The 144,179-nt window shown below is 29.4% G+C and overlaps 1 protein-coding gene across 1 annotated transcript; it reads right to left on the bottom strand.

Moving 5' to 3' along the window:
- Positions 1-24,710: 24,710 nt before the first annotated feature.
- Positions 24,711-119,960, bottom strand: LOC142330447 (uncharacterized). The gene is made up of 9 exons (XM_075375688.1): positions 119,271-119,960; positions 117,580-117,698; positions 107,377-107,469; positions 80,836-81,009; positions 43,199-43,398; positions 37,781-37,934; positions 30,504-30,772; positions 28,735-28,950; positions 24,711-24,841 (listed from the first exon to the last, which is right to left on the bottom strand). The coding sequence occupies exons 4-9, from the start codon at positions 80,984-80,986 to the stop codon at positions 24,836-24,838; spliced, it is 996 nt and encodes a 331-aa protein (XP_075231803.1). The 5' UTR covers positions 80,987-81,009; positions 107,377-107,469; positions 117,580-117,698; positions 119,271-119,960; the 3' UTR covers positions 24,711-24,835.
- Positions 119,961-144,179: the final 24,219 nt, after the last annotated feature.

Genomic DNA, 144,179 nt, shown 5'->3' with positions numbered 1-144,179 from the left:
GTTCAGTTTTTTTTGGGGGGGGGATGAACAGTAAAACATGTAATAAAAACGTTGTTTTGATCTTGAAATTAATAATTTATCTGATTATAACTGATAACTGATTCTTCTAACTTATAACTGATTTCAATCTTATAACTGATTTTTCAATTAATAGTATTTTTTGACAGATGATATTTTCAACTGGTTTAATTACTGGATTATAAAACCTAAGCAAGTTTAACAAGAAGATTAATGAAAGAAAAAATAATTTATTAACTCAAAATTTATACATTTGTCTCTTCAAATTTTTTCTTACAAAAAAAAATCTCTATAGAGCAATAAATATTAAAGATTTGGATCAAATCTTTAATAGATATTTTGATCCATTTGTACTGTACATTACCCAACAGAGATCACTTCTTCTTCTTCACAGTATCAGTAGATTAAAACTGTTTTTGTAAAATAATTATATACCAGTTAGTTTCTATCAGTAAGCAGTTAGAAATTGTAATTGAAATTAGTTTTGTTAAAAAATAATCCGTATAATCTACTATTTCACAAAGACATTCTAATTACAAAAATATATGTTCCAAATATATGTATAAATGTGTTCCAATATATATATATATATATATATATATATATATACATGATCCAACAATGTTAAACTCATTACTACACCCTTGTTCAAAAATAATTCACAAAAATTATTATTATTATTATAATATGACTTTATTCAATTGATGTGACTACATTTTTATTTTACTTTTCTTTCTCTTTGCATAATTCAAAACGTGAGGAACTTAACAAAAAGGATGCTAACCCCACCCACAAACCACTAGGGGATGTTTGTTGTTTGTTTTTTAGAAAAATATATTTAAACATGTTAGAATAAAGAATTAAACAACCTTCCTTCTGTATAAAAAGAAAAATAGCCAGCAATTTTACGATTTTAGAGTTTTTTTAATAATATACTTATGAATACTGTTTCTAAGTGAAAATTTTGAAGTATAATCTATTAAATTATTTTTCTAGAATGAAACAGGATATGTTGAAGTCTGATAAAAACAAACAAAAAAAAACAGTTATCAGTAAAAAAATTCCATGAAAATTTAAATTATTACGAGATGAGAGAACTTAGTTTTTAGAACAGCTAGAGAGTCACCAGAACATAACATTTTGTTGGAATCACATGACTGATTATGTTTGTGCATTTTTCAATCAAAGTGCTTATAAATTTCAGTCGATAGTGTTTATTAGTTGAACGTAGTAAAAAATAAGATCTGTTGGCAAACTTTGGCATAAAATGAATAATTTAACATCAAATTTTACGTGAAAATCACAAAACTGAAAAGCAGCCATTTAAATGTTGTGGCAAAAGTGGAATACAGCGTGAAAGCTCTGAAAAACATCAAGTGTCTTGGAGTGACATAAGAGGTCAGCGGGAAGATGTGGAATAAAATTCAAGAAGGAGTGGTAAAAAACAAAAATGACAGATGGAAATATGAAGCGCAGTTCAATACATTATACGATCTGATAGATTAAGTGCATGATTAATAACCGGTAAAAGAATTACATAAAAAATAATAAGGCTTCTTTCACAGTAAAAGTTCTGAGTACTAATCTATTAAATGGATTAACATCATCGATGGATTATCATCATATGCTAAACGTGGTGTGTTCATCATGAGTGTTTCTAGCCAATAAATGATTAATTACCAATTTATTTCATCCTGATAATTTACCCGACTTAGTCTGCTGTAATTTCTACAATTTAAAATTAAAGAGTACGCTAATGGACAAAGATATTCTTGGACAAAGATAAAAAACTCAACAGTTTAATGGAAAAAGGTTTCAGGCTTGTTTTCAAAACTGAAAATACCATCTAAATCATACAGTATATGGCAAGAAGTGTAATTTAAAGGCAGCTATGTCATCAATAATAATTACTTTATATATATATATATTTTTTTTTTAATTTCATTTTATAAGTAAAACAATTAAAAATTTAAAAAAAAACTTACTTTTAATATCAAATCAGAAAAAACTCAATCAATGTTTTATAAATTAAAGAGTATTTTTTGCTACAAAACCAGTAATATTAAGAGAATAAAACATTTATACAGTTGAAATCAATACAGGTAGAAGCGGGGAAAAAATGGAAATAAACCATATATTAATTTGCAATACAACATTTAACTAGTTTACGGCAGCATTTTTAAACTATGTATCATTTTTATCTTGTTTTGCTTAATATTGTCAATATGTGTTACCTGTCAGAATGAGCAAATGAGTTAATTACTCGATCACAGATGCTTATACAGAAAAAAATCAACCGAGTACAAATAGAAAATCATATCATAACTACTATAGAAAGATCAGTTTGGATTATCATAAGAATTAAGGTAAGTACGAGTATGTAAATTAAACAAATATCTGAATACAGGAAGAATAAAAAAAATGAGCTAATATTCTTATTTCTTCTCTTCTATGGTACAACAAAAACCAACAGTGTGGTCAGTTAGAACCATATCAGATGTGATATGGTAACTTTGATTATAAGTGAAGCATAAATTGATACAGTTGTTATTAAGATAATAATTACAATTATCTTTTCTAATAAGATCACTAAAGTTTCTATGTTGAATACTGTTTACCTTTCTTAGCTTCATTCTTATATCGCTTGTTGACAAGTTTCAAAACCACTCCATTGTAAAAACTTATTGCACTACAAGTACAACCAGTACAATACGTTTTGACAATGGAGTGGTTCCAAAACACGTCAACAAGTGATAAAAGAATGAAGCTAAGAAAGGTAAGCTGTACTTAACGTAGAAACTGTAAATTGATATGACTGGAAAAACATATTCTTTCACTTTCCACTAACACTTACAGGCACAGTTGTCAGTGCAACCTGTTATCAACTAAGTTCTTGTTACTAAAAGAGACATAATGACTAAAGTAATTGTATATTATTTTAAGTTTTGTAAAATAAGAATACAAATTAAGTAAATAAATACTATAACTTTTTTATAATGATAATGATTGTCATAATATTATTAAATTTAACTATGAATTCAATTTGTTATAAGATATGCATAAATATACTTAAATACTATTGCCGGTTACATATTTATTTAAATATCTTATTATTTAAAAGTTTGTGTAAAAATAAATTAAATAACAGACAAGCATTAACTTTATCAATAACTGTTCAATCACTATCCAGCTAAATAGTATTTTCTATTAACAAACTAAAATACACACCATTAATAACAACAGAATGTACTTACTTAGTTAATGAAGTAAAATTAATATGTTAAACTACGTATATATTCAACTGACGATTACAATTAATATAATATACAGATTAAATACTAGTAAATTGAAAATTATAAAGATACAAGAATATTATTTTTTAACAAGTTTAACTCTTTTGCTGGTTACCTTCATATCAGTAATTGAAATTTAAACTTTCAAACAGTTTTATTATGAGGGACATTTCACAAATAATATGAGGGACATTCAATAATTAACAAGACAAATTGATATAGAAAAAAAAACTGTTCATTCAATGACAATGTTACTTTTTGAGGGCCAAATTAGCAACTTTTGGAAACATCTAATCAAATGTTCGATCATAATTAATCTAAACATAACCTCTTTTGTTGATTTTAAAATGTCAGCTTCGTTTGAGATGTGTATGCCAGAAGAAAAACTTTCAGTGATATGATTTTTGTTGTAAGAAGGTGTGAAACCGATGAAAATTTACTCAAGAATGTTGAAACCGTAAGGTGAAAAGCTTTTAAACGTAGTAACATGTATAAGTGGGTAGAAAAGTTTAATTAGGGCTGAGCAAGTATGACTGATCTCCATCACTTTGGAAGACTGATTCGACTACAGTGCTGCAAAATCGTATAAATGATCTTATCCATGAAGACAGGCGAGTCAAAATTTCCCAGATTGCTAGCTTGTGTAATATTAAGGTTGGAATCGCATGTTTAATCATTTATGATGGGCTGAATTATTGCAAAACATGTTCAAGATGGGTTCCAAGACGGTTGACTCAAGCCCATAAAGACACCCAGATTCATATTTGTTCTCAGCTCAAAGAATGGTTTGAAGCAGAAGGTATTTTCTAGATATAATAACCTGTGATGAAATGTGGATATACTATTTCAAGCCCAAATCCAATCTGCAAAGTCTTGAGTGAAAATATACAAATTCACCTACCAAAAAATTTTAAAACTCATGCATCAACCAGTAAAAAGTATTGACAGTCTTCTGAGACTTGCAAGGCCCAATTTTTAGTAACTATTTAGAACATACTATGCACAGTGAGTACTATTCTAATGCTCAAACAGAAAATGAGACATATGATAAGGCAAAAACATCAGAGTGCTCTCTCAAAAGGTGTGATTCTCTTGCATGACAACATGTGTCCTCAGATCGTTCAAAGAATGGGAGAAACACTTGAAGAAGTTGGGTTGGGAGGAGTTGCCACATCCTCCCTACAGCCCACAACTACCCCATCTGATTTTCATTTGCTCAGACTATGCAAACGACGACAACAAAGCGGTCAAAAAAGCAGTACACGAATAGTTCAAACCACAAAGTAAAGAGTAAAAAGTACAGGCTATGCTACGAGAATCAGAAGCTCATAGATCGGTGGGACATAAATGTTGCTGGAGACTATGTTGAAAAGTAATAAAAGTTTCATTGTCATTGAAAAATTATTTTTCCCAACATTAATTGTTGAACGTCCCTCGTAAATAATATAGGGGAAAACAAACTGATTCGCTCAGAGACTGGCGACTCAATCCGTATGATGCCTAACCCCCTCCTATATTTTGAGAGAGCTATGACTGATTAGCTAAGCAAATACGAGTGAGAAGTGTTACCTCATGTGCCATACAATACAGAAAATAAATATACCAGATTCAACTTATTCCCAAAGTTGAAAGAACAAATTGTTCAGAGATTATTTTTCCTCTCCAGAGGAACTTTCATTGGAACACTCACAACTTTACCTGCAGGGCACTTATGGAATGGAAGTGATGACCTCACTGGAATAGTAAATATTATGAAATATTTGGAGGTGATCATTGAAAACGAGAGGAGACCACATAAAATGAGTGTAAAGATATGCTACCTTTACTCCAGATACCTCCTAAAATAAAATTTACATAAAAAAAATAGCAAGGATTATTTATGAAATATTCATCGTATTGTTTTATATGTACTGCAATCATCTGGATGGTACTGGAACTTTACATACAAGTATTTTTTTATCTTTTTTTTTTTGTCTTCAGTCATTTGACTGGTTTGATGCAGCTCTCCAAGATTCCCTATCTAGTGCTAGTCATTTCATTTTCATTTTTTTATCATGTAACTGATAATACTACGTTACCATACTACTTGTCAATTATATTTCAAACATTGCCTATTAAGTACTTAATGAGCATTATTCTAATCACTTTTGTAACAAAATTATATTTTAAAAAGTTATTGCATTATATAAATTCAAAGTATGATGTAATATGAAAGATTTTTTTCCTTCTGTAAAGATAAATAGTGAATAAACTTTTTACCCTGAGAATAAAGTAAGGAAGCATATCTACTACTACTACTACTACTACTACTACTACTATCAAGTATGATGTAGCATTAAACAGTTTCTGGAATCGGTAATTAATTTAATTGTGGCCAGGAAACAGTTGTTTTATTAAATTACAACATTCATATGACAATAAGGTGACATCAAGTTGTTTCCTCTCTGAAAATAGTAACAGTTGTGTAACATGTATCACAATTTAAAACATTACTGAAGACCAAACAAATATTAAATTTTGGTTATAAATCACCAATAGAAATAATTTTACTTATAAAAGTATATGATGTACAGTAACATCAAATATACAAGCTTCTCTGTGAGGGTATGTTAATGAATATACTTATCTCCATCCACTACAACAAATAATAAAAGTATTGAACATACTTTTTTACAACAGAAGGAAGTCTTTTAAAGAAATTTCAGAAGATGGAATATTGATTAGAAAATCTATTATATTTGTCAGAAGAGAATCTTTTATAATTTTGCCGTCATATTAATCCATGCTAGTCAAAAAGTACAATATATTGTCACTGGACCATCTACCATACTCCCCAAACTAGACAAGCTAATTTTTACTTATCTTCTCTTTTAAGATCAACTTCATAAAAAAATAATACAAGGGTGCTAATGAACATTTTACATGAAAGTGCAGTGTAAAACCTAAAACCTTTTAATACACCTAGTTTTGTAAAATAAATTTACACAAGTAACCTTTTGAAGCTACCTCATATTTTACACAAAAAACACAATGTGGAGAATAAACAAGGTTATGAAACTGAGGTAATTTATAGACAATGGATATATTTTAGTATTCATGTACGGCTAAGCTACAATTTTTTAATAACTTACACTTAGATCAATATTTTTTTATACTTTTAACCCAGTTAACTTTAACAGGTCATTTATGCTATTAGGATAAACAATTATATGCTATCAGGACAATTATAGAATGCTGTTTATTTTTATTCAATTTTACCAAAGCTTAATGTTCATTAATTATTTAAACATACTGAATCTCTGCTATTATTATTATTATTATTTTAATTAAGTACTGAGATCTCATTCATATATACTGCATTATTTCAATCGGAGATAAGCTACTGGATTATACAAAGTTAAAATATATAAATTACAATAACTTTTATTTAAGTAACTGAAATTAAATCGTGATGTTTTATTTAAGGAGAGTAGATGGTGGAAAATGTTTAAGTCTACTTTCTAGTAGAAAGAATTTAGTATCGACAATAGCAGAAATTCAGAATAGAATATCATCAAATAAATGGTTATCTTGTAAACTAGATTTTGTAAGAATTAATATATTTCTTATGAATTATATAATTACTCCTTATTAACATGCAAGGAACCATCAATTTATTTTTTTAATAAAAAAGAAAATTAAATAAAAAAAAATTAAGTACCCACTTTGCTTTTTACAGATACAAAAAATGTATTTCCAGAGAATTGTTAAAATCACACAAGTAGGAAAAACAGAAAAAGAGTTAAAAATGTATAAATATTATTAATAGAATGTAAAAGCTTTAATAGATCACATATAGAAATAGTTTAAGTTACAACCAATTATTTTTAGACATAATAATTATTATACATATTATATATTATATATCTCATTAACAATAAAATATTAAGTTAATACATTCTTAAGCTGATGTTAAATATTAAATAAATTGATCCCAATACACTTAATTTAATTATCATAATATATTCTGAATAATTTTAACTAATTAACTATAATTCCAAACAACTAAGTGAAAGAATTTATTTTCTATTATTTATGTAAAATAAACTGAAAGCGAGAAATATTAAAAACAGAATGTAACATTATAATATATACATGCAATAAAAAAAAAAAGCAATTTATTTATTTATTCACTCCAGTAACTACCACCTGAAGCCGGATTACATCTATGCTAATCCCCCATTTTTTTCTCTTTGTTTGAAAATGAATAATAAATTGTTTTGGTATATAAAAAATGGATTCAAACTCAGAAACTTGTAGATGAAAGAGGAGACTATTTACCAATTTAATCCTACAATATTAATTATAAAAAATTTCTACAAAATCTTATTTTATCAATTTTTTTAAGACAGCAAAAAAATATCAACACATCAATATAGTAAAGGAAGTTTTTTTAATTATTAAAGGCTGATACCTTTAACAATTAAAACGAAAGGCTGATGCCCAATACAACAATTTATATTCTTTTAACAGTAATGGGAAAAAAAGCTAAACAAATTATGCATATTTAATTGATTAAGAATTAAGACTGATTAAGAAGTAAGCATGCTGACCACAATAACTAGATGGCCAGTAAAAAAAAATTAGTAATAATAGATAAATACAACAACATGCAAAAAAATTAGAAAATTAATAGTATGACTTGTTAAAATTGTGAATAGTTTTGAGATTTTTAATAGACTGAATTACTATACACATAAGTAATTTTATAGAAAATACAAAATATTATATCGTGGAATTTTATCTTCTTTATTTCTCTATGGATGTATTAGCAATATAGTAAGCCATTGAATTACAAAAACTTGCCTCTCAGAATCTCTTTTTACTTAATAAATCATATTAAACTAGTATAAACAAATATACTTTTAATGTATGCATAATAACAGAATAATATTATAAAGACCATTAAAAATGGTATAATAAAAACAGATTCCAGTTTAACCTCTTATTTGTTGTACCGGTTATCAATTTAACTTTATATAACGGTAACGCTATCTGATTATGGGAAGTGTAGGCATAAGGTATGCAACAGAAATGAATTCTACCAACAGCAGTTTCTTTATTGTTATTGGATGTGTAGATAACAAGTATATAAATAAAATACAGCAAATGTTTTCTTGAAAATAAAAATTTTAAAGTTTTCGGAAGCTCGTCTCAATCATCATGAAGTACATTCACTTACCAATAAATTTTATGAAAAAGGTTGTATTACATTTATTGAACCGAAAAAACCACTTATACATATAATAACAAGAATCTCGTAGTCAGAAAGAAAATGCAAGTTATAACCATCAATTCGCAGTATTAAAAAAATGACGCTATTCTATCCCTAAGAACCCTCCTGGTTTGCGTGGATAAACTTAATAAGATACAAGGGTGGAGTGGACTATTCCAAAAATTGCACTTAAATCCTATATTTTTAGAAGATAGTTAAAAGCGATTGTTAGTGTTCAAACAATCTTTAAGAAAATTTAATAAACTTCATCACTCATCAATCATATTGGACCTATACAGAAGTAAAGGTCCAATATGAAGTAAGGTATAGTAGGTATGAAGTAAGGTATAGGCTTTAATATGATGTTCAGGATTACTGTTCACATCGAATCAGGTAGTAAGCTTTTTGAAAAGAACAAATGGTTGAATGAAATTTAGTTAGATTCAGAAGTAAATCTACAAATGATGCCTTTTTTCAACAGGATTACAAAAGTAGCAAACACCCTGGATAGGTTAGAGGATGCTGTCGATTTCTGCAATGTATGACTTTTTTTTATGTTAAGCATGACTCTACTAGAAAAGTAGATGTTTTATGGTGTTAAGTGTTTAAAATTTCACTCTCTGGTTTCACCAAATTAAAATAATATGCAAGAATAGTCATTACACTTTTCAAACTGATTGTAAATTCCCTTTGGAATACCTCAAATCCAAAATCAGGCCATTTTTATTCCTTATATAATAACCTTTTGATTAATATAAATTCATATGTATTTTCATCTACAGACAATATCACAGTTCTTGTTAAAGCTCTGAACAAAGACCTGCTTAATAGCATGGCTTGTTGGTTTTCAGCGATTTTTGTGATGAACTAGTTGTAACAAAAGAGAAAAAATTACAAAAAAATTAATGTTCATTCTCACCTTACAAAAATAAAACCAAGAGTCCTGTAATCCCTTACTCTTAAATCAGGTGATCGTCTACAACTACCAGAAACAACAAAATTTCTTAATGCAATTATTCAAAATAGTATAAGATCGACAGAACATACAGAGCTGTTTGAGAAATACAAAAAATGCTCAATTTTGTTTAAATATCTGCTATTACATGAAATTATCCTAGTCTTGATAGATCTCTGTGACAAAAGCTTCCTTTGCCACCTGCATCAAAGTCCTCAAAAAATCCTCCCTGACATCATCACACCATATCTGTCTAGTTTTTCTCTTCTACGTCTCACCTGTTCTGAAACTATACTGTCCTCCTCTGCTCTGACTGCATTATCCGCTCATCTTGCCTTATTCATCCTCACAATTTCAACACCATTGTACATTTCATCTGACTCCCTATTCATTCTCACTCTCCACTCCCTTATTGTTCGATCCTTCACAGGTACAAAAATTCTTCCCAGCACTCTATTCTCAAATACTATTTAGTTTATTTTCCTGTCTTTTAGAAAGTGTCCACCCTTCATGTTGATAAGTCACAGTCAGATGTAATTCTGCCCTGTATAATCTAAGTTTAAAGGCTCTAGAAAGTACCTTTCATTTCAACACCATCAAAAATATCTACTATGGATATTTTTTCTTTTGATGATATATATGGCACAATAATCTGGGGAAAACACATTACGCAGTCAAAGGGTATTTAAACTCTGAAAGCATGTCATCCACCCATATTATTGATAGAGTTGACCCAAGAACAGAAATATAAACTTTGTAAACCGTATAAACTCCAACACTTTTGACCAACTATTTACTGCAAATTACAGTTCATACAAGAAAGAACTTGTATTACTTATTGTGATTAAATATTAATAATAATAAACATATATTTAAATAAAACATTACAATACTCAAGCATAAACAGCATTATTCACATGTTTAAATAAAATAGCATATTTGTAACACTTCAAATAAAGGTAAATTGCAATAACCCAAAGTTAATTTAGCATTATTTGAAAATGGCCCACACTATTTTGAATTACTTTTGTTTAATGCTAATTTTGAATTAGCATTACAAGTAAATGACTATACCTAAAGTGTTGCTGTTCTTGTCAAAAAATTGATAAAATTTGCATTAAGTTTTTGCAATATTGTATATAATCTTAAGATTTATAATTTTGGAAAAAATCACAAATCTACTGAATATATATATTTTTTTATTACTGTAAAATACTATTTTATATTTGTAAAATTTATTTTTATATTCTTCTTGTATCTAGGTTTAGTTCACACTTTCTATCATTTTGACAGACCATGTTTTTGATGGGTAGAGACTTCTCTGTTCACACATTTCGTCATATTAACATATATGTCAATCTGACGTGTCCATCAGAGTTGTGTTGGGGATCCCCGGTTTTGGTTCCTAAAATAATTTTCCTATGTAAAAATGGATCCTTACACTGCAGTGGTTTTATATAGTATTGTTGTCAGCAGAAACGGCAAAACAAACAATATCGGGTATATCCTATGCTCTGAGAAAGGAACACTACAGGGACAATTAAAATACTTTTGAAGAGCTGAAGAATAAGGAGCAAATGTTTTCCAATCACTTAGAGATGTCTGTAAGGAGTTTTTATAAGCTATTAGCGCTAAATGAAAACTAGTGTGCCTTGAGAAGAAATGAAGATGAGGTACACCATTAATATGGCTCAAAGATCTGCTATCTGTTTGAGATGAGAAAGGATTTTAAATCGCTTAACATTTTTCAATCGGAACATATTTAAATTATTAACTTGAAAATATAAATTGTTTAAGATCCGTATTTTAGGCAAAATTAAAATTTAGAAATTTTACGAGCAAAATTTTACATAAAATAATTTTAATAATTTTTACATAAAATTTTAACAGTAAAATGTAAAATTACATTTTTACATTATTTATTTGAATAATTTTATATAATTAATAGAATAATATTTTTCCTAATACAATGTAATCTATTATTAAATTATAATTACTGTATATATAATTTAAAAAAAGTGTACATATGTTTCATGAAATCGTAAACATTACGGTCTTTGAAATTATAAACTCTAGAGTTAATTCTCACTTTCTGGTTGTTACACTATAGTTACAGAGTTGGAATATCTACAGTTAGTATCATAATAAGAGATTCTGTTGTACAATAAGTACTGTTTTAAAGGAAAAGGTAATGCCACCACTATCGACGGCCAACTGGGTAGAAACAGCCAACAGTTTCAAAGGAAAAGATGATTTTTCTCATTGTTTTGATGCTGTCAAAGGCAATCATAAAGAATAAAAAAAAACCTCTGGAAAGTTGATTTAATTACAAAGATTATTATTAATTTGTGCTATTAACTGTTGTGGATTCTGAATATTGATTCATATATGTGGACATTTGTCATATGGCAAAGACTGTGACTCCGTGTAGTCCAGACCTAGCGCCTAGTGATTTTCACCTTTTTTGAGAATTGAAGGCATGATTGGGCAGACAACACTTCACCACCAATGAAGAACTTCAGAAGGCTGTCAAGACGTACCTACATCACTGACAGCAAACTTCTTTGAAAAGAACATCGGAAAGCTGGTGTCACAATATGTCAACTGCCTCTATTGTTTTTGTTATGTAGAAAAGTAAGTTATACTATGTTACTTTTAGTAATAAACTCATTTTGTTCTGTCAATGTGTCTTTTTTTTTATAGCCTATCAAAGGTTGAAAAAAACAGCCCTTGTAAATAATAAACTAAACTCTTAAACAGGTATTGTTTAGAATATTCGTAATTGTACCTAATTTCAATTAAATAATACCGACTGTAATCTGTATCTTTATGTACCAAAAAGAACAATTCTGTAATACATATACTTGAGATATATAAATGAACTTATAATTTTTTAATATTTATTATATACATGGTTATTCATTTTTATTGAGTGCAATTAATTATCTTTATAGTCAATGTTTTATAATTTAAACAATTTAAAAATAATTAATTTATAACAATTTTATTATAATTTAATTTGAATAGAATAAAAAAATACCGTCTGGCAAAATATTAGTGCATTTTTAGTATAACATAACACTTATCTAATTCCTGCCGCTGTTTTTCTTCTGGTTCATTGAAATTAAAAAAAAAAAGAAATGTATCTCTTTCCATACTGCTTGAGTTTTATTTTTATCTTTATACTCTTCTAAACTTATATTACAGGTCTTTGTTCAACTAATATAATAGGTAAATCTTTGTTGATTTACAACTCCATTATCAATGTGAAATTAATTACACTTATTAATTATAACTAACGTACATTAAATGTAAAAGTGGGAATGAATACACCAACTGCTGGATTGATCAGAACACAATGAGCTTGGTACAGTAATATTGTCTACTATAACCTAGTAGATTTGAAAAGCATCTGTCACAACATTATACTATATAAACAGCACAGGCCACTCTGTGAACTGGATTTGGTGCAGACAAATTTGTCCTACATTGACAAGACCGTTTCTCACAAGCTGACATGGACATATTTTTGATATTGATTCAAAATAGATAAATAGATAAATAAATAAATATTCAAATTCAATATAGATTTTATCGCTATTAGACACATGACAAAATGACTTATCCAGTGTCTGTCAAAATGATATAATGTGTAAAATATGCTTTAGAGAGGAATATCATTTCTTCATACAGTCAAAACCTTATATGGCAAATACCAATAAAACATTTTTAATTCTCATTATTGCAGGGTTATTATTAATTTGGATAATAAGAATCCTATGCGCTAAATATCAAGGTTTTGATAACATATTGAATATCTATCGTACTTTTATAATTTCCTAATTTATGAAAGAAATTCAAAGGAGATTTTAAGAAAACAAATCTATAAAAAAAATTTACTACAAATAAATGGCATTTAACTTAGATAATAAATTTAAATTTAAATTGATTTTTCAAGCAGTATTTAATGGAGAAAGGGATACCAGATAGTTAAAAATTATTACTATTAAAACTAATAAAATTACTTCATTATTAATTTTTATGAAAAAAAATTAATAAAGAACTAATTTTTTTATACTTCAATACAAAATATTAAACACTAACTCAGATAAGGAATAGTTAGGGTGCAATACATTACATGTTAGTGCAATATTACTACAGCATAGTTTACTAAACAGCATAAAAAGAAAAATGTTCAAATTAACTTAAAAATGATAAATTTAAAAAAAATAAAATTCATACAAAACTACACTACTGTGAATAATGTTACTTTCTTTAATGCAATACTAAACTTACAAACATAACTGAAAACAAATATCTTAACTTACATAAAATTTGACTAATGGAATGTGATCATTGACCCTTTCTTTGATGATCTGAGATATTACTGCACACAAAACACATTAAAACATAAAATGGATTAAAGAAAAGAATATTTATAATACTAATAAATTCAGTCCTTTACGTACATGAACACACATTTACATAAAGTGTATTAAATTTTAAGGAATTTTTTTCTCAGTTAGAAATATATAACTACATGCACTTTAATATCAATAAATATGATTATAATTATTAAATATGTTTTCACATTGCAGTACTAATATGCTCGATAATCAATAATTACTACTACTTAATAGTTACACCATAACTGAACAGCTAAAGCCAATTCAACATATAAGATTGCTACAACCGTCAACAAATCAGAATAGACGTTAGCACACACAGTATTTAAAAACACATGCACAGTGATTGAAAAGTGATTGCACATTGTTTATCACAAAGCAATGTTACCCGTATTTGTGACACTAACATTCACTTTTTTTTATATACAATAATTTTGATTTTTTAAATCTTCTCCCTTATAAAAATTTTTACAAACAAACAATTTAATATGATGTTAATGAAATAAGGGCTTTTATGGTTACAATGCTAATCATACATTATATCAATTAAACTAATTCACTAACAAAATAAGTTAACTAAAATAACTAAATCTGTTAAAAAGAAATTTATTATATGCTATAAGTTTCAACATTTATTAAAAATATTTTTAAATTTAAAAATAATAATTTTTAAACAAAATTGAATAACCTTTTACAAGTATAATAATATTAATTAATATACAAGTAATAATAATCTAAGAATCATAATATTACTTGTAGATAGTATTGAAATTTATATTTAGGCCAAAGTATAATAACAAATGAATATTAAAATAATAGTCATTAAAATAGCCAATGACTCATCCAGTTATTAGTCTGTGAATTTCTACATACTGAATTATTCTGCAATGTCACTTCGTTTCATTTCTTTTATTTCAGTGTATCATACCATTCTGATTTCAAAATCAACAGTCGTTCATTCTTATGTAACTGTAAATTAAATTTTCTGAAATAGTATAACAGTATATAATAGTTTTCTAAAATATTGAACAATATTTTTAGCAGTGTGTTTAAGTACACTTCCATTTTAAGTAACAGCATTAAGTTTTTAAATAAAAATGAGTGATACTTCATGTATTTCTATGTTCATAAAAAAAATAAACAGGAAAACCATTTAAAAGCATTTTTTCAAATGCGTTTACTTTCTTTAATTATAAATATCCATACAGAAAAAAATATTATAGCGGAAGTTACTTATCAAATTTCAAAGAACAACCTTTCTAATGTTTTAAAATCAACTGGTTTTTAATTTTTTTAAATAAAATAAAACTGTTTATCTAGATGAAATATGGGTGGATATCGATGAAATAGAGGGCAAATAAGTAAAAGGTTTTGTACGATACTTAGCAAGTTAGCAAAGCAAAGGCTTTTTTTAGAATGTTTAATTACTGTATTAAAATCACCCACAAATAAAATATGATGTTAAATGGTAATTCAAATTGGCAGTAAGGTGGTGTTTTTGTTTAGAAAATGGGTTGCTAGTTTTTGAATAAAAAATTTGAGTGACTTTCACCAGGAAATGACTAGTAATGAATTTATGAAGCGGTAAGAAAACACTGAATGATAGAATAACACTCCATTACACTGTGCTGATGCACAGTATCCTGAATATGTCATAGTCCTGATTCTGTATGTTGGTAGCACTGTCATTATAAAAAATCTTAATATTGGGAAGATTGCTTCACTGATGTGTATACACCTGTGAATGCAAAACAACTAGAGCTGAAAAGGAAATATACCAATTCAAGTCTAAAAAGAATTTGACATCAATAAACACACTATAAACTCAGGAATCCTAGTGGTATAGAAAGTACAGGTATATGTATTTTAAGTATAGGAAATATAGGTATAGTATAGGTACTAAAGTTCATCTACATCTACTGTAAACTTCTACTACATCTAAACATCTACTACCTGTAAACTAGATGTAGCAAGCTTTAGGTCTACTTAATGAAGAAGTGACACAGGCACTTTTTTTGTCTTTTTTTCATTTTCCTATGATATTCCATTTGACACAAGCCAGTACCCTTGATAAATAAATAGAAATTCAACAAAATTTCCAAAAATTAAATCTTAACTGCAAAAATATTTGAGTCATTTGGATAACTCCTCTTCTTTATGCTGGATGCTATTTTTTTACCTTTGATTTCTTCAAAGATTGAAGTAGAAAATATTTTTGCAGCTAAGATTTAATTTTTGGAAATTTTGTTGAAGGAGTTATCCAAATGACTCAAGTCCTTAGGAAAGAAGAAGTAAAATTCAACAGAAAGGCAGAAATAGATGATCTAGACAATGTCAATGACAGTCCTTGTTGATTGTTAGCATGAATAGCTTTTTTTTAAGATTAGATTAACAAATTAAATTGTTTTAAGATTTGCAATTTTAATCTTTCTTTTTGTTTATTTGTCTTATAAGATGGAAATTTTTGTTGACATTTAACAATTTTAGATGTTTTTTATTTTCACTGCTTTTAATTCATTTTTTTATTTGACTTTATTTTTAATTTTGTTATTACATACTGGATAATTTTTTTAAAGAGCATAATAACACTGTAAAATTTTATAAAGAATATTTTTAAAACCACTTTAATGGATATTTCAATGTTATTCCATTAAAATGTATAATATTTTTAAATGAATTAAAAAGATATGTCTCAAATTAAGAGATATGTTTTAAAATTCTAATAACTAGTTTTTAAATTCATTTTTCATTTAAGTATGTAGATCTAAATTACCTTTTTATTTATTATTATATTATTATAATTTATATATTTTTATATAATTCTAAATTAAAAAAAAAAAAAAAAACTTTAAGAAAATAAACTAATAATAAAATAAAAAGTACAAGTATATTTTCAATTTTTAAAAATTTATCAAATAATGTTAAAATATTAACATTATTAATGCAGTGGTCCCTGGTTATAACACAAGTGTAGTGGGACATTTACTGACCAGCATTATATCACCTATCGTGGTATAAATGAAGGTAGCAATTTTTGTACATACTGTACTACAAAATCTACCTTGCACTAATACATATGTAGTGGAACACAGAACACCATCATATTATGGTTAGAAACCCCTTAAAACAACTGCATACAACTTAAAAACTATGGTGAATTTATATGCAATACTGTATTACAGCAGCTAGAGAAAATACTGCACAAAAATTTTGCCAACTTTTATGAATTTTTTTATGACTCATTATTTAAATAAACACAACACATTATACAATACTGTATTAGAATAAAAAATAGTTTTTAATCTAAATATAGTTTTAATAAAATAATTTGCGTAAATAAAAGATAAACTATGTTAAATAAACATTTATATGTAATTCTATAAAAAATTAATTTTTAAAAAAGTCAATGATTTTTTGTTGTTTTACATGACCATATTTTTTATTGTAAAAGTATAGATTAAATCAACACTAACTGGAGAAGTCTGATGGGCTGAATAACAACAACCTCTAATAACAATTACAACCTCTAACCTGCTTATTGCTTCCTGTGCTGTTGGGTTCTGTGTCAGCTGTTCTTCATCTTCTTCGTTGGCATCTTCAGTTAAATCAGGGTCATTTTCTCTAGTGACAATCTGAATAATTTCTTTGTCGGTCATTTCATGAAGTACCGGTTCTCTTTTGTTGATTTCTACCTGCTGATCCAATTGTTCACCTGTGAGATCAGGCTCTGTGAGAATTTTTTAACCTCTATCAAATCACAAGATGTTGAAATCAACATAAACAAATGTTGTTGAAAATCAAGAATCAATGATTTTTGATTTGCTTTGTTAAAATTGTCATCTGTATCCAAATATAAAGTGCAGTTTTTCCAACATTTCTGTATTTAAAATTTCGTTACAGAATTCCAAGCCAAACCGATATTAAAAGCCATCTCTTTCAAAGTAATTTATTTTTTTTTAAATTCTGTAATGTCATTATTGAAAGAAAGTAGACTTAAAATTAGCTCATGCCTATAATTCACTTTGAAAGCTTGAATTATCCCTCTATCGAGTGGCTGGATCAATGCCGTAGTATTTTTAGGTAAACAAAGAACCTTAATTTTCCCATCTTTTGATGTTAGGAATTCAGTAGGAAGGCGAGCAGAGCAGTTGTCTAACAATAATGATGGTTTACTGTCCTCCATATTTCTCTCTTTTAAATGATCTCATATGACTGGAACAAAGAACTCATGGAACCATTTTGTAAACAAACTACTTGTCACCCATGGATGGCAGCTACTTGTGTATTTGATTGGTAATCGCATAAGGTTAACATGTTTAAAATATCAGGAATTTTTACTTTTCCTGATGCAGAGAGGAGCTAGTTTATGCATTCCTGTTTTATTTATACAAAATAAAAGAATGACACGATTTTTACTTAGTTTTAATCCTGCTTTACTTGGAACTGATTTTAAGTCAAGAGTTATATTCAGAAGCATTTTATAATATAATGTGGTTTCATTGCAATTATATAACTGTTTGTCAGTATTACCCACTTCTATTAGTGATTTTAATTGCAACAGAAATGTTTTTGTGCTTTTTCGGAATCTCCACTTGATGTTATCTCCCCGGTCCTGTGCTTTTTTTGTTAGCACCACAACCAACCATCCATAGCTTGAGACTCATCCTCAAGTTTTAAGTCTACAAAATACTTAGCTGCCTGAATTTTCAGAATTGATCTAGCAACTAGACCTCCTTCATTCCTTTTCTGGACAAACCTTGCGTAAAAGCGATCATCAATAACAACGGTTTTCGAAGTCTGCTTTTTTTTCTTTCGAGACCGGCTGTGCCTTCAACTTTGTCTAGAAAGGAATGTAACTTAGTTTCTTCCATCATCCACCCCCTCCCATATTGTGCCTTCTGGAATTCCAAGTTCTTTCTTTAACTATGCTTTTGAAACTCTGTGTTTTTCTTTATCGATTACTTCTAATTTCCCCTTACAGAATATGACTTATGTTTAGTGGTTACCATTCTCACAAAAAAATTTCCTTTTACTCACAAATTCTACATGCAACTTTCACACAAAACACAATGATAAACTCTTACTTAAATAAACCAAACTGATCTAATATACACTGTACTGTAGTAAAGTAACACACATAAACAGTAACGAACAATTATTACTTCCAATGTAAATTATTAGACGTAAGGAAATACAGCAATTAAAATAAAAATGTAACAAATTCTGATAAACAACTTCCAAGAATAACTCACATCAATCTAAAATATACAACTGCACAGTTAATTTATAAACGGAGATAAAATTAAACGATAAGGTTTACTTTGTTATATTTATTGCAGAATGTTACAAAAAGTATTTATAAAATTTAGTTCTGTATTATAGTAGCTAAAACTACATATTGTAAACAAATTTCAACTTGCCTATGTGTTTCAAAAATATGTTTTAAAAACAAATTAAAAATAAATCATTTAAGTATGTGGGCACATACTTCAACCCATGTTATATTCAAAAGTGCAGTATAACCAATGACGTTAAAACCAGGGACCACTATATTTCAATATTTTCATTTGGTACGGAATAACTTATTCCTTCTTTTCATATCATAAAACAAATGAGTCTAACATAAGCATCCATTTTCTGAAAAGCCAGATTTGACACTTTGAAAACTAGAATTGTAAAAATTACACAAATAAAAGTTACGTGAAACAAGGTACTCGATTGTTATATTTTTAATCACAAACTCTTCAATTAACAAAATAACAAGAAAAAACAAAAGAGGAGTCCAACTTGGTTACTTTTCAATATAAAACAATTTTTCAGTACAGATTTATACTTATGTTCAGTTCAGAAATTCTAATAAATTTATAATTTTCTAAATTATTTTTGTTTATTTTGAATGTATACATTGTTGTAATCTGTACAACTAATGAACAATAAGCACCCTTCCTCCCCGTGGCCCATTGAGATGATGATGATATGTATGACATGTAAATGAGTTGTAGTCTTTACATATGCAGGTCGACCATTCCTGAGAGTAAGAGTTACTCTAAATGAGAGTATTATTGTTACATTTCGTTACTTTTATCTAAATAAAAATTACAAAAAGAATGAATTTTAAATTATGGAAACAAAAAGAAATTAAACTTTTAATATTTTATGGAAAAATTTCAAAGATCTGATGACTTGAATGATATTATTTTAGTATAAATATCAGAAGAAAAATAATTTAATGTAATTAAATTATTAATCTAAGTATAAATTCAATTTAAAAAACTTATAAAATATACCAGATAAACAGCTGTAAATGACAAGTTTTATATAAAAAGAGCTAAACTTATACATAACTGAATTTAAAAATAAAAAATAATAATTAAAAATATATTCCTTAACCGGGCATGAAAAATAAATGTTAAAAATAAGAAATCATAATTTTTAAACTTGCAAAATAATGCAAGATTTCTTGAGAACTAATAAAAAAATTAATTACGAATTTATAAACAAAAATGTGATGTATGATAAAATGGGCAACATATTATTAAAGTTAAGTATCATAAAATGTCTGTTAATATTTTTTTCCACAAAACAATTAATTTGAAAATATATTTTGTTGATTTAAAGGATTATACACAACAAAGAGAATTAAATTGAACAAAGAACTCTTTATTTTGAGTAAAAATTATAAACCTTAACCCAAGTTGATGCTAACTTTCACTCAAAATCAAGATTCTGCGCGGTCTGAAGTTTTAGAAATATCTTTATATTCTGTAAAAGCTTGAACAAGTTGAAAACTAGCTCATGCACTGTAAAGTTTTTAAAGCACTTGTCTTTTTAGAACTTGTCTTTTTAAAGTAAGTGAAGCTTTTTACATATTTTATGTTCGATACATACACCTTGGATACAAAAAACTAAACTTTTAGTTTATTTTTCTTTGTAAATAGTATTATTTCAAGTTATATTTTTTGATAGTTTTAATATTTCAATTATGATGCTACAACACTAGTGGCAGTAGCTAAAACTACGTATTGTAAACAAATTTCAAATCGCCTGTGTGTTTCAAATATATATATGGTTTTAAAAACAAATTAAAAAAAAAAATCAACTTTTTTTTTAACTAATTAAATTTGCTAAACAGAGTAACAGGTAAAATATGATTCAGCATGATAGATAAAGCAGTATAGATTCTGCAATTAAATACTGTCAATTTTCTTTACCAATTACATACAAAACTTAAAAATTAAACAAATATTTTATGACGAATAAAGATCTATCGCTCAGTGTTTATTTACACGCTAAATCATACTGTGAGAATAAGGAATATTTCATAAATTCAACAAGGTGAAAATCCATGGGAAGTAGCAGAAAGAAAAACAGTATGTAATTAATCTAATGTTACCTTTTAAACTGATACTGAAATGAAAACTTCATCGACACACAAAACTACATAGCAGTGCTGAGATCATTCCAAACATTCACGTACAATATTATATTCAGTACTATGAACATGCTTAATGTAAATGATTTTCTAATATACATTTTGTTAGGTGCTACCAGAAACAACTGACTGTCGAGTCATAATTTTCACTAATTTATTTATACTACTCAAAAAATAATTTACTAACTGCTATTAAACAACTTTTTTTTGCAAGTAATCATTAGACAAGATTTTTTTTACAAGAAAGTGATTATTTATGGTAAATAATAAAACAATCTAAAATGGTAAACAGAACACGGCAATACTTTGGAACTTTACACTAACAACTATGAAAGTAGACATAAATATCTGATTCCAGAAGGATGATAAAATGGCGCATATAGTAAGAGAGGGAAGAACAATGGAACTTTTAAAAAATACTTTACTAATTATAAAGTTTTAATTAAAAAAAAAAAAAAAAGCAATTAGATGGCCCTCTCAATTACCCAGTATAGGCATACTAGAGGTGGCTATTCAATTCAACACATATAATACATATATAAGCAACAAACCTTACATCTCTATTATTTAAACTGTTTCAGATGTTAATCTGAAAATAAAAGTAGCACATTTTTGTTGTAATCGTAACAGTTCATAATAACCATGACTCATATTTGGAAATTTTTATGAAACTTCATCACACAATTCAAAATCAACAGCATTTAGATTAATGGAGTGTGTTTTCTTCATGACAATGCACGTCCACAGGCTGAACAAAAAAACTTGTGAACATCTCAAAGGTTTCAGATAGAATTTTTTTTGATTGTATGCCGTACAGTCAAGAAGTTGCTCCAACTTGCAATTTCCACCTGTTTACAAAATTGAGAGTTTTTTGGTGGAAACCACTGTGAAAGTGACGATGACACGTCAAGACAGCTATTCATGAGCAGCTTAACGGACTGGCTGGTGGCAGAATTTTTTGACAGTGGCACACAAAAACTAGTGCCAAGATTTGTCAAACTTAGGAGGTGATTATGTGGAAAAATAGCTTAAAAAAGCAGATTATGATGCATATATTAATACAATAAATTTGTTATAAAACAAAAATGGATTTTACTTTCTGGACTACCCTAGCAGTTAATACATAAATGAAACAAAATCTCCTATGATAATGAAAAATATTGCATAAAGTATACAATATTTTACAAAAAATCACCAATATTTAATACACTAACACTTTCTTATTCATAATATAAATAAAAAATTATTAAAAAAAAATTCAGTCATTTCAAAGATATGTATTTCTCTACATACCTTCAATTCAAGGGTATTGTATTTCTATTTAGTAATGATTTTAATTATTTCATTATTATCTCTAACTTAACGAGCATCACAGTAGTTATCTATTAATGATTACAACCAGTAACCAAAACAAGATTTATGATTTCTGTTGTTTTGAATATAAATCAATAAATGCATTAAGTTTTTCTTCAAATTATGTGAATGACACCCAAACTCACTTCAGGCGTATGTTGTGGTCAGTCACACACACTGGTGATCAACTGACACTGTAGTAAGTCACGGTGACCAAAATGGCAAAGGTGAATGCCAATGATGACTAAATCAGTGATGCTGTTACAAAGTAAGGAATTTTGCAGCGGTGCTACAACTAAGCAAACTAGATTTGTAATAGAATTTAATTCTTTTTTTCTTATTTAAATATGAGATGAATTATTCTTAAAATACAGTAAGCAGGATCTAGTGATTATTGAGGGAAATAAAATTATTAAATTTATTATTAATGATGTAAATAAATAAAATGTTAATTAAAAAAAAACTGTAGATACCCGGATAAAAAATTCACATGTAAGTGTCATTCAATCAATTTCTGCTCTGTTCATAACTGTAAATTTGTTAATTTTTGTAAAATTCCATTAACTTGGAATTTAATGTAATTTATTAATAAAGCAATTAATGGATAATAGTTACTTTTTTTTTTACACTGTTTACTAAATAAATTTATCTGAAAAATCCTAAGCTAACCAAGATTTGAAACAAATTTTAGTGTACTTCTGCAGAATCACAAATGTAAATGAACAGATAAACCATTATGTTGTACAACTTTATACTTTATAACTGTGGTCATGGACTACAGGTGGTCAGTGATGATGGGACAGATGTCATAGGCAGACTTAGATTAAAAATTACTTGAACAAAATAAATAATAATTAAATTGGTAAGATATCCAGGAACTGTCCAAAGGGCCAACACACTCAACCATCCCACTAAAAGTAAGTAGCATAATTATATAATCTGATTTATTTTTTTAATAAAGATAAAATGTTTGTTCAATGATGATTTACATTTAACAGTTTACTTCCAATTTAATTCTTTTTTATATGTATTTGAAACATGCCTTTGGATTTATTAGATTATAAATTATGCAGTCTGAGCCAATTGTTGGCAATACCCACACAGGTAAAAAAAATAGGCTTTATAACTTAGTGGTCTGTAGAATTTTTTTGACATTTTACCGATCTTTGGGCTTAAAAATGTTGAGAAACACTGCTTTATACGATTTCTGCAACTCAACGTACATAATTCATCAAAAGGAAAAAATTTTCATTACAAATTATATGAAAAAATATTATATAATCATTAATTTTAATTAAAAATATGATTACTTGCAAATAGACTAGCTTTATATAATGTTGACTATTTGCTAGTTTTAAGTATTGGCTAATAGAATTACCGAATTTCAATTAAACTATACTTAATAAAATGTTAAACACTTCCAAAAATTAGTTATCAAATAATAATAATAATAGTAATAAGAAATTAAGTATTACAATAATATTCTTTAACTACTTTTAAAAAAATGATAATAATAATATAAATATTAGGCACAATAGTTATATTAAATTATAATGAAATCAGCCTTTTCATATCATAAATAAATACAATAATAATAATTACATATATAATATGATACATAATTAATGTTAACAATAATTATTATTAATAATGGAAATACAAAAAAACTTTGTTTTTTATAACTCTTTATATTATAATTTGGTAACTTTAAAAAATTATTATCCATCAAACAATACAATCTACCTGGATGTATATGGAATGTAATATTATTTTTTATAATAATAGTAATAATAACAAAATATTTATTACCAATGTTGACTCAAGAAACATGTGTGTGTGGAAAGAGTTTCATTGCAACATAATCATTCACAATTTATAAAAAACACAAACAGAAAAAATACAATTAAAATTTTAAACAACATTCTAAATTTATTGACTTGCACATTTTTTAAACACTATTATATTTATTTTATTTAATATTAATATATTTCATTTAAGACAGGAAATGTTTTAAATTCATGATTTAATTTTTAACTAGTTGACTCTCATGAAGATAGAAGAACTTTTGCCATCCTTTGTCTTCCCTTTAGTTTTTACCTTCTGTAAAACTTCTATTTTGTTACATCAAAACTAAAATAATATAAACATATCAATAAACACAACAGATTTTTTATTAAAAAAAAAGTTTTTTGTTTTAAAGTATAATAAATACACATGCAATTCACTCTGCAACTTTTACTTTTTAGATATTCTTCAAGAATAACCACAACAAGCTGCCAGTGGTTTAGAAAAAGGATTTTAAATGTGATTGGAGAAAAGACAGACCTTCATAAATGAATTGATTACACACCACATCTATGTACAAACATTCAGCTTCAATACTCATACATGCCAATTGTGCACAAGATAATGAGACAAAAATTAATAATACAGAGTGCCCCAAAATTACTATATATGAGAGGTTATCTCTAAGTAAAGACTGTTTCATTGTACAAAAATTTATTCTGAAAACTTTATAAATATTTTTTATTTCTCTTAAACTTTATAGTCGTTCCACGTGGCATGAAATCAATCAACAGTATGCCAAACTGATCCCAAAAGACTGTGGCCATCAATTTGCATTCAAATGGCTGTGGCTTGACCTTTGTTGGTGATTGAGGATGACACCATTTTCTGATGTTTCTTTCATTCATTACATTATCACCATACACATCAACCAAATGCCTATGAATTTCAGTCGGCTTAATGTTTTGATGGTTTAAAAAATTTATGACTCCAAGTATTTCACAGTTGGCGGCAACATCAATTTTCCTCTTCATTTTATAATGTACTAACTCACACATAATCAAAGATACTACAATGCGACAACTTACAGACAACAATGGAGTGTGTACATTACTAGGTGGCCATGTATGACAGGTTTGCCAACCTGAAGGAGAGAATTTCCCACGGTAGCAGTTAAGTACAATGACACTAGAAAAGTTTTGCAATATGACTATATTTTTTATAATTTTTCAAAATAATTTACATCACACATTATATGCTACTCCATCTTTTGAAACCAGTCTTGAAAGAAACCCTGCCATGTTTTGTCAGAGATCTGGACACATTCATCCGCCCAAGCCCTTTTTTCCCCCTTCCTCTTTCTGGAACTGCTCTTGGAGCATTACCTCTGACAGGGGAAGTATACAGCCATCAGATGCCAGTATGCAGAATGCTCGCAACCTCATTGTGCAAAGATGACCTCTGCACGCTTGGGAGGCCCTCTAAGCACTCAGCCGCAGACCTGTCTGGTCCGGCACCACTCGGCATTGGATTCGCTGTCAAGCTTCCTCTGATGCATGTAATCGTCATTCACTTTCTTAATGTAATCTTCTATAGCCTTCCATTCTATGGTCCTCTTATCATAATTCCCTGAGTGTCTTTTTGACTAACATGACTTCTGCGCCCAAGACTTCCAGCATCTCTTGGCGTTCATTTTCAAATCGTGTACAACTAAAATAAACATGTAAAAGGGGTCTCCTCCTCAGCACACATGGGACAAAGGTCCTAGTGATCCAAACAGAATCTGTACATGTAATCCTCCCAAGCCCTTAGGAGATAATCATCACTCATAAAATGCCTCCCTTTCAGACTGTTCTTCACTTAGGGGAGAACAGTGCGAAGTCACATGGAGTGAGTCAGGACTGTAGGGAGGGTACTCTAACAGTTTTATTCCTGCCAAATACTCTGAGCAAACTTTAGAGCATTATCGTATTGAAGAAACCATGCATTCATCCTTGAGATTGAGAGCAACTTCTTGAGAACTTCGAAAACTTAAGGCAAGTATTCCTCAGTATACCGCTTCCCTGTAATTGTTTTCTGAGTTTCCAGCAAGACTTGCTCCGAAACTCCATCACACTAAAAAATATGGCCAACATTCTCTTCTTCACTGATCTGGCATGATTCTTTTCAAACTGTCACGAGAGTCTTCATGTCTTTGAAAGCCCACACTTTGTTCTGAGCCTTGGTCAGAATATCGTAATAGTATGGTCAAGTTTTATCATCTGTTACAATACTGTTCACACAGGAAGATTTCCAATTTTCAAACTTTGACATGACATGCCATCCGATGATCAGTGAAGTTATGCCGCACCCAAAGCCAAAGGGCATAAAGTTTTCCAATTTGAAGGTGATCTTGCAAAATAGCATCATCTGCTGATGCATTAATGCATAAGAACACCTCTATTTGGTAATAGGTCACAGATCTATCTGTCTCAAGCATTTTTCATACTGTAGCAATATTTCCTCCTGTGACTCTGAGAAAGTAACTAGAATGGAAAAAGTGCAGGTTGGGACCTGTCTAACCATGCACTAACTTGTAATCACCTATGATGATTCATTCCATCATACTGCAAAACTTTCCTAATGCCCTTGGTAATCAAAGAATATTCTAAATAATTTTATGTTATTGTAAATTTTTCTTGTATTTCTACTTATTTACTTATTATCACTGTTAACATATTCTTAATTTTCATATACCTGTTGAAATAACTTAAATGTAAAAATTTGTATACTTTAGTAAGCTAAGTTGTATCAAAGAAAAACAAACTCAAAAAAAAAAAAAATTATTTTTAATAAAGTGTAATATCTCTAAATGCTAGTCCGATTTAACCAATGAAAACTTCCATGTTCATCCAGACATGTTTATATTTGTAACCTATGCCAATCTAAGTAAAAATAACTGATAGAGAAACAAACAAGATGAAATGACAAAATACAATTAAGGCAAAGAAAAAAAAGAATTTGATAAAATATTGCAATGTAGCTCACAAAAAGATATACCACATAAAATTTTTGGTGATTTAGTTACAAGATAAATTTTATATCATTTGCAACAGAAACAAACCAAAATGTTTTACTTTTAGTGTCTTAGTAAACTGTTAATTTAGTTATGACCATTAAATAATTATTATGCTGACACATACTTTAACTAAAACTGAATAATACATCTTTGAGTTATGTCAATAAATCATAGCAAGTTATCACATTACAAAAATATGGTGACATATCTTTGTTTGGTACCAGTACATCTTGCAGACTGATATTTAATAAATCAAAAATTCTCTTCTACGTATTCCATAATTTGCTACATTATAAATCATTTCTGATTTTAATTATTAATTTTAGTTATTTTTACTTCCTTGTACTAAATATAGAAAGTATTGTAATCACAAAAAATTTTGGTTTTCAGATTTCAACAAAAATATCCATTTTGACTAGTTTAGACGTGACATCTGTACGTACGTATGTATCTCACATAATTCAAAAACTATTAGTCGTAGAATGTTGAAATTTTGGATTTAGGTCAGTTGCAACATCTAGCTGTGCACCTTCGCTTTTGATTACAATCGACTTGACCAAGAATGTTCAAAAAAAAGTTCAGAATCCAAAAAAATTTGATTTTGGGCTTTTTCTTAACTACAGTAATAAGCTTTCATTGAAAGCTTTTCAACGCTATATCATAACTGGTACTTATTTTTATCGGCTTCAGAGTTATAACCAGATAAAATTTTAATTAATGGAATATTTGGATCTTTCAAGGAGAAGGCACATCGGTTCAAATCTGACTTCATTTATTCCTTTTTTTTTTAAATACAATGATTTATTAATAATATTAAATATTTATTAAACATTATTAAAAAAACTTTTTGTAAATAATAATTCAATAATAACAATAAAAAAAATATATGAAAAAGAAATCATAAGTTAACAGTGAAATAAAATTATATGAACTTTTCATTTAAAAAAAAATGTGTATATGTAATTTAATAGGCGTACAAAGAAGTCATGTGGTATTCATATCAGATTTTTAACTTTAATTATTTCTGATAAAAAATAGAAATTCAACCCATCATATTATAATTGTGCAAGTGATAAAAATATTAAACATTACAAAAGACAACAAAAACACAGACAAATATTCTCAATAAATTACAAGACTTGTACCAAAAAGAGTAATAAAAAAAAAAACAGATACAAACCTCTAACAGTGCCTGTTTTTTCAGTGTAGGTACAGTGAAAGTAAATCCAGTAGCCATTAATTTACTGGTATCGAGATTTAAATGCTTATTATCAAGCAATTCTTGATGAATATAAGGCGATAATGGAGTATTTTCAACATCGTTCAGCGAGCATGTTTCAGCCCAGGGACCTAGATGTTTATCATTAACATCTTCAACAACTGATGACAAGTCAATCTAAAAAAAAAGATGATAAATAAAAAAATAAGAGTATAAGATTACAACCGGCAAAGTTATTTATACAATCTTTGAAAATGATGCAAATAAATAATAACATTTATAAAATAATATTATTATTATTATTATAACATTATATTTTCACATTTATAAAACTTTAAGTAATATAATTAAAATGGTGTTTTATTTAGTCTGTTATTTTAAATTTTTCAGTAATTAAAAATTTTTTCATTGTTCATTTGTTGTTAAATAAAAAAAATGGTCGTATGATCAAAAACAGTGTTGAACATTCCAACAGCATGTCGAAGTTACAACAACAGAGAATATTAAAAAATATTCTTCCATTGCTATACTGAAAAAATATGATTATGAAAAAACAGATCTCACACACTTATAAGGCAGAAGATGCATGAGATCACTAAGACAATAGACATCTCAAATTAACTAATGGGTGCATCACATTTTACAAAATTTGGTACATTTTGAGAAAACAGTCTGCAAGATGGGTGTCATGTTTTCTCAAAATTCATCAAAAGCGTAAATGAATTTCCAAGTACATTTTGAGACTTTTTGACATAAGAGGGAGGAAATTTTGTGCTCTTTCATAACAGTTGATGAAAATTGGATACATACTGCCCATCTGAAAATAAGTAACAATTAAAACAATAAGTTACTGTTAGGGGAATTGCAAGAAAAAGGCAAAAACTGTTTCTCAACAAGAAAGATGATGGCCACTGTCTATTGGCAGGCTCATGATATTATTTTAACTGATTTTCTGGAGAAAGAGTAAAATGAAAATCCAGCAATATTATGCATCTTTGCTGGACTATCTAAATGAAATAAAGAAAAACTACCACTGATAACAGAATTTTTTTATTATAAAATTGAGACATTAATTTTTGATGTCTATATTTTCTTTGAAAAAATCTACATTTCATTGTTTACTAAATCAATGAAAAGATTTAAACAATAAAAATGTTATAGATAATTATGCATATTATTCATAATTTCTATAATAAGTAAATTTAGGCCTACAATAATTATAATCAGTTAATGAGGTCATTCAGTGACGAGTACATAATTCCAGTAGATAAAATGATTTTGGTTTCAGATTGATTGAGTTTATCAATGGAATTAGGTGGATCTTGCAGTCAATGTGCAATGAATGAATCAGTAGATAGGTACAGCGATTTTTTTTTTAATTTATAAATATTCCAAACCATGATCCCATAGTAAGTAATGTTATTAATAAACAATTCCAATCAGAAATTCAAATAAAAATATTTGGAAATTCCAGGTTAAGTCCTGCTCAAGCGTGGCACAACAAAATTTATTACATCCAACAGTAACTGTTACAGGGGATCAACCTATTGTTGCTGTATAGCTAAAAAAATTAAAAATTTTTAACAGAAGGGAAATATACTTAGCAGAAGCCTTAGCATCAAATACGTTACACTAAATATAAAAAAAATTTGGTTTTCAGGATGTTTACTGGTTTAGAAAATACTTTTTCTACAACTCATTGCAATTAGAAAAAATAAATAAAACCTTACCTTGGCAACCTTTGATAATGCATTCCCACAATAATCATGGTTTATATTAAAAATTTCAGATATAATATCTGTTATAACACCCTGTGTAGTATGACCACAATCAGTAATATTATATGTTTCTGATAATGTATCTTCTCTTTGAGCTAAATACCATATCCCACGACACAAATCATCTAGATGCACAGTATTCATAACTAGATCTCTACTCCATAATAATCTCATACTTTCTCCTAAATGTTTGTAAATAGCACCTAACACAAGTCTTGGGGCTGCAACATAATCAATTTAAAGAATGTTTAATTTTTAAATAAAATTATGAAAATACTATAATACAAGATACACGTTGTAAAGAAAGTAAACAAATTCTGAGTCCAGCTTCTAATTTAAACAATAACATATTCTCAATTTCATGGGCTATAACAGAGCAGACTTAAAAAATCTGAATTTGAAATTTGTATTGAATAGCTATACAGCGGGGGTAAAATATGTTATTACCTTTTTTTAGTATTTAATAAGAAGAGCTATTTAACTTAAATAATCTCTTTTAATTAACTTAATTACAAGGTATGTTTATAAAAGTAAGGTCCATTATGAAAAAAAAACAAAATTGAAAAACAAGAACAAACTATATTACTTACGCATAAAAACTATAATTACTACTACTTTCCTACATAGCCTTCAACCTAACACATTTTTCATAGCGTTTCAGTCACTAACTTCTTCCCTCTTCAAGAAATTCTGCACCAGTGACATAAACCAAGCAGTAGCACAATTTTTCATTCTGTCATCAAAGCTTTATGATGCATGTCACTGTTTAAGCTGAAGAAAAGGAAAATAATTACTGGGAGCAAGATCAGGGCTATAGGATGGATGACTGAAGATTTTCCAATGAAATTTTTTCAATTGCTCACGGTCTGATTTGCCTTGTTACCCAAGCATTGTCAAGCAAAAACAAAATCCTGCAGGTTAGCATTTCACATCATTTGTTTTTTAGAGCTCTCCTAAGATTTTTTAATGTTTCATGATACTTATCTCAACATTTACAGTAGTTCGGCAAACACTAAATTTGAAATGTAAGATACCCTTTTGTCGCAAAAAAAACAGAACCACAAGCTTTTTTATTGAACTTTCTTTTAAAGTTCTTTGGTACAGGAGATGTTGAATGCCACCACTGCATTAACTGCTGCTTTGTCTCGACATTTAAATAAGAAATAAAGGATTCATCTTTGGTAACAATGCGATCAAACAATTTATCATCTTCATTTTCCTAATGCCACAAAAATTCATACACTGCAGTAAAACTTTTCTCCTTGTATATGTTGTTTAACATCTTTAGCACCCACCTGGCACCCAATTTTTTTTTATAGCTCAATTTTTCAATCAAAACTTGATAAATAAAGGTCACGAAACTTCAGAAAAACATCAAATACAACTGTGACATGGTGAATCGCCAGTTTTTTCATATCTTTTAGTCATTTTTTCAATAAAATCATCTATTATTATCAACAACTGTCTCCTATATTTTTCATCATGTATGTTCATTTACCCTTCTCAAAATGAATGGTATCTATGTTTTACTTTGGCATTTTTGTTTTACTTTTGATACTCATAATATTTAGTCCATAAATATCACAAATTTACCTGTGAATTTCTGTAAATTTATCTGTGAAGAATTGTTTTTTGGGCATCAAAACTGGATTACTCCTTGTACTTCACACTTGGCAGGATCAAAAATTGTAGATCAATAAATGAATAAATAAACAACCAACAACAAAATAACAACACTGTTGTTTGCTAACAGCTGAAACTTGATTGAAACAATTGGATTGTGCAAGCGCCACCTGTTTATATCACGTATTTAGACAGAAAATTCAAAACAAACCTTACTTTAAAAACTTGCCTTATATACTGAAATATAACTTCATAACAGATTAGTTTAGCCAGTTTTGGGGAAACTAAAATACTGTATTATGTCAAAATAACTCTAGTTAAAGAAATAGAAAAAATATTGACAAATAACATTAAAATATTGAACAGTGATGTTAATCACTCTTTAATATTTATCAAATTGTTAATATTTAAAAAATAACTTGTCATAAGAAAGTGCTTTATTGTGAGTTAAAAAGCGTTCAGGTTTTGTCTTTAAGCAATTAATTCCTCTATTTCTATTAGCCATGGTCAAAAACTTCTTGCACAATAGAAAGTTTTTGTCATGTGGCAATTTCCTCCTCACCAGAGGAGGAAATAAGGAAAAAAATGAAACGTTTGCACTGACAACTACAATCATAATTCAATACTATGATATGCAATTATCTATATGAATGAAAACTGTAGCCAAAATTTTGTTTATTTTTTTTTAATATTATAATAATATGTAAAAACTGATTCTTTTATTGTTACTTCATATTCTGATGTTTTTCAATACGTTCCTGAAAAAATATGAGTACATTTCTGTGAAACAAACTCAGAAATACTTCTTAAGATACTGCAGGTCCAGAGACAAAGAAGTAGTATATGGCAATTAGTAAAGGCCGAGGTAAACTGAAATCAGATAGTGAGGAATCCAGTAGTACCTTCTTTCTCAATACCTTAATAAATAATCCATAATATTATAGGTTGTAAAAGTATAAATGCAGGTTTCATTATTTTTTCTTCCCGTTTTACTTCAAACAAATACATTTACAAAAATTGATTACCATAATTGCAGATACTGTTCAGTTCAGGATATCAACTTCTATTGTAGTTATTTCTTGCAATCAGAACCAGAAATCATTTAACAGAAGTCTGTTTCATCAAAGATATACAATAAAACTCCCAAGTACATATGCTCCTATCCAAAATACTCATCTTTCTTTAATTTTCATTTGCACCACTATGACCTGAGGTTCTCCCTCTATCTAATGGCAGCACTGCTCAAAAAAATAAAATAAATGCTGAACTTTTTCAACTAGTTACTAAATAATTTAGTTTTAATTTCAACATCTAACATGGTTTCGCTCACAAAACGACTGTCTTTAATTATTTTCACATTTGCTCTACATTATGTTTAAGGTATGCTCTATGTTTAAGGTATGTTTTATGCTCTACATAATGTTTATTAAGGTAATAAAAAGACAGGCCATTTAAGAACCCAATGGTTTTCAATAAATTTAATTTTTGCCCTAATAAAGTGCAATGAATCAACGCATAACATTTAAAAAATAATGCTTCAAAGCATAACATTTCACTTCCCATTTTGATTGCAACTGACTGAACCAAAAGTGTCCACTAAAAAAGCCCAAAATTCAAACTTTTTATTAACTGCAGTAATAAGCCCTCGTTGAGAGCTTTTCAATGACATATCATACTTTGTACTTATTTTCATTGATTCCAGAGTTATAGCCAAATAAAATTTTAATGAAAGATTTGTATCTTACAAACCACATTAGTTCGTATCAGACTTCATCTCATTTTTTTTTTTTTTAATCAAAATATATTGATTTTTAATAATTATTAACCTCTGATTGTAAAATGATTTTTATGATAAATAATTCAATAATAACAATAAAAAAATATATATATGAAAAAATATCAAAGTTATTAAAGAAATAAAATTTTATGTACTTTTCATTTTAAAAAAATGTGTATATGTAATTTATTAGGCGTATAAGGAAGTCATGTGGTGTCCACATCAGATTTTTTATGTATGTTTAAGTTTCTCTTAAACATACATAATACCTGAATGCAATTAAACATTGTTCTCTAGTACCAACATTGTATTACAGTTTAAATTTGATGCATGAAAAAATAGAAACTGTAAATGAATATGAAATTTTTTAAGGCTACAACAATCCACAAAAGAGTATATTTAAAATATAACTACTCAATTTTAACTGTGAGAATCACTTTAACAACTTTTTAATTGTGTTAAGCATATTAAGAATTTATATCGCAAGAATTTTTATTGCGCTTCAATGTGACTTTACAATATGGACGTTTTATTATAATTTTTAAATAATCAGTCAATAAATAAATACCTTATCCAGTTCAGTAACATATTATACTTATAAATCACAGCAGGATTGGCCAGATGTGATATTCAATGGATATAAAAGTAACTGCTTTAGTATTTACCAGCAAAAATCAATGGAAATTGTAATAAAACTTTCTGCAGAGCAGCATGATAAAATACATAATTAATTTATAATAATGATCACAAGTGGTTGCATTCCATATTAATGACATATCTCAATCAAAAAGGCATTAATGGACATTTAAAAAATATACATTATTTTAAACAAAGATGTAGAAAAAAAATTAGTTTTGCAACCAATATAATTTAAAACCACATTAACAGACTAATATTGGTTCTGTAAAAGAAAATCTTAAAATTTATTTTAAATAAGTTTGTGGAAAATCTTTTAAATTAGTAATTTGATACATATAAATTTAATTTTTACTGGTAGTTAATAATTTATTAAAAATCCAAATAGAAGTATAAGAAGGCCCTTTTGTTTACATAAAACTACTTTTGCTGAGTTACAATGTACAAAATATCAGTCTACATATTTACAAAGACAAAACAGTGACACAATTTGACAGCCCACTTTCATATTTTGAAAAAAGCTCAAAGAGATATCATTACATTTCAGATAGAAATAAAAGCGTGCATAATAAAAATATTCAATAATGATGACAAGCTTAATGTTTTATAAAGACATGTCAAAGTGAAACAGTATACTAAATTTCATACTTTTGACAACAGAAACATTTATATTAGCATTAATAGCAATATTACTCAGGGATCAGATATGCTACATCTAACTGAAAAGTGCAATTCAACAGATTTATCAGTATATAAAATTAGATTTACAATCCAATGACTTTTTTAAATATTAAACATAAAATTTTTTAGTCCTTTTATTTATTATTATTACTTTTGAATATAAAAGGTATCATCTCTGAGGAGATGATCAAAATGATTTGAGTTTTTTATAAAATCATTAAAAAATAACAAGAATAAGAGGTCAGTTTTTCTGTATTACACTGCCTCCTTCTACATTCTAAATTGAGGACCTAAATTTTACATGAGTGTTTTTAACAAAAATGAAAGTTTAACTATCAGCTTACAGTTAATAACTTATAATTTTAACCAGCTGTAAGAAGTTCCTTTGGAACCAACAATAAATAAATTTCATCTTTATTGAAATGTGCAGCCCTAAATTGAATATTTTATTGAGATCGCAAAAAAATTAAAAATGGAAATTTTTGTTTTCTGTGCTGTAATTTCTGAAAACTAGGAAATAGTTACGTCAATAAAGAGAAGTTTCTTCAAAGCATGCTGAAGGTTTATCAATATGCTATGTTTTCAAGAAATGTATAAGGTTTGATAAAAAAATATGCAGAATTTTTATATTTCTCAGGCTATACAAGTCCAACTGTCGCAATTTTTTTTATTGTCTTGGTACACTTGTCCCTAACATACGTTTACACGAGTAGCCATATTAAGTGCTTAGTTTATTGTTGGCTGTTGAAACACCATACTGGAAATTGCATTCTAGAGGTGCTTCAAAGATTCCACTGGCACAAATATAATAATTAGAAAGGGAGTACTTTGAAGGTGACAAAATCAATATTGATGATTTTTTTAGAAAAACTAAACTTCTACGTAACTTTTTTTTATCAAATCTCGCATATTTATATCATACAAGCCTATTTTCACACAGATATAAATGACATAGGCCTATAATGTTGTTAATCAATTACAGAACTGTTCTTATTAAGGTAAAAACAATGTAAGCCCCCACTGATGGAATATTCATTAAATAAATGTGTAAGAACAGTAACTATGACTCTTAATGTGTAAGGAAAATAGTATCTACAATTTTTTTTAAACTGTCACAAAAATTTTAATTAATATGTTCATTGCTGCCAATGAAATCAATTGGTCACATTGCTGCCAATGTGCCACCTGTCTGTGGAACCAGCAGGCCTCAAGTTGACTCGCATTATTTTGGCACCTGTCTGGTTATAAGCACGCCTGTTACTTCCTAACTAATACTGTGCGTGACATTGTTCATTCAAGAATGAAGTGTAATATTGTGCAATTGGTTTTATATATTTCATTATTCTTTGCTAGAAATTTCTACGCTTGCTTTCACGTTCATTATATTGTATTCTTCATAAGTTCATTCTTGTCTTTATTAAATTAGTGAACTTTTTTTATCTTAAATAGTTATGATATAATTGTTATATTTTCATTACATTATTATCAAATTATAAAAAAAAAAAATGAGTGATGTTTTGTGCCTTTGAATGCAAAAAGACACTGTGTATCAAGAAAACAATATTTGCATTCATATTCCGAGAAAAAAGATTGCTTGGATTGTAAAGATAGAGATTCTGAATAGAGATTTATCACACAGTGATCATTCAAATGTTGAAGATTCGCATCAGTTTGAATTAACAGATGGCATAGAAATAAATGTAGAAGATACTTCTGATATTCTCAAATATTCTGCTCACAAAACGTGGTGAAAACAGTCAATCTTCAAACAATGACACTAGTTACTCCAGCTTGGTTATCTGCAGGATATATAAATTGAAAGCTGTTGGTTTTTTGAAAAACCAACAATTTAATCAAAAATTATACATATTCTTAACAAAGAATATATATTTTTTTTATTAATAAATAGATAAATCCTAAAAAATAAACTAAATCATAAATCTAATAATCAAGATAAATAATAGTAATTTAATTATTTTTCCAAGTATTAAGAATATTAGTTTGAAATAAACTGAACGTTATGTAAATTAAAAATTATATGTGACCGGTTGGTCTCATTGGCAGCTCTGATGAAAATTCTGCCGGTATGCCAATAGGACTAATCAATTAAAAATGCTTTTTTATATTTCAGTATGTAAAAATAACAGTAACCATTATTTATTGATATTTAGTTCTTAAAAATAAAAATACTGCCTCGATATCTGGGGTCCAGGAGATGGAAAAAAAATGAGTGCTTAATGTGTTATGGCATCTATAATATCTCTTCAGAATATATTTATAATTAGTGGATCATAGTTGTTCAATTATTTAATCCGTGGAAAATTTAATATTACATTTTTTTTGGATAATTCCAAACTCTAATTACAATAGCATATTACTATAATATAATATTTTAATCAGCAAAAACCAAATAAGAAAGTCTAACAACAGAAAAAAAAAATAGAACAGTAAATCTGAGTTAATTAATTAGAGTAACAAAATTTAAAAAAATAATAATATGCAAACAAATTACCAATTCCATTACGATCCCCAATTCCATACACAATAGCAGGGCGAACAATTGTGAAATTAAGACCAGGAATGGTAAGTAAATGTTGTTCAACTTGCCATTTACATTTAGCAATACTTGTCCAAGGGTCTACTTTATCACTTTCTTTATGTCTAACCTGAAACAAAACATTACATTAGCCAGATTTTTAATTTAAAAATAATCTACAAAAATAATTATTTAAGATGAAATATAGGAAATTTTATCTATTTATTCAATAATTTGTTTTCAGGTATTAATCACATACAAATGAAAATGTCATTACATAAATTTTAAACCATAAAAATACAAATAGATTAACACAACCTTACATGTACAAATAGGTAAACAAAAAACATATTTACATAAATTTGCAATTTCTTTAACGACAAAAATAACAATAGAAAATTATCTTGAAATCATTACTTTTAACTTATTATGGCCTTTGAATTTAAATTCAAATCGATTGTCTAAATTCCAATAAATCATCTTTCTCAGTACAGAATACATTATGTATACATAGACAATACTTTAAGAACATTACCAGAATGCCAGAGCATTCTGAAATCTAACAGAAACCGGCAAGGGATGGTTTATCAATCTTTATCACATTTATTATTTAATGAAAACAATGCTAATGGATGAACTTAAAATTAGTGTCTTCTTTGACAGAATATAAGTTTTAATTATATAAGAAAACAAATTTTAAGACACTGATAAAAATAAAAATTATCAATCTAACTAAACAGAAATTTAGGCACTGCTAGCAAATGACATCGATGAAGTTAAATCACAGATAACAGAACTTCAAAATATTACAAATAAAATTGGCCTTAAAATATCATTTGAAGAGACAGAAATTATGCCCCAAAAACCAACACAATTAAAAAAAGTAAACATAAATGGTAATAAAATTAAAATGGTAACCCGATTTAAATACCTCTGAGAAATAATAACAAACAACCTAAACAAAAAAAAAAACCTTGATCTAAACAACAACAAACAAACCAGCTAGCTAAAGCTCAAAAATTAACCTGTTATACCTACAATAAGAAATGCCTACCAACAAACGTAAAAATAAGACACTACAACAAAGTTATAAAAGCAGAAGCCACTTATGCAGCAGAAACACTCTTCCACCTAAACAAATAATCAAAGACAGACTCCAGAAAATCAAAAGAAGAATTGGAAGAACCTGCATCGATAAAAAGTACCAGAAAGATGGGCAGTGGTGGACTACACTCAACAAACTCATGTACAAAAAGTAAGAACCCATCACTGATACTATGTGTCAGAGGAAACTAGGATTCTTTGGATACATCAAGAGGATGCAAGATTCAACACATCTGAAACTGCTGGTATAGTATAATCTTGACTCGAAAAACATCAAGACAGGATGCACGTGGATCAGAGAAATAAGAGAGGATCTGAAGGAAATTGGCCTTACACCAGAAGACACCACAGATAAGAAAAAATTAAACAAGAAAATCAAGAACAAAAACACTCGCTTCACACTCACAGGAAAAAGTCATAATTTGAACATTTTTAACATTAAAAGGGGCACAAAGATCAGAACGTATGAAAAACTACTAGGAGGACCGCAAGGCCCAAACAGTCCTATCGAAGAGATTTGAATAATGAACTAACTAAAGTGATCCTATGTGGTCATAAAAGATAATAATAATGTATATATATATATATATATATATATATATATATATAAATCAATACTGTAAATCATTCCAAAACTGGACAGAAAAATTTACATGTACACTCATAATATTATTCAAAATTTCAAAATATAAAAGATAATTTTAAATAAAATTACAAATAATTAAAAGAATATATTTTAATGTAATAGATATAGAATTTAATACCAATCAATTTGATGCAGGATACCGTGAAAACTGTCAGTGGAAATTAATTTATTAAGTTGTCACGAAATCAAAGTTTAACTAATTTATACACCACTTACAAATGAGTATATAAATATATATCATCAAAAAAAAATGTCATTAATATCTGAAACTAAAATATCATTATCTTTACTTTATTCTATTTTTACTTTATAGTATTCACATAATTAACAATGAGATTGATTATATTTTACAATTCAATTAGTTGAACTCAATTGACTAAATTTAAATCACCATGCTAAGCCCCAAAAAGCACAAAAAAAATTCAAATTAAAATACATGTTAAAAAGCAGAATAGATATTCATTTTAACTGAATTACAAGATTAAAATAAGATGGTATTGATAAGAATAAGGAATTTAAAAACTTATCACTTAAAATAACTCACAAAAAATATGATACAAACTCTAAAAATATAAATCATAACATATTTGGGTTTATCCAATAAGGCATTATTAAATTTCTAGTGAAAACTGAAATTAATTAAAATTTCACCGTTTTAAAAGTAAAAGAAAAATTTTACAGAACAAAGTAAGAACAAGAAGAAAACTTTAGTGCACATTCAAATAGATCATAATAAAATAATTACACTCTCTCAAATTATTAAAATATAATATTATAATAATTAAATATTATATAAACTTATTTTGGAAGGGTCATAACTATCCCAAACCTATACTATATTATATACTTTTAACCAGTACTATTTAACCTATACTAAAATAAAAATTTAACCACAGTTTAAAACAATTGATCTAATATTTAACAATTTACAAACTTATAAATAAGACTTTAGCAGTATTTAAATTGTTGAGGAGAACAGTTATATTTGTCTTCATCAGACTAAATGTTTCATGTAAATTTTAATAAATTACTCTGACATCATTATATGTACGGCATTTCACCAATATATAGCAAATAATTTTGTTTTAATTTAATAATAAATTGGACATAAATTAGATCTATTGATGCCAAAGCCAACACTGTAATTATTATTATTATTACAAATTTCTACCCAAATAGTTAAACGATAACCCACTTTTATGCCTTTCTTTTTCTGTTTAGCCTTTGGAACCACAGTAAGGTATTACTTCAGAGGATGATATATATGAATGTAAATTAAGTGTAGCTAATACAGTCTCAGGTCGACCATTCCTGAGATGAGTGGTTAATTGAAACTCAACCACCAAAGGATACCAGTATCCATGATAAGGCTAACTTTTTGAAAAGTACGATCTTTTTTTTTTATATAAAATGTTTAATGTAAACTACTGCAAAAATCAGCCAGACATTTCAGCTTAATTCTTAGATCTGAGAGACTTTTTATCATCTATTTTTATTCATGAAACACTTCTCCCTATAAAAATTGTTGACATTCCACATTCAAATATCAACAATGAAGGACTTATCAAATCTCCTTGCAACATGTCATTAGAAGTTGGCATCAATTCTATGCTTTCCTTGCAATTTACTAATAACTATGTCTCCCATATAGACTTTAAGGAGCCTGATTAGATTTCTATACCCTTAACTCTCCTAACCTAAGCCAAAGGTGTGTGCAGAACCAAATCAAATGCAAATTCAAAATCAATGAACGAAGCAAACAATCTTTCTTTTTGCTCAACCTGATGATAATAAATTGCAAAATTTAAAACAAAAATTATTATCAATACAACCTCAATTTTTGCAGAGACATTTCGGGAAAATCTTACAATTTTCATTCCAAAACATTAGCCAAGACTATATTAGTCAAAAGGACATTTCACTGTCACATTAATATGATAATTTTTTGATTCTTCCCATTTCCTTTTTATATTAAAAAAAAATAATTTTCATTTTGACCCATTCAGAAGAGATTTATCATCCAAAAGAATTTTATTAAACATTGATAAATAAGAAGTATTATTCCCACAACGAGAGAAGCAATCTATACTCATTAGAAATTGCCAAGTCCTAGCAATTTCTTTCTTTTCAAATAACAGAAGTAAGTTCTGTTTCTTCAAATTCCTGGATTTAAATAAGTGCACCAGAAAATAAACGTTACTAAATGGGTTGTCTCTACAACTATTCTGAAAAAAGGAAATTTTATACAATTACACTCTACTTTAGGATGTATTCCTTACTTAAATTTTTTCTACTGCGCCCAAGAATTCTGTAGAGGAATCAAACTTTGGTCAAAATTCCACTAAGACTTATAAAAATCATTTTTTTTCTTTTCAACACATCTTTATACATTTTCTTTTCAGACAAAAAGATACCTACAATTCAATCTTAAAAACTGCACTGTTGTCTCTTAATCAATATAACTTACACATATTATGCTTATATACATTACAATCGAAGTTGAACCAAGGTTTACTTCTGAATAGTACACTACTAATTTCAAGATAAAATGGAGAATAATGGATTGCATGGAGAATATTAAGTTTAAAAGATGACTGCAAAGTATTATGTCTATATCCATATCATCTAACCAAATTATTTAAAACTTTTAAATTTCATTATTATTTGCAAAACAATTTTTCTTTATCATCTTAGTATTTGTTTTAACTGAAGCTGGCAAATGATCCAAATATAAAATAAAATCAGCTGCTTGAAGATCGAATACAGAATTAAAAAATGATAATCTATTCTACTATTAAAGTTGTCAGCTATTAACACTACAACTAAATAAATAACAATTTGTAATTCTCCAAACAAACAGTATTCCAAACCAGGTAAATTAATAGAACTACTACCCTATTTGAAATTCATTCACCCCACCCACTATAGCAAAACTACTGATTTATATTCACATTAACAGAAAGGAATCAATACTTTGAACATTATTATGACTATTTCTTAAACTCTTTTTTCTTAATATGATTAGCCCTCATTGGTTCTTCAGTTCTATTTGGTTCTTTTTGGTGAATGAATTTGGTCATACATAATATGGTAAACTACCCTCAACAGAGACAATATTTGTGAAAATTTATTACCTTTTTCTTTTCTCTGTCCATTCTTTATAATTTGTTACTCTTCCTTGGATAATCAAATTAATTAATAAATATTTTAATGAATTTCAACAGAATGCATTAGCTACCACTCTAGCTCCCATTTTAAACATCTTCTAATAACTGGCAAAGCAGCAATTCTTTGTTGCAAGCACAATGGTATGACAACTCTATTTAATGAAGAGTCCAGAGATTCTATTTTTATGTAAAAGTCTGATAAACAGGTAAACAAGGTTTAGAAATATTAATGGATAAAGCACATCTTCCTTCTATTTCTCATACAATCCACAGCTTTAGTAAATTCATAAAAACCAGAAAAATTATTAAAAGTAAATTAGAAAACTGAAGAATTTGATGTTAAGCAAATGACATTTAATAAAATTCTACTAATAATTAAAAGTACAGTATAAAAAATATAAATATCTCAAAATAGCTTATTCGTATTCATAAATTATAACTGATATTATTAGTTAATAAAAATTTTTTTTAATTAACCTTTTCACTTGAAAACATTTGACCGGATGAAATTTCAATATATCTTTTGACACGCTGTTTTGCAGCATTTTCAGCGCAATTAGCACCAACTTTTAAAATTCCTTCACGATAAATAGCAACAGTCTGACCAAGTCTTGTTTCACAAGCGCAGTTTATAGCATAATCAAATGTTTCATCTCCAAAGGCATTTTCACATGAACCTAGAAAAAATATTAAAAATTACATTATTACCGGCACTAATAATAGAATAATTTAGTAATACTGGGATTTTATTATTAACAATTAGGTTAGTACAAAAAAAATTATTTAAAGATAATTGATTTAATTAGGCAAACAGAAACAATACAAAAAATGTTGTGAACAAACCATAGTCCCATGAGATTTAACAGCGTGAAAAGAGAACAAAAATATTTATTTATTTTTGATTCTGATCGGTACTTAGTAATACATTATAGACCACATCAGGAACGGTAAAATCCACTCCACGGAGTGTAATTTATCCATGGAATAGTTTTTTTATCCACTCTATGAATAGGAAAACAAACTGCCCCAGCATTTACCTGGATTGTTTGAGAGAAACAATAGTAAAACTTTGAATACGGCAGCATCACAAAATGCACAATTAATTATACAATAAAAAATAGGTGAGATTAAACTTCATATTAATTATTTAAAATATAAACACACATGAGATAATGTTAAATATAATAATTTAAAAATAATTTTAAATGTGCACAAGAAGATACTGAACATAAAACAAATTATCTGAATACATATTTATGTAAAGTGAACAGAGAAAATTTGGGTTTTTTTTAGTTTTTAATTGGTGTTATTAAAAATTCATCGATAATAATGTTGATTCTGTAAAATAAAATCATTTAATTGTATTTTAAATAAATTAACGAGAAGATTTTTTAAAATAGTTTAATAATTTATTAAAAATGCCAATGGAAGCATAATAAAACCCTTTCTTGTAACTATTCCGTTAAATTACACAAAAACAGTTCTGTTATCCAGTTTATTAGAAATGGAAATTATTGTTTTTTTTTAAGAATAAGTAACTATTTTTTTTTTTTAGCAAAGATTGTACATTCATAAATATGAACATAAGGATGGGTTAACATTTAAAATTTTTTAAGTATCAATCTATATGATTCATATTTATTGACACAAAACAATTATCTGACATGCTATTTATATATCTTAAAAACTTGTACTGAGTTCAAGTGAGCCCCAAAATATCATACGTTGAAACACAAAAATGTTTTTTTTTGTTTAGCAACTGCTGTTTTTTGAGAAAAGCTTATGTTTTTTAATTAAAGTAACACAGTTCATGAGATGATCAAAGAACTAACTTATTATTTTCAGAATATATATAAAGTTCATATTAAAATTAAACTTATTGAATTTCTTATTTTAATTTCTATAAACAATATTTCTCACGCCAATTCCCAAACTGTGCACTAAATGGTTAAAATTTAAAATAAAATTACATACGAGGTGCGACAATAAAGTAATGAGACTGATTTTTCTTTGCAAGATGTGCAACCCTGCAGTTTGCGTAGGTTATACCATCTTTGACCTTGGTTTATAAGCTACTTCTAGTCCAAGCGGCACATTGATGCAACTGCTCAGTTGTGAGTTGTGCTGTAATAAGTGAACACGTGTTTGTGTCACTCGTCACAGAAATGAAACCGCAAAATATTGCGCAATGGTATGCCATTTCTTTTTGCGTTAAATCGGGTGAAAACGCGACGACAACTTATGGTAAGCTTCAGAAGGCATTTGGAGAGGAGGTTATGTCAAGAGCTCAAGTTTTTCGGTGGCATAAAATTTTTAGTGAAGGCAGAACGAATGTTGAAGATGAAGACCGCAGTGGACGACCATCAACCTCACGGACAGATGTCAACTTGACCAGGGTGCGTGAAATCGTACGATCTGATAGAAGATTATCTGTGAAAATGATTGCAGAAGAACTCAACATTGATCGAGAAACGGTTCGTCTAATATTAACTGAAGATCATGGTATGAGAAAGATTTGTGCAAAAATGGTCCCCAAAAATCTCACACAACAGCGAGAAACATGGAAAAATGTGGCAGCCAATCTGTTAGAGCAAACGGAAATCAATCCAGATTTGTTGAGCTGCGTTATCACTGGTGATGAAGGTTATTGTTTTTTCAATACGATCCAGAGACAAAATGCCAAAGTTCACAATGGTGCTCAAAGGGATCACCCAGACCAAAAAAAGCTCGCGTGTCAGAGTCAAAAGTGAAATGCATGCTTGTGTGCTTCTTCGATTCCAAGGGAATTGTTCATAAAGAGTGGGTGCCTCCTGGACAAACAGTTAACTGATATTTCTACCAAGAAATTTTAGAAAGACTCATAAACGAGTTCTTCGTGTCCATGCCAACATTACTGATAATTGGATTCTGCATCACGATAATGCGCCATCCCATACTGCTCTGTCAGTACAGCAATTTTTAACCTCAAAACAAATTTCAGTACTACCACAGCCACCTTATTCACCAGATATCGCTCTGTGCAACTTTTTTCTATTTCCAAGAGTCAAAATGGCGGTCAAGGGACACCATTTTCAAACAACATAAGATGTCCAAAAAGCTGTGACGAGGGTCTTGGAATATATTACAGAAGATGAGTTCCAGAAATGTTACCATCAATGGCAGAAGCGCTGGAATAAGTGTGTGCAATCAGAGGGGAACTACTTTGAAGGAGACAACACTAAACATGACTAAAATGGTAAGCAACATTTTTTTCACATCAGTCTCATTACTTTATTGTCGCACCTCGTATATAATTAAGATGGAGTAAACAATTTGATTAAGTACATGTAATAATACGTAAAGGGCTACAATTACTTAAAAGAAGTCAATAGTATCAGTGATGATATCTTAAAATTAGTGAATATACATTTAAGTTTTCCATGCTTAAATTAAATTAATGAGAAATGAGCTCATGCGGCAGACTCACTAAACCACATGGATATGTTTTAACATTCATATTATGAATTATACATGTAGATTATACCTACACATTCTAAATAACCAAAAATATATAATAATTTATAAAAATTAATGGTAGTAATACTAAAAATAAATTAATTATTTTTTAGAACTCAAACTAAATGAAAATTACTATTAAAGAAAAGTCTGGTCTTTTTTTTTGGTGAAAAATGACACAATAAATTACATCATATAAAAACATCACTCTACAAAGTTCAAGAGTTAGTAAAAGAAGTTTTACTAATATGCTTTCCTGAAGTAAGTTTAGATGGATGGTGTACTAATTACTTTGGTAATACTTTTAAATTGTATTTTAAACAATTAATTTTCCCAAACTGAATATTTAAAAATGTAATGAATATTTGTATTATACCAATTTGTATTTCTTATCTAAAATTTGTAAAATTATCTAAAATACAATAATACAAAACTAGTAATAAAATTAAATTTATTACAAATTAATTAAATAATTTAATGTAATTAAATTAAATTTATTACAAATATTGCAATGTTACGTTTAAGATAAATTTTAAAAATAATATATATAATATTTGTAATAACAACATTATTAATAGTTATGGACAAAATACATATTATTAAATTCAATAGTTTTAAGTGATACATATTTCAACAGTTAAAATAATTTAGTATAATTTATAATTATGATAGTAGGTATATACTAGGGTTATTTGTTCTTCACCTGATAAAGAAAACACAAGATTTTTTAGAAATTTTTTCCACTAAGTTACCTGGCAATTCGATACATTTAGATCAATGACTTTCCAACTTTTTAATACCCCCGTATAATGCAATTCATCCATCAATATGCAGTTGTTTCAGTTTTTTACCTCATCATTTGAAGTAATCGTCATCCAATGGGATTGGAAAAAGAACTCTTCAGCTTTGGGAAAAGGAAGTTAATTGTTGGGAGCCACATCCAGTATATTCAGCGCATATGGAAGCACATTGTAGTGTAGTTGAGTTTTGCAGCAACAACCCAAGTCAACCTGTTTTAAACCAATACAACCTGTATGCAGGTGCATTATTCTGATGAAAGAACATATTCTTTCTGGCCAAATGTAGATGTTTAGTCTGAATAACATCCTTCAATCGGTCCAGTAGTGAAGTGTTATAATTCCCGGAGGTGTTGCCATTTTTCACGTAGTCTATGATCTCCAAATCATGAGAATTCCAAATAAAAAACCATAGCCATGGCTTTTCCTGTAAATGGTACTATTTTTGCTGTCTTTGACACACTTTCACCTTCTCCTACCTACTGTTTGTTGTCTGGCATGTAATGGTCGAATTCATTTTTCAATTACTGTTATAAAACGTTGAAGAAGAATAACAGAATCACGTTTAAATAAATTTAACTCCCTTGGGAAGTATATTTTTTGTTAAAATTTTTATTAACCAAATGCAGCATCCACTATTAAGGAGAAAGCTTTTTCATACCCAAAACATCATGTAAAAGTCCGAGACATGGTCTATTGAGATGTTTGTAATGTCAGAAACATTCATTCAATATGGCTTTGTGATTTTTTTATGATGATTTTGTCAGTCATAGCAGTTTTTGAGTATCTAAAGTGTTCATATCTTGAATGGATGCAAGACCAAATTTAAATTCAGCAGCCCTCTATTTTACTGTCAAAAACAAAGGGGAATAATGCTTAAAAGTGGACTCTAGCTTTTTCCATCAGAGCTAAATGTTTTAAAGTGGTAAAGTATTTTAAGACAGCTCAGATTTCAATTTTATCCATTTTTCAAAAAATCTCAAAACAAATAAGCAACTAAATGCATACATTTAAAATTTTGCAGCATGCCATCTAAAGAATCATACTTTACAAACATCATAGCATAATTTGGTCATATTTGCACAATCTCTGTCAGGTCGAAAAACTTTCCAAACAATCCTCCAATTATTTAATAAAATTTATGTAAAAAGTTAAATTTTCAATGTGTTTTCATTTTTTGTGTTTTAACTATTTTTCGTTTTACAAAAATCTATTTTCTTCTTTTCTTCATTATCTTATATCCTAGATCAAGTAATAATAATAAATTGTAGACACGCTTGTACTATCAGCCTCCAGTCCTCTACTTTTCTTTGTAATGTATTTCTACTTATAATATCTTAAATATATCTGGCCAGCCTTTACTAAATCTAACTTTGGATCTTTTACAATTTTCCTAGCGATGTAATAACTTCAATGATGTTATTTCTTCATCATCTCTTTATACAACCAAACTGTTTAAAGTCTTGCTGTTCCTATGTTTTGAATTCTCCCAAAAAACTTACTGTTTGTGAGAACTCTTACTTTAACATTCCTCATACAATCCCTCTTTGTTTAGCCTATCATAACGTTTATAAATAAGACCTTCCAAAAATATAAAAAAATTATATCATTATTTTTACAAATTTCTTTTCCAAAAATTATATCACATATCATAATCACATGATTGAATAGAAAGTAGTCTAGCTACAGCTAATTTTAGAAATATTTAAAATAAATATTTGACTTATCATATTTTTTATGATCCTCATGGTTCTAATACTTAAAAAAGGAAAATAAATACCAGTGACAGAATATTGGATTGTTTAAAAGACATTTCAATTTTAATATTTTAACGCAACAGAGCATGAGATTAAAAAGGTTTTAGATTTTAAAAGTCTAAGATTGCAAACATCAACTTAATTAATTTTTAATACTATCTTAATAATCCATTTTCTGATATGAGTATGGATTCAAAAATATATTTTTTTTGTTGTAAATTTCTTATTATACTTGAACCTACAGGCCTGTGGTCTTGGAGTTTCAAAATGCGTACTAGAAGAATTATTTTATTTAAGAAAAATCTACTGATTTTCAATTCATAAAATCATTATTATTTAAATGGTTATAAAACAAAATGAAAAAAAAACACAGATAAGGAAGTGACAACAGATAATGTACAACTTGACTGATAGGTACTGGAAAAAAGTTTTTTTTAATCAATAGATAATTACTATTTTAACTTCATGAGCAAATGAAATTTCCTGTTAAAAATGATAATTCCTGCAGGGCACAATATTATAAATTCACATCTTTTTTAAATGTATATTAATAAATGGCGTAGGAAATTGCATTCTAGAAGCAGAGTTATATTGTTAAAACTACCAATTATAATGATAGTTTTTTGTTTCTAATTACCTTCATATAGCAATTTTGCCGAGATCTCTGTTTCTGAGAAAAATATTTTGTTACAAAAAATAATGTAAACTTTAAAAGTTACGAATCTAGGTTTGAAGTAAAATCTACTAAGGACTAAACAGACATAATGCAAAAACGTAGTAAGCGTAAATTATTAGTTTTAAGAAAATAATATAAAATAAATACATATTTTAAATGTAAATTTGTATAAAATATATGCAGTATATATATATATTAATCATATATTAACGGGAAATCTTGAAAGTTGTGTTGGTAGCCGTGGGCGATTGGTACCACTTGATAAGTGGCGCCAGCCTCTCTAAACTAACCTGCCATTTAGTTGTCATGGATCCTTGGAGTGGTGTGCAACGTGCATTTGCTATCAAAGCGTTTTAAAAAATAATAACAGTGTGGAGGGAGCGCGTAGAGAATTTCGCCGTCATTTTAATCTGGGACGGCACGACCGTGATCCATCAGCACACGCAATTAAAAGATGGATATCTAATTTTGAGGAAACCGGTTCGGCAATGAAAAAGAAACCTCCAGGCCGTGAGTGAACCGTCCGTACACCACAGAATGTTCAAGCTTTACAAGATGCTGTCACACGAAGTTCACATCGGTCAATCCGTCGTCTCTCAGCATCTTTACAATCGCATAGTTCAAGTGTTCAAAGAATGTTAGTGAAGGACTTGGAATTCCATCCGTACAAGTTGCAGATCGTCCAGGAACTGAAACCGAACGATGCAGTTGTGCGAGCACAATTCTGTAATGTAATACTTCAGAAGATAAACGATAACGAAGAGTTTGTTCACGAACTGTGGATGTCAGACGAAGCGCATTTCCACTTCAGTGGATTTGTTAACAAGCAAAATTTCAGATACCGGGCACAAGAAAATCCTACGCAGCTACACCAGCGTCCGTTGCACGGCCAGAAAGTGACCGTGTGGTGTGCTATGTCATCTTACGGTGTTATAGGCCTTTATTTTTTTGAGGATAACAACGGTCTTGCGATTACAGTGACGTCGGCTTGTTACGTTGCCGTGCTTGAAACCTTTGTTGTGGAACAACAAAAGAGATTTCCATCGATTCTTAACACAGCCTGGTTTCAACAAGACGGAGCAACGTCACATACTGCACGAATATCGATGGCAGCTGTACGCCGATCATTTGAACAACGTGTCATTTCACCAAATGGTGACATTAGATGGCCTCCCAGATCGCCTGATCTCTCAGCTTGCGATTACTTTTTGCGGGGTCACCTTAAAAGCAAAGTGTTCCACAGTAGACCTGCTACAACGGAAGAACTGAAGGCAAAGATCCGAGAAGCAATTGCGGAAATTCCAGTCGAGATGTTACGTCAAACCACGAACAATTTAACGGGGAGACTTGGTGAGTGTTTACGTAGAAGAGGAGGTCACCTGCAAGATGTCATCTTTAAAAAATAAACTAAAATATATGTATCCTAAAATGGCAACATTTGTACAATTACATGAAATAAAATTCATTTTCTAAAAAACATTTTTCATAACGTTATTTAATTTTTAAAATTTCCCGCTTTGAATCACTCTATATATATACAGAATGATTCCAAGTAAAGAGAGGGAGATAATTTCGAGACTGATTCTAGAGCTTGAAATAAGGAAAAAAATACATATAAACATATGTCTGAAAATGCTTTGTTATTGAGTTATGGCTAGCGAAAAATTCTGTCAGTTTCAGTTCCCCCGGTGAAATGAAGTCATACTGAAATACTAAGGGCATTATGTACAGGAATAAACTTGATGTTTATGTTTTTCATCCTTAAAATTGAATAAAAAAGATCTCATATAATATTCATTTAATAGAACAGTATTTCCTGTAGTATTCTCCAATGTAAAACAGAAAAATCTGGTGAAAAAAACACTTATTTTAGGTTTGAAGTACAATAACTTTATTAAATAACTAATAAATGTGTAAATTTTACTATAAAAATTTATAGGGAATTTAATTCTGGGTAGAATAATGTAATAAAGTTATGAAGACAAAAAAAAAATAAACTTTTAATATTAAAAACAAAACAGAAAAATGTTATAAATTTGTAAAAATTAAAAAGTTTTTTTTAGCACAATAAATTTAGTCCTATAACAAATTAAAATACTTTTAATCTACTTAAAAAAGAAAAAAATACTGTATTTATACTGTATTAATTACAAGTATTCAAAAAATTCCATCATTGACATCCATGCACTTTTCCAACAAATTTCCTTTCATTTTCTGTCATCAACCTAATATCTTTACTTTCCTTGATGAGGCCAGTAGCATTGAGAATGTGAGCGATCAATTCATCATGTGTCCACTTTTTTATTGTATACCTTGCATTTCATTCCTTCTCAAAAACATTAATCTAACGGAGAAAGGTCCGGTGACGTAGGTAACCAATTTACCGGCCCTCTAAGTTCAATCCATTTACCAGTAAATCTTTCATCTATGAATTGTTTTACTTCATTCATGAAATGTGTTGGAGCCCCATCAAGTTGATAGTGCATTTCATAATTCGTTTTGCCAATGGGAATTTTCAAGCACTGTGAGAAATTCATTGTATAAAAATTACAGATAATTTTTCCCCGTGACACGTTGAACTAATATGAAATGGCCTATTAAGTGGTTGCAGATATTGCTACACCAAATGTACACTGAAAATTGTTGCTGGAAATTTGATTCAACTACAGCATGTGGATTTTCTTCAGACCAATGATGTGAATTCTATGTGCTTTTTAAGACGTTACTGGTAAAAGTAGCTTCACCCAAAAGTAGTATGAACAGAATTGTAGTAATTATTGTTAACCCATTGAAAAAATTGCAGTCGTCTGGAACGGTCACCAAGCTAAAGGTGTTGAAATTTCTAAACATGAAATGGCTGCAGTTTGTGAGCATGTAAGGTTCTCCATACTGCACTTTGTGAAATGTTGTCAAGTAGAAATTCTTCATATGCTTGTAGTAGTAAGTTATATCGCCTGAAGAATGATTTCCCTTTCATCACCATGTACCAGCTCTCAAATTAAACTTGAGTGCTGGGAAACGTACCATTTTCACAAAGTTTATTAAAAATTGTATAAAATATTTCACAGTTAACACTGTTTTTAATTTTTACAAATTCAAAACATTTTTCTGTTTTGTTTTTAATAATGAAAGTTAATTTTAACAAAGTTATTGTACTTCAAACCTAAAAAGAACTTGCTTTTTCACCGCTGAATTTTTATTTTTATGTTGGATATCATGAAAACTAAAAGAAATCAGTTCTCGAAAATGTATTACTCAACTTTTCAGGTCAAAAACCATAAGATAACATCCAGTTTATCCCTTACATAACGCCTTAAAAATTTCAGTGTGACCAACTCAATATGGTCGGGCGAATTTTTTCGCTAACCGTAACTTGATAACAAAGCATTTTCAGTCACATATTTGTATGAACTTTTCCCTTATTGGAAGCTCTAAAATCAGATCTCCAATTATTTGCTTTCCTCCTGAATCATTCTGTGTACATATGTACAGACAATTCCATAGTGCACGGCAATCTCTCGGGTGATGATTCTACAGCCAAAACTAAGAAAAAAAATTCATATAAAGATTGATGAGAAAACGGTTCATTAGTGAGTTATGGCTCGCGAAACATTTAGTCCTGCTTTCTGCTACCTCTGTGAAATTAAACCGTACTAAAATTGTTAGAGTACAAATCGAGTGATAAATTTGGTGATTCCTTATGGTTTGTAATCTAAGAAAAGATATAGGTAAAAGTGGTTCCAGACCTCTTATCTCACTTAGGCTTTAACAAAACGTGGCAAAACACGAAAAGGTTTTGTCGGAAGAGAACTTTTACATCCTTCTCGAAGTAAAGGAAGTATTGTGATTGCAAAAAAATTTTGGTTTTCAGATTTCAACGGAAATATCAATTTTGAACATCCCTGAATCCATTTTGACTAGTTTCAGCGTAACGTCTGTACATATGTATCTCGCATAATCCACAAACAATAAGTTGTAGAATGCTGAAACTTTGTACTTAGGACTGTTGTAACATGTAGTTGTGCACCTCCCCTTTTGATTGCAATCGACTAGGCCAAAAATGGACAAAAAAGTCCAAAATCCAAAACATTTGGATTTTGAACTTTTGTGCATATCAGTTCAAATCCGATTTCATACACATAATTAAAAAAAAAAATTTTTAAGTTAAATATATTGATTTATTAACCTCTGACGGTAAAAAAACTTTTAACAATAAATAACAATTAATAATATAAAAAAATATGAAAAAAATCAGAAGTTATTAGTGAGAGAACATTTTATGTACTTTTCATTTTAATTAAAAAATTTACAATCAGAATTACTAATAAATCAACATATTTAAATTGAAAAAAATGGTATTCATATGAAGTCTGATTCGAAGTGATATCTACTTGAGTGACGTGAAACGAAATTAAAATATAAACTAATATAAAATGCTAACGAAATTTTTTGGGCCACTTTTCTCGAGTATAATTGAATATTGCGTGTTAATATTTTGTGATAAAGACATGTAAATCGTGTACTATTCACACACATGCAGTATGGTTCAAACAGGTGTCCCAAAGCCTATGCCTTTCCCTGTTAGCTACAGTAATATGGATCTTAGGTGCCTTATACCGATTTAAATTTTTATAGAAAAATCTGATACGAACACCACATGACTTCCTTGTACGCCTATTAAATTACATATACACATTTTTTCTACACTTCATTTGAAAGTGAGATACGATCCTCCAATTATTTAATAAAGTGGACAGTTTTACAATCGCTAAAATATTCGTTTTTATTAACATCAAATATTTATACAATTTTTAATTCAACAATCTTACATGAAATATTAGTATAGATTAAAAGTCCCTTTATTACTCGTATTACTAAATCAGTATTATTCGTATCTTTGTGAGTTGCTGATTAACAAAAATTTCAGATTTCTGGTGTGTCGTATAAACAAAAATTAATAATAATTAAACTATTCCGTTAAGTGAACTCCTGTATGATGGTTACAAATTTTAATTTTGACCTTACGGTGTAAAATATTCAGTTTTTATTATTGGATTATTTGGTCAATAATCAAAAATGAAAAATAAATATTCATAGAGGAAAAAGAAAGATAACGAAAAAATATATCTCAAAAAAACGACAAGAAGATGAATTTGAAGAGGAAGAAAATGTTAAAAACAAGGGAAAAATAAAAAAATTGTGAGATGATAAATATAAAGAGGAAGATAATTTTAAAACCAAAGAACGAATAAAAAGATTAAGAGATGATAAAGAGGAAAAAATGTTAAAACCAAAGAAAGAATAAAAAAACATTAAGAGAAGATTCAACAAAAAACAAATAAACGAAATGATCAACTCCGACTTGGGGAGAATATTGTCCGATAATATCATAGGAGTAATGAACTAAAAGATAAGAATTTTTCACAATTTATTAAAGATAGGTCATGTATGCCTCAGTGTATATGTTGTTCTTGTGAGGGTCTATTTTTCAGTCACTCTGTTGTTAACTTTAATGTATATAAAATGAAACAGAAATTCCAAAATAATTAAATAAAATTAAACAGAAATTTAACTAGAAAATCCAAAAATAATACGATTCTAAATTATAATTTTCAATTAATATTAAATAATTAAATGTTTCACAAAATCTATTACGTATTCACATATGTAATAACGTCTATTAAATTACATATACACATTTTTAAAAGTACATAAAATTTTATTTCACTAATAACTTTTGATTTTTTTTTCATTTTTTTTTACTGTTATTATTGAATTATTATTTATTGTAAATATTTTTTTACAATCACGGGTTAATAATTACTAAATCAATATATTTAAATTAAAAAAAAATTTTGTTTAAGTTAAAAAAAAGGAAATGAAGTCCGATTCGAACCGATGCGCCTACCCTAAGATCCAAATATTTCATTAATTAAAATTTTATTCGGCTATAACTCTGGAACTAATGAAACTAAGTACCACTTACGATGAAAATCTCTCAATGAGGGCTTATTACTGCAGTTAAGAAAAAGTCCAAAATCCAAATTTTTTGGATAGAAAAAGTATAGTATAGCACAACTCGTATAGTAACACATATTACGCACTCGAGAAAATTTAACTTTTTCAGCTTACTTCTTACAACTCTTGTTATGTAATATACTATTCTAGATCAGTGTTATTCGTATCTTCGTGAGTTGCTGATTAACAAAATTTTCATATTTCTTGTGTGTCGTATAAATAAAATTTAATAATAATTAAACAATCCACTTTTTTCTTTTTTTTTCCGTAGGGGGAGGAAAAACGTCAGCCACCGTCAGGCCCGCACTGATGGCAGCCACTAAAAAACCTCCCCTCTTATTATGCAGAGGCCAATCCTAAGCCACGTGGTATGTAGAGCCCATACATGATTACCCAGGCACTTTACTATCCGAATCTGGATGACCGGAAGGCGTCCCCAGGGGTCGATCGACGAGCGACGACTCCGGATAATTTCTGGAGGTTAAACAGAAAAAAGAAAGAAAAAGAGGCTGAAGGTACCGTACCAGCTTAAGATCTAACTGACAGGTAATCTACTTTTTATTTTCTTACTTAATTTCTTTTTATTTTTTTATTTTATGTGGTATCGAAAGGTTGAACGTTAATATAAGGGAAGGAGTAGGCTACTCCACGTTTCATTATTCTCTTCACCTCTATAACGCCTTGTGATGAAGTTCCTCGGCAATTTCACTGACATAGATCTCCAGAAGATCCCAGCAAACAATTTCTCCTCGGCTGTCAAGGTTTTGTGGCACAACTCACTTACTCTTATACAGTCCATATTGGTCAGACATAAGAACGACTGAAATCTACTTGTCACTAAAAGTCTCTATCAGTATAGATCCGTCTCTCAATCTTCTGACGTTAACGGGGTAACCACTTGAACCCGTTCTTACCTTATTTATCAGGAAAGACGAGGGACCTTTTGAAGGAAGCCATCTTCCAAAGAACTACATATCTTCAATTTTCTTTTTTCTGTTTAGCCTCCAGAACCAACATAAGGTATTACTTCAGAGGATGAATGAGGATAATATGTATGAATTTAAATGAAGTGTAGTCTTGTACAATCTCAAGTTAACCATCCCTGAGAATTCTTTGGTACTGTTATCCTTGTCAGATAAAGCTGAATGAGGTCTTTTCACAAGGCTGATGATATTGGTGATTTTTTTCAGTGGGGCAGCAGCCATCATAAAATTCTTTCGAGGACTAGTAGTTTTGGTCCCACGATACCGGAGAAATACAAGACCACCTCTGTAGAACCCACGTGTACAGAGGCTAAAACTAAATACAACTGGGTTCACCCAGGTGCCCAAAGGATGTCGTTCGAGACTCAATACGTACACCCATCAGCATGAGTTTCCATCTTGGGTTACAGTTTCACGTTTGGTAAGGTGTTACAACACCACCGAGTGTAAGTGTAAGATGCTGTTACGTTGCTGTGTAAAGGTATATGTTGTAATTTGTGTAGTGTTTATCGTATGGTATAGGTATATGTTGTAAAAGGTTCAGCAGCTCAGTCACCAAAGATGTTTGTGTGGGGTCTGGTGTTGTGATGAAAAACTACACTTTCCTGCTTATGAATTCTGGTAGCTTTATCTCGATTGCATGGCGCTATCTTTTCAGTTGTTGACATTGGAGGTTAGAATCAATCATTTGACTGGGCATCTCATAGTGAATCATTTTTTCCAATCTCACCACCCACCCGTACACGTAGTATCATTTTTAAAGGCATCAATCCTGGCTTCGCCCCACTTCAATCATCTTTCTGTAAATTATTGTCATACATGATCCACATTTCATTGCTCATAATGAACTGTTTCAAAAATGGTTTGATTTCATTCTGTTTTAGCAATGATATTTACAAATGGAAATTTGATCCATTAAATTTTTCATCATTAAACCAAATGGCACGCTAAAATAGTTTTTTATCTAGCATTCTTCAAATGATTCAAAACTGCTTCCTGGTTGATGTTTAGTTCATTTTCACGACACTATATCACTGTTGCTCAATTTTTCCCAAGATTTTGACTTCCTCAGTCATCAGCCTACCGGAACGAGGTCATCAAAATTTCGAAAGTAAAAACACTTGAATAACTTTGTGCAACACATACAAATACCGCATCATGTCCATTAACATCAAAAATTTTTTTAGCTGACTGAGTAGCATCCTGCCCTTTTTTTAATAATATTTCAAAACGTATCGAATTGCTTTTTATTACTTATTTTCATGGTGCAATAATTTTTAAATAAATAAACTAATATAATCAAAATCTTTCTAAAAATACTCAGTGATATGTTACTTTTCAAAAGCAAACAAGTACTGACAGATCTGATTAACATTATCAGAGTTGGGTGATCCTAAAATTATCTATCAATAGAATACAAAGAAATTTTTCCCCCTCATAATATAATGTAATTTACTTATAAGATTGTGAAATATATTGTAACAATTATACAGTAACACACATCTAAGCACGTAATTATAAATTTATAAAAGATAACAATGCCCCTAGTTTTTTAATCGCATTACAACTTAGGAGACATTAAAATTGCTGAAAAAAAAGGAAATGCTAACATTTTGATTTATTATAATATTGTTTTTCTTTATACTATTACAAACTATAATCTCTAGGAGGTAAAAATAATATAGAACAACATCTTTAAAACAAATTATAATATAATAATATAGGCATAAAAAAGCAATCACCAATAATAAAAATAATCTACAATGAAAAATGTACCCCTTGACATTAACTTGAACAGATTTCATAATCAAAAATGATAATAGATAACTAATAATAATTTTTGTTCTGGCTTAAAATTTTACTATTTAATTATTAAATGTTTTAATTAAAGATTTATAATTAACTGTACAGGAAAACAATTATATACATCTTAATCAAATTACAACATTTTAATTTCAAATGTATAATTTTACATCATATTATTTATCAGTGATCATGAAGTACATCAAACATTATTTTCTATTGTTAAACAAAGAAAAGTTTAAAAGCTGATAGTTTAGCAAAGTTGCTACTTGAGAATGATTTGAAATTAACAAAATAACGATACAGAATAGACAATTTTCATAACTTGGAATTTTTGGAGTCATTCACTTTAATTCAATTCATAATCTTTTCTACATTAAGTAACTGCATTCAGAGATTTGTTCTACATAACTGTTTTGTACGGTTTATTATTTGTTACTACTAATTACTAACCAATAATTATATGTTATTAATCAGAGTTTTCCCAACTGAAAATGAGCACATAAATATTTTGTTTCCCTCAGAAATTAGTAGAATTATTTGTTAATTTATACTACTGGTCCTGATTTAATGTACGGCTGTTATACACATATAAACTACCTGAAATAGTAGCAGCATCAGTCTATTTGCTTTTCTGAGAGTAATGATGTTTTACACATCTATTTGTCTCTACAGAGATTGTATTACTAACACAATTTTAAATCATCTTTTTTTGTGGTCTTGGCAAGCTGATATGCAAAAGAACATTTAGCTCGATGGAACAGTTAACAGGAAAACATTTTACTCTTCATCTTCCCTAGTAAGGCTAGGATGGTTATGAAGATGGTTGTTATGAAGTTCTACCAATTTTCAGTATCGAATGGTGTCTGACATCAAGTATTCTACAATCATTACAATTATAGCATCTAAAATACCACTTGAGTAGAATAATTTTCAATTTTTAGATTATATATAAACCTATATATATATTATATATTATATATATAAACCTAAACTGACAACGATTGTTAACGTCTATATGCCTACAAGCGCCCATGATGATGATGAGGTAGAGTGTGTATACGAAGAGATTGATGAAGCAATTAAACACGTAAAAGGAGATGAAAATTTAATAATAGTTGGAGATTGGAATGCAAGCATTGGAAAAGGCAAGGAAGGAAATATAGTGGGTGAATACGGGCTGGGCAAAAGGAATGAAAGAGGGGACCGACTTATAGAATTTTGCACGAAGTATAATTTAGTAATTGCCAACACCCAATTTAAAAATCATAATAGAAGAATATACACTTGGAAAAAGCCAGGCGATACTGGAAGGTATCAGATAGATTATATCATGGTTAAGCAAAGATTTAGAAATCAACTCGTTGACTGCAAAACTTACCCTGGAGCAGACATTGATAGCGACCATAATTTGGTGATAATGAAATGTAGATTGGGGTTTAAAAACCTGAAGAAAAGGTGTCAGATGAATCGGTGGAATTTAGAGAAGCTTGAGGAAGAGGAGGTAAAGAAGATTTTTGAGGAGGACATCGCAAGAGGTCTGAGTAAAAAAGATAAGGTAGAAAATGTAGAAGAATGGGAGAATGTTAAAAAGGAAATTCTTAAATCAGCAGAAGCAAACTTAGGCGGAATAAAGAGAACCGGTAGAAAACCTTGGGTTTCAGACGATATATTGCAGCTGATGGATGAACGTAGAAAATATAAGAATGCTAGTGATGAAGAAAGTAAAAGGAACTATCGGAAATTAAGAAATGCTATAAACAGGAAGTGCAAACTGGTGAAAGAAGAGTGGATTAAAGAAAAGTGTTCAGAAGTGGAAAGAGAAATGAACATTGGTAAAATAGACGGAGCATACAGGAAAGTTAAGGAAAATTTTGGGGTACATAAATTAAAATCTAATAATGTGTTAAACAAAGATGGTACACCAATATATAATACGAAAGGTAAAGTCGATAGATGGGTGGAATATATTGAAGAGTTATACGGAGGAAATGAATTAGAAAATGGTGTTATAGAGGAAGAAGAGGAAGTTGAGGAGGATGAAATGGGAGAAACAATACTAAGATCTGAATTTAAGAGAGCATTAAAAGATTTAAATTGCAGAAAGGCTCCTGGAATAGACGGAATACCTGTAGAATTACTGCGCAGTGCAGGTGAGGAAGCGATTGATAGATTATACAAACTGGTGTGTAATATTTATGAAAATGGGGAATTTCCATCAGACTTCAAAAAAAGTGTTATAGTTATGATACCAAAGAAAGCAGGGGCAGATAAATGTGAAGAATACAGAACAATTAGTTTAACTAGTCATGCATCAAAAATCTTAACTAGAATTTTATACAGAAGAATTGAGAGGAGAGTGGAAGAAGTGTTAGGAGAAGACCAATTTGGTTTCAGGAAAAGTATAGGGACAAGGGAAGCAATTTTAGGCCTCAGATTAATAGTAGAAGGAAGATTAAAGAAAAACAAACCAACATACTTGGCGTTTATAGACCTAGAAAAGGCATTCGATAACGTAGACTGAAATAAAATGTTCAGCATTTTAAAAAAATTAGGGTTCAAATACAGAGATAGAAGAACAATTGCTAACATGTACAGGAACCAAACAGCAACAGTAGCAATTGAAGAACATAAGAAAGAAGCCATAATAAGAAAGGGAGTCCGACAAGGATGTTCTCTATCTCCGTTACTTATTAATCTTTACATGGAACTAGCAGTTAATGATGTTAAAGAACAATTTAGATTCGGAGTAACAGTACAAGGTGAAAAGATAAAGATGCTACGATTTGCTGATGATATAGTAATTCTAGCCGAGAGTAAAAAGGATTTAGAAGAAACAATGAACGGCATAACTGAAGTCCTACGCAAGAACTATCGCATGAAAATAAACAAGAACAAAACAAAAGTAATGAAATGTAGTAGAAATAACAAAGATGGACCACTGAATGTGAAAATAGGAGGAGAAAAGATTATGGAGGTAGAAGAATTTTGTTATTTGGGAAGTAGAATTACTAAAGATGGACGAAGCAGGAGCGATATAAAATGCCGAATAGCACAAGCTAAACGAGCCTTCAGTAAGAAATATAAGTTGTTTACATCAAAAATTAATTTAAATGTCAGGAAAAGATTTTTGAAAGTGTATGTTTGGAGTGTCGCTTTATATGGAAGTGAAACTTGGACAATCGGAGTATCTGAGAAGAAAAGGTTAGAAGCTTTTGAAATGTGGTGCTATAGGAGAATGTTAAAAATCAGATGGGTGGATAAAGTGACAAATGAAGAGGTATTGCGGCAAATAGATGAAGAAAGAAGCATTTGGAAAAATATAGTTAAAAGAAGAGACAGACTTATAGGCCACATACTAAGGCATCCTGGAATAGTCGCTTTAATATTGGAAGGACAGGTAGAAGGGAAAAATTGTGTAGGCAGGCCACGTTTGGAGTATATAAAACAAATTGTTGGGGATGTAGGATGTAGAGGGTATACTGAAATGAAACGACTAGCACTAGATAGGGAATCTTGGAGAGCTGCATCAAACCAGTCAAATGACTGAAGACAAAAAAAAAAAAAAAAGATTATATAATTCAACACTTAAAGATATTATTGTTAACTAAATAAAAGGCTTACTAATGTAACAAAACCTTACAGATAACATGTATTAGGCTTACACCTACAAAATTGTAATCATTTACTTAATAACCAGTCAATTACTTAATACATTACTAATAATAATAATAATTTACCGAATTAAAATTAAATCATGATTCAATTTAAAAGGAACTGAAAAACTCTTTCAGAGCCTAATACTTCACTAGATGCAATAAAAATTAAATTACGCATAACCTTTTTTCCAAGTGAAACAAGATTCACTTGAATTTTTAAAAAACTGGCAGAAATATAATGTATAATATTTTGCTTGTTTATAATTTTCACCCTATTTATTACACCTTCAATGATTTATAATTCAACCGGAGGCTTCCTCATGTCATACAATCTCAGGCTAGGCAGAGTCATTTGTGCAGGAACCATATACCCATTTTCAGATAACTTTTGTTCAGAATGCATTTAAACTGATCAAGATAAAATTATTTATCAGTAATAAACCATTCTCATCTGAATAAAAAAAATTCCAAATAAAGTGTAGGCTAGGTGGTGTTGCCGCCTGGAGAAGAAAGCAATCTAATCCTAATTCACTAGCACTCATTTTCCTAATTCATAATTCCTTCTTTTCTGTTATAAGTTTTGTGAGTGTAAATATAATCCAGATCTTCTATTATAAGGATACCAGTTCTTTTAGGATATGGATATATCATTGATATTACCCAGCAGAGGTGATTGCCAGTGGATCGACTTAGGTTTTCCATTTCCTGTCCAGTAACCAAATAACAAGCCGAATGGCTGAAATCACTATCAGTTACCTTAATTCCTTCTCAAATAAAGATACAATACAAACCCTGTTTATATAGGGATACAGTGTTTTTTTGACAAAAGGTATGTAATGTTATTTTAATAATATTATAATACACTGATGTTTGAAAAAACAGGAACAATTAAGTACAGTAACAAAAGGAAAAAGTTTAATATTAAAATCTTTGAATCACATTTATGAAATACATAATGAGTTTAAAAAACAAAATGTATTTCCTACTCAAAAATCAAAAAATACAAAGCAGTTCTAAAAAAAAAAAAATACTTCACAATGCTAATTTTATTTAGGCAAGCAACCTTGAAATATAAGATTGTTTATTCCAAATGAAAAATGCTGGAAAAATTGTTAAGCCAACAATGATTAACAAGTGAGATTTTGCATTAGTAGATCATTGAAATACAAAGATAAATTAGCAATTCTTCCTCTCCTTACCCAAACTTTCCTACCTTAATCCCTTTCTTGCCGAGCTATTTTACGGGTTTTGGCCATACTTACTGGATCAATGATAAAGTGTTGGATTTAGGGGAACTGTTATAAAGAAACCATCTTGAATTTAATGCCTGCTAAACAACAACAGGCATTAAATACTTAGTTATACAAAAATTTGTGGTTACTATTATAAATTAATTTTTTGAAGTTCAATTTATAAATATTTTTATATAAAAATATTTGTACTACATATTAATAATTAGACTATTTCAATGAAATGTACTAAAAATCAGTAAACAATAATTATGTTATACTGACCATATAATTTTTTTTCTATATAATTGTATACTATTAAATTGAATGATATATATTTTAAATATTTTACCAAGAACGTAACTACAATGATTACACTATCAGACTGATAAGTTAATTTAACATTATAATAACTTTTCATTAAAAATTATAAATAACACTGTCTAAAGAGATGCTTTATAAATTAAAATGATTAATTCTGTCACTCTACTATTATTAAAATGTCAGTTTAACATAATGAACAAAGTAAAACTTAGCATCGTTATTTTCATGGTTTTATTATTAGAAATAAAATCCTTGACAAAAATTTAATAAACAAACAAGTTATTTAAAAAAAAAGTAGTTCACAAACACCCAGATTTATTCATATATATCTGCACAAAAATATGACAATATAAAAATTAACTGTTTAACAATTTAAAAAATTAATAATATACTATATTTTATTGAGAAAATTATTTTTACCTTTACAAAATGTCCAGTAAAAGTATATTTTTTATAACATAATATTAAATTTATGCAAGTATTTTTTCATGCTAGTACTACCTTCATTTCAAGATATAACTTTTTAAATTTTAACAATAAAATTTTAAATATTTTATTTTTACAGATTATTTTATTTTATTCTCTCTAACAACTACTGCAAACCTATGCCCCATTTTAGTAACTTTACTTTTATTTATTATTTTTGAATAACAAAGAATTAGATTTATAGTGTGTGAAAAATGCCAAACACAATCAAGATTCAAACTGAGAACCTTTCACATGAAAGATTTTCTTTCAAATATTAGGATGGATTTTAAAATCTTATTATACTAAAAACAAGTTATTTTTAGAAATTATAATTATATATTTTATTTAGATAACATTAATAGCTTTAACAAATCTTTTTTTTTCTGAAAATAAATTGTTGTGCAGTTCTGCACAAGAAGACTGGCTTTTCATTATTTTACTTTGTTTCCTTCTGAAAAAGTATCAACTTATTCCAATCAAAAATTAAAAAAAAAAGCCTTTAAACTCTACACATAAGCATCAAGTTTCAACTCACTCACCACTGTGACTCATTGCATAAGTACATATGAAAATTAAATACACCACTACACTGTCAACATAAGCCTAAGATAAAAAATATATTTCCAGTCATCATGACTTTCAAAGTAAGTAACACTACCTGAATCTGCCGAACAATATTGCTAACAATAGATACCACAGATAAAGAAATTCAATGTTCTAACTTACAGCATCGTAACGAACTACAGTTCTAACTTGCCCCGCTGAAATGTTTTCACCTTAATCTGAGTGTAACTCAAAAACGATTCAACCAATCTTCATAAAATTTTCATATGCATAACTTCAGGTACACTACTAGAGTATACCCAGATTTCAATGAAATTGATGTAGTAGTTTTGGAGATTTTTGAGCCACAAATTTTTATACATAGTATTTTATATATAAATAATTAGACATAAGGAAACCGCAATTTAAATGAACGGTATTTTCATACTCTTCATACCTCGAAACATAAAGAAAATTCATTTTCACTTTCCACTCATTCCACGCAACCAAAAGTAATACTGTACTTTTCTTCAAAATGTCGGTAAACAATGCATCAAATTAAAAATGTATTATTTAATTAATAATATAGTTTCTATTTTTTACAATTTAATTCACAAAATGTTTATTTATTAATTCAAAAAGTAACAGCAGGCTTAGCCTAATTACAGTTACTTTACAATAGTTGAATTTTTTAGAGTATGAAACATTCTAACGCTTATGACATTTATGATATTTCTAACATTCTAACATTTATGGGAGTTTTAAACTAACGAATTTCAAATTTAATCTCTACCACTGAAATAAAAAAAATTATTTCCATTTTGATGCCTCACTAGAAAAAAAATTCAGTGGGTTAAACCAGATATTTTTCAAAAATTAATTTAGATAGGTGGTTTTATTTCAAAGCGGATTTATTTCTTTCTAACAGTAATGTATATTTAAAAACTGTACCTGCCCTTGTAAACAAAATTTTCAGAGAATAAATAATAGAAAATTTTGGTTATTAAACAAGAAAGTAAAAAACTGTTAGTTTACAAAACTTTTAAGGATGAAGGAAGTGTTATCTTATAATTCTTTGATAAGATAAAGAGTTCTTCCAATGCCAACAAAACCTCATTTAGAGAAAAATAAAAAAATGTAATTCCTTAAAGCAAAGTAGTAACAAACACTTACAGAATTCCTATTTCTAAGGGAATCATCCCAAAATACTTTAATAAGGATAAAAACTTAAAGTTTATAAACATTCAAATGCGTTTTATCAGACACTAACTATTTTTTTTCTAATGTGTATATACTGTGTCTATATTCAGATTTATGATCATCCGTATAATATTTTTTAATTATTTATTATTCTCATACAACATATAAATAAACTGAGTAAGCTTAACTTATCTGTATAAGCAAAGTTTGTGTGTAGACATGAATTGATATAATAAAAAGTATTTTCTTCTTGTAAACTAATAAAAACAACTATAAAAAGTAAAATTATTTTAATGTCATACAATAGCTTGCTGAATAAAATACAATTTGAAAAATCATTAATGTAAAAAAAAGTAAATGAATAAAAAAGTTAACACAATGCAAAGAAAATATAAAAAAGCAAAGTATTGTGAAAACTAATCAAGTATCAACGTGGTATTACACTTAATGCATTATCTATGATGATATTATTTATTATTGCACAATACAACATAATATAATCATATAATTTTATCGTAATAATACTATAATGCAACATACAATATTAAATTTTATATTATCACGCAAACAAACACAAATTATATACATACAATTCTACTACACTCATGTAATAAACAACAATTATATAAAACAATAAATCACCAGATCATTACAAAAACTAGAAACATCATTAAAAAATCAACCATATAATAAATAAAATTTTACAATAGTATAATATACGTAACTATTGTGTAATATTTTATCTATACGACTATATACTATGATAAAGATACATTTTATAGTATTTGAAGAACAAGTATACATATAAAAATAACTGGCAATGAAATTAACTACGTAAGGGGTGTGATAAAAAAAAATTAAAAAAAAAGAAATAAGAATATTTTTTTTAAAATTCTGCATGATGTGTCTTTAACTGAGTTTTATCTTTTTCTTTTATGATGACAACACTGTCTATAATTTATATTAATATTTTCATCCAAATTAGATGTACAGTTTAAATTTACAACCAATTAATTGGGATGTATTTTATTATTAATGGTGATTTATTTTGTTTGATAATGATAGAACAAAGAATGTGCAATAAAATTTACTTTAAATATGGAATAAAGAAGATGGAAGTAGTAAAGATGTTAGAGAAGACTGGCGAGGATGTTACATCAGCACCAAGAGTTTATGAGCAGTACAAACAGTTTCAAGAAGATTGTGAAGGCACCTGAACATCTAACATAACAACAACCAATGAAAATAGGACATCATGATCAATAATCATCGAATTCATATTAGAAAAGTTGCTAAAGAGGTGAGAATATCTTATAGTTCTTGTGAAACAATTTTGCCAGATATTTTGAGAATGAAATGAGTAGCAGCAAAATTTGTTCCAAAACTATTAAATTTCCAACAAAAGCAACAGCACTGAACAAGTGTTAACCGACACCGCTGATGACTCAGAATTACTCAAATGTGTCATAATAAGTGACAAAATGTGGGTGTACAGTTACGATATTGAAATGAAGGTCCAATCATCCCAATGAAGGTTTCCTGAAAAACCAATATTGAAAAAAGCAAACTGAGTTCAATCAAATGTTAAGGTTATCCTTATGTTTTTTTTTCAATTATTATGGTATCGTTCATTATGAATTCTTACCACAAGGTGTACGGTCAACAAACATTATTACTTAATAGTATGCTGTTATGAGATACAATCCAGAGAAAATAACCATAAATTTGAGCAAATAATTCTTTTGATTTTGCATCACGATAATTAATATTGCTCACACTGCATTATTAATTTGTGATTATTTGGCCAAAAATAACACCATACTGATACTACAGCCTTCATATTTTCCCGACAACTTTTTCTTGTACCCACCGATTAAGAGACTATTAAATGGTAACAATTTATAATATATGAAATGAAAAAAAAAAATTCTTAAGCAAACTTAACGGTATACCAAAAAGTGCTTTGAGGATCAGAAAAAATACTGCCGAAAGTCCATTGAATCTCTAAGGACTACTTTGCAAAGTGTAACAATATACAAGAATAAGTAATTTTTGTTTGATAAAAATTATTTTTTCTGAATTTTTCTATCACACTTTCAATGTATGTGTATGCATGTATCGATGTTTACTTATAAACTCAAGAACTGCTGGAATCGACCTGAATTTTTTCAATATTTTAACTAAACTATAAGGTCAGCTTTAGGTACACATGTATCCTGATAAGACTAACAGAGCAATAAAATTTAAACAGAGAGCAGTAAAAATTAAATATTTCATATTTAACATCATTATTTTTCAAATAGTAATATTTTGAGTAGCTAAATAAATCACTTTTTGTAAGAAAATTACTGAATGGTTTCAACAAATACGCTTTTAAAAACCAGTTAAATTTTAATATTTCATCAGCTGTAGCAGCTATTTACAATATAGTATAGTAAAAATTGTGACATTTACACTTTACTACAATTATTTTAGATAGACAAGTGAAATAATTTTTAGTGGTAAGCAGTATCTATGAAACGCATTATGAATGAACTGCATTCTATGTCTTACATGCCCAAAATACACTTTACAAAAAAATATCTGATGTGGACACCACATGACTTTCTTGTACATCTATTAAATTACATATACAATTTTTTTTTTAAAACTGAAATGTAGGTTAAATTTTATTTTATTAATAACTTTCGATATTTAGTCATATTGTTTTTTTTTATTGTTATTACTGAATTTTTATTTATTATAAAAATTTACAGTCAGATGTTAATAATTATTAACAAATCTATATATTTAAATTAAAAAAAAAGTAAAAAAAAAAATACGTAAATTAAGTCAGATTTAAACCAATGTGCATTCCCCTTGTAAGATCCAAATATTTCAATAATTAAAATTTTATTTTGCTATAACTCTGGAACCAATGAAAATAATTATCACTATATTGTTGAAAAGCTCTCAACAAGGGATTATTACTGGAGTTAAAAGTCCAAAATACAAATGTTTTGGATTTTGGACTTTTTTGGCCCAGTTGATTGCCATTAAGAAAGGAGGTGCACAACTAGATGTTACAACAATTCTAAATCCAAAATTTCAACATCCTACGGCTAATTATTTTTGAGTTATGCGAGATACATACATACATACAAACGTCACACCAAAACTAATGAAAATGGATTCAGGTATGGTCAAAATGGTTATTTCTGTTGAAATTTAGTAACTGAAATTTTTCACATTTAAAATATTTCCTGTACTTCGTACAAGGAAGTAAAAAGTTATTAAAAGATTTTCTTATGAAACACTGTTAAAAATTTTGACTTGAAATTTCCCTTCCAGGTAACAAATAAATACAGTATCTAGATAAACGCCAGATAGTTTAATTTTTTTTTACATTTCTACATTTACATAAAATAAATTTTCAACATTACTGTGTTAAAAATAAAAATATGATACCTTCAAAAAATTTGATACAATCCTCTTTGGTTTTGATAAACAGTTTTGAAATTGTTTACAATTAAAATTTTGAAATTGACTGAAAATGGTCTAATCAAAGGTTAACTACAATTATCAAAACATAACAGTAAGGAAGAGAGAGAAAATTTTATTTACAGTAGATAATATTCAATCTTTCACTAAAATAATTTAAACTGTGACGATATTCATTCAGACTAAAAGAATGTTATGGGAAAAGTTTTTAGTGTACCTTAAACTTATTTAAATAGCTATTGTTTTGGCTATTTCATTTTTCACTGTCAGTGATTACATCATAAATTTTATTGTTTTTCCAAGGAAATATAAAATACCCATAAAACTAGTTCAAACCTACTTAACTCTCAATTAAACAATACCGTAATAAAATAACTTTAGACATTATTTTAAATATAAGTAAATTCATTATTTATTTAAAGGATGCAAATCATAACGTTGAGTAAATATTATTATGCATTTCAATTTTTTAATTATTTACATTATACAAAGGTGGTGGCAGGGAAGTTTTAACCAGTCAAGCTGTTAATTCCTGATACAGTGCCATTAATTAACCTCCAAAAAAAAATAAATCACCAGTAAACAAATGTTAAAATCTAATTATAAAAAAATAATCTATTTTTTTATAATTACTGTTTACAACAACATAGAATAAAATATGGCTTTTCCTGATAATATAAGTGGACAATTAGATTACGTTTTACTTTCTGACATTTTTTCACTTAGTATGCATTATTGTACTGAAACAATATGTTTACCTGATATTCTAAGTATTTTCATGTAAAACTTGAAAATACTTAGATAAATAGAAAATAATAAATAAATAGATAAATAGAAATAATAGATTTCCAAATAATTTTAATATTCTTAATAATTTGAAGAACATTAAATGAAAAATTTCCCACATTCCAGAGTGTTTGTTTATGCACGTACTAGTCGCACAGTTTTTCTCTAATCCTTTCCTTATTTTTATCAAGTTTATAACCTTTGCTTACGTTCAGTTTCTTATTCACACAGCCAGCATTTTTTATAAGCCTACCTCCTTAAAAATCAACAAAAACATGAAAAATATTATATCACTTTTTTAATTCTTTTTTAAATTTTAATTTTTTTGAAGTAGGCAACAAGTAAACGGAAGACAATTTGTAATTAGTTATTTGTTCTTTTTAACTAAAAGCAAACTTAAAAAAATTAAACAAAAATTAAAAAAGCATTTTTGAATCTTTAATGCCTTTTTAAGGGTCAGTTTTAAGTTTATTTTATTAGAAAATAATTTTAATCTAGCTTTTTTAAAAGTTTTCTTAACTATTTTTAAATAGTTTACACTTATAAACAGATAACAATATTTGCCTGATTACTGCCTTGCCGCTTGTTTTATTTTTATCTTTTGTATGTATCATTAAAAAAAATGTTTGTAAGTTTTGGAAAAACATTACAATATCATGTTGAATTACATCAATACAAGTAATGTTGAAGCACGGTGATCACATCACATACTTCCTGTCATAACATATTTACATCTACATAAATTAGTCATTGCCTATAGATTCTATTTTTTGACAAGCCTATAAACATTTTTTTTACAGGTAAGATTTTTGTTTTGCTTATATATTTTATGTAAGACTGTTTGTATATTAAGAAACAGTTCATAACAGTAATGGTTGTAGGCAAACTGGCAAGAGTTATAAGGTACTCTAGCATATGATTATTTTTCTCAAGAATAACAAACATCAGGCTTAAAGAGAAGAGTGAAACGGTTTATCATTGCTTTCATCACTGAGCCACATACATGGATGGTTACATATCAGCATACCAAAACTGACCAAAATACAAGAAGTATATTCAGCCTTATAAATGATTCATTCTGCACACTGTAGAGATTGGTAGTGTCAAAATGAACATTTGGACAGGACTAATACTGTTGGTATATCAGGTGTTTAAAACACAATGTCACATCTGTAAGAAAGACTTGGAGAAATAAAGCACAGCGATAAATTAATTTACCGCTTCCTGTTATGAAGTAATGAATTTATATAACTGCTTCAACTCAATAGGGAATTTTATTTTTTCAATCACTAAGTTCTTCAACTCTTTTAAGAGGAGTCTGATGCAGAATTATTACTCAGAAGCCAAATATTAGGATTATCTGAGGCACTGTCATATAATAACTACCAGCCCTATTACAATGACCAAAACGAAGCTCCGACTTTACTGCACTCGTCAACTCATTGCAAAGAATAATCAAGGCCCACATATCTCAACATTAACATACAACAAATGAAGAAATGCATAACGATGTGGAGGAAACTTTCACACCATAACTCCAGAGATGGTTCACGACACGTCAAGGAGAATGTGAAGACGCACAAGTCTATGTATTCAGCACGATGATGCATATACAGATCCACTAGATAATAATTTGCAAGTACGAATGTATATTAATGTTGAAACTATATATCAGTCTACAACAAATATTGTTTAGAGGTATTGGGTTTACGCAGACATACTTTTGATTTTATATCAAAATAGCCCTTACTTAAAATACCTGCCTATTAATTACAAAAAAGAATACTGAGAAGCACAATATTGACAAAATAAGTATCTATGACAATGTTTCAGCCAACTTCGGCAAGTGTAAATTTAGCTTAAAATCATTACAGAAATGAAACCTTCAACTCAGATTATCCATCATTATTTACCTTAAATAGGTAAGAAAAAATCTATCTCACAACAGGTTGAGATAGTGTAAATCTTTAATTGATCAAAGATATACTCCTTCCTATGAACAACCTTTAAGGAGGGAACAACAATTTAATTTTCTTACGGCAAAATTTTCACAAAAAAAATTTAAATAAATCTAAAATGCTATATGATATTGATCTATTGTTGTTCAACAATTAAGTTTCTACATCTGATTCCTATTTATTACTTAACTCTTATAAAATTACTTTTTAATAAACTAATTTTTGTAACTATTCTCCGTCTACTTTATATAGAGGCCTGAAGTAAACAATTGCATGCACATGGTACGTGTAAATACATAACAAATACACATTTGACAACTTCAACCACTTGATGCAATCCACCGAGTGGACAAAAATGACATTACTTTTTAAAATAGCTACCACACAATAAGAACATTAATCATTACTTACGCCTGTTACTAATCTCAGATTTTCACACTATTATGTAATTATAAATATTTCAGGTCTACAGCAATGTAAGCAATGCATTATTATTGAAAAATTTATACTAATTTCAGTTTCCTAATTTTATAATATTCATATTATTTGGTACTTGAGGCCTAGAATAAACAAACATTTCATGTGTTAGTGTAAGTATTTGAATTGCAATTCGGTACATATCACATATGATGTTATACACACAATAGCAATACTTCATACCTATTTATAGTTTTATGACACAGTTAAATTATATTTCCAACACTATTTTAAAAACTGTTACTTGGTTTTGTGAAACGTCATTGTTATTTTAACTGTGGCATTGTTAACTGCTTGTGATAGAAGTTACTTCGAATGAGGAGGTTGTTTTTATTATTAATTTGGTTTAAATAAGTATCTTACTGAAATTTATGACTTACTTGCTTTATTACAGTGCTAGAAATTAAGTTTTTGTTTATAAGTGTTTCTAAGAGTTGTGAAATTTAATAACTATGGTCAAAAGTCCTTCTTGCTGTATAGTTAGACACAGATAAGGTAAAATATTAGGAACTGGGGAAAAGATGATAGTTCTTAATGCTTTCAATAATTGTCATGAAAAATACCCTACTTTAAAAATTAAACTAGCAGAAGTGCTTACATCTGAATTCACAGGTGTATCCATTTCAAGTACTGAAAGATGGCGAGTTGAAAGGAAAAAATATGGAGTAGTATAGACCCAAAAAAGAAAATAAAACTTCAAAACCCATCTTAGGCCAATTTGATGATTTCAATAAAAATGTTATCAAATCCAAAATTCACAGTTTATTTTTTAAAAAAATGAATTGCCCTCACTCAAAAAGGTACTTTCAGCTGTAAAAAAAGTGATCAGGATTTACCCAAAATTAGTCAGGCTAGTTTATATAAACTTCTTTTATCAATGTGTTTCAAATTTGCAGGAAAAAGCAGAAATAGTTTTATCATTGACAGAGATGACATTAAGATTTGGCGAAGGAATATTTGAAATAGATTAAAGAGTTTAGAAGAATGAGAAAAAATGCTTTTTATGTGGATAAAACTTTAATAAACGAAGGTCATTCAGTCAATAAAATTTGGTGTGAACTTCCATTAAAACATCTAAATGGGCTTTTCTCTCTGGTTTAAGTATCAGTATATAATCTCCAAGTAACAAAGAAAAACAGCTGACTGTGGGTTATGTAGGAAATGAAGATGGATTTGTGATAGGTGCATTATTAGTTTTTGAATCCAACAAAACGGGTAATTACCACAAAGAAATGAATGGTAATTTTTTTTAAAAACTGGTTTAATATAATTATGAAATTAATTCCCCAAATAGTGTTATTGTTATGGATAATGCACCATACCATAGTGTAAAATTAGAAAATATTCTGAATACATCATGGCTAAAAGCGAATAAAGTATCATGGCCGAGAGAAAAACAAATTTCATTTGATTCTACATTTTTAAAGATTAAACTTCTAGAAGTTAAAAAAATAAGCAAAAATTTAACGAATATGTAATCAATGAAATGGCTGAGGCAAATGGACCTACAGTATTACAGCTTCCACCATACCACTACAATCTGAATCCAAAGGAAGTAGTCTGGAGTTCAGTTAAAGGATTTGTAGCTTGGAATAGCAAAACTTATAAACTGGTTAATGTGTGGATTTTACTTGAAAACAGTACCTCAAAGTTAACGGCAGATAAGTAGCGGAACATTGTTAAACATGTGCTGCAAGAAGAAAAAATGTAGAAGATGGATTATTTTGTTGATATTAATTTTGAAAATGACTCCTCATAATTTAATTTAGTGAAGATGAGGTGTTGACAGGATGTGATTATTCGTTGGGTGATTCACCATAAGAAATTGAGAAAAATCACCATAAAGAAATTACGAAAAATGGTAATAAATCATAAAATATTTTTTTAAATTATGTTATGCACGTAAGTAGAATTACAGGATTTGTGTAAGCACTTCAATTATTTACAAACCTATTTATGTTTATTATTTCATTAAACTATTATTATTTTGTATAGCTACTACTGTCTATGACATTACTGCTCTAATGGTAAAACAAGATTAGCATCGAAGATAACAATAAAAATTATAAACAATTATAACAATAAATTATATAATTAACAATTTGTAACCTTTTCTTAATTTAATAAACATTAAATGTTTTGGAATATACCAAGCAATAGGCAACTATTTCTATATTATTATTATAGAAACTAAATCAGGAACGCGGTAGCTATCGTGTAATTTTGTGTAAACCCAGTTCATATTACCTCGCTCGGCATCTGTTTTGTTTACTTCAAGCCTCAAAGTAAAGTAGACAGATATTAGTTTCCATGCATATTGCCAAGAAAGCAGAATCTATTCTGTTTAATCTCATTCTAAAAACCACTGTTAGAAATATTTATTTTATAAGTGATGCTTTACTGGTCAATTAATATTTTTAATTATTATCTCTATATCTTTCATTTATTTTATTTTTTCTTATTTATACTGTTTCCCAGAGTCTAGAGAAGATGATTTGGTTTAGATTTTAAGTAAACATTTATACGAGGGTTATTTTTTTTTAAGGTCCGATCGGTCACGAAATTAAAACCACAGTGAAAATAAAAAATTTTTTATTTGTAACAAGTACTTACATAGTTACGCTACGCATTATTTCTCTACATAGTCGCCACTCCGATTTAAACATTTGTCATAACGTATTACCAACTTTCCAACACCCTCATAGAACGGAGCCGCCTGTGTTTTCATCCATGTTTTTACGCTGGTCTGCAGCTCGATATCTGTGCCAAAATGTTGTCCTCCTAGTCAGCGTTTCATGTGAGCAAAGAGGTGAAAATCAGATGGAGCCAAGTCCGGGCTGTATGGTGGTATGGTGTGTGATCAAACACTTCCCAACGAAAACGCTGCAGGAGCTTCTTTGTTACAGCTGCAGTGTGCAGCCGAGCATTGTCATGGAGAAAGACAATGCCTGATGACAACATTCCTCTCCGCTTATTCTGAATTGCCCTTCGTAGACGCCACATTCCATGAGTTCCACCAAGAGAACTCCATTCCGGTCCCAGAACACAGTAGCCATACACTTTCTGTTGGAGAAGGTTCGCTTGAACTTCTTTGGTTTACTGGGAGAATGAGAATGCATCCACTGTTTGGATTGTTCTTTTGTTTCTTCAGTTTCAAAATGGACCCATGTCTCGTCCCCTGTGACAATTTTATTCAAAAAATCTTTTCCTTCATTATGGTAGCGCTGGAGAAACGTTAGGGAGGCATCCATTCTCATTGTTTTGTGATGGTTGGACAGCATCTTGGTTACCCATCTCGCACACAGTTTGTGGTACTGAATGGTGTAGAGAGCTGACTTTGAAATTCCAGGAAACTAATCACTCAATACAGAAATTGTGAACTGACGATTTTCTCGAATTGCCTAATCCACTCGCTCAACAACATCATCAGTTGACACTCGCTTCCTTCCCTAACCGCCTGCATCATGAACATCTGTATGTTCTGCTTTAAAGTTCCTGCACCATTGTCGCACTTTCCTTCACTCATTGAAGTTTCACCGTACACATTACTTATTCGTCGATGAATTTCAGCTGCATTACACCCCTCAGCCTGAAGAAATCGAATTACCGCATGCACTTCACGCTTGGTGGGAGATGCTATTGTTGTAGACATGTTTACGTGCTAGCTGCGTGTTCAGAACTAAACAAAGTGACGCGGCATGATTGAAGCCCATACTAGAGATGCTGCGCAACACATATGCGCAAAGGTTCATCCGATTTTTGCGCGGGTTTTTATTTCGCGACTGATCGGACCTTGAAAAAAAAATAACCCTTGTAAATAGCTTTTGGTGTTCACTAGGTTTAAATAAGAAACCATATAAAAAATGATGACAAAATTAAAAAATTAAATCTATCTTGAAATGACAATTGTAGAAAAAAATATCTAACACTAAAGAAATTAAGCTTTTATCACATTCTACATAAATAAAAATTAACATAAATTACAAATGTTATCATCATATTCATTTATGAATTATAAGCAAAATAAAAAAGCTAGGAAAGAACTGCATAACTTTCCCGGCTACACGATCAAGTTATGCTGTTCATTTTTGCCATTTTGAAATTCAATCATTTTAAGTTTTATTTGTACCTTTATGATAAAATAATTTCTTTTTATGCAAAAAAAGTAACCAAAATTATGAATCCTTTTTTTCACATTTTTATGTGAAAATATTTATTTCTAATTTTTTTATGGATAATTGAATAAATAAATTTGAAATGACTGATCATTTCTATACATATTAAGGATCTAATGAAAGTTGAGTAGTTTTAGCTTTCAAACAGTTCAAAGTGGACTACTGTTTCATACTCTTGTTTTTTTCCAAATGTAAACAATACGTAAAAGAACAGCAAGTGAATACAGAACCAAAAAATGTTCAATTAGACAGCTTTAATTATTTCTTTGACATATTAAAAAAAAGAAAATGTATTGCAATAAATTTTAATGTGATTGATTTAAAAAGATTTTTTTATTAAATATAAAACTACATGTTTGGTTATATTTAAATCTACTAATTTTAATTTTTGAAGCCAATAAGTTGCTCAACAAAATAAAGCAACAAACAAAAATCTTTAATATTATATTACCATCATGATTTCAAAAAATAGGTTTTCAACTTTTTGAAAATCTGGGGCACATGCATCAAGGGGCATTTTTTAATGATTAAAACATTCACTAAAATTGATTTTAAATAAATTAAAAATTTACACAAAAAAAGATTTTCTATTTTTTTTTTTTTTAATTTGGTACCTTCCCCACAGGAGAAATTATTTTATGACTATTGTTTGACAAAATAAGTTTGAAAATTAAAAATTTAATTCTGAAAATTTCAAAAAACGTTTTTTTTCATTTTTGGAGCTCCGAGCCCCAATAGGGAAGCATTAGAGTAAAATTAACTTTTAAGGAAATAATCTAGGTGGTAATAATAAATTTAAAAAAATACTTTTTAAAATACCAGGGGACCCGTGCTGTTCTGCAGAATTACTAAATAAATTAAATCAGTCATAATGGATAATTTACTGGTTCATAAGACTACCTTCGAGAGAGAACCTTAGCTGTACATCAATCCTTAGGTTTCATCTCACTTTCACCTTTTTAAAAGATTTTGCACATGATAGGACAACATGCAACTGTTTACAGCTAAAATTTGGTTCAGATAGGTAGATTCCTACTTGATTCAGAGTCTGTCCTTTCTTGCTCATGGTCATGCAAAGCGCTAACCATATAGAAAATTGTCTTTGTTTAAAGAAAGTGGGACAATAGTGTCAGACCGAGAAGTCAACTCGAGGCAGAAGCACCCATTGTCCAGCAATCACACCTGTTATAATTTCCTCATCCAAACTGTCGTCATAAATTTTTCTGACTATCAGTCTCCTTCCATTCAATAATCCCTTTACTGGATTTAATTTTCACAGCAACATTACAATGCTACCTTCTTTTAAAGTCGACATGTGTGGCAGCAAACAACTAATTTTTAGGGAATTTAAAAATTTGGTGGAAAACTGCAACAGTTCACTCTCTTCCTTTGTTATTAATGCATTCAAATTCATATAAGTTCTTGATTCTCCTGGAATAAGATGAAACAATGCTCTGTTGATTTCATCACAATGCTCATTTTTTGGTGCAAAAATTACAATAGTCAAAAGATTTTGAAACATCTGGAAAAGAGAGAAAATTTCAGCCGTATATTTCACATGGGATTGGTATTCACCAGTCCAATGATGAAGAATTATGTCAAGAATTTAAAAATAATGAGATCCATAATTACGTGACAAGTCGACTTTTGCTCCTAATGAAACAAATGAGATTGCATTATTGTACTGATGAATATTAACTCTGAAATTCTGTAATTTTTCATCACTACCAGCATATAATTTTCCCACTTCCTTGAGTACTGTAAAGTATGGAAGTTTGATTTTTACATCGTAACAATAAAGAGTGTAACCACCAGTAACCAGGCCAGTAGTTCCAATAATCAAATTTGAACAATGAACCCAATTCAGTTTAACCTATGACACTATTAGTTGTTGGACTTTAGTGAAATAAGATTGGTTTTTGTATTTACAGAAAAGTACTTGGAAATTTCCATCACCTTTCATATGTACCACAGATTTATGTTCTCCTTAAAAGTTGAAGCGGATTCAAATACTTCCTTCATCATTGAAGTGCGCCTTTTTTTAAGAATATCAATATCCATAGTGTCAGAACTTCAGTCTTGATTTCAGTTTTGCAATTTGGTCTTGATTTCTTCCACTACAAGTAGCGCCACATGTAACCATATCAAATTTATTAATCTTCGTTAAATTATATCTTTCTTAAATTCCTTGATTGGAATCTGTCATAAAATTTAGTGTCTTGTTTTTTAAAAATTTTAGAAGCCTTTGCTCTTATTCTACAAATAAGCAGTTTAACGTTCTTTATAGAAAAAAAAAACTAATAGAAAGTTGGAAAAATACGAAAATTCAATCCCCAGTTTTAACAACTTCACTCAACAACAGCAAGGTGACTACTGAACAACTGAACAGGGAGATCACTAACACAGGTATTTATAAGGATGCATTTGCTCTGCCATTAATCAGCAAGTAAACCAATCAGAGAGTAGATACATCTGTCTTGTTAATGGTTATGCATTAATTGAATAAGTGTATGTAGATGTAAGTTTGAAGGAAAATGTAGAGGTGATGTGGAAACCTCATTTAAATTTCTCAGTGTTTTAAGAGTCTAACACAGTCTGTATCTTAATTTGTTGCTGAGATATTACAGTTAAAAAATACATTAGAGTATTAGAAAATCGATGTTCCCTCAAAATTTTATCAGAATTGAGTGAGCGAAGTCAGTGTAGGCTCATTTGATGTGGCTTAACATAGTGAATGTTTTAAGACTTCAATGTAACTTCTATCTGAAAAGTTGGTGAGATATCTCATTTTTAATGCTGCTAAAGTACAGATTTGAGTAACAGGAAGCTATGCTTCCTCAAAACTCCTCTCAGAATTGAGTGAAGTCTGTGCATGCTTGTTAAGTGTGGCCTGATGTAATGAGTGTTATAAAAATCCAATGAAGTTTGTACCTTAATTAGTTACTGAGAAATTGCAGAAAAATTATTTTTACGTTTTTTTTTTTTAATAAATAAAATAAAGATTCATAATTCTAAATAAACAAACTTGTAATTTTCTAGGAAGGGGGTGAAAATTTTTGGCTAATTTCGTTTCAAGAAATACTAAAGAGTTAAGAGCTATTGAAAAACTAAGATTTTTACATTTTAAATGCAATGGATAACTTGCACAAGGGATTTAAATTTAAAATAAATTTATTCTAAATTCAGCGTTATGTAGTAATATTTTTTGCTACAGACCACTGGAGTGTGATGAGAAAAAAATGTTATATGGTGGTTGGAAGACCTATTGATGTGCAAAATATAGGCACAAAAAACTCCAATTAACTCCATTTCTAAAGAAAAATATACTAAAGGAAGAAAATATATAGCCATTTTTGGGGAGGGGATGAATATTTTATAAAGCCGTTTGGTAATTTGTGATTTTGATAAAAAAAAACTTCAACTTATGTAAGAAATATTTTTTTTGCTAAAATGCCCCAGTAAAGATTTGCAATTTATTTCAGTCAAAACATCCCCAACCCTTTTTCCAATCTTTGGAAAAATTGAATAAATTCCTTCCCCTAAAGATATCTGTCTACCAAATTTGAACAAGTCAGTCAAAGGGATTCAGAGTTATAAGATCAAAAACAGGCCAGTATACATACATACATACATACACGCACAAATGTCTGACAAAAATAGATTTTGTGGACTTGGGAGCGTTGGAATAAATTTATTTTCACTGATCATTTACAATTTATTTAAATGTAATTTTTTTTTTGTTAAAAAAGTTTTTTAAAAATGTCTCCTTAAGGCATAAAACTTAAACAAAAACCAATTTCTTAGATTTTTTTGACCGATTTACATACATTCCCATTATAGCTGTAGCAATATTTTTTCTCTTCAACCAGAAAAGTAAAAATGAGAACTTGGAAATAACCCAGCCAAATGCAAAATTCTTTAAAATAAAACATTAATTACAAATTTTTAAAGAAGGTAAGAGTATAACAATAAATTTTGGTAAGCTACAAAGCAGGAAAGGAAATTTTCAAATATCCATACAACTGTTTTTTGTAACATATAAATGCTACTAATTTATATATGCAAAACGTTACTAACTGAACAGGAAACTTAACTTATACTAAAAAGATTAATTGCAGTACGGATATGATTAATTTAATTGATAAACAAATCACACAAAATAGATAAAAACTGATTATTAGAAAAATCAACTGAATAAAAAGTGTAATTTTATATGTAAAATCGCTCATGTATTTCTGACAAAAAGTAATACTTATTTCTGATAAACTCATTTTTTTATACAATACCTGGTATTATTAGATTAGCACTTCTAAATTCAACACGTTTATCATCAAAACATACTTGATGTCTTTTACTAAGCCAAGCCGTTTGAGGTGGTACTTTATCAACAACTTTTACTAACGATGCAAGATCATTTGATATCAAATAGGATACCATATTACGACCAATAAATCCACATCCTGTAAGGAAAAAATAACCACAATAAATAATTATGATTGCAAACACACACACACACACATATATATATATATATATATATATATATATATATACAGAATGTTTCTAAAATGGTAGGCTGGCTATACTTTTTCAGATTCCACTTGTAAAACTAAACATAAAATATCCTTAGGAAAAATGGCAATTTCTCCTTCGTTCTCACCTGTCCACCAATTTGTTATTTTTATATAAAAGTTTATATCTCAAATTTGGATAGAGAAATCACATTAATATTTTGTAAGCGTCTTTGTACTAATGTTTCAAAATAAGAAAAAAAATCAGGACTTAATACCTTTGCAAATTATAAAATGGTAGACATTTTTATTTTTCAATCCGTTATATATCCATAAGTACAAGTTTTATCAAAATGTATGTTTACTAAAATATTAAGCCTTTTATTTTGAACAAAATCACATTTTATTTTTTTAAATCGGTAAACAAATAGCCGAGTTATGGCAGAAAATTGATGTTGTAATTTTGTATCTGATTTCATGTCATGCACTTTAAGTTCAATTTGATTAAATATTAATTGCTTTTATTTATTGTTAATTCTAATATTGTAAATTAGTATCAAATTAAGTAATAATTTTTTCAAAATAAAATTTATCATATAAGAAAGGGAGTCCAACAAGGATGTTCCCTATCCCCGTTACTTTTTAATCTTTACATGGAACTAGCAGTTAATAATGTTAAAGAACAATTTAGATTCGGAGTAACAGTACAAGGTGAAAAGTTAAAGATGCTAAGATTTGCTAATGATATAATAATTCTAGCTGAGAGTAAAAAGGATTTAGAAGAAACAATGAATGGCACGGATGAAGTCCTACGCAAGAACTATCGCATGAAAATAAACAAACAAAACAAAAGTAATGAAATGTATTAGAAATAACAAAGATGGACCAATGAATGTGAAAATAGGAGGAGAAAAGATTATGGAGGTAGAAGAATTTTGTTATTTGGGAAGTAGAATTACTAAAGATGGACGAAGGAGCGATATAAAATGCCGAATAGCACAAGCGAAACAAGCCTTCAGTCAGAAATATAATTTGTTTACATCAAAAATTAATTTAAATTTCAGGAAAAGATTTTTTAAAGTATATGTTTGATTGTCGCTTAATATGGATGTGAAACTTGGAAGATTGGAGTACCTGAGAAGAAAAGATTAGAAGGTTTTGAATTGTGATGCTATAGGAGAATGTTGGAAGTTGGATGGGTGGATAAAGTGACAAATGAAGAGGTGTTGCGGCAAATTGATGAAGAAAGAAGCATTTAAAAAAATATAGTTAAAAGAAGAGACAGATTTATATGCCACATATTAAGGCATGCTGGAATAGTCGCTTTAATATTGGAGAGACAGGTAGAAGGAAAAGATTGTGTAGGCAGGCAATGTTTGGAATATGTAAAACAAATTGTTAGGGTTGTAGGATGTAGGGGGTATACCGAAATGAAACAACTAGCACTAGAAAGGGAATCTTGGAGAGCTGCATCAAACCAGTCAAATGACTAAAAAACTTATGACTAATATTTACAATATTTTTACCTTATGACAACCAATTGTTACGTTTCTAATTTTTTCTAGTGAATTTTATATTTTTATATGTTTTAATTCTAAATTATTATAAGGTCCTCCTGAAGATACCAGAATAGTCAAAAAGGTTTGAGGAAAACACGTAATATATTGGTAAGCTGAGCGGTTTATACTTCTTTCTTGTAGCAATTGCCCATATCTCAACTCCATTGTTTCTTTCTACACATTTAGCTGTGAATTTCTTTTATGTTTCCCCCGCATGATCAGCAGTTTTTTAATAACAGGGTCCTCATTTTTTTCTCTATACTTTCCTGCTTCTTTTCACCATTTATCGTACATTATCTCAATGATTAAAAAAAGTGAGTGTGCATTACTTTGCTTCTCTGTTGCTGTAGTTTAATTTAATTGTTCTTTCTTGCGCCTGCCTTATATGACACATTTCTCTCATTAATTCCTACAATCTTTTCACTGTTCCTTTTTCCATGTGTTTATTCTTAAATACTACCCGTATTTTTCCTTATAATACATTATCATATGCCTTTTCAGTATCTAGGAAGGGTATCCTCACAATCATAATGTCTTTCTTGTCATTAACCTGGCCTAAAGCCAAGATGATCCTTTTTAAGACATTTTTCATTCTTGCACAAATTTTTCATAACATTTGTTTTTTAAAAGGTGTTCATAGACACACATTTAGATGACTTCCTGGTATTTATTAAGTCCTTCCTGCTTCCATTCTTAAAAATAGAAATTATGATTATTTCTTTTTTATAATCTTGTTATCGCCTTCCGTTTTCATTTTTTACTAATCATTAATAAAGGTACTACTTTATCTCTTTTTGCTCTGATTGTACATTCCATTTCTCCACAGTTAGATTTTTCTCTGTTTTATGTTGTGATACAAACTCCTCCTCCTCCTCAATCTTCTGATTCTCACCTTCTATAACATGCAGTTTCATTTGAACGTTTGACATTTTTTTCTTTTTTTTGCTGACTATCCCATCTAAACCTCTCTGTTTCCATCCCTATCCTTTTTTTTATCACACTTGTTGACCCTTTCATCCAGAATCTACTCTCTGCTAAACAGTTCCACCTCCTGTTCCTTTACCATTCTTCCATTATTCAGGCAATACTAGTTGCCTTATTCTTCTAGTTTGTTTTGCCCTACCCCTTCCACGATACTGTTTCCTTTTATTTGTTATAGCAAATCCTTTCACAAACGTCTATTGCTGTTTATGTCAAAATTTGTTTTTAATTCTTCACCAGTTATTTTTTTTTTATTTTTCTTAAGCCGTTTTTTATTTTTCCCATTTTTCTTTTCTGAACATTCTACAAGATTCACATGTTGATAATTCTGTTTGGTCAATGTACCATTCCTCTTACATAATTGTAATCATATCTACTCTTTATTATTTTTGCTCCCTCATCCTTCTCATTTATACTTATTTTTAAACCGCTGTCTATCTTCACCGACAAATGCCTTCAAGTCCTCCTCTAACATTACCTTTTCCTTATCAAGTTACCTACGGAATTTTTAAATATTTCCTTTTTTTCATTACACCTACTTAAGAAGCATATATTTTTTATGAATACTTTCTTTAACTGGCATTCTCATTTTGGATTGACCTCACAGATTTCCCTCAACATCTCATTAAATTTCCCTTAGCACCATTCCCTTTTCATCTCTCCTTCCTTTCTCATTTCAGTATGATACTCTTTTACCAGTTCATCATACATCATTCTTCATTTTCTGTAGTTTGCTAGTTCCAACACATTGTCTCCTCTACTCTATCAAACATACTATCTCCACCATTTTTCTAGTCAGTATTGTAACATTCTGAGTTCGTAATGCAAGTAATTTTAGAGTTCGTAATTTTTATTTTATTTGATTAGGACTCATTTTTGACTTCCTATATATTTGCTTTTACTTCTCCTGAATCCTTTCACCCTTTATATGTGTAGTAGTGATGTTAGGGCAAACATTTCCGCTTAACATCTCTGCTGCACTGTCAATATTATTCTATGACTTGATATCTTATTGTGAATATCTGTAGTTTTTATTTTTTTATTTTCTATTTCAGATTGATAGAATCAGGTGACACCACTGCTATGACTCAGCTTGAGAATAAATTTACTAAAAATATTACAAATTTACTGAAAAATGAAACCACAGCTGGTGCTAAAGTGTTTGTTGTAAAGTGCTAAATTATTGTTTGTTTTTTATTAAAAAGTTATTCTTTTTAAATTAATTTCTTATTTATATCTTCATTCATGTACAATTTTGAACATAATTGCATCTGCATGTATTGATTCTACTTGACCTAACATTTCACAAATAATTGCCTACAGTAATGAAATTTGGTATGTTAGTTTGTAAATTAACGGTATTAATTTTTATCAGATTTTTAAAAACAAATCAGATGTTCTTGAACAGGGTTTGATTTCATGAAATTTTTATTTGGACATATTTTTCAGTTTATCAAAAATTAATAACACTAAATATATCTTAAAAAGATATTTTAAAAAGTCATAAAAAGCTCTCCTACATCTAAATTTATAGTTTAGTTTTTCCAACTTTTTACTGTATTAATGCATCTTAATTAAAACAGAATTGTTATATATTATTCTTAACTTTAACAAAATTTAGTAAATAACTACTCTATTACTAATTTGTCTTTCAATTATATTAAGGTTTTTTTCAGTTGATTATAATTTTATACAATAAAATGGAAAACTAATTTTAGTAAATTTGAAGTTTAAAATACGATGGTATCAAATAAAATTCAAAAAAATGAAAAATAACGTAAAATTTTACTATCCAACATGATTTGAATATTTTGATACAATTAATAGAGAATTTGTACGTATGTTTTGTTTATTATTATTGTCTTTTGTTTATTATCTTTTATGATCTCACAGCACCACTTTAACCAGTCCTTATCCAAGCCTCTTCGATGGGAATTGTTTGGACCTTGTGGTTCTCCCAGTCCTTTTTCATACGTTCCAATCTTTGTGCCCTTTATAGTAGTGAAGATGTTTGTGTTTTGAGTTTTTTCTAGTGAGTGTTAGGCAAGTGTTTTTTTCTTGATTTTATTGTTTAATTTTATTTTATCTGTGGTGTCCTCTCGTGTTAGGTCAACTTCCTTCAGATCCACTTTTACTGCTTTGATCCATCTGCATCCTGTCTTGGTGTTTTTCGAGTCGAGATTGTACTGTATTGTATTACCTGTTTCAGAAGTTTTGCATCCTCATGATGTGTCCAAAGAATCCTAGACTCCTCTTACGCATGGTATCAGTGATGGATTGTAATTCTCTGATTGGGCACAATCCACCACTGCCTGTCATTCTGGTCCTTTTTATTGATGCAGGTTCTTCCAAATCTTCTTTCGATTTTCGCCTCTGATTTTTACCCTCGACTTAAGAGTTTCTGAGGGTTAGTTTTATCATGTTTATTAATTTCGTACGTAGTCCGTGGTGAATTTTTAGTAGAGATTTCTCTGTGGATCCCGTCATAAGCTTCTTTGCAATCTACAAATGTTATCACAATGTCTGTGTTTCTTTTCCTGTTGCAATCCGTTATTAGCATGAGACTTATGATCTGGTCTGAACAGCTTCTGCAGGGTCTGAAACTTCCCTGGATTTTCCTAGTTCTTTCTTGAGTTGTGAACAGATCCTTTTGATTCTTGAAAGAATTTTGTATGTTGTGTCTAGGAGTGAGATTCCACTGTAATTTTTAGGGTCGTTTTGTCCCCTTTTTTGTATAGCGGATGGATGAGGGCTGTCGTCCAGTGTTCTGATAGTTCTTTGATCCAGATGTGACTGTTGATAAAGGGCACTTTTTACTAATCTTTCTGCGTGTTTCCAGATTTATAAAGTTTAAGCTTCTCCTGTTGCTTTGTAATTCTTCATCTCATTCAGTGCTTGGTGTTCTTCTTTTACCGTAGGAGAGTTGATGTTTTCTAATGGTATTGTTATTGAGGTGTTGGTGTTAAAGTCAAGGAGTTCTGTCTCTTCTTCACAACTTCAAAGTTTGTTGAAATACTTAGCTAGGATATGACTGTATTTCATAGCCCTTTGAACTGTTTGTTATCAGGCCGACCTCTGTGGCCAAGTAGATAGCATTTTGGCATTTCATGTTGAGGTCCTAGGCTCAAATTCCAGTCAGGCATGGCATCTTTTCATATGCTACCAATTTCCAATGGGCTAATGACCATAGTTGTTAATTACTGCTCTTATATAACAAATAAAAACTGTATCAGAATAAATATGCACTACATAAGATTTTACAATCTAATTTGGTCTTGAAATTTCTGTCTAAGCATTACATAGACCAACAGATCGCTTCAAGAGCAATCGTTCGTGTAATAAGCGTAAAACAGTCGTTTGTGGAATGCCAGTCTCTCGTACCGCATGTCGAGTTGATTTCTACGGACTAGTGCAAAGCTTTTTCTGAGTTGTTCCACAGTAGCTTCAGGGTCGCGCGAGCGTCCTGGTGGTTTTGTTTGTTCAACAAAACATGTCTTAACGAAGGTTTGTTACCAAGAGTACCTTCTGTGCTTACTACGAGGCTCCCAACAATCCACCGGGTTGGTCTAGTGGTGAACGCGTCTTCCAAAATCAGCTGATTTGGAAGTCGAAAGTTCCAGCGTTCAAGTCCTAGTAAATACAGTTACTTTTATACGGATTTTAATACTAAATCGTAGATACTGGTGTTCCGGTGTTCTTTGGTGGTTGGGTTTCAATTAACCACACAGCTCAGGAATGGTCGAACTGAGACTACAAGACGACACATCACTTACAATCATACATATCATCCTCGGTAGTAATAATACCTGAATGGTAATTACCGGAAGCTAAACAGGAAAAAGAAAAAGGAGGTCCCTACCGCAGGGGTGGCCAACAAGTCGATCGCGAGGCCAATTTTGGTTGATCGTCGATCGCTCGCAATATCTGGGGTGGAATTCCGTGTACCATGGACTTTGATGCGATTGTAGAAAACAAAACTTTCTAGCAGTAGTTTAATGCATTCTGGGAATTTGCCAAGGTCATAAATTCCTAGAATTCTGACAGCCTGACACTGTGATCTCCGCCCACCCAGCACAATACATTTTGACTTATGCGTTACACTTGTCACCGGACGCAACAGTTGCGACTCGACTCATCGAAGAACACAGTCGGTTAGCTTGAATATTTGGTAGTGTCATACGGTAGCTTCTTTTCTTTTGTAATAACAGTATTATTATTAATCGATATTATTTATCCTTGGTGACCCGTTCAGTTTCAATTTTTCTTCTGTTTAAAACGTAAGTACCTTTTCTTTGTTTTAAATTAAATTGCTTTTCTTACCTATTTACTTGATAAGTGAGCATTCTCGGCAACAGATATCTAAACTGCGGTCATTACACAGAGAGAAAAATAAGGGACAGTATTACAAATATATTAGGAATAACAATAATTCTATTTAAATTAAGAAGTCGGTATTGTAAACCGTAATAAATATATTGTAACTTTAACATACTTCTTGTAAATTTGAATATATCTATATTAGATTTTAATATACTTGTTTTGCTGTCTCCGATCGTAATATGTAGCATTGTTATTATTTCTCTCAATGTAACGGAGATAATTGCCGCAGTGCATGATTTTTTGAATTTTATCAACTAAAATATGACGTAAAAATATAGGAGAAATATATACAAGAGAGGTAATGGACATGCATTTAAAATTGTTAATTCAATTCGAGGAAGTTCCCTCAAACGGCGTCTCTTCCAACTGCAGCTCGATGAAGGCCAACCTGAATTATTACTGGATACCGATGTCAGATGGCTAAGCAGAGGTAAATTTCTGCAGCTGTGCAGAATTTAAATTTAAATGATGAAACTTGGCTTAGTGACTTAGCATTTCTTAGCGATTTTTCTTCGATATTAAGTCATTTAAATTTAGAATTACAAAGTAAAAATAAAACAGTAATTGATATGATCAGCTGCATAGACGCATATGAAACAAAATTTATTTTGCTAATAGAAGATCGGCAACAAAATAATCTGAATAATTTTCCAAATATGGCAGATAACTTACAAAAACATAAAAATATTAATTATAATATCGACAAATACGTCGCGGAAATCCAAAAAGTAATTGAAGATTTTGAGGTAAAATTCTAAGATTTTGAAAAAATTAAAGAAATTGTGGAATTTATATCTTTTCCTTTTAAAAAAGATTTAAGTGTGAAACGCATTAGCAAAAAAAATCAGCCATATTTCATATGGATCAAAGGGCATTAGAACATTAAATTATAATTTTATAAACCGACTTAATCTTACAAGCCAGAAAATTTGAAGAAGATTTTTGGAAATATGTCAACCGAGAAAAATATCCCAGTATCACCAAATGTAGCGAATATATATCTATTCTTGTTTCGGATCTAGATACCTATGCGAATCGGCATTTTCATACTTGAAGCTAACGAAGGCTAAACAACGTTCTGTCTTGACCGATTCCCATACTGAAGACTCATTATTATTATTATCTTTGTAAGGATATACACCTAATTATGATTCCTTGGTTAGAGACATGCAAACTCAGTCTTCCCATTAATGTTAAGGCAACAAATTAAATTCTAAATCTGTATTTATCTATAGCTACTTTGAATGAATAAATATTGTTAATAATTATCCATGTTTTTTTAATTCCCCTGGACGTGAGTTTTTTGGCCCTTTAAATAATTATTGTTGTTGTTGTTTTTTACGTAGATAGATAAGCCGTATATCTATATTTCAGTACGAGGTGTACTCGGCGAGCTATTGATAGATTAGATTATTAGTAAGTCATATTATTCTTTCATTATAAATTTTCCTGGCCCAAAAAAACGTAAAAGTGAAATACTGAAATCAAATTATCACCCGTAATGTGCATTTTTATTAAAACTTTTTCATATTTACGAACAAATAGTACAACTTAAACATTGCAGTCGATAAAAAAAAAATTAAATTGCTTTTTAAATTAGTAAAAATCTATCTTGAAAAAGCGTCGGAAAATCGAATTTTTTAGGTACCGCATGTACGGAATGCTGCTATCAAAAGTCGGGTCTGGAAATTTATTTTCTTCGTGAGCCTATATCTCGAAAACTTAATAAGCGAATTAAAAAATAATATATTTTACTTATCTACTCGTACCTCGCTGGAATGCACCTTATACTGAAACACAGTGTATAAACATAGTATGCATTTCACACCCCTTCTTCACCCTTTCGTCGCTCGCGACACACTTTTAAGATAAAAAGTCGATCTTATATACAGAAAAGTTGGGCACCCCTGGTATAAACAATATATTTGCACGACAAAATTATTTACATTGTTAAGATATTGATTCATTTGTGTTACTATGGAAATGGAAAACAAATTTAATACATAATTCTTTAGTAAATTCATTAACTAAATTAACAGCATAAATTAAGCATAAATTTTCAAATTAATCAAAATTATCAGTTTTGCAAAATTTTTTAATTTTCATTTAAAAATATAATTATACCTACATCATTACATTATGCCTACATCGATATTAAAAAAAAATACACACCAAAAGGACGATGCTGCTTGTGACGTTTGTCAAGCAAGAAATGTCTGTCATAAAGTCCGATTTCACCCTGATGCGAAAACTGAAGATGCAAACAGGAGCAGAAGAAAAAAGGGTGAAAGATCGAGCATATTGCCACACATTGGGTGCTTTATTGGCACAATTGTGGCTATACGAATATTAGGATTTATACTGAATACAGAAGAATAAAGGTAAACTTTATTTTTAAAAAAGCTAACAAAGGTTATTTATTGCTCTATTTGTACATCTTAATTAATATAGACTTAAGAAACTTATTAGTTATATCGCATATTTATAGCATAAATAAGAAATAAACATTTCAAGTTTTGATGGTATTTTAACATTCAAATATACATAATTTATTGATGTATAATTTTAAAAATGTCATGGAAAATAGATTTAAGAAAATTATTTCCTTATTATGAACCCCTTTGGATACGTAAAAGAAATAATATAATATAGTATTGTTATATAAAAAATAAATAGTTAAAATATTCGTGTAAATATTTTAACTGTATATAAATATCAGCTCGGTGAAACTTGGTAGTGTATGAAAAAGTGCCATGCCTGGCCAAGAAAAAATTATATTAATATCAATTAATAAAAATATTTAATATTTAAATATTAATTCTTTTACACAATTTTTATATCAAGTTTTTAATATTCAATACTAGCAAACATTTATTATATGTTTGCTAAAAGTAGATATATTTATAAATGCTGAAGAGGGAAAATATTACAGCAACATATAATATCTATTTTTCATGTATAGTTTTCATCCCTTTTAAGGTTGACTTTCAAAATATCTAGAAATCTCTTATTAGTTAGTTATTCGTGTGAAGATTACACACACCAAAACTCCAGAAGTGCGAGCGGTGTGTGTGTGTGTGTATGTATATATATGTATGTATGTGTGTGTGTGTGTGTGTGTGTGTGTACAGAACAATATTCTGCTCATATTCCAAATATTCAGTATAACAAAGAAAAAATTTAACTTATTTAAACAAAACATACATAAACTTACACCTGAATCAAGGAGAATAAAAAGACCACACCATAAAGATACACTTTAGTCAACAGAAGAATCTCTCAGTTGAGAGACTATTACAAACCTTCAAAAATTGCCTCAAAAAATGTGAATCCCAACCATGCTAATAAAAAATGAAGCAGTAAACTGGCCCATAACAATAAAGACAACACGGAAATCCTAGCTAAATATTTCAAACTCCTAAATTGTGAAGGTCTGAGTAAAAAAGATAAGGTAGAAAATGTAGAAGAAGAATGGGAGAATGTTAAAAAGGAAAGTATTAAATCAGCAGAAGCGAACTTAGGGGGAACAAAGAGAACTGGTAGAAAACCTTGGGTTTCAGATAATATATTGCAGCTGATGGATGAACATAGAAAATTTAAGAATGCTAGTGATGAAGAAAGTAAAAGGAACTATCGGCAATTTAGAAATGCTATAAACAGGAAGTGCAAACTAGAGAAAGAAGAATGGATTAAAGAAAAGTGTTCAGAAGTGAAAAGAGAAATGAACATTGGTAAAATAGACTGAGCATCCAGGAAAGTTAAGGAAAATTTTGGGGTACATAAATTAAAATCTAATAATGTGTTAAACAAAGATGGTACACGAATATATAATACGAAAGGTAAAGTCGATAGATGGGTGGAATATATTGAAAAGTTATACGGAGGAAATGAATTAGAAAATGGTGTTATAGAGGAAGAAGAGGAAGTTGAGGAGGATGAAAAGGGAGAAACAATACTGAGATCTGAATTTAAGAGAGCATTAAAAGATTTAAATGGCAGAAAGGCTCCTGGAATAGACAGAATACCTGTAGAATTACTGCGCAGTGCAGGTGAGGAAGCGATTGATAGATTATACAAGCTGGTGTATAATATTTATGAAAAAGGGGAAGTCCGTCAGACTTCAAAAAAAATGTCATGATACCAAAGAAAGCAGGAGCAGATAAATCAGAAGAATACAGAACAATTAGTTTAACTAGTCATGCATCAAAAATCTTAACTAGAATTCTATACAGAAGAATTGAGAGGAGATGGAAGAGGTGTTAGGAGAAGACCAATTTGGTTTCAGGAAAAGTATAGGGACAAGGGAAGCAATTTTAGGCCTCAGATTAATAGTAGAAGGAAGATTAAAGAAAAACAAACTGACATAATTGGCGTTTATAGACCTAGAAAAGGCATTCGATAACGTAGATTGGAATAAAATGTTCAGCATTTTAAAAAAATTAGGGTTCAAATACAGAGATAGAAGAACAATTGCTAACATGTACAGACCAAACAGCAACAGTAACAATTGAAGAACATAAGAAAGAAGCCATAATAAGAAAGAGAGTCTGACAAGGATGTTCCCTATCCCCGTTACTTTTTAATCTTTACATGGAACTAGCAGTTAATGATGTTAAAGAACAATTTAGATTCGGAGTAACAGTACAAGGTGAAAAGATAAAGATGCTACGATTTGCTGATGATATAGTAATTCTAGCCGACTGTAAAAAGGATTTAGAAGAAACTATGAATGGCATAGATGAAGTCCTATGCATGAACTATCGCATGAAAATAAACAAGTACAAAACAAAAGTAATGAAATGTATTAGAAATAACAAAGATGGACCAATGAATGTGAAAATAGGAGGAGAAAAGATTATGGAGGTAGAAGAATTTTGTTATTTGGGAAGTAGAATTACTAAACATGGACAAAGCAGGAGCGATTTAAATGCCGATTAGCACAAGCGAAACGAGCCTTTAGTCAGAAATATAATTTGTTTACATCAAAAATTAATTTAAATGTCAGGAAAAAATTGTTTAAAGTATATGTTTGGAGTGTCACTTTATATGGAAGTGAAGCTTGGACAATCGGAGTATCTGAGAAGAAAAGATTAGAAGCTTTTGAAATATGGTGCTATAGGAGAATGTTAAAAATCAGATGGGTGGATAAAGTGACAAATGAAGAGGTATTGCGGCAAATAGATGAAGAAAGAAGCATTTGGAAAAATATAGTTAAAAGAAGAGACAGACTTATAGGCCACGTACTAAGGCATCCTGGAATAGTCGCTTTAATATTGGAAGGACAGGTAGAAGGAAAAAATTGTGTAGGCAGGCCACGTTTGGAATATGTAAAACAAATTGTTAGGGATGTAGGATGTAGAGGGTATACTGAAATGAAACGACTAGCACTAGATAGGAAATCTTGGAGAGCTGCATCAAACCAGTCAAATGACTGAAGACAAAAAAAAAAAATTGAAGAACCGACTGAACACCTAAATTTCACCCCAATAACACCACCAGAAAACATAAATCCTCCCGCAATAAAAGAAGTCCACCAAGCACTGTGTTAGATGAGACTTTTGTAGAGATCTGGAGACATGCAGGAAGATCAGCAAAAATTTTCCTTAGCTTGTCAACATCTGGATCAATCAGAACTACCAGAACACTGTATGACAGCTCTAATTCATCTGCTACACAAATGAGACATACAGATCCTATTAATTACAGCAGAATCTCACTCCTAGACGCAACATACAAAATTCTTTCGAATCATCCTCAACAGGATCAGTTCACAACTCAAGAAAGAACTAGGAGAATACCAGCGAGGTTTCAATCTCTGGAAAAGCTATCCAGACCAGATCATGAATTTCAAGCTAATAATGGATTACAATAGGAAAAGAAAGACATGGTGATGACATTTGTAGATTGCAAGAAAGCTTATAACTGCATCCACAGAGAATTCCTACTAAAAATTCTAAGACACCTCGGACATAGCAAAGTAATAAACATAGCAAATTATACATACCAATAACACATACCAAATTACAAAACATGACTAAACTGACCCTCACAAACACTAAGTTGAAGGTAAAATTCAGAGGCGAGCTCTCGAAACCATTTGAGATCAAAGCCAAGGCGATGGGCTATGATTGCTATTACTCAACCGTGTTCCAGAAGTGGTAACGAGGAAATAGCTCAAAAAATGCCCCCCAAAGTAAAAATAAGCTGAAAAAACAAAATTAATTATCTTGGTTTTCCTGACGACTTGGCACTGGCAGCAAATGACATCAACAAAACTAAATCACAGATATTAGAATATCAAAACATTCCAAATAAAATTGGTCTCAAAATATCATTTCAAAAGACAGCAATTATGTCACTTAACACAATTAAAAGAAGTCAACATCAACGATAATAAAATCAAAATAGTAACCCAGTTTAAATATCAAGGAGAAATAATAACAAACGATCTAAACGAAAAAACCTCAATCTAAATAAGAAGAACCAAGCTAGCTAAAGCTCAAAGATTAACCTGGTAAATCTACAATAAAAAATGCCTATCAATAAATGCAAAAATATGACACTGAAATACACTTGTAAAACCAGAAGTCACTTATGCAGCAGAAACACTCATCCACCTGAACAAACAAACAGACAGAAAGACTCCAGAAAATTGGAAGAAGAATTGGAACAATCTGCATCAATAAAAATACCAGAAAGACATGCAGTGGTGGACTGTGCCCAACAAAGTTGTGTACAAAAAGTTAGAAAGCATCACTGATACCACCCACAAGAGGAGACTAGGATTCTTTGGACATATCTCAAGGATGCAAGAATCAAGATTTCTGAAACAGTTTTTACAGTGCAATCTCAATTCGAAAAACACTAAGGCAGGATGCAGATGGATCAGAGAAAAGAGTATCTGAAGGAAATCGGCCTTACACCAGAAGACACCCCAGAATATACAGGTTGTTATTTTATTTTTGTAACATAAAATTAAATAAGAAAATCAAGAACAAAAGCACTAACTTTACACTCACAAGAAAAAAATAACTCAAACATTTTCAACAGTAGAAAAGGACACTACAAAGATCGGCACGTATGATAAAGGACTGGGAGGACCACAAGGCCCAAACAGTCCCATCAAAGGGACTTGGATAATAGACTGACTGAAGTAATCCTATGTGATCATGAAATATAATAATAATAAACAAAACATACATACAAATATAACCATTCTGTATTTGAAATATAATTGATAGAATTATATTACATAAAATAAAAATCACATTTTTTAAATATTGTGTTAAATCTTTTTATTGGTTTGTTTTTCCTTTAACAGTAATTTTTTTATCTAATTAATTTTTTTAATATTGTTCATTATAGAAATTATAGTTATAGAAAATATACTTATAAAAAAAATCCTCAAAAAATGTCATGAAAGACCAATATAGTTTTGTTCATCTACAAAATATAATGCATAATCAAATTTGTTTTCTATAATGTATAAATAATGAAAACAATTTTCAAAAACAAAAAATCAAGTCCCACCTCTTAAAATTAAAATGGTTTTTGTTTTTTGTTTCATCTTCCTATAGTTTAAATTTTTTCAAAATTTTTTATAAGTTTTTTTGAGGTACAAGGCAAAAACTGTTCAGAAATATCTGCAGACTGACTTAAAACTTTGGAATTCTGAATAACTTTACAAAGCATTTTCATCTTATTAAACCTCAAATCTTCAACTATTATACAAAGCCAGAAATTAAAAATATTGAAAACTACCTCTCCACTTTTTAATTTTGTCCATGATTTTTAAGATAAAACCATCATGGATCACAGAGATTATATTAAACCGAAATTTGTTTTTACTAACATTCTAATATTTGCATTTATAGAGTTACTGCGTAATTAGGTCATTAATATTTTAAAACCTATTGATTTGAGATTTTGAGAAAAATCTGTCAAGTGAAAAACCAGGAAAGTTATCTTTTGCAATCTTTTAAAAAAGATAATTTTTCAAAAATACACGAAAATAATAGTTTAAATAGAAATTTAAGCAAACAAATGATGTACTGAGTATATTAGGTACACACACAATAATCATTATGGTATATAAATTGACAATTTGAAATAAACATAAATAAAGCACTTCCTGTATTACAAAAACAGTGGATACTGATATCATGACATTTGTAATATTGATACCAAATACTTTTAAATAATTTAACAGTTAGAGAAGCTTCCAGAAATAAGAGAGAGGAAATAAAAAAGGAAGAATCTAGAAGGAACAACAAAGGGATTCTTTCCAGAAGAGGACTTATAGAAAAGCATAAAAAGCGCAGACAATGAAAAATTATGTTTGAACGATCAAAAGAACGAGGTGGGTACCGGTTATAAAGCAATCTTGAAAAGATGCAATGAACTGGAAGTAACTGAAGATCAAAACCTACTATAGATCCCAATATTTTAAACACCCATTTTGCACACGTAGGTAAAAGATACACAGAAAAATTAAATGAAAATCTTAATAATCCAGCACCCTCCACTAATCCATACCCTGTTATGGAAATAAATTTTCCATACTCCTTTTTTCTATCTCCCATGAAAGTAATAGAAATTTTAAACTTTATTAAATCTCTTAAGAATAACTAGTCTCCTGTCATTGATAAGCAATAAATTTTTGAAAAATATTTCCGCTTACATTGCAATACTTTTGAAAGAAATCTCTTCATTTTAGTTTTTTTAATTTTCTTAGTGTTAATTTTTCTTGAAAATAAACTCCGAATCACAATAATTGAAACATAATAAACTGACAATAAAGTCATCAAAATGATGAACACTAAGATAGCAAAAATATTCATCGTGTAGTACTGGTACCAAGTAAAGTCTAATGCAGCCGGCTTCAGATGTGAAGCACCTTTATGTCTTAGTACATATTCCACCCACCAGACTGCAGTATCCGCAGCTGACATTGGTTTATCTTTAGTTATTAATGATAATCGCATCATATTTTTCTTATAACTTAAATAAGAAAAAATTAGACTGCCTTAAACATATTTTGTTAAATGCAGTAACATTAATAAATATTAATAAAAAATTAATCTGTACACATTCAACCCACTTACAGTGTACTTGGGCATTTATAATGTCTAGGTGTTGATCAACATATACCTTGGTTTTGAATCAATATTTTACTGGTTTATATTGTGTGTTGAAAAGAAATATACCCAATGAGTAGTCAGTGAAGGCAATTGTCCTCCTAAAAACAATTACTATAACACACCCCTTTTCTTAAACTTTTAACTGGTATGTAAATGTTGACTAATATGTATTTTTCTGGATTAAATTATTTGTTTTTTTTAAATATTTTTAATAATTTTTTAATTTTTAGGCAGACGTCAACATAATTCCAACTAAAAATAGATAAATTTAAAATATATTAATGTGAAAAAATAGCTACTGTAAGATGATCTGCAAACAGAGCTGTAGAATTATTTCTAAATAAGAATGTTATCATTAAAACTGTTCAGGTAGTTCTTGCCCTTTCAAAAAAACAGAATATGTTCACATAATTATGTAGGAATATGGATCGGCATAAAATTAAAATTCTGAATTCATATTTTAAGTAGTACCACATATCCATAAAAACACGGACATAACAGTTAAAAGGTTAACCAAATTCAGGGTTTCTATTAACTGAGTTTCTACTTACAAAATATTTAATCCAACATGAAACACAAATTCAAAACAAAAATTAAATTAATTTTAAAAAGACAAACAATAATTAAAAGAAACAGTCTCTCTCTCTCTCTCTCACTAGTTGTAAGGTATAATTTTTGTAACAATAACTTTATTGAATTAATAAATACGAAAAAATTACTTAGGAAACATTATTTTTAATTATTATACAGACATTAGATGTTACTTTATCTTATTATTTAATTTTCCATTATCTCTCTTTATGCCACAGTTCATAACCTTTGCCTAAGTTCATTTTCAAGTTGAATTTCTTTTCGAGTAATGAAACCAATCATTCAGAATTTTTTTATTCATTTTTCGTTTCTGATAAAAGAACAATCTCATCAATCAATTTTAACAATTATTTATTTTTGGAGATTTAGTACTTTTATTTTACATTTGTAAAATGTAAAATAAAAGTAGTTGACATTTTTTCCTATCTGGTGTCTATCGAACCTCCATTGTTGGACTAAAGGACAAACTGGGTGCAGCCATACTAATTAATTCCATCCAATAGCTAAATACAAACTATCTTATATAGTTCTCTCTGACTGCTTTTCTTCTTCCAATTAGATATTAGAATTAATATTCTTCCGGATTTCAGAAAATATCTTGACTTACATCTAAAAGAGTTTAATAATTTTTGTATTCAACCTAAAAGAATATTGACTTTGTATTTGTGAGAAGCTGTTTTAGCTTTTTGTACACAGCTTCATAATTCATATCCTGAAATTCAACCTTTAATCCAGCACCAGCATTCAATAAAGTACATCAGTACACCATAATAAACTGCTTCTTGAAAACTCTGAAGATCAACCTTCTATTTTCTATTTCTACTTTCATCTTACAAACATGATGTTACTATCTTACTGACATACAAATTAATTTTATTCCTGACAACCGACTATTATGGACATAACAGTTTAATTTAAAAACGATTATTGATTTGAATCTAAATTAACATCTATTAGAAAATCCCTTTAGATGGGGTAACAGCTCATGTGTGGGTATTTAGTGATCAATCCAAATTTGAGTTTGCCTTTTGGCGAATCTCTTTTCTTCTTTTCTATTCATCTCTCATGTACCTTTTAGCCTGCAAGGCAAGAACATAGACACCCACAACAGTCAACTCTTCATGTTAAAATCTCTGCGGTATGGAAGATAAGATTACCTGAAAAGAACTTTGCTTTCAAGTCTCTTTTTTAAGGGGTTCTGTATTAGTCACTTTCTTAATAGGTTCATGTGGAACATTATATACTTGTGTACTCTAATATTATATAGGGTTTTAGTCTGTTCAGATGTATATTTATTATTTCTACACAAAATTTTGGCTATAACTTGGCAAGTCTTTTGCATTTCTTTTTAGGGGCGATTTCATTTTCTGTCTTATGAATTTCTTACTCATAGCAATCAGCTTCCTGCAAGATTTGAGAACAGCTGATCTGAATTAATGTTTGTGAAGAAGGGGTAATGATTGCTTCTGCTGCATGTCAGTAAGTCAAGGTGTTCAGCTGTTATAACTTTTCAGATTTAAGAATAACAGACCTTTTGCAGTGTTTTCACAAAGTGAATCGCTGTTTACATTTTTTAGAATGGACAGTTTCTGGAGCAGCAAGTGCTTTGTTTTTTGGATTTGTCACTAATAGGAGGATCTCTACATGGCTTGCCTTCATAGGACATACAAGGAACTCACCAGAATTTTCTGCTTTTGATTCTCATTTGCAGTTACAACATATAGACTATTAGATGTCTTAGGTATTTCTTTAAAAGTTCCTCCAACACAGGTGGTAAACTATTGGTGATCAAGAATGGGGTCATTTTCGAGAAATTACCATTTTCTTTTATAATCACAAGGTACCTGGGTCCGAGTATACTATTATTTATAAGTTAACAACAAATTCCGTTGGTTTTTCTTAATTCACTCTGTCTTTGCTTCTTTTCCATTTTGTTTCTGGTGAATCCCAGCTACTTCTAAACAATTTATATGAACCCCTCTGTCATGTTAGTTTCTTCAGTAATGTTCATTGTTCTTTAATCCCTTCTGTAGTAAGGCTAAGCACCAGGAATACCAATCCTGTAAGACGACAGAGAGCGGATGTGTGCAGTCTCTGCTCTGATTCCAGGCCCCTACTCATCAAAGATTTAAGGGTTCCCATGCACAGACACATGGCATCTTACTATATGCTTGCCAACACAGGAAGCATGTGGACAACAGAAGGATCTCTGTTACACCTATAAGTCCGAAATCATTCTCATTGTTGATGTGCAGGTAAAGCCGAAAAGTCCAGTCCGTGTACTGACCTGAAGTTGGAAGTTAGGTTGGGATTATTAAAAGAAAGAGGAAATAATTTTCCAAGGAAAATACTTGCAGTCCTGTTAGTTAAGCAGATAAATGTGTTGTACTTACAAACACCATGGAGATGATCTACAATAAGTATGGGTATTGACTTTGAAGGTCATTAGCCCTTGACTTCTCATTAGAAAAATCACCAAATAGGATTGTCAGATAGGATGTATTGGGCCCTGACATTTAAATAAAACACAAAATTAAATGTAACATTAAAAATACTTAAATAAAATGCACAGATTGGTAGTCAATACCAAAAAGAAATGTACGTTCAGCTGTAAAGGGCCTTCATTCAGGGGATCGACAGTCAAACATAACAGTTCTTTATTTCACCGAAGGCATACCACAAATGCGTTAGCAATCTGCACCATTTCCCAAATCAGCATCAATATCACTTCTTAATAATACCTCTTTCTGAGGTTGTCATACTCTTCAAGTAGATATTTAACAGTGAGCAGTTTGTCACATACACTACACATTCGTCAAAATTTTCATTATCTGAAATGTTGTACCATAAGCCATTAAATCTTCTGAGAAATAAATATATTTTTGCTCTTGGATATTTCTCTAGTATTCCTTTTCAAAGTTATATAAGTAAAATTATTTTTCTTGGCAACATTATAAACATGTAAGTTTTGTGACATACTCTAGGGGTAGGCAACCCGAACATTTGTCTGAGGCAGCATTTTGGCTGTAAGTGTGAGAAAAATATTGATGTGTTAAATACCCAGTTAATAGAAAATATCACATATTGATTTTTTAGTTTTTAGTTTTTTAACTAGAAAGTTCTAGTACCTTCTGTTCCCTATTTAAGTACTGCAGTCAGTGCAAATAAGTCAGTTGAGTGAATTGACTAATTTGAGCTAGTTCAGACCGCAATCCCGTAACAATAGCAATCTACAATGAATATTACAAACTTTTTTAGCACAAAAGTTATGTATCTATATTACTTTCATTTGAGTCTGAGCTGCAAAAGCATCTAATTAAAGCAACCTTAAATGTTCAAGAAATGCACAGACTGTTTTTTTGTTTGTAATAATAGTGATTGTTTTTATTATTGAAATTTTAAGGAAAAATCATACAATACTAAATAAGGAAGTAATAACTAGTACAGCATACTCCAATAATTAAAAAAAAATGATTGAAAATTGTAATGAGCTACTTTTGCTTAATTAGAGGGTTTTGAATTTTGAAATGTTTGATTTTGCTACTAGTACTTCTGCTAGTTGCAAATAATAAAACAAATTTGTACAAAATATTAAACGTTTATAAAAATTAATATCAATCAATAATAAAAAAAAAAAACATTAAAATGTCGACAGCTAATAAGTAGTGAATGGTTCATAATAGTCCAATTATTGTTGTGATCAAGTTCCATCACTACAAAAGTTATGTTAAACACAAAGATTCTAACCTCAAACAGAACCATGTTTGTTCACTTTAATTTTGTTCTGTACACAGCCACAGGCTGTTAGACTTCACCATTCCACCTGTTTCTTTGTTGTTTTTTTTCTACTTATTCTAATATTCTTGTTTCTACTTAGACTAAATATGAATTGAATGAACTCATATTTAGGTTAAGTTCATTTAAAAAATCAGTAAAAAACATTTTTTTACTGATTTTCAAAACGTTTAACTTTTTGAAAAATTATTGTATAAAGATGATAAAAACCATTTTTAAGCTTAAAGTTTCTAGTAGAGAGTCTGTTCAGAAGCTTAAATTCTTAGTTGATTTAGTTTTTTTGGGAAGTGACTTATTTTCTTTTAAAGTGACAGAAGAGGAAGCAGTTAGATAAAAGTAGGAGCAAAAGTGATAACAACAGAGAAGAGAAATCAAAGCAGAATAATGGTGAAAAATCAAGTGGGTCTTCGCTACCATCTGGTTCTGGTGTACGGGATCAAATGAATTTTGATAATGATGTGGGTCATTGGCTTGGGCATTTGTTTAGTATGACCTCATCTAAAAAAATTAGAGTTTTAAAAAACTTGGTCACCATCTCAAAGTTATTACTTTGCTAAGGATGCTGTGTGCAAAAGAAAATTCAAATACAGGTTGGCGGATTATGCTCCTTGGCTGGTGTACCTACCAAGAAATTAAAGGGTGTATGTGCATTTACTGTGTGTTGTTTTCACCAACTAATGTGCTTGGTGTTTTAGGTTCTTTCATAGTGAGAACCTAAAATTCCCTTTACTTGCTGCAAAGACATGTACGAATTTGCAAAATCTCACACATCATCTCAATGGAACAAATCGGCAGCCACAAATATTTTGAGGCAGCAAAATATTTTGATGAAAATATACCGGCTGATTACAGAATGGAAGACAACAAGAAAACTGTTGCATCAATAATTTTGACCGTGATGTTTTGTGGTACATATGACCTACCTTTGAGAGGCAAAGAAAATCATGAAGGTATTTTTGAAGACTTGATCAAACTCAAAATTGACGCTGTGACTACATTTTAAAAGAACACGTAGAAAAGAGTACAAAAACTGCCACTTCTAGATACCACGGATTCAAAATGAAATAATTGGCCTATGAGGCAATGTCGTTAAGAGACAACATCACTACTGACATAAAGAAAGCATGTGCTTACAGTATTTTGGCAGATGAGAGCAGTGACATATCAGGGAAAGAGCAAGTTTCTATTAGCCCCTCCCCCAAAAGGAAGAAATTAATAAAAAAATAAAAACTGATTACATCACGTTACAATTATAAACCGGAAGCATTAAGAATAAATAAAGCATGATAAAAGTATTAATACTAAAACGTTTAGTGAAATCCTAAAGGTACAACATTCTATAAAAAAAATTAACAGTAGAAAATACAAAATTCCATAGAAAAATGGAACAGCATAAACTAAAAATTGATCATTGCATGATATATTGTATGTAAGAATGTAGAACAATGAACAAATCAAGAAAATATATCCCACACTTTCATACTTATTACCTACCTTATTTTCTAATCAAAAACATAATTAATTAAATTTGCCAAACCAGTAAAAGTTGTAAAAGATCACAAAAATTCACCTGAGCAAATACAGCCATGTACTTATTCTCAGGTATTATAAAGTTAATTAAAAATATTAAATTTTCAAGTTGATAATATCTTGGGCTGTTGAAAAAGAATTGCTTAAACCTTCACAATAAAGACTTTTGATTATACGTACCTGATCAACAATTTATTAAGAAAAATAATATGAAAGATTAGAGAAAATAGGCTGAGAAGAAAAGATTAGGAAAGTTTCATTAAGAATTATAAAATGACAATAATAATTATCATAAAAAAAAAAGATTTATTCAAACTGTTGAGTTCTTCAATAACAGCTGCAAATCAACCCAAGGCAAGTGTATAAAATAGATATTATTTTTTTTTTAATCTAATAAAGTAGATATAATTTAATTTTATTTCCACTGATATATTTTATATTAACATTAAAAATTAAATAATGCCTCAGCTGCAGATGTAACCTTTGGTTTACCAATACTTCCTTCATCATGTACCAACTGACGATGTAAATTATTTTCTTAAACTACATCATAATCAACTAGACCAATATGACCTGAAAAGTAAATAATATATTTATTTTAAACAGCTAAAATTTATTTTTTCACAGATATAAAAATTAGTTTCATCTGTAAAATGAATACTCAAAACACAAATCTTTTAAATTATAAAAAGTAATCGGGTAAGTTTTAATAAATTAAACTTGTAAACAGTAAACACAAAAAAATATCAATTTAAAAATCCATATGTAAATTACTTACACATAAGAAAGAAAACAAACAAAAACTTTAAGTGTAAATCTCTCTGTAAACACATACTTTTATTCATAAAGTTATCCACGAATTTCATGTTAATTATAATACTAATAAAAAATATAAATTTTCAACTCTACAGTTGAATGCTTGATTAAAAAAACATTATTTTTGCCTCTCCTATGTCCAAAGTTGCATAAATGAGAAGAATCTTTTTCAGTATAAAAATTGCAATTTATACTAACTCAGATCCTCGTCCATACATACATCTTTGAAAATATTTAATTTTATCACTGTAAAAGTTTTGCTTCTTAAGAATATTTGTAGAAAATTCTAATTCTTTAAAAGACATTAAATGAACTTTTTCCTTAAATAACAATAATTTAGTTGAGTGTGCTGGCTTATATACCAGTACATTTTCTCAGCTCTCTCACAGCCCTATATTCCTACTCTTAATTCGTTTTTTTTTCAATGAGAGACAATTCAAAGTAAACACATGTATTCACTTTCAATTGGAACATTTAACTTATTCATTTCATTAATATCTGACATTAAAAATGTTGTGTTATTACTACCAAGATTTCTTTTCAGAGCCGACCATACCATCTCGACTGGATTTAAATAAGGGTGGTAAGGTGGAAGTCCCAGAACCTGATGCCCATGTTTTTTTAATAATTTATCAAAATGGTACTTTATTTTTGAATTTCAACGTGATTTAATTATGTCATACAATTGCAGTTTTAATATTACTTTATTAAACAGAATATTGTTCTTTTCTAATCAATTAATCATGCCACTTTTCCTATCGTTTGAATTTCGGAGGCTTCTCTAGAAGTGAACTGTGGTATGATGCATTATCAATAACAACCACTGACTGGGGAAAAAGACCAGGAATTAATTTTTCAGATGCCACTTCATGAAATTGTTATAGAAACTGTCAGGATAGTAATCACTTTTTGAACTCATTTTTGGAATGAACCCCATTTCTCATCCAGCATGGATTATGATTAACTGATCACTTTTATTCCTGTACCACTGTCATCTGACCTCGAAAGGGACATTATTATATACAATTTGTCAAAATAAGCAATTGAAGAATTTTCTTTACTGAAATCGATCATTTTTCTTAAATATTCTATTCTCTTTCACCAGATGTCTTCTTTCTCAACCAAATGTTCCCTATTATTATCAGTTTTACACCACCAACTTAAACCCTAACTCTTTCAGGATAGCTGCTAGTGTAGTTCTAGCACCTTTAAATCTAATTCCCTCTTGAAGTTCACGTAATTTATTTAATTTAGGCAGTTCATTATGTTTTACATGAAGCTCGTTAACTGTTCTTAAAATGCCTTGATCAAAACTGTCTTTCCCAGAACTGGTTTTGAACATTATTTATATCTTTTGGTGTTCTGAATGAGGACGACTGTGATTTAGATTTAAGAAGATCCTGCTTTTCTTTTAGAAGTTTTTCAACTTATGATTTGAAATCTCACAAGTTGCAGCAGTTCTTCCTTCACTTTTTGAATGCATATTTAATGTTTGTTATCTTCTAATTTTCCTAACTTTATAGATTCTTTCTTCACAAAATCTTATACATTATTATAACTACTCCATAAGCTTAACTTTTTATTCTAAACTATGGATTAAAATTCTGCCATGCAAAAAAAAACTTCCTACAAAAAACAAAAAAAAAAACATACGAATTAATTAATACACAAAAAACATTAACCATTATGTTACACATTACACATTACAGAAGGAAACAACTATACCATTTGTACTGGGACATGCAAAGAATCAGATTATTGAAAATGAAAAGTACACATTAGTAATGAATATTAGTCAACAATGCAAAAAAAAATTACTTAGCTATTCTATGAATACATATAAAATGATTAAGCTATTAATAAATTATTATAATTTATAGGGTATAGAGGCCTATTATTATTTAATAATGATGTTTATTATTATTATACACATCATCAACAATACCAACACCCATTACAAGTGCATATATAAATAAAACTGAAATTAAATATTTTGATATCTTTTATTCGCATAAAGTGGCATAAAGTGGTTCATATTATAACTCATTTGATAGAGGGAGTGTAATTATAATATATCAATACAAGTATAAACCATTCATTTTTATACTGTATGCAGTAGGAAATATGTATGCTAAATATGTTTTTAAAAATTATTGTCTGAAATTAAACAAAATTTTAATTGTGAAAAGAATATTTGCTATTTATGAAAATAGTTAAACACACTGTATTGCAGAATACTAAGTTTCTGAATGAACATAACATTATGAGAAAAGAATAATATAATGGCCCTGCACAGTAACTGTCTGCCTCACGCAAGCAAGCTTTTATTTTTATCATATGCACTATACTAGTGTTTAACGTTTGATATTTTAAACAAATCTTTGATATTAATAATATACAAATAAATGTAGATTACTGGAGGTTTTAAAGTAAAGAAGAAGTGAATATGTACCAGAAACCGAAACCAATATTTTTAACTATTAGAGAAAACATAAACAAAAAAGAGGTCTGGCAAACGCTGTCTTTCCTCTCCAATTAGCAACACTATTGCTAATAGAAAGTTGTTGCTGAAAGGAAGATAATTTTTTAGAACAGATTTTGAATGTCTGTCTAAAGCAACAGCAAATACTAGATAATATGAAAGATATGATGTACTTTTTGCCTAGTGGTGGGATAACAGGCAATGTTCCAATTCAGAAAGTTATGAAAAATACCTAAGTTTTATTATGCAGAATGTAAGGGAGTATGAAACTCAAATATTATTTATAAAATTATTATGAAAGCAGAGAATATTTCATATGTTTAATATGGATAAAATACATGAATTAAATTTTGCTGTTTGCGTGTGGAAATTCTCAGCAGTGAGTCACAGTCTCATAAGATTAATATAATGATGAAGTCACACTACTAGAGTGGAATGAACATACTGAACTAAGCTATTAACCAGTCCTTCAATTCAATAAGTTTGGTCTTTAGTTACTAAGTAAAAGTTATGGTGAGGGCTACAAAGTGGACACAAAATAATCATTGGAACACCATCAGCACTGTTTGTGATTATATTAACTAAAACTGTGAGAAATTTAGTTATGAGCAGTATACGTGAATCTTAATGAAAGTAAGATGATTAGTAAATTAGATTAATTTGAAGTGTATTTATTTTTTTTTTTTTAAATAACACTATAAATCTAAAAAAAAACCTTTAAATAATTCAATAAATTGATTGATTACTTGTTCTGCAGGAAGCACTGTGACAATGTTACAATTTTAAGACTTTGATTAAAGTTCAACTATTTCATAAATAAACCATTTTTAAGTAGAATTTTTTTTTTTCTTTATTTAGTTTAATTATCACATTATTAGTAGTAAAAAGAAGTGGAGAATAGTTACATAAAACATTTTCATATCTTCACACACATGCACACACACCATGGCAAGAAAGGAAATAAAATTTAAGGGCTGTAGTTTTATACATTACATAAAACCTATGAGCATTAAAAAAAGTAAAAGATATAAACTGCACTAACCAATTCCAGCGCCTACAAGGTAAAGAGCAGCAGGACAACCTAATCCGCCAGCTCCGATGATAAGAACTGAAGAAGTCTTAAGTCTGGTCTGTCCTAAAAAAAATAATACATAAAAAACATAAAACAGATGTTTACTCTGAAGTTATTAAACCTGTTCACTCATTTTCATCGTTTTTTAGTTTTATAAATTAAATGCAGATCAGCAGGAAAAAACCAATAAATAATAAACTTTTGATTCAAATACACATCTATTTTTATGATGTAAATTAAATACACTTTATTTAATTATTTACTTTATTTAGTTATTCTTAAGACATGTAAAAACGTATCAGCTATATTATTAATGCTGTTATGTTTTCTACAAAAATGACACTGGAAATTAGACAGATATGCAAGAAAATGTGTGCTTGTGATTATAATGAAAACAAGGTTTAATCTTGTAATACTCCAACTGTAATACTCCAGGGTATATACTGCATTATTCTACACTAAGATTACCAGTCAAACAGGACAATTACAAATAACACAAATCATCCACTGACATGGAGAACAGCCTTGGTATTATCATATAAATAAAAGAAAGGACTGTAGTTCATCAAATTAAAATATAATAATAAAATATACCTCCTCTATGAATCATGAGACCTTGCCATTGGTGAGGGAGCTAGAGTGCTCAGGGATACAGAGTAGCTGGACCGAAGGTGCAACCATATCACAGAGATATCTGTTGAGAGCCAGACTAAGGAATAATTCCTGAAAGAGGGCAGCAGCTCTTTCAGTAGTTGTATGGGCGTGAGTCACAATGACTTAAACGACCATATAAACATCACTCAGTCCTCTGAGTACTGCGCAGCTGAAAGCAATGGAAAACTACAGCTGTTTTTTTTTTCCAAGAAAATGTAGCTCTCTGCATTTTCATTTAACAAAAATGGAGGCGCCTTCCTTGGTAAAATATTCCGGAGGTAAAATAGTCCCCCGTTTGGATCTCCGGGTGGGGACTACTAAGGAAGGGGTCACCAGAAAAGTAAAAAATAACATTCTACGAGTCGGAGCGTGGAATGTTAGAAGCTTAAAAAAGGTTGGTATGCTAGAAAATTTAAAAAGGGAAATGGATAGGGTGAATGTGGATATAGTAGGAATTAGTGAGGTTCGGTGGGAAGAGGAAGGCGACTTTTGGTCGGGTGACTTTAGAGTAATTAACTCAGCGTCAAATAATGGGCAGGCAGGAGTAGGTTTCGTGATGAACAAGAAAATAGGGAGGAGAGTGGAGTATTTCAAGACGCATAGCGATAGAGTCATTGTAATAAGGATAAATTCAAAACCTAAACCGACAACGATTGTTAACGTCTATATGCCTACAAGCGCCCATGATGATGATGAGGTAGAATGTGTATACGAAGAGATTGATGAAGCAATTAAACACGTAAAAGCAGATGAAAATTTAATAATAGTTGGAGATTGGAATGCAAGCATTGGAAAAGGCAAGGAAGGAAATATAGTGGGTGAATACGGGCTGGGCAAAAGGAATGAAAGAGGGGACCGACTTATAGAGTTTTGCACGAAGTATAATTTAGTAATTGCCAACACCCAATTTAAAAATCATAGTAGAAGAATATACACTTGGAAAAAGCCAGGCGATACTGCAAGGTATCAGATAGATTATATCATGATTAAGCAAAGATTTAGAAATCAACTCGTGGACTGCAAAACTTACCCTGGAGCAGACATTGATAGCGACCATAATTTGGTGATAATGAAATGTAGATTGGGGTTTAAAAACCTGAAGAAAAGGTGTCAGATGAATCGGTGGAATTTAGAGAAGCTTGAGGAAGAGGAGGTAAAGAGGAATTTTGTGGAGGACATCGCAAGAGGTCTGAGTAAAAAAGATAAGGTAGAAAATGTAGAAGAAGAATGGGCGAATGTTAAAAAGGAAATTCTTAAATCAGCAGAAGCAAACTTAGGCGGAATAAAGAGAACTGGTAGAAAACCTTGGGTTTCAGACGATATATTGCAGCTGATTGATGAACGTAGAAAATATAAGAATGCTAGTGATGAAGAAAGTAAAAGGAACAATCGGCAATTAAGAAATGCTATAAACAGGAAGTGCAAACTGGCGAAAGAAGAGTGGATTAAAGAAAAGTGTTCAGAAGTGGAAAGAGAAATGAACATTGGTAAAATAGACGGAGCATACAGGAAAATTAAGGAAAATTTTGGGGTACATAAATTAAAATCTAATAATGTGTTAAACAAAGATGGTACACCTATATATAATACGAAAGGTAAAGTCGATAGATGGGTGGAATATATTGAAGAGTTATACGGAGGAAATGAATTAGAAAATGGTTTTATAGAGGAAGAAGAGGAAGTTGAGGAGGATGAAATGGGAGAAACAATACTGAGATCTGAATTTAAGAGAGCATTAAAAGATTTAAATGGCAGAAAGGCTCCTGGAATAGACGGAATACCTGTAGAATTACTGCGCAGTGCAGGGGAGGAGGCGATTGATAGATTATACAAACTGGTGTGTAATATTTATGAAAAAGGGGAATTTCCGTCAGACTTCAAAAAAAGTGTTATAGTAATGATACCAAAGAAATCAGGGGCAGATAAATGTGAAGAATACAGAACAATTAGTTTAACTAGTCATGCATCAAAAATCTTAACTAGAATTCTATACAGAAGAATTGAGAGGAGAGTGGAGGAAGTGTTAGGAGAAGACCAATTTGGTTTCAGGAAAAGTATAGGGACAAGGGAAGCAATTTTAGGCCTCAGATTAATAGTAGAAGGAAGATTAAAGAAAAACAAACCAACATACTTGGCGTTTATAGACCTAGAAAAGGCATTCGATAACGTAGACTGAAATAAAATGTTCAGCATTTTAAAAAAATTAGGGTTCAAATACAGAGATAGAAGAACAATTGCTAACATGTACAGGAACCAAACAGCAACAGTAGCAATTGAAGAACATAAGAAAGAAGCCATAATAAGAAAGGGAGTCCGACAAGGATGTTCTCTATCTCCGTTACTTATTAATCTTTACATGGAACTAGCAGTTAATGATGTTAAAGAACAATTTAGATTCGGAGTAACAGTACAAGGTGAAAAGATAAAGATGCTACGATTTGCTGATGATATAGTAATTCTAGCCGAGAGTAAAAAGGATTTAGAAGAAACAATGAACGGCATAACTGAAGTCCTACGCAAGAACTATCGCATGAAAATAAACAAGAACAAAACAAAAGTAATGAAATGTAGTAGAAATAACAAAGATGGACCACTGAATGTGAAAATAGGAGGAGAAAAGATTATGGAGGTAGAAGAATTTTGTTATTTGGGAAGTAGAATTCAAATCAAAAATTAATTTAAATGTCAGGAAAAGATTTTTGAAAGTGTATGTTTGGAGTGTCGCTTTATATGGAAGTGAAACTTGGACAATCGGAGTATCTGAGAAGAAAAGGTTAGAAGCTTTTGAAATGTGGTGCTATAAGAGAATGTTAAAAATCAGATGGGTGGATAAAGTGACAAATGAGGAGGTATTGCGGCAAATAGATGAAGAAAGAAGCATTTGGAAAAATGTAGTTAAAAGAAGAGACAGACTTATAGGCCACATACTAAGGCATCCTGGAATAGTCGCTTTAATTTTGGAAGGACAGGTAGAAGGGAAAAATTGTGTAGGCAGGCCACGTTTGGAATATGTAAAACAAATTGTTAGGGATGTAGGATGTAGAGGGTATACTGAAATGAAACGACTAGCACTAGACAGGGAATCTTGGAGAGCTGCATCAAACCAGTCAAATGACTGAAGACAAAAAAAAAAAAAAAAAAAAGGCTAGAAAATTTTAAAGATTTTGAGGTCACTATTGATATGCTTCTTGTTTGGTTTTAATATCTGAAAACAATACTAAAATCTAAGATAAGTGATGTAAAGTAAACTTTAATAAAAATCAGAGCAAAGCTTTAAATTCATTCAAGATCAGTGTTTTGTGAAAAAGCATTTGAGGAAAACAATATCATAAACAACTCTCATTTGTGAACTTTACATATCTACACCGCTTTTGCTGAATCTGTGGAATTCCTAAGCATCTACCAAAATATCTGATCGGCATGGTTCTGGGCTTAAGATGTTCATAAATGTTATTCACATATTATAAACCAGAGTAATAGAAAAATCTACATTTTTTTTTTTAGGAAGTTTATAACCTAGGCTGGCCTCTGTGGTGAGAGTTCTAGTGTCTCGCTCTTTAATCCCGATGTCCTGGGTTCAGATTCAGGTGAGGTATGGTATTTTTCACAGAGTAAAAATTGCTATGAAATTGCTATTTCATCTCATCCTCTGATGCAGTATCTAATGGTGTATTACATCAATGAGAATGGTGGTACAAAAATAAGAAAAATGTAATGTTAAATTATAAAAATTTTGTTTTCTCCTTAATCAAATTTCTTTAAAGTGTAACTCTCGTTAAAAATTTTTGACAATGTTATTTCTCTTGGTGTGTAAATTAATATGCCTCTTTAAATTACAAAGATGAATGAAACCCTTTTGCCAGAAGTTACAAACATAATTTTTCTCTTTATGAATATTTAAATGCGAGTTTAAAGCAGAACTTCGATTAAAAGACTTCTGACAAAAGTTGCAAACATAATTTTTCTCTTTTGTATGAATATTAAGATGCAACTTTAAACTAGAAGGAAAATCATAAAACCTTTTGACAGAAGTTACAAACATAATTTTTTTCTTTTGTATGAATGTTAAGGTGTATCTTTAAATAAGAAGGTTGATAAAAAACCTTTTGACAGAAGTTACAGACATAATTTTTCTTTTTCGTATGAATATTATTATGTCTCTTTAAATTGTTTTTACGATTAAATGACTTTTCACAAAAGTTACAAACGTAATTTTTCCTCTTTTGTATGAGTATTAAGATGTGTCTTTAAAGTGTCTTTGAGATTAAATAACTTTTGACAAAAGTTACAAGTATATCTTTATTTTTATATAAATATTTAAATGTAATTTTAAAGTAGAACTTTGATTAAAACTTTTCTGACAAAATTTACAAATATAATTTTTTTCTAATTATGAGTGGGTTTTTAAATCATTATCATGAATGAGAGACTTTTGAGAAAAGTAATTTATTTTTTCTTTTTAGCGTGAAGTTAATGTGTTTCTTTAAATAAAATTTACATCTGAATCTTTCATCGCAACATTCACAAACCAATTTCTTTCCTTTCTGAATAGCTAACTTGTTTTTACTACTTATATTTTTGACTAAATTTTCTTCTGTTGTTATCACCATATACACACTTACATTCACTGAAATTTTTTTTATAATTCCATCATGCACAGAATTATTATTGGATCTCTTGCAACGCTTGGTACTTCCCTTGATAGTAACCTGTAAAATTTTAAATTTTACAGGTTTAAAAGTCAATGTCTGATTATGACAGAACAATAATGGCATCATCAACCTGTTTTTTCATGGAGCTTGCTGTTGCAAGGCACACATACCTCAACATGTTTGAAAACTTTGCTGTTCCTCGGATTCCTGAAGGATACAAGCTTCCCAGGGCACTGTGGGCACAGTTTGGGAATCACTGTATTAGAGAATAATAATACATTTATAATAAATAAAATAAAACTACCACTTACTGGTTGTTTTTTTTAAATTCTTAAAATTAGCACTTTTGTCACGGACACTTCTTCATCAATGTATTAAAAACCTTTTAAAAAAGACATATTGAAAAAAGAAGCCTTAGCCAGATTATGAAACTCAGATTTTTAACAATAAGACTAAGGACTAACATCTTCCCTTTTTTAAATTTTATTTCTTTTTAAAAGCTTTATAATACATCTGATGAAATGGCGTGCACTGCAAAAGTGCTAATATGTAAACATAGATATATATATATTTGCATACATTATTGGTCATGTATGTTATTAATCTAATCTACTGTTGTCAATTGTAAAATATTCACGCATCAGTGCCGTAAGTTTCATTCCTTAAATTGTGTTTTTCTATAAATAAAAGGCCTGATGGATCGACGAATGGGTTACTATAATGGAAGCTAATCGGTATTCTGGAATTCTTTCAAGGAACGCATTGAATACTTGCTGAAAAATTTCTAAATGCCAGTATCCCAGCAAAGAATAGCATACACAATTCAGTTAAAAAATTGGCATACAAAGGGGTTGATTTCAAATTGCGAAATGAAATAGGTGACCTTCAGTTAAGAATACAGAAGTCATAATCTATGTTCAAAGAAGAATTTCTGTCGGTCCAAAAAATTCATATAATAATCACAATAAAGCAAAGTAAAATAAACACCTTGCTTTAAAATTCTTCACAATTTAAACTTAAAATCATATCGTGTAATAACTTATGAGAACAAACTGAAACATCTTACTGCAGACTGGCTTCTCTAAAACATTGTCAATGGACAAACAGGTTAATGAATGAAAATCCTCATCACACATTTGAGTGTCCATTTCACTATGAGAAAATTAGTGTATGTTGTGCTGTTCTGGTAATCATATAGTACGGAGATCAATTTTTTTACTGTACTGTCAATACAATTTTGTACTGTCTTCTGTACAATTTTCAAAAAATTCTACTTTTGATTAACAGATTGTGATAAAAACTACAGCTTCTTCTCGCAAGATGAAGAAATAATCTGTTGCACATCAAAAAATTAATTGAAACACATCCAAACAGCTTTTACTGTGAGCAGAGCACAGTGGCCTCCTTGTTCCCCAAATTTGTCTATTTAAAGGATTGAGTTTATAAATGGAACTCCTACACTATCGATAACTGAAGGTGAAACTTTACAATAAGAAACTGAAGTCATCAAGAACATTTTGCGTCAGGTGACTCTTGGTATGATTACTTTAGCATTGATGCATCAGCTCAACAAATAAAAAAAGATTGAAGCGATTAAAGTATACATTAATTGTTTATAAGAAACAAATGAAATAATGTTAATGTAAATATATAAATATAAAAAAATCATCAAAAGATAATTCACAATTCAGAGAGTGCTAATGAAAATTATTTTGAGCATATATTTATGAACATTTTGTTCAGAATGCGGTTCAACTGTGCTTCGTTTTTGTAATTAGTATTATTTAAAAATTCATCAACAGAGGAATGTTGTTTGTGTAAAAGAAAATTATTTAATTGTATTATAAATAAATCGGCAGGAAGATTTTGTAAAACGATTCAGCAATTCAGAATCACAATACGGCCCTTACTTGTAAAATGAAGTACTGTGTTGAGTTATATGAAAACAGAACTGTTGTCCGGTTCAATTTAGATGGATATTGTTATTTTTTTTAAAATGTGACAATTTTTTTTAGCAAAGAATTGCATATTCATAAATACAAACACAAGAATAGAATAAAATATTTAATTTTCTAAATATAGGTCTACACGATTCATACTTATAAACACCAGCGAATGATATGACAGCCCTACAAAGAATGAACCCTAACAGGCTATTTGCACAATTTAAAAATCTAAAAACTAATAAAAACTGGAGTAGATAAACCGAAAGATACAGAAGAAATGAAAATAATTCAAGAAGACTACAAAGAAAATTTACTATGAGAAAGAATTGCAAAATATCTGTTTCCAAGAAAAACAAAAATCATGGAAAAAATATTTCACTGGTAATAACAGGACTAGGCTGAATTACAGCAGACTGATCAGGATTCAAACCTAGAACCTTCTGGATGTAAGTCAAAGATCGCTGTCACAGATGGCAGTAACTTTGATGAACTGTAGCAATACCGATGAAATCTTAGCTACTAAATCGTGAAAAAAAGTTTTTACATTAAAATAGAAACTAATACAGCAGAAATTAATAAACAATTTGTAAAATACAGTAGTAAGTTAATAAACGTAAACTTTAGAATTACGATATAAATAAGAAATTTCCTGTTATTTGCTACAATACAAATTAAAACTTTGCTTCATTAACATGCCAGCAAAATTAACATATCTCATTTTATTAGCGCTTCTGTTTAAACGATTAATTCGTGCTTTAACAGTTTTAACATTAACAGTTTTCCATTCTTTACAATTTAAAAAAAAAGTTTTTAGTGCTTTTTCAAGTTTAATTGATGAAAATACAATTCTCTAATTCAGAACTAGCCAACTACTATGCAATACTTTGTTCACAACCAAATTATGAACGTATACTTCTGCAACTTAATTTTTTTAATCATAACATATGTAGTTTAGTACTGCCAACAATAATAAATAATCACTCAATTTTGATAAAAACTGGAGTGTGAATTTTGCTTCTATAAGTAGGGACTTAATAAAATAGATTTTTTTTTTAATACAGATTTATCGAGTTAATTCTACTTTTAAGAGTTAAAATCAGTTAAAATTCTACTTTCAAACTATACAACAAAACTGTTTTCTTATAATTACACGCTTCACCTTATAAGAAATATTATGCTTCCACTGTCATTTTAGATTTAATTACAAAATTTGAAAAATCTTTCCACCAATTTATAATCTTTTCTACAACTTCATAAGTTATTAAAAATAAAATAATTATGTAAATAATTTTTATAAATGAGCAGAAAAAGTTTTTATTGTAAATATTTAAAAAGCGGATATGATTTATTAATTTTTTAAATAAAATATTTCATTCACATTTTATAAGCGGAATATGTAATAAAGAAAATAACCAAACGGTTTTTCTATAGTTAAATATAGAAAAATTAAATTTATAAAATGCTCCTACCTCAAAACAATCTATTTTGGGGTGCAAGACCACTACTTGTGTACTGAACACTACTTTTGAAACTAGCCGTGAAAAGAAATAAATAAATGACAGTGATGTTAGTTAGGTTTGCTTAGTCAAAAGTTTTTATATCAAATTTTTATCTTTTAATACCTTTTAAAATGATCACCCACTCATATCCTTTCTACTAAAAATGTTTTAGTTGTCCTCTGGGTGCTTCAGGATATAGCAGTCTCATAACTCAAAATAAATCATTTTAAAGTAAAAATATTTGTTAAATTTTCTTCTATGTTTCACTGTTGAGAAGTTATATAAGAGGTACTATACACAGTTTTTGAAACTAGCTGTGAAAGACATTAAATGGCCATTATTATGGTTCAGACTGTTGTAACTTTAAGTTTTGTACGTCAAAACATTTTCTGTTTAGTTTCCTTTTGATGTCTCATACCAAAAAAATAGATCATTTTGAGGTAGAAAAATTAGCTATATTTCATTTTTGAATACTAAGTTATTGAAAACTTATTATAGTTTTGAGCAATATTACTAGACAACATGTTTTTGTTTGGTTTCGATTAACAGAATTGTACAGGAGAGATTTACTCACATCTAGACAAGACAAACTTCAATAAACACTAAAAAGATATAGTGTACTGCTCAATTGAAATCCAGCAAAAAAACATTTTCAAGTAACATTAGTCAAATCTAAATAAAAAAGAAAATGTATTATACCTTTAGGATTTAGGTAAGACAGAAATCTACCTCCATATAATTTGATGTTCTACAATACATTGATGTTCTCGAATGCAACATCATGTAAACTGAAGAGTAATAAATAAGGATGCAATGAAAACGGTCAATTATATTCAATTATTGACATAATATACATTTAATCTATTTCACATAAAGACTATAAAGGTAGAATTTTTAAACCCTTTTCTCCACATAAAATTTTTGAAGCGCTACATAAATATTTTAATTTAAAAGACCTGAATTCATTATAGAGATAGACCCTTTCACAATAAATCTAAGCAAATTTTGAAACTTTTTATTTTATTTTATAGTCATTCATGACAACTAAGAGATGCTGTTACTATGTAAAAAGTTATAAAGCTGTAAAATAAAACATGTTCCAAAATTGATTTAAGCCTTATCAATTTCTCACTCAATACTGGAACTTTTTTTTTTGTAACACTTTTAACTGCTTAGGGGCAACTGGTAATTGCCTTTCAGACGTTGCCTCGGTCGACCCTAAGTGACATGGACTAGCTTGTAGGCTAGTCCTCCCTTTGTATGCAGCTGAACTTAGCTCCTATCAGGGTCCCTCCTGGTTCATCGAGATATCATGTTATCGTCTCTGGATAAATCTACGCCAGGGATCTTTCTCAATGTTCAGTTAATACAACGGTAAAAGTATTATTCAGATTTGCCTGATACAGATATATTAAAACTTACCAGCAGTGAATAATCTTCACGATTGTTTTGAACGCTTTATATAAAATGATCTGAAGAAAACTTCCAATAACTCAGAAACATCACAGTGTAATTCAATTTCAAAATCTCCTTCTAACTGTCTGAAATATAATACAAAATATAAAAATATTTTATAAAAAATATTTATAAATATGAAAAAAAAAAGTTTATACATACATCAAGTAGCAAAGGAAAGTAACAGTGTTATATTTTAGAAAGCCTTTCTACAATCAACAGGTGCAATCATTAGGCTTGCGTAACTACTGTATAAAATACACAATTCTTAAATTCAAAAGCAATATTTGCCTATAAGATTAACTTTAAAAACATCAGCGAAACAACAATTCCAAAGAAGGTTAAAGAAAAGAGGACAATGAGAAACCATTGATGGAGAAACCATATTATGAAGTAAACACTCTAATGATAAATGTAAATAATAAATGATTTTACATTGACCAGTCATAAAATTGCACAAATGCTGAGACTAAAAAATTAAAAAATTCCAGCAGTTTAATCTTTAATGACAGGACTGCAATGAAAGACAAAGCATCATTTCTCTACTACAGTCAAAAATTAAGAATTTTATTTTATTTCTACAAACACTTTAAAGGTTGTCTCTTGTTTTACTATTATACAGATTTGAATACTAAATCATGGATACTGGTGCTCTTTGGTAGTTGGGTTTCAGTTAATTTGTTAGTTGGCATCTCAGGAATGTATTCACCTACACTTCATATGTACAAGACTACACTTCATTTCATTCATACATACATCCTCTTAAGTAATACCATACGGTGGTTTGGTTTTGAGAGGCTAAACAGAAAAAAAAGGAAAATATATCTTAGATACTTTCAGAGGGTGTTTGGTCTGATTGGAACTCTGATAAAGATATAGAAGAAACCTTCTTTCTTGTCATTTATGGACTCAAATTCATATTCTTGAAATAATTGATTCTTGATGATTCTTTTACTTTATGTCACTTTGTTATGTATTTACCTGATTTCATTCAAGGGTGAGGGACAATAAGACAAATTTTTTTACTTTTTTTACTGGTAATTGTTTTGGTTGATATCTCCTGACTGGATAAACTGACTGCTATAAAATGTTCTATGATGATTTCTGAATTTTGGCCATTTAATTCTGGTTACAACAGATCAATGGAGCAGGGAGATATGGTTATCATGAGTTGAGTAACTTCTCTGGGAAAGTTATGACACTTTTCTGGCTTTTTTTATTTTTATTTCAAGTTTTGTATAGACTCATATATATAAAATATTTATTATTTTATTCTTACTCACCGTGGATCCCTATCCAACAAAATGTTAACATTGGTACACTAACCTCTTGAACCAAATAAGGTATATACCTTTTTTTTCCCCCTTTTAAAAGCTGATATATTTTACAAATTCTAAACGTACAACTTTTCATTTGGTGTAAAAATAAAGTTTTGATAAAAAAAAGTCTTTTTCATGTTAAAATGCTTCATTTTTCCCCTCAAAAAAATTTAAAATTTTTAAAAACTATACATTCAGTTGAAAGGGCAAAGTGAGTTATACATTCACAAAAAATTTCAAGTTTCTTATATAGTAGCTGAGAAAAGTGTACCTAAATACAGAAAAAAAATCAATTTCGTAAAAACTGCATCTAAAAAATTTTATAAACAGAAAACATACCTGCTGTTCACAACTATCCTCTAATTTTCTTCTGCTCAGATTCCTCTTCTGTCTACTCGTTTTTCTCTAGTTGGATGTCTCATTCATTACATTTCACTCGCTCCTCATCTAATTTTTTCATTGCATCAATTGTGTATCTGCCTGGATCTAACTTCATTTCTTCTAAAGCCAAAACTTTTGCTATATTTCAGTCAATAAACTTGCAAATAGCATGGTATATTCCAAAATGAAGAGTTTTAATACTAACAAAAATTATTTTGTGTATCGCAAAAATTAATCAAATCGTATTATTCAAGCTTTCACTGACATTTGTGTTTTGCCAGATAAAACATTTTTCCAGCTACATACTATCAGATGAAGCCTTGAAAAAAACTTAATTTCAACCGTGATTATTTTACTGAAATGTTAAGTGCTGATTATGGCCTTCTTTCAGCATCCTAGACTTACTCCCTTGACGTCAAAATTTTAGTCTTTGCTAAAGACACAACAGGAGAAATATTTTGGGTGGAAATATCCACCTTTTCGTTTTTGAAAACCAAGTTTCAATCTACGCATATTGGACTAAAATAAAACTATTTACACTATAAAGAATTAATAATACCAATTCACTCTTATAACAAATAATATCCACAACTGTACACTTCTAATAAAAGATAAACAAATAAAAGATTATACCAACGGAATGTTACCCTCAACTCAATAAGGTTATGTTATAAAATAATGAGAAACAATGTTGCTAACTTTAAAAAAAAATACAGTAGCAAATCATAAAAATAATCAAGAGGAAAAATAATACAATAAATGGAAACAACTGAAAGTCAACATTTAGATATAAAATGAAAAACTTGTGTCGACAAAAAAAATCATACATATTTTTATATACAACAGAGATAGGCGATTCAAACGGCATTGGAAAGAGGAAATTTTAAACTACATTTTAGAACAAAAAATCTGTTGTGGATAACACATGACTTCCTTGTTCGCATATTAAATTACATATAAACATTTTTTTTTTTTAAATGAACAGTACATAAAATTTTATTTTATTAATAACTTCTGATATTTTTTCACAATTTTTTTTTATTGTTATTATTGAATTATTTATTTTAATTCTTTTTACAATCAAAGGTTAATAATTATTAATAAATCAATATATATAAACTAAAAAAAAAGTTAAAAAAATAATCAGATAAGAATCGATGTGCCTTCCCCTTGTAAGATCCAAATGTTTCATTATTTAAAATTTTATTTGGCTATTACACTGGAACCGATGAAAGTAAGTACCACTTATACAGTTGAAAAGCTCTCAACGAGGGCTTATTACTGCAGTTAAGAAAAAGTAGTTAAAAAAAAAACCCAAATGTTTTTGGATTTTGGGCTTTTTTGGAGACTTTTGGTTCAGTTGGAATAAAAAGGGTAGGGAAAAACTAGATGTTACAACAGTCCTAAATCCAAAATTTCAACATCCTGTGGCTAATTGTTTTGAGTTACGCGAGATACATACGTACATATAGACACCACACCAAAACTAGTCAAAATGGATTCAGGGACGGTCATAATGGATATTTCCGTTGAAATCTGGTAAAAACATTTTTTGTGATCACATTACTTCGTACAAGGAAGTCCATTTCAAAAGTGAAGAAACAAAAGAACATCCAAACGGCGGATGCATTCTCATTCTCCCAGTAAACCAAAGAAGTTCAAGTGAACCTTCTCTAACAGAAAGCGTACAGCTACTGTATTCTGGGACCGGAATGGAATTCTCTTGGTGGAATTCATGGAACGTGGCACGACCATCACTGCAGCCTCATACTGCGTGACTCTTCAACGTCTACGAAGGGCGATTCAGAATAAGCGGAGAGGAATGTTATAATCAGGCGTTATCTTTCTCCATGACAATGCCCGGCCGCACATTGCAGCTGTAACGAAGAAGCTCCTACAGCGTTTTCGTCGGGAAGTGTTTGATCACCCACCATACATCCGATTTTCACCTCTTTGCTCACACAAAACGCCGGCTAGGAGGACAAAATTTTGGCACAGACGTCGAGCTGCAGACCGGTGTAGAAACACGGCTGAAAACACAGGCGGCTCAGTTCTATCACAAGGGTATTAGAAAGTTGGAACCACACTACGAAAATGTCTAAATCGGAGTGGCGACTATGTAGAAAAATAGCGTAACTATGTAAGTACTTGTTACAAATAAAAAATTTTTTATTTTCACTGTGGTTTTAATTTCGTGACCAATCGGACCTTGAAAAAAAATAACCTTCGTATAATAATGAATGAATTTCTTTTTCTTAAAACAGACAAAATTTTGGCTTTGTACATAAGATTTATCGTTAACATTACTTAATACTGTAATGTTATAATATAATAACATACTAACATACATTTTTATGTCATTTTCTGGCGGATATATTTTCAAACAAAATTCAAGTAAATTAGTACAATAGAAAATAATATAGATTTCTACACACCAGAACCATATGTCAAATTCAGAAGGTAGCAGTTCTTCTTTTGATTTTTTCTGACAAATTGTTGTAGATATATTTTTATTTAAAATAAAAATAAAATTATAAAAACGTTAAAATAAAATAATTAAAACTTTTCTGATACGTTAAAATTTAAAGATTTAAGAAAGCGCAATTTTTATCTCTAGTGTGGTTCTTTTGAAATCGGTTTCATTATTATTTTTCTTAAGTTTGTTTTATTTTGTTTTCAGCCACTTGACTGATCTATTAACAGTAAATAATACGTTACTTTGATATTCTGATCTGACCTTCTAATTTCACCATTTTTATAGATTAACAAGACAAAATTTTGCTTTAACTTTATAAACAAATCAAATTTATAAAATCCAGGATTTCCCTGCAGTTGAACGGTCCTGGAAATCAGCACATTATATCACGTTGGCTACAGTATTTTTTTAATGAACATTATTTTTGTATAAATTAATTTCTACTTACCAACAATTTAAAAAGTGTAAATCCTAGTACTTTCGGAGCTGTTACTCCATTTTCAGGGATGTTAATTTAAGTTCAAATAATCCATAATCATTTTTAAAATTACTATGTTTATAATAGTCGGTCGTTAAGAATAAAATTAATTCGTATGTCAACATGATAGGAACATCATGTTTGTAAGATGTTTGTGATTATTATATATTAAAGCTATCAAATAGGATACAAGATTATAGATCAAGATATATATGTAAATACATGGATAAAATAATATCTTTTGGGAAATGGGAACAATTTAAGAAAAATGATAGAAAACAGAATAATGAAGAGAAGTACAAAGAGAATGACAAAGATAATCATAGGGTGTTAACAGTATAAAAAAATTAAAATATCTTTTTCAGGGTGTTTTACAGAAAATATAATATAATTAAACACGAAATTCTAATATTTATGTAAAGATTAAGAAAAAAGGTAGTAAATAATATAAAAACAAATATATTACTGACCTTATAGCAGCTAGTGGATGTTGATATACAGGCATCATAACATTTCTAATATAATTTCTAAAGAAATGTCCAAGGTCCCCCCCAGTGTGTAAATATGTCAATTCCATACCAGACTGCAATATCCTCATCATAATTATTACATTATAATAAAGCAATCGTTAAGATGAGTTAAATTACATTCTTTAAAAAACATATCTGAAAAAAAAGATTATAATTCAGTTTGTTTGTAATATATTGTGAATTATGAGATTTAATACGCGCATTGTAATTATGCAATATTAAGGGTTTTTTTGTAGAAATCTTGTTAAAAAGACAGTATAATCCCCTGTTGAATTGAAGCATAAGTAAATAAAATTTTTATCCTAATCGATTCATAACAACACATTATATAGATGATTTCATGAATGGTACTCATATACTATACTGTGTATAAAGAAAAGGAACTGTGTCAGCCATGCTGGATGAATCGTAGAAAGCCAAGGTAAAACCATCAGATTTATTTATATTTTAAGATTATAAATAAGAAAGTGGAGATTGAAATTCCTGGGTCATGTGTACAGAATGGACGAACAGCGACTAAATAAACAGATTTTCATTAAAATCTGTCAACAAAAGAGCAACTTTGAGACCTACAACGATGAAAAAAGAATTACAGAACTTAGGAATCCAAGAACAGGAAACGACAGATAGAAAGCTAATCTGACAAAAAATATGTAAAACTGAGTTTGAAATGGTGATGAAGGAAAAGACATACCAAAGTGAAACGGTAAAAAAAAATAAATGCCAAACATATAGAAAGAACAAAAGAATGTTGGGAGAAATGAAAAAGAAAGCGGAAGAAATTGCATTTGTGTGGTTTGTAGTCGGCCTAAATGCACAAAATAAAAACATGAAATAATGTTATGATATTTTAATGGAGATACAAAGTATAAAAAATAACTAACAATTTAAAAGGCATAATGAAAATTATTTTACTGCATATTTACGTACATATTAATAATAAGTTGAATAAGGTGGAGAAAATTCAGTTTTTTAAACATTTTCAATTATTATTTTCAAATTCATTTTCAGAATTAATATTATGTTTTAGTAAAACAAAATCTTTTAATTCTATTTAAAATAAATTGTCGGGAGAAGTTTTTAAACGATTTGGTAATCTATTTAAAATCGCAATAGAAGCATAAGGCCCTTTGCCGTAAGCCAAATTATTGCGCTGAGTTAAATGAAACCGGTTCTATTATCGGCTACAGATCTGATTACGAGATCATGGATACCGTCGTTCTTTGGTGGTTGGGTTTCAATTAACACCAATCTCAGGAGCGGCTGACCAGAGACTTTAAAGACTAGTTCATTTACATTTATACACGTCATCCTCATTCATCCTCTGAAGTGTTTGTTACGTGAAACGAGATATTTTTGCAAAACATGGACCTGCTACGTAGTGGTGGGGTCAAGATATTTAAAAATATATATATTTATGGCCCGATTTGGTTCATATTCAGAATATGTATTAATTACTTGAATCGAGATATTTTTGCTAAACATGGATCTCGAAGGTAGTTTTGCGGTCGTGATATTTAAAAAAAAGAAATTACTTATGGCCGATTTGCCTCATATTCAGAATGTGTATTAGTTACTTAAATCAAGATATATTTGCAAAACATGTACCTGCTAAATGGTAGTAACGTCATGATATATGAAAAAAATCTATTTACGGTCCGATTTTGTTCATATCCGTTGGTTTAGTTACTTCTAGTCGGTCAGGGCTTAACTCACCGGGTTGGTCTAGTGGTTAACGCGTCTTCCCAAATCAGCTGATTTGGAAGTCGAGAGTTACAGCGTTCAAGTCCTAGTAAAGCCAGTTATTTTTAAACGGATTTGAATACTAGATCGTGGATACCGGTGTTCTTTGGTGGTTGGGTTTCAATTAACCACACGTCTCAGGAATGGTCAAACTGAGAATGTACAAGACTACATACACTTCATTTACACTCATACATATCATCCTCATTCATCTCTGAAGTATTATCTAAACGGTAGTTATCGGAGGCTAAACAGGAAAAAGAAAGAAAGGAAAAGTATTATAATCTTAATAAAAAATTTCTGCACAATATTTCCAAATAAGGATTTATAACATTACAATACATTTAATAATAAAACATAACAAGAATTAAGAAGATAAATTAGGATTTTGTTTTCATTTTACTTGAAAATCTGATTTTCTGTGTTAATTTTAATAATTATTTACTAATAATTTTATATTTAAATAGTTTCCTAATGTTTTTACATAAGATTATGTTAGGTTAACGGGAATGAAGGTGTATAAAAATTCAAGCGGATACAAGAGTTAAAAAAGTAAAAATAAAGACCATGATGGAATATATATTAATTGGATATTTACAATAACTAATCAGTAAAAGTTTTACATCCGGATGCTCCTGGTTTCTTGTACAAAGAACAAGAAACCAGGAGTTCTTTTCTTTTATATACAAATAAGGTGCTTTATTGAAATTCTTGATGGTAGTTCTCCAGACTCATTTTACACACCCAACACGGGTCTCATATCTTTTGCCTACACAACATAGTTACTCTGTACATTTCAGTTCTTGCTCCTTGTTCAAGTCTCTTGATGCTTAATCAAATTTTGTTATTTCAAAATCGGTTCATTTCCTCTATTAGCACTATAACTTTACACTCTGTATAGTCATTTGATATGTTTCTGATACTTATTAGAACTTGCTTCCACCCTAAATGCTATCGTATGCACTTTTGCTATTTAATTTCAGCTTTGTTTTCTCTAAAATTTTGTCTTACTTTTGATTATGCCCATTTCCTTTAATTATTGTTATTCCTATATCTCAGCAACTTTCAATCGATCTTCCTTAGCCAGCTTCCATTGAATGTATTTAACTTGATACCTTTTACTGCATCCTTTGTCTTCTACGTTCCTATTTTCATCTGTTCCTTCTAATATATCAACTCTATTGACTATTATTTCTATCTTTTAAATTTATTCATTTGGCTTTCTATGAAAACTACTTTTGTAATAACTTGTAAACTTGTTCCTATTTAATTTGGCTTTAACTTCACATCATTCTCTTTTAGTTTGACTGTAATTCATTTATTTTTTTCTACCTTTTTCTTTATCTGTATAATTTCATTGAATATCATTATAAATAGATTGTTCATAATAAATCAATTGTTATTGTAATTCGTATCTGCTCCTTAACATATTTTATATCTTTACATGACCTTTATAAAACCTGATTCCTTTCTTTATTTCTTGATTTCATATGTTTAAATCTGCGTCCTTTTTGTTTTAAAAATCAATCTCTTCAGTTTTTTAATAATACTTTTTACTTCAGGATGACTTCTCATTATAGTTATAATACATTATTATTAATATAATTTAATTTTTTTTTACGAGGATCTTTTAGTTCATTAGAATAGAATTATATACATTTAAATAATGAGAACATTCATGTAATTTTCCAATCACAAATAACATTATTTACAGAGTGGCGCAAAAATCACTTGACACTAGGTAAAAAATCATTACAAATAGCAAAAGAATTTTAAAAAAAGTAACATAGCAAAATGTAGCATATAATAATTTTAGTCCATGATGTTGGTATTATAAAATATCGATTATTCAGTCATGTCAAGTTGGCAATACAATGACAAACACAACTAACTGTCTAGATCTGTATTTCAGTTTATTGAAGTGAGTTGTAGTTTTCGATTTGGTTTTCAGTGTTATGTAGTTGTAACAATGTTAATGAAAGAAGAAAGGTTTTTGCTTTAAAAACCTTTTATAGAAGTAGTAATACTGTAATTATTAATGAGTGGGAATAGACATTGAGATATATTTGAACAACATGGATGCACCAAGGTCTGGCAGCCCAATAACAGTCGTAACAGAGGAAAATGAATTGCCCATATGTTTAGCAGTGACACAAAGTCCACAAAAACGATTCGATTATGAAATCAATTTGAAAGAATATACTTCTGCAACCTCAAAATGTTAAAACTTTGTTCAAAGTTTATAATCATGATCTCAGTAAGACAGATAATAGTACACCCTGTTACTGGAATAAAAATTCATTTAACTTAATGTACGGAAACTTTTTACAGTGGTAAATGAGGTTTTTGTAATTTCATGTGCCGAATAAATATTTTAGAAGATGGTAAATCTGCGGTTATAAAATGTCTGATTGATAGTATTTGGAATGTAGAGTATGCCAACAAGTCTTTAAGTCTGCCTCATCAATTTCAGTGGATTTAAACATCTAACAAATCTTTTATTTTAAAGAAGTAGTTTTCAATACATCGACAACAGTATTCAAAAGAATCAATATTTTAAATATAAATAATATTACTATAATACAACTCACTTGAATTTACATTGTATTCTTAAATTAATGCATCTTCTCAAGTTAGTTAATTTGTAAATGATTTTTATATTAAGTACCTTATAAACAGCTTTTTAGTTAATCTTTAAGACTATTGATATTTACAAACTGATGAAGGTAAGAGAAATAATTATAATTTGATGAAATTTGCGACTGTCATATGAAACAACTAAATAGATGTTATTCGACGATTTGGTTCCTTAATTTCTGAACCCGATGATCATATGATGAAATCTTAACTATAAGTGCTGTACTCCCTCTGTCATGATGATCCTACATTTGATGAAATCTGCAAAGATATATAAATAGTCTTTTAAATATTTGTGTTAGTAAAAAATTGATAAAATAAATAAACGTAATGGATAATGTATCCATAATTTCCCTGAGAAATGGAGCGGTTATGGAGGTTCAGATTCCTAGCCACCAAGATCACTTGATCTAACACCTTTTAGACGATACATGAAAAATATTGTATATAAAACAAAAATACATTCTAATGAGGAATTAATTGTTCGCATTATGGATGCTGCCTAGTAACTTAAGGATAGCCCTGAAGCGAGCCAAGAAATGTTTTGAAACTGGCAGGCTTCTATTTGAATGTTTATTATCAACCGATAGGTATGATCTGTATTGCTTCTAAATAAAATTCTAATTTTTCTAACTTTCTTTGTTTTATTCTAATTACCTTACACCATTTTGTTCAGAATTAAGTTCTCTACAAGTTTTATTTATAGGTTTTAGATTTTTATTACACATTTAACAAAGTTATTGTACGTCAAACATAAAAACGGATTTTTTACCCTAATTTATTGATTATCAGAGATTCCTTAAAAACTACTGCAGATACACTTGTGGTAGGTATTTTATTTAATTTTTAGGATAAAAACCATTGAAATCACTAAATCTGCCCCCTAATCGATGTCCAAAAAATTTCAGTACGACCTGTTTCACCAGGGTTGATGAAGTCTGAGTGAAATCTGTCATTAGCTGTTACTCACAAACGAAGCATTTCAAGGCATATTAAAATGCTATTATCGTTTATACAAAATTTTCCATTAATTTAAGGTGTAGAATATGTTATGAAAATCCAGGGAGAACATTTTTATACACTTTGTATATAACTTCATTTAAATTTCTTTTTTTCTTCGTTTTATCCAATTTTGCCTCTGGGAATCACAGTCGGGTATTACTTCTGAGGATGATATGCGAGTGTAAATGAAGTGTAGTCTAGTTCAGTTTCAGGTCGACCATTTCTGAGATGTGTGGATAATTGAAATCCAACCACCAAAGAACACCGCTATCCGCGATCTATTTTTCAAATCTGTATTAAACTAACCGTCTTTACTAGGATTTGAATGTTTGAACTCGCGGCTTCGAAATCAGCTGATTTGTGAAGTTCGCCACTACAACAACCCAATGGGTGTAATATCAATTTAAAAAAAAAAAGGGAAGTTGGCTATCGTTTCAAACGTGTAAACCTCCGTCCAGAATATATTGTTATGACCTACCGTTATTTTTCTATTGGAGCTAAAGAACATATTAATAATATAAAGAAAGGCTGTTTCGATAAATTCAATTATGCTAATCACATTTTATAAAATAAACATAATTACAACTTATTATTATAAAAATAATTACAAATAATTTTATTAAGATATTAGATTTTTCGCCGATTATTATAAAACAAGCAATCTCAAAACATTATTGTAATAACAATAAATTAATAAAGGAACATATCAAATTTGAAGATGATTTTCTATTTAAATTAATAATTATCAAGTTGCCGACCTTATTTCCCTATATTATGACGACCTGTTGGTAGGTTATTAGTAATAATTTTTTATTTACGTTTTTAATTTTAATGTTTTAAATTACAAAAAAAAATATCTCTCCTGAGGATTTTCGAATGACCCAAGACCCTAGGGATATAAATTAAATTGTTGGTAAGGGTGATTTTTATTTTTATATTATAACAAATTATTTAACCTAACGTGCTACTTAATAAGTAAATGTTTTTTCTGATTGGAACATAAAAAATTTGAAAAAAATTATAGTTGTATTACAAGTTCATTTAAATAACTTAATCAAACACATGAAATAATATTAATGTAAATACATCAATTATAATATGTTACTAAAAAATAATTAATGGTTAAGAAATCGTTACCGAAAATTATTTCGAGCATATACTTATATCTGTACATGTTGAAGCGGTTGCAGGTAAATCATGTTTGTCATTTTTTTAATTCATCAACAGAACAATATTGTTTTTGTAACAGTTACCTTTCTCGTAAAGTATGCATCGCCAATGATCTAAAACCCCATTTTTTTTCTCTTAAGAGCTCATGTTTTTAGGAAGCCCAAAAACTGGACATTACACATTATACGAGAAAATATTTAGTCATACTGATTACAAGCTTAGTGTTTTGTAAAGGTTCTTCAGAGCAGACAGTTCACTCCATTTTGTTAACAAACAATCAATTTTATCATCCCACAAGAATTTATCAAATAAAAATCCCAGAAGTTTTGCTTTACGTACAAAAAAATAGTATCATTAATGGGAATTCTGGCCATGCTATCTGCAATGTTATGTTAAGTTAGATGGTTACAATCCATTTAGTGAATAACTTTTTAAAGCTGTAATTATACAATTTTCAATTTACTTTTAATAATTATCTTCAGAAATAGGTAGTTGTGTTACCTGTGAGAAGAGTTATAATGAACGGCTAAAGATTTTGATGCACATCATTAATAAACAATAAAGACAATAAAGAAAGCAAAAACTTTTATCTGAGGTGCAAGTGAGAACCTAAATTTACTTGTGCATTTTTGTCAAAAGATAAAATTTCTACTATCTTTTCACAATTTGTCAGGTACAACTTGAAAAGAAAGTTTCTCCTCCGATACTGATACCACAGTTACTAAGTAGTTTAATCAGTATAAATAAATGGTTTAAAAATATTTCAGAAAATTGAAAATGAAATTTTTTTTATCTTTAAAGAATTTAAAATATTTTCCAAAAACTGGGAAATTGCTACGTCTTGTTAGACGTTTGCTAATGAAACATAAAAATTAAATTACCTTATCAATATAGTAGTACACCTGCTGTTAAGCTGTCTTGTCAGTACACTGCACAATAATATTTATCAAGAATAAACATAGCAATATACATATACACTTTCTTTTAATTATCTCGCATTTAAGTACGATATTTTAAGTACATTATAATACACATCTTATTCTGTTCATGTAGCATTTGGATAGGTAATACAGAACATACTTTAAGAACCGATTCAGTATATGAAAAACAGAATAAAAAAACATTTATTACCATCAACCATTCTATCTATCTATATCTATATTACCAGTCCCTTTTTTGTTTTTTAAAAATTTATTTCTCATTAGTAAGTTTTGAGGTATCTTTATAATATTTGATGTAGTTATTACATTTTCAGATAAACTAGTAGATATGTGACAAATACAACTTCATTTTGTAGTGAATTCAACAATAAATTAAGCGCTAAAAAGAGATAGAATAACTACAGTGAAGATTAAATTAAATTGTAAAATGGAATTATTGTTAGCAATAGTATTGAATTGTAATTTACTTATAAATTTATAGCAACAATATTTTAAAAGTTACAACCACTGTATCCCCATTTTTTTTGCGTTTTTGTTTTCTTTTTGATCACAAAAGATATGAAGGTAAAATGTAAAGTAATAAATTTATAAGAGTAAGAATTTAATATGGTACTTAGAACAAAGTAATGCTGTATGATAACAGAATAATCTCAGAGACAAATGTTAGATTTCAAGGTATAATAAATCATGAAAGTGTATTTTATATGATATTGCTGAGAATAGATTGGAAGTGACATTATGTCGACGGTAGACCACTGTACCTCTCCTGAACCACATTGCAAAATGCCAAAAGTTTGATCTAAAATACAATTTTTCTTTACTAGTCAATAAATAAACTGCCATGATTACGTTAATTTTCAATGATTACCTCTTCATCTCATATAAGTGCAAGTACACAAATTTTTAGTGGATAACAAAGTAAATTATTTACTACCATAATTTGCAGGTAAGTTGCAATTAAAAATCCCACCTGAAAGTGAATTAATGATTTAAAGGGTTTTCATCTGTGTGAGTTTTATTCTATTAACACTTATTCAAAAAAAAAAATATATATAAGTTATCTTTATATGGTTTGAAAATTACAATACTCAAGCAAATTTTGTAAATTCTGCATAAGAATATCGGTGGTTATAAATATCATTTCCCAACAGTGAAAGTGGAGATGCCACTCTTACCCCCAAAAAACATAAAAAACTTTCTCATGAAAATTAAACAGTTCGTTTCTCTCTTTGGTAGATACATTAAAACCTGCCACAATATGCTTCACCTCTTATATGAAGTAATTTGAAAGACTAACCTGGAACTTTAGATGTTATCCAACTTAATCGCTTCATTACTTATATTGTATTGATTTTAAATATAAATTGTTATTCATACAATGGAATTTAATTACATTCACAAGCCTCTACATAGAGCTAAGCCTTAAATATTATAATAAAATAAATAAAGATTAGTAGAATCAAGAATCTATGAGTTAATCCCATGTTTTCCTAATTCTTTTAAATGTTTTCTCTCAACTTAAAAAACCTATGAAAATTTTTTTTTCTTTTTGCTAGAGCCCTTCTAATCCTTCCTTACACATGTCTTCTCCTCCGTAAGAGCTGCTGGATATTCTTAAATGTACATTGATGTTACCGCTTTACTTATTGCATTGCATGTTTTATACATTGTAATAATTAAATTGAAAACTCACCGATTACTGTTTCCTCTCCAATCTAATTTGATGAAAATGACAATTCTATTTATGATTAAATTCTGAGATAAAAGTCCTCCATCTGACATTGCTGAAAAAGAAAACTTATCAATTTAGTTATTATTAAATTACAAATAAGTAACAAAGTCTATAAGTTGTATTAGTATTTTTGTTTAACGATATTTAGTTAACACATAATTCAATCCATCTTAAAATTATAAAATTTAACTTTATGCTTTTTGTTATGAAGAAATTTGGTGAATTAAATTATAAGAAGTGTAAATTAATTCACCAAGACATCTAAGTTTAATCTGTTGTGCTTTTAATATAATAATTTGTCTGCGATATAGTCCCATAAGCAGACAGATATCACTCTGTTAAGGGGCCATTAAGAAAGTAGCTATCAGCCTAAGAGATAAATCCAGAATTTTATCAAAGACAAAGTTCAAAGTTGTAATCAATATTCATGGAATCTATTTGAGAAGGGATTCCAATCGACTCAAGGAATTTAGTTCACAATAATTAATATTTCTATGTCTCAAGGAGTCATAACTCAACAGATAACCTGACATGACACATATCTATTTCAAAAAAAAACGCTGAGCCAATCTTAATAAAAACTGAACATCAATAGTTAGGCTTTCTGAAGAAAAAGGATATTTTAATGGTTTCCCTGATGCATTTCCCACCAAAATTATTGCATACCAGCACGAAGCTGACTTAACTATAGCTGATATTCAGACCTGAAATTGGTTCTTTCACTCTGTTCATCACATTGACTGGTTGTATAATGTCATCATAAATTTAAAGAAATCAACTTTATATGGTATCACTTGTATCTCGCATGACTTGTATAGCACAGAAGTCACAGATCAGGAATTTCCAATGTAATGACTTGTTCAACCACTTTTTCATTCTGTTTAGTACTGGTAAAGGAGAAATTGATGAAAGACATGATATGAGCTGTTTCCAACTGTGAGATGTGTTTTGTAATTCATTTTTTGTGAGCAAGCATACAGTGAAACTAAAATGTGTAGATTATAATCTCATGTTTATACAAATATTATGAGTGACGTAGTAATGATGCCAGAAAATCAGAGAGAAGCAAGCTAAACAGATTCAAATGATATTATTTTACTGAAAAATGATAGTCACAATATTTTGAGAACAAAAGAATCTACTAGCAGATTTCATGGAACTTAAGACTGCAGTGATATCAGAATCTTATTATGAATTGAAGGAGCTTGGACAAATCAAACCGTGCAGACTGCTCTCAATGGCGTTTATTCTTCTAAATGAAAACGAATAACCTTACGCTAAATGGCACTCAAAGGCTTTAGTTGTCGGATCAAGTTGTTGTCAGTTTATTGTTTCTCCTGTTTGGAGACTGCTTGAATACCATCTCTTTATTACGATAAAGATTTGTCTGTTAATCAGTATAATGAAACTAACAAGGGGTTCAGAAACAGATGAGTAGTGGTTTTCTCATTTCTACAAAAGTTGTTGTGGTGCAACAAGTGCCAGAGAGTGGAGCGTTTTTAGAGCAAAGTGTAATGCAGATATGTTTATAAGATATAGTGATGTAAATAATAAAATTTTTAGACATTGTTTTTTTCCTTAACAAAATTCATGTACATGCCATATTTGTTCTATACGTTTTAGAGAATAGACTTTTCACGATAGCTTTAGATTTTTACTAAAGTAAAACTTGGCAGTTTTTATTAATTTGCCCTAACATTGCAGAAGAACAGCTGAACAATGATTTGTAATCAAGAATTACCTTAAACCTGATTGATATTTAGATATTTTTGTTTTAAAACATGATAGAGGAACCACAGCTGTTATGATAATTTTTTTTTTATTTCTAGTTACTTAGGAAGAAATTGTACTTTGAAAAAATAAATCAATAAAATAATTATAATCATTTATATATGTCATTTGCCGTAAACAAAAGATTGAATGCGACAAGATACGAGATGCATGTAAAGATGCATGTAGATCCCATAAAATGGCATTGGCATTCTCAAGAAAAAAGCATTTCATGCCAGGCTTAATAAGGAAAGTGAGGGCTGAAGCAATTGCTCATCATCTGCACAGAGTAGACCAAGCCCAATAAAACGCAGGAAATCTTTCAGCTCTACAAGCAACACCTTCACTCCGTTCACCTCTGGGACTGGTCGTGTATGAAAATCATTATTCTTAATGAAATAGAAAGCAATTGTACCTCTTACCTCTTTTGTGCTTTATATGCATCAGTACATTGTGATTGCGACAGATTATGTAATTCAATAACTGAAGGTAAGACTTCTGCTAGGTCAAAGAAAATTATTCACGAAATGTACCTCACAGTTGGGAACAGTAACATCATGTGTTTCATCGACTACTCTTTTACCTATTACCTATTAAATGAATGAACATGTAATTAGATTACGCATAGCTGATTGGTGTTAGCACATTATATACTTTGCTTCTACTTACTAAAAATGTAATTAATTCTTGTATTCTAATATCATTGTAGATGTAAAATAGTTAATAAAAATTATTTGTTTTAAATAATTAAAACATTTCTCCTGACATTAGATATTTGTGTGTGATCCTCGTATGTCACAACCGTAACCGGCAGAGGACAACTTCCTCACGACGAGAGTTTCTGCAAGAGGAGTCCCATGGCAACACTTAATCTGTTGGAGTTTATTATCGATGGTAGCCGTCCAGTCACTTTGCCACCTCGCTCGCAGTGATTGTTTTATATGATTGATAAAATCAAAGGTACTAACACGGGTGGTGAAAGGAGGCTGAATACACGCTTCCTTGGCAGCAGAATCTGTTCTTTCGTTACCTAGAATTCCAACGTGGCTGGGGATCCAGCAAAAACCTACCTCCCTGTTGCGTTTATTTAACTCAGCGATTTTATCATAAATGTCAATGACAGGATGTTTGGAATAAAGGTTTTCCAATGTCTGGAGAGCACTGTACGAGTCACTGAAAATAAGAATGCTCCTATATTTAGGGCCAACGATACTTAGAGCCCTATCCACAGCGAGTAGTTCTGCTGTGAACACACTCGTAACACCGGGTAGGCCAAACATATAGGACTGTTCATTGATAACAAAAGCACAACCAACGTTACCGCCATGCTTCGACCCATCAGTATATATCACCACGCCTGGGTTCAACTTGGCGAGGAGAAACTGAAACATCTGCCAGAAAACAATAGGTGGCGTGGAACGCTTATATTATGTTGTAAGATCAAACGTAAAATTTACATGGTGTATTCTCCACGGGGGGTTCGAGCACGGACATGATGGAAAGAACGAGGGAGAGTCAACACTCATATGCTGCAGCAGACGTCGTGTACGGACACCCACAGGCGCAATACAACATGGACGGTCCTCATACTCCCTCATATTAGGATTCTTAAGAACTGGGTCAAAAGCTGGGTGATTCGGCTGTCCGCTGAGACAGCCAAATAATACAGACATCTGTTGTTGCCTACTACAGAGCTTAAAATTATATTCAGTCAAAACTTCAATTGTCTATACTGTGTGTTGTGTTCACACAGTTATTAGTGTTTTGCTATATTTTCATAAATTCTTTATAATACTGAAGAGATTTTTTTCTCATTTTTATTTGCTACATGGCCTCTAAAAAGTTGATGGATGCTCAAATCATCCAGACAATTATTGTTACATTAGAGGTAAATGTACGCATAAATCTCAAAGAAAAACTTATTTCTGGATTGCGCACTCAGGGATCAAGATAAAATCTGGGTGCCTCGTGTTATTTTTATATGATGCTCAGTAACTGAACGGTTCAACAGGAAACGACGAGCCCTGTTATTTATCATGCATTAGCTGCATGGAAGTCCTTCAGAGACATTGTTGGTGTTTTTTAGGCAACAGAAAAGATGAAAACTATGTTTATGGTTAATAAGCTGTTAAAAAACTACAAATATTTAGTACGTAGGATGTCATTAAAAATGCATTTCCTACAGTCTCACCTAGACTTTTTTCCTGAAAATTTGTGCTCTGTCAGTGATGAGCAAGGAGACCGTTTCCGTCAGCATCACTACCAAGGAAGATGGGACGCTAGAATGATTGATTACTGTTGTTGGTTTTTATTTAGAGAAACTGATAAAACATCGTATAAGCGAGAAAACATTTTTAAACTTATTTTAAAAACTTAGTTCCAATGATTTAATCGTTTAAAAACTCTATTGAATATATTTCAATTCATCTGTATTTGAATAACAAAAACTTAGCTGATTTAAACAAATTATAAATGAATACGTAAAAATAATAACTTTTTTGAAATATTGGTATGACACTGATTATGCATTTATTGGTAAATAAATCGTATGTATCTAAAAATGCAATGTATTACACAAAATTTTATAAGTTTTGAATTCAGCACCCAATATTTGTTAAAATACCATGCCCAATTCTAGATGTGATTTTTATATTTTGCTGCGTTTTAAAAATTCTATTAGACATTTACAGTACTTACTTTTTATTCAATCCAGATTTGAAACTACGGTTGATAGTCACTTTAACTAAAATTTTCTTTTATCTTCCATAACCATTTTCCGCTTTCAATATTATATTTGAGAATCAGTAACCATTTTTTTTGTCACAGCTTCCATGAATTTAAAAGTACTCCCAGTACAGCACCTACAACTCAAAATCACTTGGCAAAAAGATTAGTAATGCACTTAATATGAACTGTTAATTTTTTTTTTTTTTTTTTTTTTGTTTTACGTAGGAGGAGGAAAAGCTCTACCAGCCACCGTCTGCGCCCGCAACAGACGGTAGTGTCGGGCTCTCACCGACTAAAAACCTCCCCCTTAGGGAGGGAGGACCCTATTAGGGATTGGGATCGTGGACGCGACTTAACTAACTAATAATAAAATAATATCTATGTTGTACCTGAAAAAAAATACACAGCATATACAAAATTTAAATCTATTTTTATAAAACTTAATTTACACTGCTTATCTAAGTAATTTTAATGTAAAATTTACGTTGAACCTGAAACAGAAACATACACAAAAATAGACATAAAAATTTCCTACAGGAAAGTTCCTATCAGGGGACCCTACTGGGACTAGGCATTGGGATCGCGGACGCGACTTAACTAATAATAAAATAATATCTACATTGTACCTGAAAAAACATACACAGCATATACAAAATTTATATCTATTTTCATAAAACTTAATTTACACTGCTTATCTAAGTAATTTTAATGTAAAATTTATGTTGAACCTGAAATAGAAACATGCACAAAAATAGACATAAAAAATTCCCTAAAGGAAAGTTCCTATCAGGGGACCCTACTGGGACTAGGCACCTACCGCGATTTTATAAGAATATTATACTATCAACTTAAAAACTACACAACTTATTTTTAACATGAAAATGTATAATATTAAACAATAATAACAAAAGTAAGTACCTTTAGTAGAAAATTATCCTACAATAAAAGGGAGTACCACAATGTAAGGAGGGCCACTTACATGGCAGCTCTCCCTTAGAATATTAAATGAACCGTTGAGTTACCTGAAACAAAAGAAAATAAGACAAATTCAATTAGCGGTTGTGAAATTAAATAGTTTTGTTTTAGTTATTTAATTCATTTCATGTATGATAGCACTTAACTTTTTCTAACAAAAATATTTATTAGGAATGATTAGATGGTCCATTTTTACTTCTTAAATATTTAACCTGAGGTACAAGTATTTATATAGACATTTTTTACAGAAATAGAATCACTAGCTAGGTAGGTACACAAGAAAAGCTATACCTTCTTCCAGGCTAGATAGATACAAAGAACACTGAATTTTTTACAGACCCCGCATCGGGTAGATATCCATTGAGAAATCATTGAAAAACACCCTTTTAATAAATCAAGGTAGAAGAAAATAAAGGAAAAATGTTGAAGTTAGAAGGTGAGAAAGGAAGATTGCTAAACAAGACAACTCGCTCAAAAAAATTCTAAGCCCCTTTTAAGGCAGCAAGGATTCCTCCCGTACAAGATCAGAGCGCTTTACCAAGAATAAATGCAAAAACATTATTCTGAATTAAGGTTCACTGATGTAGATGGTAACAAATCTATATCGCATCCAGGAATGTGTGTTATATGAACCTACTTGGCCGAGCTAAAATTTTCAGCTAAGAATAATGTTGAATGGTAACAAAAATCGATACAGGATATCTGTATACCACCTGATCCTTTTATAATTTTTATATTATTTTTTAAAATCATATTTAATATTTTTATAGAATGAAATGCATCATTTATTTTCTTATTATTTTTTACAATTTTATATAGGTTTCCACTTGCTTTGATTGCTCTGGTATTTAAAATTCATGAAATATTTATGTGCCATCTACTTTATAAGTATATTCAACAAATTTTGACAAAGAGGTGCAAGCATGGTTTCATTAAATTTTCAAGCCCCCGTCAGGCAAGAGATTCATTGTCAAAGCAATTAAAGCAATAAAGGACTAAACAGAATTTCCATTATCAAAAACAAAAAAAACTTGTGAAATCACTTCTAAATTTTTACACAGTATATTTTCTATTAAAATAATACGTTAAATGAAGATATTGCTTTGTTTCATCTATCAAAACCCATTCTCTATCTGTAAACATATATAAAATTCATTTTTATTATAATTAAGGAGGTATCTAAGTGAAAAGATGACTGTCACGACAATAATTTGATTCTTATTTCATTTATTTTACACATGAAATCAAACAAAATCAGTTGCTTTTCATGGCTATTCTTTACATTATAAAAGAATAATTGTCTTCTACAAAAAGAATAATTGAGTTAAATTATAAGTACATGTTGCATTTCAATTTTATTAACAATGATGAAAAAAAATCAAATGATGTACAGTTGTTAACTGATAAATACTCAAAATATTCTTGAAATATTGTAAGCCAAGAAATGTACATAATAAGTTATTAAGTTTCATTGCTGTAACAAAATTCATAAAAATTTGTATATATATATATATATATATATATATATATAAAATTTAACATTATATGAAATTTAAATCACCTAAACACAGTAATTAGATTATTTATACTTATGTTCCAATAACCGGTTTGTGCAGTATCTTACACCTTCACTTGCTATTATATTCTATCTTATTCTTTTTAATTTATTTGTATTATTTTTGTGTAAATTATAAATATTTTATTTAATTAAATAATTATAAATATAAATTTTCACAAGTACATTTATGTTCATTTTTTTGTCTTAGGTCATTTGACTGGTTTTTGATACAACTCTTTAAGATTCCCTATTTAGTGCTAGTCGTTTCATTTTGGTATACGTTGTACCTGTACAATAGGGTATGTTGTATACCCTAATTATGTTTGTAATATCATTTAAAATTTCACAAAAAATAACATTATAATTTATCATAAAAAATAGATATCTTTAAAACAAATAAGTTTTAATGTAATAAAAATAGAATTTAATACATACTGGAGATGCAGGGTACTGAAAAAAAAACAGTCGGTGGAAATTAATATGGCAAGTGTAACTTATCTAATTACTGTGTTTTGGTGATTTATATTTCAAATAAAATATTTATCAGAGACAAATTAGGCATTGACCAGATACTGGCATTTCTTGATATGTAACACTATTAAGTTTCTTTTCTTTATTATACTGTTTTTTCCTTTATTGCATTATGTTGTAATTTGCCACACAAAATTTCTGTGTTTCGCATGACATTTAATGACCGATCTACCTAAAATTTTTTAAAAATTTAGAAATAAAAGTACCTGCAGTATCAAAAGAGAAAGTTACCTATCAGTGATATAAACTGGAGTCTAAACTAATGGCCTGACCCGCTCTTTTTCTGTTTAGCCTCGGGAACCACCATAAGGTATTACTTAAGAAGATGATATGTATGAATGCAAATTAAGTGTAGTTTTGTTCAGTCTCACATCGACTATTCCTGAAATGTGTGGTTAATTGAAACCCTACCGTGAAAGAACACTAACATCCACACTCTAATATTCAAATCCATTTAAAAGTCTTTACTAGGATTTGAACCTTAGAACTCTCGACTTTGAAATCATTGACTTGCAATGATGAGTTACCACTAGACTAGCCACAGTGGGCTAATGCCCTGACCTTGACCCCTGGTACAAGGCAAGTGATAATGGCCGGTTGAATTCACAGAGTGAGTATCTCCAATAGTTGGTTGCTAAACATTACATAAACGGATGGTGTCTTAATAAATACTAGTATTATCATGAAATTATATGGTGTAGTAAAGAATTAGTAGTACCTTAATATTTTACCATCTGGCAACACAGCTATACATTTATCGCCAAGGCTAATCCAAAGATCAAATCCATTGAGCAGCTGAAAGAATCGGTCGATCTGGTAGTCTGAAAAAATAGGATGCAGCATGAAGTGAAGAGTTGATGAGATGTGGAATGTAATCTGGTAATCTGTATTATTTCTAGTCTCATTTTTATTTATAGTTTGTAAATTTTTGTAGTGAGGAAGATAATGTTAATTTCTCACTTTGATATTGATCGCACTTTAATTTCACACTTTATTTTCACCAATCACTTTATTTACCCCACAATTTCAAAATATGTGAAAATAAAATAATTACACACTAAAAACCAGAATCAGTACACGCCTTTTTAATATGCAAGGCAAATATATTACATAAAAAAATTATTAAATTTTGAAGTAATTTGGATTACTGTTATGATAGATGGATTTTTTTTCAAATAATCATTCTACTTAGGTTTTTACCACAAAAAATTGGTAAATTTTGCAACTAAGTTAATTGTTTTAATAAAAAAAAGCAAATAAAGTGAAATAATTTATTATGGCACCTCTAAAATCAGCTGACTCTGGTTTGAAAAAATTAAACTAACATGCAAGCATGCATCTTCTCTGAAGCTGGTTGGCTGAATGCAGATTGGGGAATGCAAAGGGTATTAAAAATTTAAAATATTTCAAATAAAATAAAAAATAAAAAATTCTTAAAACTGTATTAGATATAAATATGCTCTAACCTTCAATTTGATTAACACCTACGAAAAAAATTTAAGAAAAAGCTTATGTAATATAATATATATTAAACAAAAAAAAAATTAAAAATAAACATTATATCCTACATGAACCAGATTTAAAAGCTGCATTTAATTAAGCAATTGCCTCTATATATTTACTTATTTTTTTAATTTCTTGAACTTATTTAAATGATTAATTTTGTCAATGAAATGAACAAAATTTAAATAATTTACAAAAAAGGTAATATTAAAAACCCACTCATTAATATTTCAAATAAAATTTTATAAAGCAATTTAAACTAAAAAAAGGAATTTTTATGCGATTAATTTTAAAATTAAAAAAAAATTTTAATTATTAAACTGAATTTTTTATGAATTTAAATTGAGTTAAGGAGGACTTCAGCCACTGGTAGTGAAGTGATGAGCTGAAAAGACAAAGAAACATAATAAACATAGAATAACTAAATATTATGCATTATATGAATAACTATTTCTAACATTAACATATTTATATATCACCCCCCAATATATAGACACATTTATATACACAGCACCCCCCAACCGAACCCGATGAACGATATCGGGATGATGAAGTACGGTCGCGACGCGGTTGACGCGGCACGAATGCTTTATGTACCCGGCACTTGCGAAAACTATTCATTGCATACAACATAGATATTTACAATGTCAATATGTAATCAAGAATTATAATTAAAAATAATTGTGTATCATATTAGGTAACTGATAAGCTAAGATGACAATAATACACCCGGAACTGTGCAAGAGCACATTGAATCTCCTACCCGTTAAGGAAAACGTTGAAATAATATACCCTGAACTGTCACAGCATATAAGATTTGCTTCGTGTGAAGCAACAATCTAAAATAATACACCCTGAACTGTTTCAGAGCATATCAGACTTGCTAAGTTGATCAAAAATTTATAACAATACACCCTGAAGTGTTTCAGAGCATATCAGACTTGCTAAGTTGATCAAAAATTTATAACAATACACCCTGAACTGTTTCAGAGCATATCAGGCTTGCTAAGTTGATAAAAAATTTATAACAATACACCCTGAAGTGTTTCAGAGCATATCAGACTTACTAAGTTGATCAAAAATTTATAACAATACACCCTGAACTGTTTCAGAGCATATCAGACTTGCTAAGTTGATAAAAAATTTATAACAATACACCCTGAAGTGTTTCAGAGCATGTCAGACTTGCTAAGTTGATCAAAAATTTAAAACAATACACCCTGAACTGTTTCAGAGCATATCAGACTTACTAAGTTGATCAACAATTTATAACAATACACCCTGAACTGTTTCAGAGCATATCAGACTTGCTAAGTTGATAAAAAATTTATAACAATACACCCTGAAGTGTTTCAGAGCATGTCAGACTTGCTAAGTTGATCAAAAATTTAAAACAATACACCCTGAACTGTTTCAGAGCATATCAGACTTGCTAAGTTGATAAAAAATTATAACAATACACCCTGAAGTGTTTCAGAGCATATCAGACTTTCTAAGTTGATAAAAAGTTTAAAACCATACACCCTTAACTATATGACACCAAATTTTCTGTCTGTATATACAATCTAATCTGTGTGTTGTTACAGTTAAATAATTTGAAACTGTATTTCTAAAAATGAAACCGAATTAGAAGACTGAACTAGGGAAATATTAACCAGAAGATTTTTGTTTCATAATTTCAACAGAAAAATGTTATCGATTTGAAGAAATATAACTTAAGGGATTTTTCTATTATTTTCAATATTAAAAATAGAAGATTTTTCGAAGAAATCGATTACTCAGAGAGTCTTTAATCATAATGAATTTACTTGTATTTTTCATATTTATTTTTTTCCCTTTTGTACCTGTGCAGGTGTATGCATTACTATCCAGACCTCTTGATTATCCCATTTAAGATTCTCTAAGAATGCATTTTCACAGCATAATATTGCCAATCCTGGTTGGAATTAAAAGTCTATAATTTATATTATTGAAAAAAAGGTAAAGTTGCTAATGAATAGCAAATGGAATCAAGTTACGATTAATGACAATGCAAGTGAAAAGGGGGTAATAATGCAAATACTAAATGTAATATTGAAGTTACCTGTATCTGTAGGATTATAGAAAAAAATTAAATTTTATTATTCAGTAATCAATAAGGAGGTCTTTTTTCATCAACAATATGAAATATAATTACAAAGAAATTCTATATGTGAACAGTGGGAGGTGCAGAATGATTAGTAGCAGGTGACTGGTACCAATTAAATTACAAATTCTAATCCCGTATAAGAAAGAGAATGTGCTCGATTTCAGTTTTACATGATTTTGGAAAATTGTTTATAAAAATTATACATTTATAGAAATAAACTAATAATTTCAGTGGATAACCACCAGGCAAGATATGGCATATATTCTAGAAGACTAAAACCAGGGGGTTTATATATATAATTTGCTCATATAAAAGGTTTAATGTAATAAAAATAAAAGGTTTTAGGTTGTAAAAATGTCAACGGTAATAGTGATAGGGCTTTTAAATAGAACTAAAATGATTCCTGATGGATATACTGTAATAGTTCCTTGATGGTTCTATGTAGAAGTCCAGTATACTTTCAAATACTGTTTGATGGTGTCAAAAATAGTTTTATTTAACATTAGATGGTTAGGGTGAAATGTTTTTTTTTAAACGAATGCCAAAAAATCTGATTTGTATTCTTAAATTTGTTTATATGTAGATAATCAAAGGGTTATTTTAGAATTAATTTTTTTGTTAAATATGGTTATTTATTTAAGAAATTACTTAGGATAATTATGAAATAAATGTGAATCCACAAAGAAAATAAGATGCAAGGATGTTTTACATAAACACATCAAATACGATTGAACAAAGCCAATACTATGAATTAGCAAATCACAAATTTCTCCTTATTTAAAAAAAAAATTGCTGTAAAAATAATTAATTTAAAGAATACTGGAAAAATTGTATAAAAATCCTGTTAAGTGGTTCATGTACCTTCTTCATTAAAATCAATTATAATTTAACCTCTTTGAAGACCCAGTTATAATTTAATAATTGATAATCGATTTATATTACATTTAAATTTAGATATTCAACTCA

Source organism: Lycorma delicatula, chromosome 9 (genome assembly GCF_047948215.1).
Source record: "Lycorma delicatula isolate Av1 chromosome 9, ASM4794821v1, whole genome shotgun sequence".
NCBI classification, from domain to species: Eukaryota; Metazoa; Arthropoda; class Insecta; order Hemiptera; family Fulgoridae; genus Lycorma; species Lycorma delicatula.
The sequence above is the reverse complement of the archived record's forward strand: the minus strand, read 5'-3'. Positions and strand labels throughout refer to the sequence as shown.

Bases quoted from the DNA above. Each gene is read 5' to 3' on its own strand.
- LOC142330447 (XM_075375688.1), bottom strand. From the start codon at position 80,986: ATGGTATCCTATTTGATATCAAATGATCTTGCATCGTTAGTAAAAGTT. The intron at 37,935-43,198 runs GTTAATTAAAAA...GTTTTGTTTCAG, and splicing joins AAATGTTTTCAAGTGAAAAG to GTTAGACATAAAGAAAGTGA. The intron at 28,951-30,503 runs GTAAGGTTTTAT...CTTTTTTTTTAG, and splicing joins CATTATCAAAGGTTGCCAAG to ATTGACTTGTCATCAGTTGT.